The sequence below is a fragment of the Tachyglossus aculeatus genome, chromosome 11, assembly GCF_015852505.1.
Source record: "Tachyglossus aculeatus isolate mTacAcu1 chromosome 11, mTacAcu1.pri, whole genome shotgun sequence".
NCBI lineage: Eukaryota > Metazoa > Chordata > Mammalia > Monotremata > Tachyglossidae > Tachyglossus > Tachyglossus aculeatus.
Window position 1 is genome coordinate 57,684,799 of NC_052076.1, and position 124,670 is coordinate 57,809,468.

The 124,670-nt window shown below is 44.0% G+C and overlaps 4 protein-coding genes and 1 non-coding gene across 6 annotated transcripts in view; 4 read left to right on the forward strand and 1 right to left on the reverse strand.

Annotated features, from left to right (window-relative positions):
- CES1 (carboxylesterase 1) overlaps positions 1-12,190 on the forward strand; it is a 20,787-nt gene extending 8,597 nt beyond the window's left edge. The window contains exons 4-14 of the mRNA XM_038753679.1: positions 52-185; positions 833-986; positions 1,378-1,482; positions 2,544-2,648; positions 3,961-3,999; positions 5,006-5,146; positions 7,074-7,154; positions 8,279-8,426; positions 10,671-10,802; positions 11,409-11,481; positions 11,594-12,190. Coding sequence (XP_038609607.1) covers positions 52-185; positions 833-986; positions 1,378-1,482; positions 2,544-2,648; positions 3,961-3,999; positions 5,006-5,146; positions 7,074-7,154; positions 8,279-8,426; positions 10,671-10,802; positions 11,409-11,481; positions 11,594-11,771 — 1,290 coding nt within the window. The 3' untranslated portion in view covers positions 11,772-12,190. The remainder of the gene's footprint in view (positions 1-51; positions 186-832; positions 987-1,377; positions 1,483-2,543; positions 2,649-3,960; positions 4,000-5,005; positions 5,147-7,073; positions 7,155-8,278; positions 8,427-10,670; positions 10,803-11,408; positions 11,482-11,593) is intronic.
- Positions 12,191-16,662: 4,472 nt separating this feature from the next.
- Positions 16,663-45,430, forward strand: LOC119934310 (liver carboxylesterase 1-like). Its single transcript, XM_038753763.1, has 14 exons — positions 16,663-16,912; positions 25,640-25,844; positions 27,886-28,027; positions 29,618-29,751; positions 30,967-31,120; positions 31,903-32,007; positions 32,920-33,024; positions 34,301-34,339; positions 37,249-37,389; positions 38,910-38,990; positions 40,069-40,216; positions 43,451-43,582; positions 44,647-44,719; positions 44,832-45,430. Exons 1-14 carry the CDS (start codon positions 16,843-16,845, stop codon positions 45,007-45,009), a joined length of 1,707 nt encoding a protein of 568 aa, XP_038609691.1. The 5' UTR covers positions 16,663-16,842; the 3' UTR covers positions 45,010-45,430.
- Positions 45,431-59,239: 13,809 nt separating this feature from the next.
- On the forward strand, positions 59,240-68,852 carry PDCD2L (programmed cell death 2 like). Its single transcript, XM_038754098.1, has 7 exons — positions 59,240-59,335; positions 62,119-62,282; positions 62,424-62,493; positions 63,939-64,330; positions 65,255-65,362; positions 67,728-67,876; positions 68,685-68,852. The coding sequence occupies exons 1-7, from the start codon at positions 59,240-59,242 to the stop codon at positions 68,813-68,815; spliced, it is 1,110 nt and encodes a 369-aa protein (XP_038610026.1). The 3' UTR covers positions 68,816-68,852.
- A 6,864-nt stretch (positions 68,853-75,716) lies between these two features.
- UBA2 (ubiquitin like modifier activating enzyme 2) lies at positions 75,717-105,588 on the forward strand. Of its 2 annotated transcripts, none has more exons than XM_038753793.1 (17): positions 75,717-75,879; positions 83,829-83,912; positions 85,650-85,720; positions 86,756-86,820; positions 91,193-91,293; positions 92,957-93,078; positions 94,368-94,435; positions 94,747-94,868; positions 96,704-96,803; positions 98,800-98,960; positions 99,652-99,745; positions 99,857-99,969; positions 100,054-100,209; positions 100,797-100,893; positions 102,437-102,542; positions 103,515-103,651; positions 104,548-105,588. In XM_038753793.1, exons 1-17 carry the CDS (start codon positions 75,754-75,756, stop codon positions 104,727-104,729), a joined length of 1,905 nt encoding a protein of 634 aa, XP_038609721.1. In that variant the 5' UTR covers positions 75,717-75,753; the 3' UTR covers positions 104,730-105,588. The 2 variants fall into 2 exon arrangements, with proteins under 2 accessions (XP_038609721.1, XP_038609722.1); XM_038753794.1 differs by having other exon boundaries at positions 104,554-105,588.
- On the reverse strand, positions 102,936-103,071 carry LOC119935392. Its single transcript, XR_005453277.1, has one exon. It is a non-coding gene; the product is annotated as a small nucleolar RNA SNORA7 (small nucleolar RNA).
- Positions 105,589-124,670: the final 19,082 nt, after the last annotated feature.

Here is a 124,670-nt window from a genome sequence, read left to right on the forward strand (position 1 = left end):
CCAAGGCAGACTATGGGAGGTGACCAAGAAGACTGTTTGTTCTCTGTGCAGGTGATGGTGTGGATCCACGGAGGGGGTTTAGTGGAGGGTGACGCTTCGACCTATGATGGCTCAGTGTTATCAGCCTTTGAGAACGTGGTGGTGGTGATTATTCAGTACCGACTGGGCATCTTGGGATTCTTCAGGTAAACCCTTAAATCATTTAAATCAAGTGAGTTCACGCTTTTTTGAGCCTCCTTAGGGTGTTGAGGTAGGGCTCTACATTAGAACCTACATGCATTAAGCCCTTTCTTAATAGTAGAAAGCTTGAAATCATCCTTAAAACTAGATTCTCTGACTACCCACAAGGGTCACTTTCCAGAATGGAGAATGCTAAATGTCTCCATTTGCGGTGAGACAGTATATAGAGGTTAATAGACAAATGAGATAGTCAAGCATGCATTCCCCTGCATTTGGGACATAAGATTGGCCTAGGTGGGAGGGGGGAGAACTGAGGGACGGTGATGTGGACAACAAAGTGGTGAGTGAGATTTATTTGTGTCTGGTTAAGCTGGTCCTCGTTTATATTTCAGCACCACCAACATTCCTGCTCAGGTGCAGGTTGGTCCCATCCCTTGGTTTCAGGGGTCTCACGTGTCTAGACTGTCCCCTCATTAAGGGCAGGGATCATGTCCACTAATTCTGTTGTACTCTCCCAAGTGCTGCTTCTGCACATAGTAAGAGCTCAATATAATACCACTGATCAATTGATGCCGCTTGCCCTAAAATGCCAGGCTGCTTTCTGCATTCTCCTTCCTTTCTCCTTCCCCCTTCCTCCTGCCCCGTCTTTCAGCACTGGAGACGAACATGCTCAAGGGAACTGGGGCTACCTGGACCAAGTGGCAGCCTTGCAGTGGGTCCAGGAGAATATCGCCAATTTTGGAGGAGACCCAGGGTTGGTGACCATCTTTGGGGAGTCTGCTGGAGCTGTCAGCGTTTCTGCTCTTGTGAGTTTTCAGGGCCTAACAATTTAGAAAATGTCTTCTGACGTCTGAGCATTTTCGCGGAAATTAGCCAGGTCACGGTAATGCAAGCAGGACTTGAAGGTGGATAAGAACAGCTTTTGTCAGTTTCGGAAGTTAACCAAGTAGCACCCCATGATCTTGGAAATAGCCAGTCAACTACTCATCCAGGACCAGTAATAATCCGAACTACTAAGGTCATTCATTTTACTGCCACTAACTCTCCCAGAGGGAGGACAGGCTAGTAAGGGTGTGTGAGAGTGGGAAATTGTTAATGAATATGTCCAAGGCTATATTGTGTGGATTCAAACTGCAGTGATCAAACCACAGTCTTTGTCCTAAACTCCCATGTCTCTTTCTTTCCATATTTCCCCAGGTTGTTTCTCCTCTGGCCAAGAACCTCTTCCACCGGGCTATTTCTGAGAGCGGCTCTGTCCTCTTACATGCTCTCTTTAACCCTAACATTAAGCCAGTAGCAAAAGTAGGTTCTCTGAGTTTGAACTACTTGAGAATACTTTTTTTTGTGTGTGTCTTAATAGGATTCATCCTCTGGAGTATTAACCATAACAGACTTGTTTAGTTCTACTCCCAAACCTGGCAAAACATAGGGGCAGATGACTAAGACAGTAGGTCCAGAAGAACATAGACAATTTTTGAGGAGACCCAGGGGTGGTGTGATTAGGCATAAAATTAGGACTTTGGGACTGTAGTCCCAGCTCTGCCACTGGCCTGCTGTGTGTGACCTTGGGCAAGTCACTTTACCTCCTTAAGTTTCTGTTTTCATGTCTGTAAAATGGGAAAAAGACTCCAGCTCTCCTTATCTTCTAAATTGTGACTCTCTTTGTGGCAAAGGAATTGAGACTAATCTGATCATCTTGTATCTACCCCAGAGTTTAGCACAGTGCTTCACAGTAAGTGCTTAATAAATACCATTAAGTAGACTATGTACACTCAGTTCTGCCACTGCATGTGTTTCCTTTTACATTTTGGCTAGAAAATGACAACAGAATTAGGAAACATTCTTCTGACAATAATAATAATAATAATGGTATTTGTTAAGGGAAGCACTTTCTCTGTGACAAACACTGTTCTAAGCACTTTTCTAGCCTATCTCAAATAGTGCAGTGCAGGGTTGGAAGAAATGCATGTGTGTTCATGCACAACTTCTACTATGGGGAGTGCTAAAATGTGAGTTTTCCTTAATGTGGAAATTCTGGTCCCTTAACAGAACTGGACATATAAGTGCTCCATATATGAATACAAATGTGCATAACTGTTCAGCACATGGAGAATGTTAACTTTAGAAAATAGCCCATAACCTATTCATGTCTGGAGAGTCTGGAGACCTATATTTAGGATGCTACTAGAGGCATTATTAATTCTGAAGAGCAGGTGCACCGTTATGTTTCACGGTACAGGCGTGAAGTCTTCCGAAAATCTGTTTGGGGGCATAACCAAAAAATATGTGTTTGAGTCCAGAGAAGGCTAAGGTGTAGAATGAACCAAATGTGACAGGTTGCAAATAATGGCTGTTGATTACAGAAAATGGCCACCCTCGCTGGATGTACAACTACCACATCAGCATCCATGGTTCACTGTCTGCGGCGACGGACTGAGGAGGAGATCCTGGAAACCATGGTGAAGATGGTAGGTGAAATGTTCCCAACCGCTATTTTAATGGATTTTCCTTACGTGGGATCACTTAAGACTGTTATCTGCCCCGGCTCCAGGCTAGGAAGCTCTGTTGAATGTTAAGCATTTCCTCAGCAAGGATCGGCTGGAAATGATTCTACTTTTTAATACGAGTGTGTCCACAGTGCACCTCCCACCAATTCACTCTGGTTACTTTGAAGATCACCCTCTCCACCACCCAAACAAAAGGGGCTTTTTTTCTCCCTAGAGAAGATGTAATAGTACTTCAACACATGTAGAACTCAACAGTTCTGGAGGTTACAGTGGGGAAACTTCAGGAAGCTGCGGGGGAGACTGACAATTGGTAGACCTTCCTGGGGCATGGAGAAGACCCCAAGTCACTTGTAGTGAAAACTGGATAAAAAACAGCAGCTTTTGGTAATCCTTTAGGGAGGGTTGGTTTACTTACACCCCAGATGGCTCTTTCAGCTGTAAAATAGGGTGTCCATTTATGAGTCCATTCTAGACCCATTTGCCAAGTATCTGTGACAGGAATTCAGGGCCGCCCTTAGCCAGGAGTGTGGGGTGAGTCAAACAAAAGTGCTCTGTTACCTCCAAATGCAAGTCTTCTTGCATCCAGTGCTTCCATCTTTGAGGACATTGTTTGCAATTAGGTTCATTTCAAAGAATTTTTGTTGTGGGGATACCTCCTCCAGCTTCTGGCTGAGGCCCCTGAGAAGGCGGAAAATAGTCAGCTTCCGATGACACTCTGTGATTGATCTAGAGTCGGAGTGATCCCCACCTTGCTGTGGCAGCCTTCCACCCTCGTTCTAAACGTTTTTGATGCAGATGCAGGGAAGGTAGCAAGACCTAGTGGAAAGACCACTGGCCTGGACTCTGAGGACCCGGGTTCCCATCCTGACTTGGCCACTTGCCCACCGTGTGTGACCTGGGGCGATTCACTTAACTTCTCTGAACCCCAGTTTCCTCATCTATGCAATGGGGACTTAGTATCTGTTCTCCCTCTCCCTCCTACTTAGATTGTGAGCCCCTTGTGGGACAGGAGCGGTGTCCAATCCGATCATCTCGTATCTACTCCACTGCTTAGCACAGTGCTTGGCACATAATAAGCACTTTACAGATTCCATAAAAAAAAAAAACCACAAAAGTGAAGCGGGAGAACAGTGAGGGAGGAGAGCCATGGATCCCTGTTTGTAATTTGGATTGGCACCATGCGATTGAAACAAATCTGGCAGGTGGGAGAAGAAACTCATGTCTCTGACCAGGAAGCTCTCTCATTCACTCTTGGTTTTGTTTTACATGACAGGATTTACTCAAATTGGACTTACAGGGAGACCCCACGAAGGTAAGTTTGCTTGCTTCTCAATTACAAGTTTGAGCTCCAGCTGCAGTTCATTCATTCATTCTTTCTATTGTATTTATTGAGTGTTTACTGTGTGCAGAGCACTGTACTAAAGTTCAGTAAAGGCGGGAATGGTTCGTGCCCACCTATACTGCTTTGTTCTGCGTCACTGCTTGCCAGCTCATCTCGTTCCCAGAGATTTTTTACTCCATAAAAAGCCAGCTCCTTCAGACCCCTTGGAGGAGGAGTCTCTCCATTGCCTGCTAGCTGAACCTGGCATGGCTGATTCACACCAATCTATGACATGCAGAGAGAATTAACAGACCACCTTCCCAGAAGGACAGTATGCCTTCTTCCCTGGAAATAAACCAGGCACTTCCCAAGAGCCTACAATCAACTGATTAACTCCCTTGACCTTGTCAGGCTCCCTCATGTCACTATTACTCCATTCCCAATGTTTGTTGCTCAGAGTAAATGAAATAGAAAGCTATTGGCTATTTTTGTTTGAGTTCATGATCGATCGACCCTCCACCTCTCCATCACCTTCCTTTTTCCAAAGAATCCTAGGATTGTGTCAGTATTTGGCAATAAGCAAACCCCAGTTGAGTTGCTGATTAACTCGTGTCTACCCCAGTGCATAGAACAGTGCTTGACACATAGTAAGTGCTCAACAGATACCATAATAATAATAATAATCATAGTAATATGCCAAAGGAGTCAGCGAGCCTGAATCAATGTCTTTGTGACTTTGACCTCATTTATGTAATTCTGAATATAAGTGTGTCCGAGTGGCTCACCAATATCAAATAAAAATCCCCTGATTGTCCTTAAAGTCTCCTTCCCCTTGGATGGGAAGAAGGGAAGGGCCATTAAGCACTAGAGCCATTCTCCAGTCTTTGCCCCAAATCTTATAATTTCTGCTTCAGGGATTGGGGTTGGGGCAGGGGTTGGGGTGGGAGTGGGAGGCATGATGGTTAAATAGCAAGTGACTCTGTTTTTTCACCTCCAGAACACCCTATTTATGGCTGCAGTTATGGATGGAGTATTTTTCCCCAAGAATCCTGAAGAGCTACTGGCTGAAAAGAAATTCAATCCTGTTCCTTTTATCATCGGAATAAATAATAATGAATTTGGCTGGCTAATGCCATCTGTGAGAGAATTTTGATTTCTTGTGTTTAATACAGTGTTCTGCGCCCAGTAAGTGCTCAATAAATACCACTGAAGCAATGTTGCCTAGTGGAGAAAGCAGGGGCCTAGGAGTCAAAGGACCTGTGTTCTAATCCCAGCTCCATCACTTATCTGCTGTGTGACCTTGGGCAAGTCACTTAACTTCTCGGTGCCTCAGGTCCCTCATCTGCAAAATAGGGATTCAATACCTGTTCTCCCTTCTGCTTTTTCTGTGAATCCCATGTGGAACCTGATTATCTTGTTTCTACCATAGCATTCAGTACAGTACCTGGCACATATTAAACATTTCACAAATAACCACAGTTGTTTTTTATGGTGTTTAAGCACTTACTATGTGTCAGACACTATTCCAAGCACTGGGGTTAATTAGGTTGGACACAGTGTCCGTCCCATATGGGGCTCATCAGAAAGGCATGTCAATTGAATTCAGTCCTTTAATCCCTTAGCTGCAAGATTTCAGTGCTTTGCTTCTGCATTTTGTTTTCCCAGAGGAGTTTATCTGTGTCCTCCATATCCATGACTTTAATGTGTTCCTTTGACTGGGGTTTCTAGGACGACAACTCTCTCCTGAAACCTTTTAGCCCCATTGCATCTAAATGCCTGTTGAATTTCCAGAATTGCATCCAGAACCCACCTTAAAATATTGCATATGCTGATAGTGAAAGTTTCAGGAAAATGCTTAGCATCTGCTTCTTGGGCCCCACAAAGTCCTGTGACAAGGATTAGTACCCGGGAAAAGGCTCTGGGGCCAAACCTTCTTATCCATTATTGTTAATAGTGATAATGATAAGAATAATAATAATTGTGGTATTTGTTAAGCACTTGCTAGGTGTGAGGCACTGTACTAAGCACTAGGGTTGATACAAGGTAATCGGGTTGCACACAGTGCCTGTTCACATAGGGCTCACAATCTTAATCCCCATTTTACAGACAAGGTCCCTGAGGCCCAGAAAAGTGAAGTGATTTGCCCAAGGTCACGCAGCACCCAACTGGCAGAGCCAGATTAGAACCCGGGTCCTTCTGACTCCCAAGCCCGTGCTCTATCCATTAGGCTATGTTGCAGCTCTATTAAGCTGTAAACTCATTATGGGCAGGGAACTTGTGTAATACCAACTCTGTTGTAGTGTACTCTCCTAAGAACCTAGTACGGTGCTCTGCAATCAATCAATGGTATTTATTGAGCATATACTATGTGCAGAGCACTGTACTAAGCAGTTGGGAGAGTACAATGCAATAGACTTAGAAAACACGTTCCCTGGCCATAATGAGCTTACAGTCTAGAGGGGGAGACAAGCACTAATGTGAATGAATAATTTATAATATATAATTTTAAAGATATGCCCATAAGTGCTGTGGAACTGGGAGTCGGGTGAACATCAAATGTTTGCACAGACTAAGCACTCAATAAGTACAATTGATTGATTGCTTGATCAATTAGGAACTTTTCCCCAAATGACTAGGTCCATGTAAGCCCTCTAGACTGTAAGCTCATGGGCAATGAATGTATATGTTTATGGTAATTTTGTACTCTCCCAAGCGCCTAGTACAGTGCTCTGTGCAGTAAGCACTCAATAAGTATGAATGAATGGTGTCCAGCCAATGATGATCTTCCCTCTCATGTTTAGTCAGTGTAAACCCTAGACCTTAGCAGCTTTTAAACAAATGTCACCTTAGTCTGGGGAACACTTGTTTTCATGGTGACTGATCTTTGTTATTTATCAGCTTTCACTGTTCTGCCGGGAAATTTTTTTAAAGTCCAGATAAACCTAACTTATGAGAAAATCTTGTTCTGTCTTGTCAGATGAAAGTCAAAAAAGTTAGCATTCTAAATCTAGGTATCAGGCTATTCTTGGTTTCTAATTTTTTTTCAATTTGATTTTTCTCTCCAGTTGATGCAGTATCCTCTCTCTGAGAACCAGCTAGACCGAGACACAGTAGCCTCATTACTGTGGAGTTCATTCCCCATCACGGTGAGAATATGGTTCTGATCCAGTCTCATACAATGCTAAGCCACCTCTCCGGGGAGAATAATAATTATGGTATTTGTTAAGCACTTACTATGTGACAGGCACTGTACTAAATGCCAGGGTGGATACAATCAAATAGGGTTGGACACAGTCCCTGTCCCATGTGGGGCTAACAGTCTCAATCCCCATTTGGCAGATGAGCTAACTGAGGCACAGTGAAGTGAAGTAACTTGCCCAAAGTCACACAGCAGACAAGTTGCACAGCTGGGTTTAGATCCCATGGCCACCTGACTCCCAGGCGCTGGCTCTATCCACTTCATCATACTGCTACTCTATATCCTTCAGTCTACAGGGTCTTTTACCTATTAATCTTTTTTCTCTCCATGTTATCAAACTAGCTATGAGCTGAAAGTGCCCTTAATCCCTCCAGACCCAACTCAGTACCACTGTTCTGAATTGGGAGGGGTTAAAACTCATTAAATATGGAGTGAGGGCGGGTAAAAGAAACTGAGATAGGCACTGAGAAACGGAAAGAAACAGAAAGAAGTGCATGAGCTAAGAAACAGGTATAGTCAAGAGTGAAAAGCACACATACTCCACCAGGCAGATGATGCATTGTGCATCCAAATACAGAGCAGTAGTGGAAGAGAAAGAAGGAAGAGAAACTGCAGCTGACGTAGTAGTCCCAGCGTGCCGGTAGGTAGCCAGCGACTGCTGCAGTGGCTGTTTTTGTCTTCTTCCACTGCTGCCCTACTCCACGTCATGCTTGCGGCTTCCAGTCACCTCTCAGATGGTGAGACCGGGAAGCAAACTTTGTGATGGTCCTCCCTAATGCAGGTCAGCTGGTCACTGTGATGGCAGAAGGTTTGAAAGAAATGCAGACATTTAGAAGCTGTGGGACCGCTTCCAGCCATGGAGAGAGGACAGATTTTCATGAGAAATCTTTAATGGGAGATTTCTCTTTGGAAAATGCTAAAAGTTCTTTTTTGCTAGAGAATGGATTTCCTCTCTAGAATTCACTTTTACCTAAGGAAATAGCCAGAAATTGATCCTAAATATGGAAGGGAGAATCACTCTCTACTCTGTTGTTCATTTTCCCGCAATGACTTCTTCCCTGATCAAACCAGAACATCGCTAAGGACCGTGTGCCTGCTGTAGTTGATGAATATCTTGGAGTCCCAGATGATCCTGCCAGAAATAAACTCCTGTTCCTCGAGATGATGGGAGACCTGGTATTCGGAATCTCGTCTGTTCGAACATCTCGTTTCCACAGAGGTGAGCTCCTGGCTAACATCTGGGAGAAGAACAGTTGCAAACTCGGGCCAACCTCAGCTCTTCCACTTAAGGAAGAGGCAAAGCTGAGTTATTTTATTTGATCTCCATAATAAGGGTGTCACCTTCAGACTGAACATCAAACTGAGCATCAGTTTAAGCACAATCAGGCTCATGATTTCCTCCAAATCTCTGTTTGGTTTTCAGGCTCATGTATCTGGATTTCTGAGGAGAGATAACTTTATTCCTGCTCCTTAAATACGAGCTTTTCCTTTTGAGTGCAAGGTCACACTTGAGGGGTGGAAGGAGCTTCTAGGGAGCGTGGCTGCTAAGGCCAAAATCCCTTCCTCCCATGTTCCAGTGAAGGTGCAGAAAGATGTCATCCAGGGAAAACAGAAGCCCCAAGTTGGTTCTAGAGTCTAGCGGGTGTTTAATCAGTCAATCAATCATTTATTGAGTGCCTACTGTGTACAGAGAGTACAATATAACAGAGCAGATAGACTTGTTCCCGGTCCACAATGAGCTTACAGTCTAGAGTGGGAGCAGACATTAATATAAAAAATTACAGATATGTATATAAATGCTGTGGGGCTGAGGGTGGGGTGAATTAATAATAATAATAATAATTATTATAATTATTATTATTATTATTGTATTTGTTAAGCACTCACTATGTGCCAGCCACTAAACTAAGCGCTGGGGTGGATACAAGCAAATTGGGTTGGACACAATCCCTGTCCCACATGGGGCTTACAGATTCAATCCCCATTTTACAGATGAGAGTGAAGATCAAAGATCCAAGTGCAAGAACAGCACAAAAAGGAAAGGGAGTTGGGTAAATGAGTCAGGGAAGGCCTCTTAGTGAAGTTGTGATTTTAATAATCAATCAATCAATCAATTGTATTTATTGAGCGCTTACTATGTGCAGAGCACTGTACTAAGCGCTTGGGAAGTACAAATTGGCAACATATAGAGACAGTCCCTACCCAACAGTGGGCTCGCAGTCTAAAAGGGGGAGACAGAGAACAAAACCAAACATACTAACAAAATAAAATAAATAGAATAGATATATACAAGTAAAATAAATAAATAGATAGAGTAATAAATATGTACAAACATATATACATATATACAGGTGCTGTGGGGAAGGGAAGGAGGTAAGATGGGGGGGAAGGAGAGGGGGACGAGGGGGAGAGGAAGGAAGGGGCTCAGTCTGGGAAGGCCTCCTGGAGGAGGTGAGCTCTCAGCAAGGCCTTGAAGGGAGGAAGAGAGCTAGCTTGGCGGATGGGCAGAGGGAGGGCATTCCAGGCCCGGGGGATGACGTGGGCCGGGGGTCGATGGCGGGACAGGCGAGAACGAGGTACAGTGAGGTAATAAGGCTTTGAAGGTAGGGAGAATCATGGTCTTTTAGATATAAAGAGGAAGGTTGTGGTCCAGAGGTTGGCAGCAAGATAAATGAGATTGAGGTACAGTGATTGGGTTGGCATTAGAGGAGTGAAGTGAGCATACAGAATGGTAGTAAAGAAATCAGAGAGATAAGATAGAAGGGGGCAAGGTGACTGAGTGCTTTAAAGTGATAGTAAGGAATTTCTGTTTGATGCAGAGGTAGATAGGCAACCCCTGGAGTTTTTTAAGGACTGGGGAAACATGGACTGTCCATTCTTTTAGAAAATGATCTGGGCAGCAGAGTGAAATATGGATGAGTAATGATTAGAAAGACTCTTCCTGGGCTGGAACACAGTAGGGGTACAAGGATCCCTGCATGGGTGAGGGGAATCTAGCTAACCTCTCAGGCCAGGCTCGGGGTGAGAGGAGTCCAGCCAAGCTCTCTGGCCAGACTCAGGGTAAGAGGAACCCAGGTTCACTATGGAATCCCTGCCACATTGTAAGGCAGGGCCAGGGACCTGCGACAAACCCTCTTGGAGAACAGTTAGAAAAACAGAGCTGCCCCGATGTCATGTATCCACCTCCAGTCAGCTCCCAGGACACTCCAAGCTGAGCCAGTTAACCATTCTTCTGTGTCTGCCCCCAAAAATGAGGGGTCAATGCTGATGGCTTCAATTCCACTGCACCCATCATGGAGAGGAGTTGACCCTCCCCCCCACTCCCCCACACCCCTACCATGGGAATACCGGCCCCAATCCCCAGGTCTGGATATCTGCTCCCAAAACTCTGCTCACTTTTCATTGGGGGCAGAGTGGGATGCATTTAGGAGCCTGAATTCATCTCCATCATCTTTACCGGCAGCTTCCGGCGCCCCTACCTACATGTACGAATATCAGCATCGGCCCAGTTCATCTACGGGACTTAAACCAGATTACGTCCAGGCTGACCATGGAGATGAGTTGAACTTTGTCTTTGGAGGCCCGTTTTTAAAAGGTGACGTATTCTAGCAGTAGAATCTTTGTGAAACTGTCCTTCCCTTTATCCTCAGGCTCACTCACGCAATCCAGCATAATCCGAACACAATGGAGGAACTCGAGCAAGGGAATTCTTTTAGTCCAATGCGAGGTCTCGTGTCAAAAGCACCTCTGTCCCTGATAGCAGCAAATAAAGTAAATGACCCATTGGCCAATTTCAGAGATATCCCTAAAAAACCAAATTGAGCTGAGAGACTTGAATCGACTTAGTGGTCTCAGCTGGTAACAAAACAATGAAGTCCACTTTCTGGGTCAGTCTAAAACCCTGCTGGCACATAATCCCATTGCTCTGCCCCATTTCCAGGTCCTGTCTTCTTGTTGAAAGGTCCTAGAATGAAGTGTAAGATCCATCATATATCTTCAGAATTTAAAATGATGAACTTTGGTTCCTCAAAAGCCAGGAATGAAGGGGAAGAGTGTGTTTGGGTAGAGAAATCTCTTTCTACAGCTGAATTGGAATAAAGCAACCTGTAGATTAAGTTTCCGTTTCCCCTCACCCCCTCCCCTGCCCAACTGACAAGAGTCGATCCAGGAATGGTGTCAGATTTCCTGGTCGCATCCTTAGGTGGTGCCTCAGAGGAGGAGAGCAAACTCAGCAGGACCATGATGAAATATTGGGCCAACTTTGCTCGGAATGGGTAAGGCTGGGGGTGGATGGGAAGCCCCGGAGTATCGTGGCGTGAGCCTCTGCCAGACTTCCGAACAGCTCCATGATTAACTGGTGATTTCTCCTCTCAACTCTGTATCCAGAAACCCCAACGGGGAAGGGCTGGTGACCTGGCCTGCCTATGACCAGAGAGAAGAGTACCTGCAGATTGGACTCACCCAGAAGGTGGGAGAGAAACTGAAGGACAAGCAAGTGGCGTTCTGGACCGAGATCATGAGGGAGAACCCCTCAGGGGTGAAGAAAATGCGCACTGAGTTATAAGCTGAACAGGTCGTGAGATCAGGCGGAGCCCAATTTGACAAGAATGAAAAGTGTATTTCTAATATCCTGGTATGATTTCAACACCAAATTCTGAAATGATTTTCGATCAAGATTCCCAAGCCCAAGGCAGCAACTACCATCCTTTCCGCTGCCCATTCATTGAGAATTGATCTGATAGAGTGTGCAACTATGGTACCTTCGGATATTTCAATACACTTGGAGCTCCGAAACAGAAGCTTGTTCAATTGTTCAGGGCGATAAAAGGGGAAAGGTTAGATCAATAAATCAATACTATTGGTTGAGCAATTACTGTATGCATTATATTAAGTACTTGGGAATACAGTACAATGCAGTAGATTTAGAACTAAATGCTTAAAGTTGATTATAAAAATCACAATTAAAGCACGAACTTCCATTAACTGATGAGTAATTTCTTTATTTATACAAGGAGGGTAGACATCAGGTCTCTGGGGCCCAAGGCTGGGAACGAAAACGCAGCTCTCCTCCTGAATGCAATTGCTCTTCCAGCTTGCTCACTGGGCCTCATTCCCAGAGGAGTCTGGGAAATGTGGCTTCTGGCCTCTGGGAAATGTAATTCTTAGGCAGCTGGTACTGCAGAAATAAGTTCCTTACTTCCCCTTTAGTCCTTTAATCTTAAATCCCCCCATAATAATGGAGAGCTGACTCTGCAACACGCCTCATCTTGTGAGCCCACCAGGGGTAAAGGGTCACACACTTATGTATCCATCTGCTTAGTCACAGCACTCATGCTTGACCCACGATCGATTAATTGTATTTGATTTGTTCCTCAAATTGCTTAAGAGGAATAGACCCAAACGCCTAGATGACACAGAAGGGAGCGTGAATAAAGTGGGGATATCTTCGCTGGGCCAGTCCGGAGATGTGCTCTCTCTGAGGGTCTGGTCCTCGAGAAAAGCGCCTTTATTTTGATACCTTATGCTGCTTCTATATCGATCCTTCACCAGCTCTGACTGGATTTGGTAAGGGCAAGGATAAACGGTAATGTGTCTCTGTGTAGTGAGTCAGTATATACTGCCAATTCAATAATCAATGATTCAGAGAATGTGGACCACAGGGACAGTTCTTCCTGCCAATCAACCAGAACAGTGCGGGGGGATGTTGGGAGACCTGTGCTTGGCAAGTCTGTCTCTCCCTTAGTTCCGTTTGAGTGTGCCTTAACTACCATTACATTTATAAGCTATCTGACATGGGCAGCTATGATACTAGCAAAGAAGCAGGAAGTTGAAGAGACTTCCCCTTCTGTTGGATAATATCCCTGTAATCATATCTCAGATGCAAATCAATATTCCTGCTTCGCCAAGGCAAATCCAAATATTTAAGAAGCAGGGCCAGTCGGGTCATTTTCTACCATACAATTGGGTTTTCGGTGTCTGGTTTGGATGGAGCATCGGATGCCTTCACAATGGATATTTTTCTTTTCAGTCTCAGCCTCCCCCTGTCTTGGCACCTGATGCTGAGCTCGAGTGTGGTGCGTGGGACACAGAAACTCAATAATGCCTGGTCACATAAGACGAAACCTGTCTTTGGCGTACAATCCGAATAACAAAAAACAACTGCAAACACCCTGTATATAAATACCAGAGTAGGCAGGGCCCAGGATGGAATGAGAACAATAGAAGGTATTATGGGGGTAGGGCAGTCAAAACTGTGTGGGCTAGAAGAAAAAAGTTCCCTGTACGCTCTACCGTGATGTTCCCGTTTTGCTTCAAGAGTGTCAGCCGGGGTTTGGAGTCTTGTCTATAATAATAATAATAATTGGGATTTGTTAAACACTTAATATCTGTTGAGCGCTGTTCTAAGTGCTGGGGTAGAAACAAGTTGACCAGATCACCCAATCTGTAAGACTGTGAGTCCTACGTGGGACAGGGACTGTGTCCAACCTGATTATCTTGTATCTACCCCAGCACTTAGTACAGTGCCTGGCACATAGTAAGTGCTTAGCAAATACTAAGAAACAAGTCAGCCAAAATCCTTGTCCCTTATGGAGCTCACAGGAAGGACAGGTATTGAATTCCCAGATTCCAGATGGGGAAATTGAGGCATGGAAAAATTAAGTGACTTGTCCTAAATCACACAGCAGACCAGTGGGGGGGGCCCAAGTTTAGAACCCAGGTGCTCTGACATCCAGGCCTGTGCTCATTTCACTAGACTACGCTGCTTCTTTCTTTCACCTTTCCTGAAAGGAGACACTCCATGAAATGTGATCAGTGTGTCATTCCATTGGGCCATGCTGCTTCTTTCTTTAACCCTTCCTGAAAGGTGAAACTGCCCTCTACTCCTTTAAAGTAGATTTTTCATATTCCAGTTAAAGAATCAGAAATAAATTGTCAAAAGTTGAAAGAACTCCAGTGTAAGTTGTTTCAAGAACTCCATTTTACATTGTAATGACTATGAGAACCAATTAAGGTCCCCCTAGAAAAAATAGTTGTCTTTGAAAGATATTTTTTCCTCTTTTTTTGGTAAATATGAAAGCCTATATATTGGCAGTATGGTGTCATCATTAACGAACTTGGTTGTTTTCCAACCATAGGAAATCAGCTTGGCATAGCAGATAGAACAAGGGCCTGGAGTCAGAAGGCTATGAGTTCTAATCCCCGTTGCACCATTTGTCTGCTGGGTGACCTTGGGCAAGTCACTTCACTTCTCTGGGCCTCAGTTACCCCATCTGTAAAGTGGGGATTGAGACTGTGAGTCCCACATGGGACAGGGACTGCATCCAACCCGATTTTCTTGTGTCCACCCCAGTGCTTAGTAGACTGCTGGGAACAGTGCTTAACAAATATTATAATTATTATTATCATTTCCCTCCTGCATCAGATAAATAACTTTGCAACCAAGGACCAGTGTGAAGAGACAGATGACGGAGGAGCAGAGGAAATGGATTCTCGAGTGCAGCTTGACTCCAATGAGAAAACATCCTCTTCCATGGCCCTCAGTCTAGAAGAAACTACAGAAGACCTTGGTTCTTGTGGTGGTGGCATCCCGCCGAGGAAATGCTTCCTTATTCCCGGTTCTGTTCCTGTGTTCCAGTCCTCCTCCATCAGTGTGGTAGATGAGGAAGATTACACTGATTTTACTGAGACAGATCATGCACAAAGGCTTCTGAGGGAATAATAACTAAGAGAGGGTATTGATGCAGAACAGCTGACATCAGAAAGGTGTGAGTATTATTGGGGGGATTGTGGGGGGGCAGGGGGCGGTTAAGATATTGTTATCATTTACTATGTGTCAAGCACTGTTCATTCATACAGTTGTATTTTTAACTGCTTACTGTGTGCAGAGCACTGTACTAATCACTTGGGAAAGTATAATACAACACTAAACAGTGACATTCCCTGCCCACAACAAGCTCACAGTCTTGGGGGATGGGGGGGGAGGGGGAGACAGACATCAATACAAATAAATCAAATCACAGGTCAATCCGTAAGTGCTGTGGGGCTGGAGGTTGGGGAAGAGCAAATGGAGCAAGTCAGGGTGATGCAGAAGGGAGTGGGAGATGAGGAAAACTGGGGCTTAGCTGGGAAGGCCTCTTGGAGGAGATGTGTCTTCAGTGAGGCTTTGGAGTTGGGGGGGAGAGTCTGTCGGATTTGAGAAGGGAGGGCATTACAGGCCAGGGGCAGGATTGTAATCCCTGGAGAAGAAAGAATATAATCAGGTTGGACACAGCCCCTGTCTCACATGGATCTCACAATCTAAGTGGAAAGGAGAACAGGCATTGAATCTCCACTTAACAGAGAAGGCAAGTGACTTATCCAGGTTCATGCAGCAGGCAACTCTGAGCCACAGTTAGAACCCAGGTCCTTCATCTCCTAAGACTGTACTTTTTCCAGTAGGCCATGCTGCTTCTCTTAAGCATATTTTGTGTGTATAGTTTTGACAGACGTTTTCCTTTTCCTTCATTTCTCTGTGCCTCAGTTACCTCATCTGTAAAATGGGGATTAAGACTGTGAGCCCCACGTGGGACAGGGACTGTGTTCAACCTGACTAGCTTGCATCTACTCCAGTGCTTACAGCAGTGCCTGATACATAGTAAGCACTTAGCAAAGACCATCATCATCACCGTACCAAAACAAAAAAAAAATCCACCAAGCCTCTTGCAGATATTTTCTCATTGGCTTTCCTAATATTTGTGATAGGGCTGTGTGGATTCAGGGTGTCTTACACTCCTTCTACAGTTGAGGAAACTGAAGTCAACAGCGTTTAAGGATTCATCTACCTAGTTAGTGGCAGGTCTGAGATTAGATTCAAGTATCTGGAAGTATCCATGGTCTAGTGGATAGAGCACAGGCCTGGTAATCAGAGACACCTGGGTTCTAATCCTGGCTCTGCCACTTCTCCGGCCGGTGACCTTGGATAAATCACTTTACTTCTCTTTGCCTGAGTTATCTCATCTGTAAAACAGGGATTAAGACTGTGAGCCCCATGTGGGGCAGGGACTGTGACCAAACTGATTAGCTTAAATCTACCCCAGCACTCAGAACAGTGCTTGACACATAGTAAGTGCTTAACAAATAAAATAATTTGGGGGGGGGGGGGGGCGGCCACATCTCCATTAGCATTCTTAGAAGTAGTAGCAATAGTCTAGTAGTATTGTATTTGTTAAAGATTTACTATGTATCAAGCTCTATCACTAGATCATTAGCTCAGCGCATAGAAGAGTAGACCGAGTAAATTGCCTACCTTCAGCGGAAAAGAAATTGCCAGATCCTGTTGAGGGTTAAAGTCTGAGTAAAATTTAAAAAGTTACATAACACTCACTGTATTTGGTAATCCAACAGTTAAATTTGTAATCTAAACATTTTGGACTTAGTCACTTAACTGGGAAAGGTGAGCTATTTATGGGTGTAACTTCGCTGCAGTCACCACTGCTGCTCAAACCCATCTGGGGAATGAAATCAACCTTTTCTCTGTTTGTACCTACGTGAACTGCTCCTTTTCAGTCCGTCCATCCATGCCCCACTTGGGCAGCATTTGAACAAGAGACCTTGCCTTCCACCCCCTTCAGGGGTAATCATTAGCTGGGCCCGTGATGACTCCCACCAGGAGGTTGCTGTTTTCTCTGCTGCTGTCTGCTTCCCTCACAGCTTTCACTGCGCAGGGTAAGATGATAAGATACCTTTCCCCGGGTTGGACTGGGTTCATAGAACAAATTATGGTCCAGAAACCAACAAGGCCCTGAACTCAACTCCTTTGTATTTTCATCTGTATTTTCTCCACTGTATCTCCCCCAGAACTTAGAACTGTTGACGGCACTACCATCCTTCCCGTCTCACAATCCCGCAAACTTGGTGTCATCCTCGACTCTGCTCTCTCGTTCACCCCTCACATCCAAGCCAAAACCTGCCAGTCTCACCTCCGCAACATTGCCAAGATCCGCCCTTTCCTCTCCATCCAAACCGCTACCCTGCTCGTTCAAGCTCTTATCCTATCCCATCTGGATTACTGTATCAGCCTCCTCTCCGATCTCCCATCCTCCTGTCTCTCCCCACTTCAATCCATACTTCACGCCGCTGCCCGGATTGTCTTTGTCCAGAAACGCTCTGGGCATGTTACTCCCCTCCTCAAAAATCTCCAGTGGTTACCAATCAACCTACACATCAGGCAGAAACTCCTCACCCTCGGCTTCAAGGCTGTCCATCACCTGGCCCCCTCCTACCTCACCTCCCTTCTCTCCTTCTACAACTCAGCCCGCACCCTCCGCTCCTCTGCTGCTAATCTCCTCACCATGCCTCCTTCTCGCCTGTCCCATCGTCGACCCCTGGCCCACTCCTCCCCCTGGCCCGGAACGCCCTCCCTCCGCACATCTGCCAAGTTAGCTCTCTTCCTCCCTTCAAAGCCCTACTGAGAGCTCACCTCCTCTGGGAGGCCTTCCCAGACTGAGCCCCCTCCTTCCTTTCCCCCTCCTCCCGCTCTCCATCCCCCCGCCTTACCTCCTTCCCTTCCCCACAGCACCTGTATATATGTATATATGTTTGTATGTATTCATTACTCTATTTATTTATTTTACTTGTACATATTTATTCTATTTATTTTATTTTGTTAATATGTTTTGTTTTGTTCTCTGTCTCCCCCTTCTAGACTGTGAGCCCACTGTTGGGTAGGGACCGTCTCTATATGTTGCCAACTTTTACTTCCCAAGCGCTTAGTACAGTGCTCTGCACACAGTAAGCGCTCAATAAATACGATTGAATGAATGAATGAATGAATGAATGAATGAATAGACCGGGGCTTGACAAATAGTTAAGCACTTAAGAAATACCACTGTTATTATCATCATGATTGATACTGCTTGAACAGACAGAGAATGGGTGTATATATTAACATTTTAAAGATGTGTGGAGTCTGACAGTTTGGGAAAATCTTTAGCTCTCTGTTACCTGCCCTACTGATATACTGCTTAATTAGGTCTAAGCCGACGCTCAGAACTATACTAGGAAACCACTTTTGAAATGGATCTGGTCCATCTTAAAACCAATGGTGCAACAAAGGACTCTCGCACCAACAATTTGGCTGCCTATAGGTTGTAATATGAAGAGTGTAGGTTGTAAGAGTGTAATATGACTAATATGTAGGCTGTAATAGAGAAGAAGCATGGCCTAGTGGATAGGGCATGGGCTTGGGAGGTAGAAGATCCTGGGTTTTAGTCCCAGATCTGCCTCTTCTCTGCTTTGCCACTTTGGGCAAGTCATTTAGCTTCTCTGGGCCTGAGTTACCACATCTATTAAATGGGGATAAAGACTATGATCCCCATGTGGGACAGGGGGATCCCACATGTGTCAAACCTGATTATCTTTTTTCTACCCCAGTGCTTAGAACAGTGTCTGGCATACAGTAAGCACTTAACAAATAGTACCATAAAAAAAACGAATGAAAAGCTGAAAGGCTGATGTTGCAGGGTGAGTCTTGTAATCCAGTGTTTGTGGTAAAGGAGTGGCTGGGGCCCAGGCACGATAAACGGGGGTCACCATGGGGACAAGGCAGATAAAACTGCAATCCAAGAAGAGGTGGTTCTTCTGTTATTGATGCCCTCCTCCACTTGCCAAAATGTCCACCACCCCTCGGTTTTCCAGTCCCAGCCACTTAAAGCCTACTCTGAAACTCTACCTGCCTTGGATTTCAGGGACGGCAGCCGTGAGAAGACAAGGGAAATTAGGGAAAAGATGAAGATGTGGAAAAAGACCTAAGTATTGGCATATTGGGTCACTTTAATAATGCAGTATCCTCTTGGGATCTCCAAATGGCACTCGGGAAATGGAAAAACAGAGAGAATGATAAGAATTATGGTATTGGTTAAGCACTTACTAAGTGCCAGGCAACGTACTAAGTGCTGGGGTGGAGTCAAGCAAATTGGGTTGGACACGGTCCCTGCCCCACACTGTCTCAATCTCCATTTTACAGGTGAGGTAACTGAGGCACAGAGAAGGGGAGTGACTTACCCAAGACCACACAGCAGACAAGTGGCGGAGCAGGAATAGACCCCACATCCTTCTGTCTCCCAGGCTCATGCTCCAGCCACTAAGCCATGCTGCTTCCCATATGCTTCTGTGAAGATTATGCGATCTTTAAAGTGATGCATCAATCAATCAATCAGTGGTATTTATCGAGTGCTTACTATGTGTAGAGCACTGTACTGAGCACTTGGGAGAGTACAACAAAACGGAGTTGGTGGGCACATTCCTTGCCCACAATGAGCTGACAGACTAAACGATAGATGGGTCCCAGTTCCAAATTTGGTTCTGTCCCAGGCTCTCTTGCTGATCTCAGAACTTGAGACCCTAAGAAATGTCATTTCTGGGTCAGACCAGTGGCCCATCAAATCCAATAGTGTGTCTCTGGCAGTGGAATTGGATGTTTGGAGGAACTGTATAATACATACGTCTTAATGTCTACATACATCATAATTTCCCCTCTAGTAACCCATAGTGGACTGCATGAGTTCTTGTGATAAATTCCATGTGCTATCCACCTGCTGTGAGAAGTGTTTCATTTTGTACGTTTGAATTACCCCTTCAAGCTCTGATAGTGTTGTGGTATTCGGTAAATGGCAATTCTGTGTTTGTGTACCCCCTTCACAATTTTGTAAACTTGAATCTTGACCCTCTCAACTCGAGTCTTTCCAGACTGAAGAATTTTAACTCCTTCAGTGGCCTCCTAAGGAGTTCTTCCGTCCTCCTGACTATATTGGTTGCCCGTCTCCAGATGTGCTCCAACTCCCCAGAGCTGCAATATTCCAGGCGTAGATACTCTTTGTGGCCAGGGATCCCATCTACCAACTTTATTATATTGTACTTTCCCGAGCGCTTACGATAGTGCTCTACACACAGTAAGTGCTCAATAAACACCACTGATTGGTTGATTAATTGATTGCAGGTGAGCCACGGCTTTATAAGGGGCCAGTTGAAAATCTTCCCTTTGCCATGGTTTTGCCCCCCTGTAATATGGGCAGGACACCTGCCATCCTTCCTAACTCAGAGGACTGACCTAGAGTGTGGCTGGAATTCATCCAACTCTCAATTATTACCCCCCACCCCGCACCCTTCTCAAGAAACTCCAATGGTTGACCAGCCACCTCTGCAACAAACAGAAATTCCTTACCATTGACTTTAAAGTCTTCAGTCACTTTGCCTCCTCGTACCTTACCTCTCTGATTTCCAAGTTCAAGTTCAATCCTCTAATGCCAACCTACTTACTGTATCTCGATCTCATCTACCTCGCTGCCAACCCCTCACCAACATCCTTCTTCTGACCTGGAACTCCCATCTTCTTCATATCTGACAAACAATCACTCTTCCCTACTTCAAAGCCTTAATAAAAGCACATCTCCTCCAGGAGGCTTTCCCCAACTCAGTCCTCATTTCCTCTTCTCCCACTCCCTTCTGTGTCGCCCTGGTATTTGGATTCCCACCATTCATTCATTCAATCGTATTTATTGAGTGCTTACTCTCACCTCCTTTTCCTGATAATTAGCTGGGAGCTGAGCCGAGAGGAAGAAAAGGGCTGAAATTCCAATTCAGAGATTTATCTGAGCCTTATGAAAGTCTCATCACCATTCTGAACACTTTGCTCAATTAGTCAATGGACTAAGTGTTCCCATTTCTGTAGCTACATTTATTTACATCCTTGGTCATCAACTTATTCATTCAAGAACCATAAGCCATCCCCCTTCAAGATAAAGTCCTCCTAAATTATTTCCTGCTTCTTCCCTTCTGGACCTGATTAAGGAATGTTAGGTATATTTGAGATGCCTGATAGAAGGTCCAGGGTAATAATCATAATGCCATGTATGAAGCACTTACTATATGCCACACACTGTACTCAGCACCCAGGTAGATAATCAGGTTGAATACAGTCCCCATCCCACACAGTGCTCACAGTCTAAGCAGGAGGGGAAAATAGATATTGAATCCCCATTTTATGGATGAGGAATCTAAGGCATAGAGAAGTTCAGTGACTTATTGTCATACAGCAGGCAAGTAGCAGAGTCAGGATTAGAACCCAGGTCTTCTGACTCCTAGGCCTATCGTGTTTCTATTAGACCACATGGCTTGTCAATGATGCTTTCTGTTCTTCACAGACTCTTCCTTCCTCTCCTTTCCTGCTGACATGGGGCCGTTGGGCCTGAGGCACCTCTTGGAAATGACTCCAACAGTAGGACAAGGAGGAGGATGAGGAAGGGGAGGAGGAAGAGGGGAAAGAGGAGGAAAAGGAAGAGGAGAAGGAGGAGGAATGGCATTTATTAATTGTCCACTTGGTGCAGGGCCCTGGACTAAGCACTTGGGAAGTCCAGCTTAAGAAATAACACATTCCCTGTTTACAATAAACTTGCTTTCTTACAGAGAGCAGAATGTAACACTGAATATAACCCCACAAATTCTGGCAGTATTCTGGGCCTTTGGGTGTTCTTGCATTCAAGGAGTTTCCAGTGTCCAGGTGCAACAAACAATCCCTGGATTCAGAAAGAGAGCCGCAGGCTTGATAGAGCTCACTCCCTGATTACTGACAGCTCACCAAAATTTTGGTTGGGGGGATTTGTCCCTGGACCCAGCTGTTAAAGTCTCGGCGATGAGAGAGAATCTACCTGCAAGGTTTGAGGAGGTCATGGAGAAAGGCTAGTGTGGGGCCAGAAAGCAAGTAAGCAGCTCTGGAAGTCTTCTCTTTTCCCTGCCTTTTGGTTCAGGGCCAGAATAATATTAATAAAAAAATAATAATAATATTGGCATTTATTAAGCACTTACTATGTGCAAAGCACTGTTCAAAGCGCTGGGGAGGTTACACGGTGGTTAGGTTGTCCCACGGGGGGGGCTCACAGTCTTAATCTCCATTTTACAGATGAGGGAACTGAGGCACAGAGAAGTGAAGTGACTTGCCCAAAGTCGCCCAGCTGACAAGTGGCAGAGCCAGGATTAGAACCCATGTCCTCTGACTCCCAAGCCCGTGCTCTTTCCACTGAGCCACGCTGCTTCTCTCTTACTTGCCAGAAGCAAGTAAGCTTCTGTGGAAGTCTTCCCCTTTCCTTATCTGTTGGTTTCCATGGTTTTCATACTATCTCAGTCAGGTAAATCTTAGACTGTCAGCCCCATGTGAGGCAGGAACTAGGCCCAACTTAATTAACTTGTACCTACCCCAGCACTTAGAAGAGTGTTTGTCACAATAAATACCATAAAAAAAACCCTGAATTCTAGTTGAACAAGGCATATGATCCACATATGATCCTGGGCCGTTAATGCTAGTTAAGATTAAGGATTCAGATGACAAATCTCCTGACTGTAAGCTCCTGGTTGGCAGGGAGTGTGACTACCAACTCTGTTGTACTCTCCCAAGCACTTAGTTGAGTGGTCTGCATACAGTAAGCACTCAAGAAATACCATTGACTGATTGATTGACAATGATGAATGGGCGGAAAGAGAAAGAAAGCCCTGCTTTTCCTGGTTACTATCACAAAGACCCTTGCCTTCACAGAGGTGAGCGTAATTGGTTCTGAGAAGGAATCATACACATTTCGTCATCGTCATCGATGGTTTTTATTGCGCACTTTCTATGTGCAGAGCTCTGTACTAAGCGCTGGGGAAAGTACAATAATAATAATATAATAATAATGATGGCATTTATTAAGCGCTTACTATGTGCAAAGCACTGTTCTAAGTGCTGGGGAGGTTACAAGGTGATCAGGTTGTCCCATGTGGGGCTCACAGTCTTAATCCCCATTTTACAGTTGAGGTAACTGAGTCACAGAGAAGTTAAGTGACTTGCCCAAAGTCACACAGCTGACAAGTGGCAGAGCCGGGATTTGAACCCATGACCTCTCACTCCAAAGCCCAGGCGCTTTCCACTGAGCCACACTGCTTCTCTAATAATAATAATGATAATGACATTTTAGACTGTGAGCCCACTGTTGGGTAGGGACTGTCTCTATATGTTGCCAATTTGTACTTCCCAAGCGCTTAGTACAGTGCTCTGCACACAGTAAGTGCTCAATAAATACGATTGATGATGATGACATTTATTAAGTGCTTACTATGTGCAAAGTGCTGTTCTAAACGCTGAGGAGGTTGCGAGATGATCAGGTTGTCCCATGGAGGGCTCACAGTCTTAATCCCCATTTTATAGATGAGGTAACAGGCACAGAGAAGTTAAGTGACTTGCCCAAAGTCACACAGCTGACAAATTGGAGGAGCTGGGATTTGAACCCATGACCTCTGACATTCCCTGCCCATATTTTTCAATAGATACTCAACCCTCTCTTGCCTCCCTCCTCCCTAGAAAGTGGGGAAAATACTAAAACATCTAATCCCGTCACCTTCCCCAAGGGCATCATGAGTGAACATCTTTGCTAATAACAAACCACATTATTGGCTCCTTGGATGAGTGTCCGATAGGAGATAGTATTGAACAGGTAGTAGATTCACTCTTTTCCCCATAATAATCAAAACTGGGTACAAACATATAAAGGCATTGTGGAGGGAAATTTACAATTGCAAAAAATGTTTTCATTTGGAACATAAGTTAGGTAAGTCAAATTGGTAGCTAACACTCAGTGTAGATCGAAGATGTCTCTCTTAACACTGCATGGCTCAGTGGAAAGAGTGCGGGCTTTGGAGTCAGAGGTAATGGGTTCAAATTCCGGCTCCGCCAATTGTCAGCTGTGTGACTTTGGGCAAGTCACTTAACTTTTCTGTGCCTCAGTTTCCTCATCTGTAAAATGGGGATTAAGACTGTGAGCCCCCACCCCCGTGGGACAACCTGATCACCTTGTAACCTCCCCAGTGCTTAGAACAGTGCTTTGCTCATAGTAAACACTTAATAAATGCCATCATCATCATCATCACTGACCAAAACTGCCTAAATCAATGAGCATTATGAGTCTCCAGGAAAAGTTTCCTTGAACTTTAAGAGAAAATTGGCATGAATTAGAGCAAAAGATAAACAGAAAGAAGGAATTTCCTGCCTGTCGGTGTGGATAAATAGTGGAACAGAGTCCTGGAGAAGGTTGTGAAATTACAAGCCCTGAAGATCTTAAAAAAAAACAAAAGGAAAGAATAGAAAACCAGTTGCTCAGCATGCTTTTGTCATTTACCTGCCTGGAGGCAGATCATGACCCTTTCAGTGTTTCCTTCATCTCTATTATTATTATCAAGTGGCCCCCAGCTAGACTGCAAGCTCATTGCGAGCAGGGATTGTCATTTTTTATTGCTGTGTTGTACTCTCCCAAGCCCTTAGTACAGTGCTCCGCACCCAGTAAGCACTCAATAAGTACAATTGAATGAAAGTGCTGTCGAGTCATTTCTGATTCTTAGCGACTCAATGGATATATTTTCTGCAGAACATCCTGTCTTCTTCCATAATCCGTAACCTTTCTAATGGTTCTTCTGTTACCGTTGCTATGGTCTCTATCCATCTAAGTGCTGGTCTACCTCTTCCCCGTTTTCCCTGGACTTTTCCTAGCATTAGAGTCTTCTCCAGAGAATTCGTCCTCCTGATTATGTGTCCAAATTATGCTAATCTAAATCGAGTGATTTGACCTTCCGAAGACCACCTTGTCTTAATTTGCTCCAAAATCCATTTGTTTGTTTATTGGGCAGTCCATGGTATTTGCAAAAGCCTTCTCCAACACCACATTTCAAAAGAATCAATGCTCTTTCTGTCCTGTTTTTTCACTCTCCAGCCTTCAGATCCATACACAGTCACTGGGAAAACCATAGAACTGACTATTTGTCTTTTTGTGGCAATTATTACATCAGCACATTTCATGACTTTTTCCACGCTCTTCATAGCAAGACTTCCTAACATTAATCTTCGGTGTACTTCTTGACTACTAATTCCTTTATTATTGATTATCAATTCCAGGAGAGAAAAACTGTCCATCATTTCTATCTTCTCTCCATCCACTATGCATGTGTTAGAACTTCCAGTTGTCATGATCTTTGTTTTCTTGACATTCAAATGTAGGCCCATCTTTTTGCTCTGCTCCTTATCTTTTAATAACAAACCCTTCAGAACTTCTTCACCTTCTTCTAGAAGGCTAGTATCATCAGCATACTAAGGTTGTTTATATTCTTTCCTCCAATCTTTACCACCCGTTCATCTACAACCAATCTGGCTTCTCTCACTATGTATTCTGTATAAAGGATGCACAGGTAAGGCGATAAGATACATCTCTGTCTTACATTCTTACTAATGGGAAATCAATTTAGGGTTCCAAAATTCAAATTATGAAAACATAGCAAAAGCACAAGCAAAAAGGCTTGGAAGAAGAAATAGAAAGCTTTTGCACTCCAGAAAAACTTGAACTAATAGAAAATCACTTGTTTTCTCTAAATTTCTTGCAGAACACAATGAGGAGCAACCTGTGGTGGACACCAAACATGGGAAAGTCCAAGGAAAGCGAGTGGGAATCCAAGGGTTTGACAAAACAATCAGTGTCTTCTTGGGAATCCCCTTTGCCAAGCCCCCCCTGGGGGAGCTGAGATTCGCTCCCCCACAACCAGCTGTGCCCTGGGACTATGTGAAGGATGCCCATTCTCACCCACCTATGTAAGTCCTATCGACTGCCTTTGTTTCCCCAGGGGAGGGAGAGCTAGGTACAGGAGCAGAAAGAGGAAAGGATGAAGGGAGGGAAGGAGAGGAAAGAAAAGTTGTAAATATTTTTTATATTGTCTACCTTGTTTGTAAGCAGCTTTCTAAGCCAGGAAACTGCCGCTTTGTCATTCTGGACTTCCTGACCAGCTAGTGCCATGCACTGCATCATACGAATGCCCAGTATATTCTAATATCACTACCACTATTGATTGGGAATCTATTCTAAGTCTTACAGATTTGCAAATTTTGTTCCTAGGACATGAAGGAACTAGCTTTCTGACACCCCACGCGCCCCACCAGCCAAACAGAATGAGCGATAACGCTGCTATGAGCCCTGAGCCTCAGAAAATAAAGTTGGCATCTCCGGGGTGGTGAAATTTGATTGCAGTTATACATCAGACAAATCCCTGGGAGTCTGTTGTTTGGCACAAAGACAAATGCCCTTGGCCTTTGCTTGCTATTTCTGGCTCATTGCAAGTGCCTACGCAAGTCACCTAACAATCACTCCAATCGGGTTTTGTGCATTTGTGGCCCATGTCCTCATGGTTCCCAAATGGGTCACCCTTAAAAATCTTCATGACCCATCTCCAAGGCCCTCCCTCCCATGCTCCAGGCTCCGAGCCTCCCAGAGCACAGAGCGCCGAACCCTTCCTAGACTCTACAAATCAGTTTTGCCATCCCTCTGGCTCCCAGCCCTTAATCCACCTACATGGGAATTCTATTTTGAACTCAGACCTGACCCGTAGACTCTCTGCCCATACCTAACCCCAAAGCCTCCTCAAATGGCTCAACTTATAAATCGGCTGCAGGTTCTCATGGGAACCTCTAAAGTGGGTCCAGGTGGCAGCCTCCCTCCTCTGCCCGGTTCCTTCTCCTGATTCTTAGGTAGTTGCCCTGTCTGTCCCGGAGCTCTCTCCTTCAGATATAGAGGTATGGCCTGGAGGTAAGGCTGGATGGGGCAGGTCACAAAGGGGACAGAAAAGGAAAACAAAGCTGGAAAAGGCCAGGAAGCCCTCAGGTAGGACCAAACACAGTCCTGGCTGTACTTTCCCTGGGAAATATGGTGGTGGCAGTGGTGGCAACAGCAGCCACCCAGTTCCTCAGTGGAACACCTCCTCACTGGACCCTCCCCTACATCCTAACACTAGTTGCCTGGCCGGACTCACAACTTTGCTCCCTAGGTCAGGTGGGTTCAATTGTGCGTGTTAGGGTCCTTTGCCAATCTCTACAGAAACCCTTCAGCACATCCCTTCTGCACCACTACTGATCTCTTCCTAACGTATATGTCTTATTTCTTTTTATTAGCTCTTATTCCTGTTATTTGTACCAATCAAATAATCAATGGTATTTATTAAGCACTTACTGTGTGCAGAGCACAGTGCTAAGTGCTTGGGAGAGTACAGTACAACAGAATTGGTTCTCTGTCTCCCCCTTTTAGACTGTGAGCCCACTGTTGGGTAGGGACTGTCTCTATATGTTGCCAATTTGTACTTCCCAAGCGCTTAGTACAGTGCTCTGCACATAGTAAGCGCTCAATAAATACGATTGATGATGATGATGATAATGTGTTCCTTGCCCACATAGAGCTCACAGTCTAGTCACGCCTTCATTTGTGTTTGTATGTCATTGTCTCATTTCCCCCTTTAGAGGAAAACACCTTGTGTTCAGAGACCCTGACTTGCCCTTCCTCTGTCTCTCCCCACAGTTGATTCTCAGTAAACATTGCTGGCAGACTGAAGAAAGGGAGGTGGTGGTGGGAGAGGTGACTGAGGAGGACACTGGGAGAGGTGCACCCCAACTTCTAACACCATTGTTTCTAAACCTAGGGGGATTCGACCCCTTCTATAAAATTGGAGAGGAAAATGTCACACTGAGATGAAAAACTTAACCATGCTAACAAAAACCAACTTCATCATGACAAATGTATGAATCCAGGATGGGTAGCCCAGTCTTTGGAGAGTCAACAGTGATTCTTGTCTCTTTTTCATCAATTCAGGTGCATTCAGGAGCCAATTTTTCAGCAACTGCCCTCAGATGTCATAATTGGAAAAGAAGCTATCTCCTTCAAATTTTCAGAAGACTGCTTGTACCTCAGTATTTATACTCCAGCTGACCTGACAAAGAGCACAAAGCTCCCTGTAAGGCAACAGTTTGCTATCTCCCTGTCATTCCTCTTTCAACTAATTGTCCTCTAATTTCATTGTTTAAGTCTTGAGCGGGGGAACAAAGGGCTATAAATCTGCTGTCCACCCTGAAAACTAAGCATCAGTCTGTCCTGATGCCTGCACTGCCAGATGGCCTGATATTAGGGAAGCCCCCAGTCTCTGGGCCTCGGTTTTTCCAGTTATAAAGTGGAGACATTGATACTGAGAATAAATACTTTATAGAGAAATAGGAACGTCACTATTTCCTTGTAAATTGAAAAGATTACTCTATGCCCATTACTATTCCTTTAAGTGCTAACAATGGGCACTTACACCATACTAAACCCTGGAGTAAATACACAGAAATATGATTTAGACAGGTATCTGAACCACAGTGGGCTAGCAATCCAAGTGAAGAGAGGGCAAACACCTAGAACAATAGGAATGTAATCTAACCATAGTGAAAACAAGTTAAAATTCAACCATCAAAAATATGAACAGGCAACTATATCAGTGAAACACTACTGGGAGGGATCAATCTTTAGGAGCTCACCATTCCAGGCAAACATCCTTGGGGAGACAGCAGTGCTTAGAACAGTGCTCAGTGCTTAGAACAGTGCTTGGCACATAGTAAGCACTTAAGACTGTGAGCCTTTTGTTGGGTAGGGATTGTCTCTCTCTGTGGCTGAATTCCACTTTCTAAGCGCATAGTATAGTGCTCTGCACACGGTAAGCACTCAATAAATATGATTGAATGAATGAATGAACAATTACCATAATTATTATCCTCCCCAACATTCAGACTGGGGTGAGGCGAGTTTCTGTCCCAGTTGCCCTCCTGGGGGGATGAGGTTTGTGTCAGTGGGGGAGGAGGAAGGTGACCCCCACTATGGCCCAGGGATGTGGAGAGCTTGAGTCACTTGAGACTCAGTTTCTCTTCTTAGTTCCAGTATTTCACACTTAATCCCAATCCACGATGAAATAGCAGCTTTCTCTCCTCCTTCCACCCACAACCTGAGAGACAAACCGGAACTCCTCAGAGTAAGCTCCAGCCCAAACCCTTATGCTACAGCTACAACTGCATGTCACACTTAACACTGTAATAATTATAAATGTGGTATTTGTGTGAGCCCAACGTGGGACAACCTGATGACCTTGCATTATCCCCAGTGCTTAGAACAGTGCTTGGCACACAATTAACACTTAACAAATGCTATTATATTATTATTATTATTGAACGCTTATTGTATGCCAGGCACTGTACTAAGCCTTGAGATGGATACAAGCAAATCGGGTTGGACAGAGTCCATATGGGGCCTTCACGGTCCTAATCCCCATTTTACAGATGAGGTAACTGAGGCCCAGAGAAGGGAAACGACCTGCCCAAGGTCACACAGCAGACAAATGGTGGAGCCGAGGTTAGAACCCAGGTCCATCCGACTTCCAGGCCTGTGCTCTATGAACTAAGCTGGCAAAGCAGAGGCAAAGCTAGCCCAGAGCTGTCGGAATTCGGCACCTTTGGAGAGTTCACTTTTTCCCCGAGGCAGAGGCGGTGACCAAGAAGACTGTTTGTTCTCTGTGCAGGTGATGGTGTGGATCCACGGAGGGGCTTTAGTGGTGGGTGGCGCTTCCATCTATGATGGCTCAGTGTTAGCAGCCTTTGAGAATGTGGTGGTGGTGACCATTCAGTACCGACTGGGCATCTTCGGATTCTTCAGGTAAACCCTTAAGCCATTTAAGCCAAGTGAGTTCATGCTTTATGAGCATCCTTAGGGGGTTGAGGTAGGGCTCCACACTAGAAGCTATATCTATTAAGCTCTTTCTTAATAGTAGAAAGCTTGAAATCATCTTTACAACCACCCACAGGGGTCACTTTCCAGAATGGCTTCAAGGCTTTCCATCACCTCACCCCCTCCTACAGCCCAGCCCGCATCCTCCATTCCTCTGCCGCAAACCTCCTCACTGTACCTTGTTCTCACCTGTCCCGCCATCGACCCCCAGCCCACGTCCTCCCTCCTGGCCTGGAATGCCCTCTCTCTGCCCATCTGCCAAGCTAGCTCTCTTCCTCCCTTCAAAGCCCTACTGAGAGCTCACCTCCTCCAGGAGGCCTTCCCAGACTGATCCCCCTTTTTCCTCTCCTCCTCCCCATCCCCCACCACCTCCTTCCCCTCCCCACAGCACCTGTATATATGTTTGTACAGATTAATTACTCTATTTATTTCACTTGTACATATTTACTATTCTATTTACTTTGTTAATGATATGCATCTAGCTTTAATTCTATTTGTTCTGATGACTTGACACCTGTCCACATGTTTTGTTTTGTTGTCTGTCTCCCCCTTCTAGACTGTGAGCCCATTGTCGGGTAGGGACCGTCTCTAAATGTTGCCGACTTGTACTTCCCAAGCGCTTAGTACAGTGCTCTGCACACAGTAAGCGCTCAATAAATACAATTAAATAAATGAATGAATGAATGAATGAACGGAGAATGCCGAATGTCTCCATTTGAGGTAAGAGAGTACGTAGAAGTTAATGGACAAAAGAGACAGCTAAGCTTGCATTCCCCTGCATTTGGGACTTAAGAGTTGCTTAGTTGGGAGGGGAGAAAGCAAGGGACAGTGATGTACACAACAGAGTGGTTAGAGCAAATTATTTGTGTCGGGTTAAGCTGTTCCACATTTCTTTTTCAACACCACCAACATTCCTGCTCAGGTGCAGGTTGGTCTCTTTCCGTGGTTTCAGGGTTCCCACATCTCTAGACTGTCCACTCGTTAAGGACGTGGATCATGTCCGCTAATTCTGTTTTGTTGAACTTTCCCAAGTGCTTACTCTGCACATAGTAAGTGCTCAATAAATACCATGGATCGATTAATACCGCTTGCCCTAAAGTACCAGGCCGCTCTCTGCATCCTTCCTCCCGCCCTGACTTTCAGCACCGGAGACGAACATGCTCGAGGGAACTGGGGCTACCTGGACCAAGTGGCGGCCTTGCAGTGGGTCCAGGAGAACATCGCCAGTTTTGGAGGAGACCCAGGGTTGGTGACCATCTTTGGGGAGTCTGCCGGAGCTGTCAGTGTTTCTGCTCTTGTAAGTTTTCAGGGCCTAACAATTTAGAAAATGTCTGCTCACATCTAAGCATTTTCACGGAAATTAGCTAGGTCACGGACATGCAAACAGGACTCCAACGAGGAAAAGAACAGCTTTTGTCTGTTTTGGAAGTCAACCAAATAGCACCACGGCATCTTGGAAATAGCCAATCAACTACTCATCCAGGGCAAGTAATAATGTGAACACTTGAGCCCACTGTTGGGTAGGGACTGTCTCTATATGTTGCCAACTTGTACTTCCCAAGTGCTTAGTACAGTGCTCTGCACATAGTAAGCGCTCAATAAATACGATTAACTGAGGTTATTTTATTTTATTAATTTAATTTAATTTAATTTTACTTGTACATATTTACTATTCTATTTATTTTGTTAATGATGTGTATTTAGCTTTAATTCTATTTATTCTGACGACTTGACACCTGTCCGTATGTTTTGTTTTGTTGTCCGTCTCCCCCTTCTAGACTGTGAGCCCGTTGTTGGGTAGGGACCGTCTCTATGTGTTGCCGACTTGTACTTCCCAAGCGGTTAGTACAGTGCTCTGCACACAGTAAGCGCTCAATAAATACAATTGAATGAATGAATGAAATTCATTTAGCTGTCACTAACTCTCTGAGAGGGAGGGCCGGCTGGTAAGGGGGCAGTGAGACTCAGAAATTGTTAATGATTATGTCCAAGGCTACTCTGCATGGATACAAACTGCGGTGACCAAACTGCAATCTTTGTCCTAGACTCCCATGTCTCTTTCTTTACATATTTCCCCAGGTTGTGTCTCCTTTGGCCAAGAACCTCTTCCACCGGGCTATTTCCGAGAGCGGCACCGTCCTCTTCCATGTTTTGTTCAACCCTAACATTAAACCAGTAGCAAACGTAAGTCCCTGAGTTTGAACCATTTGAGAATCCTTTTTGCTTTTTGTATCTTCTAAGATCCATCCTCCGGAGTATTAACCATTGCAGACTTGTTTAGTTCTACTCCTGAACTTAGCAAGATATAGAGGCAGGTGCCTAAGACTGGGAATTAGGAGTTCTGGGCTGTAGTCCTAGCTCTGCCATTGGCCTGCTGCATGTGACCTTGGGCAAGTCACTTTACCTCCCTGAGCTCAGTTTCCATGTCTATAAAATGGGAAAAAGATACCAGCTCTCCTAAATTGTGATTCTCTTTGTGGGACAGGAATTGAGACTAATCTGATCATCTTGTATCTACCCCAGAGTTTAGCACAGTGCTTCATAGTCAGTGCTTAATAAATACCATTAAGAAGGAGACTATGTACACTCGGTTCTGCCACAGCATGTCTTTCTATTTTGCATTTTGGCTAGAAAATGACAGCAGAATTAGGGAACAGTCTTCTGACAATCCTAGCCTGTCCCAAAACAGTGCAGTATAGGGTTGGAAGAAATGCGTGAGTGTGCATGCAAAACATCAATTATGGTGAGTGCTAAAATGTGAATTTTCCTTAACATGGAAATTCTGGTCCTTTAACAGAACTGAGCTCCATATATGAATACAAATGTGCATACCTGTCCATCACATGGAGAATGTTAACTTTAGGAATTAGCCCATAACCTATTCATGTCTGGAGAACTATGTTTAGGATGCTATTAGGGGCATTATTAATTTTGAAGAGCAGGTGCACCCTTATGCTTCATGGAACAGACTTGAAGGCTTCTGAAAGTCCATTTTGGGGCATAGCCAAAAAATGTGTTTGGCTATGGAGTTTACAGAGGCCAAGCTGTAGAATGAACCAAATGTGGCAGGTTACAATCAATGGTCATTAATTACAGAAAATGGCCACGCTCGCTGGATGTAAAACCACCACGTCAGCATCCATGGTTCACTGTCTGCGGCAGCGGACTGAGGAGGAGATCCTGGAAATCACGGTGAAGATGGTAGGTGAAACAGTTCCCAGCCACTACTTTGATTAATTTTCCTTATGTGGGATCACTTAAGACTTTTATCTGACCCAGCTCCAGGCTAGGGAGCTCTGTGGACTGATAAGCATTTCCTGGACAAGGATTGGCTTCTGTAGCACAGGTGGATGGAAATTACTCTGCTTTTTAATAAGAATGTGTTTACAGCAAGCCCCTCCCCTGGCCCCCCCCATTCACTCTGGTTACTTTGAAGACAACCCCCTCCATTATCCAAATTAAAGGGGATTTTTTTTCTTCCTAGAGAAGATGTAATAGTACTTCAACACATGTACAACTAAATGGGAAGGTTTCAGAAAGCTGGGGGGGACATTGACCTTCCTGGGTCATGGAAACGACCCCAAGTCACTTGTAGTGAAAACTGGGAAAAACAACAACAGCTTTTGGTAATCCTTTAGGGAGGGTTGGGTTACTTACACCCCAGATGGCTCTTTCAGCTGTAAAATAGGGTGTCCATTTATGGGTCCATTCTAGACCCACTTGCCGGGTATCTGTGACAGGAACTCAGGGCTGCCCTCATCCAGGAGTGTGGGGTGAGTCAAACGAAAGTGCTCTGTTACCTCCAAATGCAGGTCTTCTTGCCTCCAGTGCTTCCATCCTTGGGGACATGGTTCAAAATTAGGTTCATTTCAGAGAATTTTTGTTGTGGGGACACCTCCTCCAGCTTCCGGCTGAGGCCCCTGAGAAGGAGGAAAAGAGTCAGCCTCCGATGACACTCTGTGATTGATCTGGAGTCAGAGTGATCCCCACCTTGCTGGGACAGCCTTCCACCCTTGTTCTAACCGGTTTTGATGCAGATGGGCGGAAGGTAGCAAGGCCTAGCAGAAAGACCACAGGCCTGGAGTCTGAGGATCTGGGTTCTAATTCTGACTCGGCCACTTTTCTGCCGTGTGTGACCTGGGGCAAGTCATTTAACTTCTCTGCACCTCAGTTTCCTCATCTGTAAAAGGGGGACTTAGTATCCATTCTCCCTCCTACTTGGCTTGTGAGCCCCATGTGGGACTGGGATGGTGTCCAATCTGGTCATCTTGTACCTACCCACTGCTTAGTACAGTGCTTGGCACATAGTAAGCAACAAATACCACTAAAAAACCTCAAAGGTGCAGGGGAGAACAGTGGGGGAAGAGAGCCACTGATTCCTGGGATTGAACCAAATCCGACAGGTTGAGGGGAGAAAATCATGCCTGTGGCTAGGAACGTCTCTCATCCACTCTCGGTTTTTTGTTTTGTATGGCAGGACTTATTCAAAGTAGACTTAAAGGGAGACCCCACGAAGGTAAGTTTGCTGGCTTGTACGTATCTACTACTCTATTTTATTAATGATGTGCATATAGCTATAATTCTATTTATTCTGACGGTTTTGACACCTGCCTATATGTTTTGTTTTGTTGTCCGTCTCCCCCTTCCAGACTGTGAGCCCGTTGTTGGGTAGAGACCATCTGTCTATGTTGCCGATTTGTACTTCCCAAGCGCTTAATACAGTCACTGCACACAGTAAGCGCTCAATAAATACGATTGAATGAATGGCTTCTCAATTACAGGTTTGAGCTCGAGCTGCTTCCAGCTGCAGTTCATTCATTCATTCCTATTTATTAAGTGATTACTGTGTGCAGATCACTGTACTAAAGGCGGGAAAGGTACGTGCCCAGCTGTACTGCTTTGTTCTGTGTCCCTGCACATAAGCTCCCTTCACTCCCAGAGGCTATTTGCTCCTTAAAATCCAGGCTCTTCAGCCCCCTTAGCAGGGGAAGTCTCTCTATGGCCTGCTAGCTGAACCTAGCATGGCTGATTCGCACCAACCTACTGCATGTGGAGTGAATTAACAGACCCTCTGCCCAGAAGGACTGGAAAGGACTGCCCGGATTATCTTTGTCCAGAAACACTCTGGACATATTACTCCCCTCCTCAAAAACCTCCAATGGCTACCGATCAATCTGCGCATCAGGCAGAAACTCCTCACCCTGGGCTTCAAGGCTGTCCATCACCTCGCCCCCTCCTACCTCACCTCCCTTCTCTCCTTCTCCAGCCCAGCCCGCACCCTCCGCTCCTCCACCACTAATCTCCTCACTGTACCTCGCTCTCGCCTGTCCCGCCATCGACCCCCGGCCCACGTCATCCCCCGGGCCTGGAATGCTCTCCCTCTGCCCATCCGCCAAGCTAGCTCTCTTCCTCCCTTCAAGGCCCTGCTGAGAGCTCACCTCCTCCAGGAGGCCTTCCCAGACTGAGCCCCTTCTTTCCTCTCCCCCTCGTCCCCCTCTCCATCCCCCCATCTTACCTCCTTCCCTTCCCCACAGCACCTGTATATATGTATATATGGTTGTACATATTTATTACTCTATTTATTTATTTATTTATTTATTTATTTTACTTGTACATTTCTATCCTAGTTATTTTATTTTGTTGGTATGTTTGGTTCTGTTCTCTGTCTCCCCCTTTTAGACTGTGAGCCCACTGTTGGGTAGGGACTGTCTCTATGTGATGCCAATTTGTACTTCCCAAGCGCTTAGTACAGTGCTCTGCACATAGTAAGCGCTCAATAAATACGATTGATTGATTGATTGATTGATTGAAATAAACCAAGCCCTGCCCAGGAGCCTGTAATCAACTGGTTACTGCCCCCCAACCTTGACAGCCTGCCTCATGCTATTACTCCATACCCAATATTTATTGCTCAGAGTAAATTAAACATAATGCTATTGGCTACTTTTGTTTGACTTAATGATTGACCAACTCTGTGCAGAGCCCTGCTCTCTGTTCAGTTGAGGTTCCAGATCTTTTCCCCTCAGGTTCAGTGCAGAGCAAACATTTTTCTCCCACCAGATAGCAGCCATGGCAAATTAGCAGCCCCTTAGTTTTCTGACATTGTCACGGCCTGCTCTTCTTTCGGAGTTTAGAGTTTCTGACCTAGGTGAGCTCCTGGTCCCGGGCCCTAGCCCTGATTGGGGCAGAGGTGGGGGGAAGCAGATAGGTGATAGTCGTGATGATGGAACAGAAGTGGTCGAGTGTTGGGGAAGAAAGGACCACTGAACTGTGCGGCAGAAACCTCGACCCATCGGCATCAGGGGCGGCATCAGTGACAATGATGGTGCTGCCAAAGTCTCCAGCCCTCTGACCAGACTCTCCCCATGATACCAAACAGAGAAAACCAGTCAATCAATCTGTCTTATTTACTGAGTGCTTACTGTGTGCAGGGCACTGAACTAAGCGCTCGGGAGAGTACAACACAACAACAGACACATTCCGGGGCCACAAGCTTCCAGTCAGTAACACTTCACGAGCAAACAATACCACCTACTCTTGTAACATCACTATCATCATCCTTTAGACTGTAAGCTCTCTGTGGGCAGGATATGTGTCTGTTGTATTCTACTCTCCCCAGTGCTTAGTCCAGTGCTCTGTACATAGTAAGAGCTCAGTAAATACCACTGGATGATCATCATCATCAAGAGAAGTAATTGAACACCTACAGGGAATGGGGCTCAGGAGTGAACAGTGTAATATAGGGAGGTGGAGCAGGGTGTCAATTTCAGGTAATGAAGAAACAGGTTTTCCTAAGAGCCAGGAATCTGTGCATGTTGAGAGCTTGTTATCCGAGTGAACCCAGGGGCGGAGATTGTTTGATGCCCTGCAGAAACTGTGTGGGGAAAAAAGACTTGAGAGATCTCAGACTGACCAGGGAAATGCGTCCATTCAGCAGCCTAAAAAAACTTCCATGCCATGTCTCCATCACCTTCCTCTTTCCAGGGAATCCTAGGATTGTGTCAGTATTTGGCAATAAGTGAGCACCAATTGAGTAGCTGAATAAGTCGTGTGTCTACCCCAGCGCTTAGAACAGTGCTTGACACGTAGTAAGCCCTTAACAAATACCATAATAATAGTAATAATACTAACACTAATATGCCGAAGGAGTGCCTGAATCGGTGTCTTTGTGCTCGCATATGTAACTCTGAATCCATGTGTGTCTGAGTGGCTTGCCAATATCAAATAAAAACTGCTGACTGACCTTAAAGTCTCCTTCCCCTTGGATGGAAAGAAGGGAAGGGTCATTAAGCACTAGAGCCATTCCCCAGTCTTGGCCCGAAATCTTGCAGTTTCTGTCTCGGGGGTTGGGGCAGGGGTGGAGGTAGGGGTGGGAGTGGGAGGCATGATGGATAAATAGAAAGTGACTCTGCTTTTTACCTCCAGAGCACCCTATTTGTGGCTGCAGTTGTGGATGGAGTATTTTTCCCCAAGACTCCTGAAGAGCTACTGGCTGAAAAGGAATTCACTCCTGTTCCCTACATCATCGGACTAAATAATCATGAATTTGGCTGGATACTTCCAGTTGTGAGAGAATTTTGATTTCTTATGTTTAATAGAGTGTTCTGCCCCCAGTAAGTGAGCAAAAAATCCCACTGAAGCTGTGTGGGCTTCTTATCCATTAATAATAATAACAATTATTATTATTATTATGGTATTTCTTAAGCGCTTACTATGTGCGAGGCACTGTACTAAGTGCTAGGGTTGATACAAGGTAATCAGGTTGGACACAGTCCCTGTCTCACATGGGGCTCACAATCTTAACCCCCATTTTACAGGTGAGGTAATAATAATAATGGCATTTATTAACCGCTTACTATGTGCAAAGCACTGTTCTAAGCGCTGGGGGAGGATACAAGGTGATCAGGTTGTCCCATGTAGGGCTCACAATCTTCATCCCCATTTTACAGATGAGGGAACTGAGGCCCAGAGAAGTGAAGTGACTTGCCCAAAGTCACACAGCTGACAAGTGGTGGAGCTGGGATTTGAACCCATGACCTCTGACTCCAAAGCCCGGGCTCTTCCCACTGAGCCATGCTGCTTCTCTAACTGAGGCACAGAAAAATGAAGTGACTTGCCCACGCTCACAGAGCTGACAAGTGGTGGAGCCAGATTATAACAAAGATTCATTCATTCACTCAATCGTATTTATTGAGCACTTACTGTATGCAGAGCACTGTACTAAGCGCTTGGCCTGTGCTCTATCCATTAGGCCAGGCTCCTGCTCTGTTAGGCTGTAAGCTTGCTGTGGGCAGGGAACGTGTCTCCCAACTCCATTGTACTCTCCCAAGAATTTAGTACAGTGCCCTGCAATCAATCAATCAATGGTATTTACTGAGCACTTCCTATGTGCAGAGCACTGAACTAAGCTCTTGGAAGAGTACAATACAATAGAATTAGCAGCTACATTCCCTACCCATCACGAGCTTACAGTCCAGAGGGGGAGACAGATACTAATATGAATCAAGAATTTATAATATATAATTAAAAGATGTACTCAAGTGCTGTGGGGTTAGGGTTGGGGTGAATATCAACTGTCTCTACACAGTAAGTACTCAATAAATACCACTGATTGATTGTTTGATCAATTAGAAACTTTTCCCCAGATGACTAAATCTGTGTAAGCCCTCTAGTCTGTAAACTCCTTGTGGGCAGGGAATGTATCTATTTATGGTTATTTTGAACTCTCCCAAGCGCTTAGTACAGTGCTCTGCACACAGTAAGGGCTCAATAAATACAACTGAATGAATGAATGAATGGTGTCCAGCCAGTGATGATCCTCCCTCTCCTGTTTTGCCTGTGTAAACCCGAGACCTTAACAGCTTTTAAACCAATTTCATTATAGTCTTGGGAACACTGTTGTTTTCACGATCTGTCAGCTTTCACTGTCCTGCCGGGAATTTTTTTAGAGTCCAGATTAACCTAATTTATTAGAAAATCTTGTTCCGTCATGTAAGATGAAGGAAAAAAAATACCATCCTAATTCTAGGTGTTAGTATGTTATTTTTGGTTTCTAATTTTTTTTTCCATTTCATTTTTCTCTCCAGCTGATGCAGTATCCTCTCCATGAGGACCAGCTAGACAAAGACACAGTAGCCTCATTACTGTGGAGTTCGTTCCCCGTCACGGTGAGGATGTGGTTCTGATCCGGTCTCATACAGTGCTAAGCCACCTCTCCAGGGAGAATACTAATTATGGTATTTGTTAAGCACTTCCTATGTGCCAGGCACTGTACTAAATGCCGGAGTGGATACAAATAGAGTTGGACACAGTCTCTGTCCCAAGTGGGGCTCACAGTCTCAATCCCCATTTGGCAGATAAGCTAACTGAGGCACAGTGAAGTGAACTAACTTGCCCAAGGTCACACAGCAGACAAGTTGCACAGCCGGGTTTAGATCCCATGACCTTCTGACTCCCAGCCCTGTCTCTATCCACTACATCAAATCTTTTTTCTCTCCGTGTTATCAAACTAGCTATGAGCCGAAAGCGCCCTTATTTCCTCCAGACCCAAATCAGTACCCGCTCCACTGCCCTGAATTGGGAGGGTTTAAAACTGCAACATTCATTAAATGTGGAGCGAGGGCAGGTAAAAGAAACCGACAGGCACTGAGAAATGGAAAGAAACAGAAAGAAGTGCATGAGCTAAGAAACAGGTATAGTCAAGAGCAACAAGCACACATACTCAACCAGGCAGATGATTCATTGTGCATCCAAACACAGTAGTGGAAGAGAAAGAAAGAAGAGAAACTGCAGCTGACGTAGTAGCCCCCGCGTGCCGGCAGGAAGCCAGCGACTGCTTCGGTGCCTGCTTTTGTCTTCTTCCACAGCTGCCCTACTCCACGGCATGCTTGTGACTTCCAGCCACCTCTCAGGTGGTGAGACCGGGAAGCAAACTTTGTGATGGTCCTCCCTAATGCAGGTCAGCTGGTCACTGTGATGGCAGAAGGTTTGAAAGAAATGCAGACATTTAGAAGCTGTGGGACCGCTTCCAGCCATGGAGAGAGGACAGATTTTCATGAGAAATCTTTAATGGGAGATTTCTCTTTGAGAAATACTGAAAGTTCTTTTTTGCTAGAGAATGGACTTCCTCTATAGAACTCTTATCGAAGGACATAGCTAGAAATTGATACTAAATATGGAAAGGGAGAAGCACTCTATCCTCTGTTGTTCATTTTCCCGGAATGGCTTCTTCCCTGATGAAACCAGAACATCTCTAAGGACCGTGTGCCTGCTGTAGTTGATGAATATCTTGGAGTCCCAGATGACCCTGCCAGAAATAAACTCCTGTTCCTCGAGATGATGGGTGACCTGATATTCGGAATCCCGTCTATTCGAACAGCCCGGTTCTACAGAGGTGAGCTCCTGGCAAACATTTGGGAGAAGAACGGGTGCAAACTCGGGCCAAACCTAGCTCTTCCACTTAAGAAAGAGGCAAAGCTGAGTTCTTTTATTTGATCTTCATAATGAGGGTGTTACCTTCAGACTGAACATCAAACTGAGCATCAGTTTAAGCGCAGTCAGGCTTGTGATCTCCTCCAGATCTCTGTTCAGTTTTCAGTCTCATGTATCTGGAGTTCTAAGGAAAGATAACTTTATTCCTGCTCCTTAAATGTGAACTTTTCCTTTTGAGTGCAAGGTCACACTTGAGGAGTGGAAGAGGCTTCTAGGGAGTGTGGCTGCTAAGGCCAAAGTCCTTCCTTCCGTGCCCCCGTGAGAGTGCAAAAAGATCCCAAGAGGGAAAAGAGAAGCCCCAGGCTGTTTATTGAATATTTACTGTGTGCAGAGCACTGTACTAAGTGCTTGGAAGAGAACAGTATAACAGAGTTGATAGACATGTTCCCTGTCCAAAATGAGTTTATAATCTAGAGCAGAAGCGGACATTAATATAAATACGTTACAGATATGTACATAAATGCTGTGGGGCTGAGGGTGGGATGAATTATGAATAGTAAAAACAATTGAGGTATTCTTTAGACTGTGAGCTCCTTGTGGGCAGGGAATGTGTCTGATGTTATACTGTACTCTCCCAAGTGCTTAGTCCAGTGCTTGGCACAGAGTAAGTGCTCAATAAATAGGATTATTAATAACAATAATAATAATGGTATTTAATAATAATGGCATTTATAAAGTGCTTACTATGTGCAAAGCACTGTTCTAAGCGCTAAGCTCTTACTATGTGCCAGGCACTGAACTAAGCACTGGGGTGGATACGAGCAAATTGGGTTGGACACAGTCCCTGTCCCACGTGGGGCTCACAGTCTCAATCCCCATTTTACAGATTAGATCCCCCTTTTACAGATGGGATCGATGAGCAAAGATCCAAGTGCAAGGGCAGTGCAAAAAGGAAAGGGAATGGGGGAAATGAGGGCTTAGTTGGGGAAGGCCTCTTGGAGGAGTTGTGATTTTAATAAGGCTTGGAAGGTGGGGAGAGTGATGGTCTTTCCGATATGAAAGGGGAGGGAGACCAGAGACAGGATGTGGGCCAGAGGTTGGCAGCAAGGTAGATGAGATTGAGGTACGGTGACTAGGTTGGCGTTAGAGGAGCGAAGTGAACATGGTGGGTGATAGTAGGAAATCAGAGTGGTAAGCTAGCACGGGACAAGGTGATTGAGTGCTTTAAAGTAGTTGGTAAGGCCTTTCTGTTTGATGCAGAGGTGGATGGGCAGCCACTGGAAGTTTTTGAGAAGTGAGGAAACATGGACTGATGCGGTTTTTTTAGAAAATGATCTGGGCAGCAGAGTGAAATATGGATAAGTAATGCTTAGAAAGACTCTTCCTGGGCTGGAGCACAGTAGGGGTACAAGGATCCCTGCATGGGTGAGAGGAGTCTAGCTAACCACTCAGGCCAGGCTCGAGGTGAGAGGAGTCCAGTCAAGCTCTCTGGCCAGGCTGAGGGTAAGAGGAGCTCAGGTTCACTACGGAGCCCCTGCCACATTGTAAGGCAGGGCCAGGGACCTGCGACAAACCCTCATGGGGAACAGCTAGAAAAACAGAGCTGCCTCGGTGTCATTCAAGCTCTCATCCTATCCCGTCTGGACTACTGCACCAGCCTTCTCTCTGATCTCCCATCCTCGTGTCTCTCTCCACTTCAATCCATACTTCATGCTGCTGCCCGGATTATCTTTGTCCAGAAACGCTCTGGGCATATTACTCCCCTCCTCAAAAATCTCCAGTGGCTACCAATCAATCTGCGCATCAGGCAGAAACTCCTCACCCTGGGCTTCAAGGCTGTCCATCACCTCGCCCCCTCCTACCTCACCTCCCTTCTCTCCTTCTACAGCCCAGCCCGCACCCTCCGCTCCTCTGCTGCTAATCTCCTCACCGTACCTCGTTCTTGCCTGTCCCGCCATCGACCCTCGGCCCACGTCATCCCCCGGGCCTGGAATGCCCTCCCTCTGCCCATCCGCCAAGCTAGCTCTCTTCCTCCCTTCAAGGCCCTACTGAGAGCTCACCTCCTCCAGGAGGTCTTCCCAGACTGAGCCCCTTCCTTCCTCTCCCCCTCGTCCCCCTCTCCATCCCCCCCATCTTACCTCCTTCCCTTCCCCACAGCACCTGTATATATGTTTATATGTTTGTACATATTTATTACTCTATTTATTTATTTTACTTGTACATATCTATTCTATTTTATTTTGTTAGTATGTTTGGTTTTGTTCTCTGTCTCCCCCTTTTAGACTGTGAGCCCACTGTTGGGTAGGGACTGTCTCTATATGTTGCCAATTTGTACTTCCCAAGTGCTTAGTCCAGTGCTCTGCACACAGTAAGTGCTCAATAAATACAATTGATGATAATGATGATGATGTATCCACCTCCAGGCACCTGCGAGATGATGCCAAGAGATGAGCCAGTTAACCACAGGTCTGGGTCTGCCCCTCAAAACGAGGGGTCAGTCCTGAAGGCTTCAGTTCCATGGCACTGACCACAGAGGAGAGTTGACCCTCATCCCCTCACTCCCCTCCATGGAATGGTGTGGTAACACCAGCCCCATTCCCCAGGTCTGGATATCTGTTCCCAAAACTCTGCTCCCCTTTCATTAGAGAAGCAGCATGGCTCAGTGCAAAGAGCCCGGGCTTTGGAGTCAGAGGTCATGGGTTCAAATCCCAGCTCCACCAGTTGTCAGCTGTGTGACTTTGGGCAAGTCACTTAACTTCTCTGGGCCTCAGTTACCTCGTCTGTAAAATGGGGATTAAGACTGTGAGCCCCCCGTGGGACAACCTGATCACCTTGTAAACTCCCCAGTGCTTAGAACAGTGCTTTGCACATAGTAAGCGCTTAATAAATCAATCAATCAATCAATCGTATTTATTGAGCACTTACTGTGTGCAGAGCACTGTACTAAGCACTTGGGAAGTACAAGCTGGCAACATATAGAGACAGTCCCTACCCAACAGTGGGCTCACAGTCTAGAAGGGGGAGACAGAGAACAAAACCAAACATACTAACAAAATAAAATAGGTACAAGTAAAATAAATAAATAAATAAATAGAGTAATAAATATGTACAAACATATAATGCCATCATTATTATTACTGAGGGCAGTGGGATGCGTTGAGGAGCCTGAATTCATCTCCGTCGTCTTTACCGGCAGCTTCCGGCGCCCCTACCTACATGTACGAATATCAGCATCGGTCCAGTTCACCTACGGGACTTAAGCCAGATTACGTCCAGGCTGACCATGGGGAAGAGGTGAAGTTTGTCTTCGGTGACCTGTTTTTAAAAGGTGAGGTACCCTAGCCGCGGAATCCTGGTGAAACTGCCCCCCTTTGTGCCCTCAGACTCACCCAACGCAATCCCGCACAAACCGAACACGACGGAGGAACTCGAGCAAAGGAATGCTTTTAGTCGAATGCAGGGTCTCATTCGTCAAAAACACCCCTGTCCCTGTCGGCAGCAAATAATGCAAATGTCCCATTGGCCAATTTCAGAGATATCCCTAAATAGCCAGATCACGTTATTAGGCTTGAATCAACTTTGCTGTCTGTGACTTCTTTCTTTCATTCATTCAATCGTATTTATTGAGCGCTTACTGTATGCAGAGCACTGTACTAAGCGCTTACTTTCTTAGCATAAGCGCTTTCTTACTCTCCTGTTCGTTCACCTCCTCTATCGATAATTCTCACCACCCTCTTTCCTTTCTGTCTTAGTAACGATAGGTCAGACCTAGCCACGGATCCTATAAAAATGTTCCTATAGACCTTCCCTGTCGCCTTATCCTATTCCTCCTATGTCAACTCGAATTGTACTTTCCAAGCGCTCAGTACAGTTCTCTGCACACAGTAAGTGCTCAATAAATATGATTGAATGAATGAATGAACTCGGCCCCCAGAAACGCATTATAGTTTCTACCCGCTCTCACAACCTGGGATCAGAACTGGTGAGTCTCGAGTGCCGTTGTAGAGTCAGTAAAGAAGTGGCAAACTCCCTGACCAAGGAGTAGAGCAGCTGGTAACAAAACAAAGTCTGCCTTTTGAGTCAGTCTACAACTCTGCTGGCACATTATTCTGTAGCTCTGCCCCATTTCCAGGGCTTCTCCTCCAGTTGAGGGTACCTAGAATGAAGAGTAAGGTCCATCTATATCTCCAGAATTAAAAATGAGGAACTTTGGTTCCTCAAAAGCCAGGCCTGAATGGAAAGAGCGTGTGTTGGGTAGAGAAATCTCATTCTAGGGCTGAATTGGAATGGAGCACCTGAAGATTAAGTTCCCATTTCCCCTGACCCTCTCCCCTGCCCAATTGAGAAGAGTCGATCCAGGAATAGTGTCAGATTTCCTGGTCTCATCCTCAGGTGGTGCCTCAGAGGAGGAGAAAAAACTCAGCAGGACCATGATGAAATATTGGGCCAACTTTGCTCGGAATGGGTAAGGCTGGGGGCGGACGGGAAGCCCCGGAGTATCGTGGCGTGAGCCTCCGTCAGACTTCCTGACAGCTCCATGATTAACTGGTGATTTCTCCTCTCAACTCTGTATCCAGAAACCCCAACGGGGAAGGGCTGGTGACCTGGCCTGCCTATAGCCAGAGAGAAGAGTACCTGCAGATTGGACTCACCCAGAAGGTGGGAGAGAAACTGAAGGATGAGCGAGTGGCGTCCTGGACCGAGATCATGAGGGAGAACCCCTCAGGGGAGAAGAAAAGGCACACTGAGTTATAAGCTGACCAGGTCATGAGGTCAGTCAGAGCCCAGTTTGAAATGAATTAAAAGTCTATTTGTAATATCCTGGTATGGGTTGAACACCAAATTCTGAAATGATCTTAGATCGAGGTTCTGAATCCCAAGATGGCAACTACAATCCTGTCCATTAGCCATTCAGTGAGAGTTGATCTGCCAAGAGCGTACGGCCACGGTACCTTCGGACATTTCAAGAGACGTGGAGCTCCGAAACAGAAGCTTCGTTAATTGTTCAGGGAGAGAAAAGGGGGAAAGTTAGATCATTCAATCAATAGTATTTGTTGAGAGCTTATTGTGTGCACTGTTTTAAGCACTTGGGAAACTACAATGCAAGAGATATAGAACTAAATTCTTACAGTTGATTAATTATAAAAATCACAATAAAAGTACCAACTTCCATTAACCGATGAGCAATTTCCTTATTTATACAAGGAGGGTAGACATCAGGTCTCTGGGGCCCAAGGCTGGATATGAAAAGTCACCTCTCCTCCTGAACGCAATAGCTCCTTCCCGCTGGCTCAGGATTCTGGGAAACGTGGCTTCTGGTCTTTGGGAAATGTAAATCCTAAGCAAAATAAACTCCTTACTTCCCCTTCACTCCTTTGATCTTGATTCCCCCCCCCCCCCCCTTAATAATGGAGAACTAAGTTTGTCAACACTCCTCATCTTGTGAGCCCACCAAGGGTAAAGGGTCACACACTTATATGTGTCCATCTTCTCGGTCACAGCAGTCATGCTTGGCCCCCCAATAAATCAATTGTATTTGTTGAGTGCTTACAGCATGCGGAGAACTGAACTAAGTACTTGGGAGAGCACAATATAATAGAGTTAGATGTGATCCCTGGCCCTAAAGAGCTTAGAGTGGAGGAGGAGACAGGCATTAAAATAATTACAGAGAGGGGAAGCGGCAGGGTATAAGGATATGTACAACGGTGCTGTGGGGCTGAGGGGTGGGGCAAGTATCAAAGTGCTTAAGAGGAACAGACCCAAGCGCATAGGTGACACAGAAGGGAGGGTGAATAGAGTAAGGAAATCTCCATGGGGCCAGCCTGGAGATGTGATCTCTCCGAGAGCCTGATCGGCAAGAAAAGCACCTTTATTTTGATACCAGCAGCTCTACCCTTGGTCAGGGAATGTGCTGTTTCTATATTGATACCTCACTGCCCCACTAACCTCGCCAGGTCTGATCCAAAGTGGTAGGGGCATGGATAAACTGTAATGTGTTTCCGTGTAGTGAGACAGTATATACTGCCAATTCGATAACCAGCGATTCAGAGAATGTGGACCGAAGGGTCTGTTCTTTCTGCCAATCAGCCAGAACAGGGTGGTAGTGTCCTGGGAGTCCTCTGCTTGGCAAGTCTGTGTCTCCCTCAGTTCCGTTTGAGCGTGTCTTAACTACCATTACATTTAAGGCTATCTGACATGGGCGGCTATGATCCTAGCAAAGAAGCATGAAGAAGAAGAGACTTACCTTTCTGTAATAATAATCTCAGGTGCAGATCAGTAGTCCTTCGTCACCAAGGCAAATCCCAATATTGAGGAAGCAGGGCCAATCAGGCAGTTTTCTAAAGGACAATTGGGTTTTCGGTGTCTGGTTTGGACAGAGCATCGGATGCCCTCACAATGGATATTGTTCTTTTCAGTGCCAGCTTCCCCCTTCCTTGGCACCTGCTGCTGAACCCGAGTGTGGTATGTGGGACACAGAATTTCAAAAATGCCTGGTCAGATAAGACGAAACCTGTCTTTGGAGTACAATCCAAATAACAAAAACATCTGCAAACACCACTGTGTATAAATACCAGAGTAGGCAGGGCCTGCGATGAACTGAGAACAGAAGATATTATAGGGGGAGGGCAGTCAAAACTGTGGGAGCTAGAAGAAAAAAGTTCCCTGTGTGCTCTATCATGATGTCCCAGTTTTACTTCAAGTATCAAAAGGGTCAGCCAGGGTTTGGAGTCTTGTCTATAATAATAATAAGAGCAATAATAATAGTATGGTATTTGTTATATGCTTAGTATCTGTTGAGCACTGTTCTAAGTTCTGAGGTAGATACAACTTGACTGGATCACCCAATCTGTAAGACTGCTAGTCCTACGTGGGACAGGGACTGTATCCAACCTGATTATGTAGTATCTACCCCAGGACTTAGTACAGTGCCTGGCACATAATAAGCACTTAGCAAATAATGAAAAAAAGTCAGCCAAAATCCATTCTTTCATTCAATCGTATTTATTGAGCGCTTACTGTGTGCAGAGCACTGTACTAAGCGCTTGGGAAGTACAAGTTGGCAACATATAGAGACGGTCCCTACCCAACAGCGGGCTCACAGTCTAGAAGGGGGGAGACAGACAACAAAACAAAACATATTAAAAAAATAAATAGAATAGTAAATATGTACAAGTAAAATAAATAGAGTAATAAATATGTACAAACATATATACAGGTGTTGTGGGGAGGGGAAGGAGGTAGGGCAGAGGGGATGGGGAGGGGGAGGAGGGGGGGAGGAAGGAGGGGGCTCAGTCTGGGAAGGCCTCCTGGAGGAGGTGAGCTCTCAGTAGGGCTTTGAAGGGAGGAAGAGAGCTAGCTTGGCAGATGTGCGGAGGGAGGGCATTCCAGAACGGGGGAGGACATGGGCCGGGGGTTGACGGCGGGACAGGTGAGAATGAGGCACGGGGAGGAGATTAGTGGCAGAGGAGTGGAGGGTGTGGGCTGGGTTGTAGAAGGAGAGAAGGGAGGTGAGGTAGGAGGGGGCGAGGTGATGGACAGCCTTGAAGCCGAGAGTGAGGAGTTTTTGCCTGATGCGTAGGTTGATTGGTAGCCACTGGAGATTTTTGAGGAGGGGAGTAACATGCCCAGAATGTTTCTGCACAAAGATGATCCGGGCAGCAGCGTGAAGTATAGATTGAAGTGGGAAGAGACAGGAGGATGGGAGATCAGAGAGGAGGTTGATGCAGTAATCCAGTCGGGATAGGATGAGAGATTGAACCAGCAGGGTAGCGGTTTGGATGGCGAGGAAAGGGCGGATCTTGGCGATGTTGCGGAGGTGAGACTGGCAGGTTTTGGTGACGGATTGGATGTGAGGGGCGAACGAGAGAGCGGAGTTGAGGATGACACCAAGGTTGCGGGCTTGTGAGATGGGAAGGATGGTAGTGCCATCAACAGTGATGGGAAAGTCAGGGAGAGGGCAGGGTTTGGGAGGGAAGATAAAGAGTTCAGTCTTGGACATATTGAGTTTTAGATGGTGGGCAGACATCCAGATGAAAATGTCTTGAAGGCAGGAGGAGACATGAGCCTGAAGGGAGGGAGAGAGCACGGGGGAAGAGATGTAGATTTGGGTGTCATCAGCATAGATAGAGATGATAGTTGAAGCCGAGGGAGCGAATGAGTTCACCAAGGGAGTGAGTGTAGATAGAGAACAGAAGGGGACCAAGAACTGACCCTTGAGGAACCCCCACAGTAAGGGGATGGGAGGGGGAGGAGGAGCCCGCCAAAGAGACTGAGAATGAACAACCGGAGAGATGAGGAGAACCAGGAGAGGACAGAGTCTGTGAAGCCAAGGTTCACAGAGTCTGTGAAGCCAAAATCCTTATCCCTTATGGGGCTTACAATCTGAGTGGGAAGGACAGGTATTGAATCCCCATATTCCAGATGAGGAAACTGAGGCACGAGAAATTAAGTGACTTGTCCAAGGTCACACAGCAGACTAGTAGGGGACCCAAGCTTAGAACCCAGGTACTCTGACATCCAGGCCTGTGCTCATTCCACTAGGCTATGCTGCTTCGTTCTTTAAGCTTTCCTGAAAGGAGAAACTCAATGAAATTTGATTAGTGTGTCATTCTGCTAGACCACACTGCCGCTTCCTTTAAGCCTTCCTGAAAGGAGAAACTTCATGAAATGTGATTAGCGTATAATGCCATTGGAACACATCCGGTAATAATAGGCAAATTGCTTCACACCACAATCTAGTCAACATTATTCTCTCACTCGGGCTATTCTTCTGCTCCAAGGTGTCAGAATCCTTGAGGGGAGTGCTAGAGGTTTGGGGTGCTAACTCCACTTCTGATTAACATTTGCAGTTACAGCAACTTCTAGGACAGATGGCTGATCGTGTCTAAGCCGTTACCAGTGCTGGAACTGTCTGCAGGTTGTAAGAGAAAGCATGCTGAGGCACACCTCCTCCAAAATGGAAGAGCGCTGCTCAACTTGCTAATTGGATCCCATTCACTGAGGCAGAAGGGAAATACAGACTTCTAGGAAGTGCAGTTCCTGGGGGTACACGCTGCCGGAATAATTGTTCCATTTCCTCATAAGTCCCTCTGCCCATCCGCCAAGCTAGCTCTCTTCCTCCCTTCAAGGCCCTACTGAGAGCTCACCTCCTCCAGGAGGCCTTCCCAGGCTGAGCCCCTTCCTTCCTCTCCCCCCTCCATCGCCCCATCTTACCTCCTTCCCTTCCCCACAGCACCTGTATATATGTATATATGTTTGTACATATGTATTACTCTATTTATTTTACTTGTACATATCTATTCTATTTATTTTAGTTTGTTAGTACGTTTGGTTTTGTTCTCTGTCTCCCCCTTTTAGACTGTGAGCCCACTGTTGGGTAGGGACTGTCTCTATATGTTGCCAATTTGTACTTCCCAAGCGCTTAGTACAGTGCTCTGCACATAGTAAGCGCTCAATAAGCGCTCGATTGATGATAAGTCCCTGTGAATTCAGTTCCTCATCCAAAAGGATCTTAAGTATCTCTACAACCAGACTTGGAAACAGTATATTTTGGGCTCCTTGGATTTTCAACTTGCGAAAGGATGCTTGAATTTCATCATCTAAATGAGAGGAGATCTGCGACCTTCTTCCTTTTTCTAAGAATCACTAAAATTATGTTCCCAAGGAAGTGGGAACCTGAGGGCTCTGAAGAGGAAAGAGCCCTCGTCCTTTCTCCTCCAGACAAGGACCTGGGTTCTAATTCCACCTCTGCCATTTGTCTGCATTGTGGCTTTAAGTCATTTCACAGCTCTGCTAATTCTGTTGTACTCTCCCAAGTGTTTAGTACAGTGCTGCGCTCGTAGTAAGCGCTCAATAAATTGGATTGATTGATTCCCTGTGCCTCAGTTACCTCGCGGAAAATAGGGATGAAAACATGGACTGCGTCCAACCTGATTAGCTTAAATCTACCCCAGCACTTAGCACAGTGCTTGGCACATAGTGAGCATTTGACAAATACCACAGAAATAAAATTGTGCAAAATGACAATGAGAGGGAAAGAGAGCAGCAGAGGAAAATGGCAGGATATATATACAGTTTGGGTGCTCTTTGGAGTCAGAGGTCGTGGGTTCAAATCCTGGCTCCGCCACTTGTCAGCTGGGTGACTTTGGGCAAGTCACTTCACTTCTCCAGGCCTCAGTTCCCTCATCTGTAAAATGGGGATGAAGACTGGGAGCCCCACGTGGGACAACCTGATTACCTTGTATCTACCCCAGCACTTAGAACAGTGCTTTGCACATAGTAAGCGCTTAACAAATACCAACATTATTATTATTATTATTGCTCTTTCTGAGTCATGACGATGAGCCAGTTTGGGGCATGAGGCGTGAGGTACTTTCAAATACAAATCAGTTCCTTTTTTGACTTCTTCCTGCCCATATCAGTGTTTTGGTGTTGGGTATATATGTATATATGTTTGTATATATTTATTACTCTATTTATTTATTTTACTTGTACATATCTGTTCTATTTATTTTATTTTGTTAGTATGTTTGGTTTTGTTCTCTGTCTCCCCCTTTTAGACTGTGAGCCCACAGTTGGGTAGGGACCGTCTCTATATGTTGCCAATTTGTACTTCCCAAGCGCTTAGTCCAGTGCTCTGCACACAGTAAGCGCTCAATAAATACAATTGATGATGATGATGATAGTAGTAGGAATAGTACTTAATAAACGCTTAAAGTACCTCGAGCTCACTATCATGCTGGTGTCCCTCCTCCCACATCCTTAATCCTTGGATTAAGAACACTTGAGAAATACCATCGGTTGATGGATTCGCTGATCAAAATCATTTGTCTAGTGCCATATAATAATAATAATAATAATGATGATGATGGCATTTATTAAGCGCTTACTATGTGTAAAGCACTGTTCTAAGCGCTGGGGAGGTTACAAGGTGATCAGGTTGTCCCATGTGGGGCTCACGGTCTTCATCCCCATTTTACAGATGAGGGAACTGAGGCCCAGAAGCACTTACTATGTGCAAAGCACTGTTCTAAGCACTGAGGAGGTTACAAGGTGATCAGGTTGTCCCACGTGGGGCTCACAGTCTTAATCCCCATTTTACAGATGAGGCAACTGAGGGCCAGAGAAGTGAAGAGACTTGCCCAAAGTCACCCAGCTGACAATTGGCGGAGCCGGGATTCGAACCCATGACCTCTGACTCCAAAGCCTGGGCTCTTTCCACTGAGCCACGCTGCTTCTCTGTACCATATGTCCTGAATGAAGCTAGAAACAGGGCAGTCTAGTGGAGAGAGCACAGGCCTGGAAGTTGGAATGACATGGATTCTAATCCCAGGTCTGCCACTCTAATAATAATAATGATAATAATAATAATAATAATAATAATAATAATAATAATAATAATGGTATTTGTTAAGCGCTTACTATGTGCTGAGCACTATTCTAAGCGCCGTGGTATCATCATCATCATCAATCGTATTTATTGAGCGCTTACTGTGTGCAGAGCACTGTACTAAGCGCTTGGGAAGTACAAATTGGCAACATAGAGAGACAGTCCCTACCCAACAGTGGGCTCACAGTCTAAAAGGGGGAGACAGAGAACAAAACCAAACATACTAACAAAATAAAATAAATAGAATAATGTACAAGTAAAAGAAATAAATAAATAGAGTAATAAATATGTGCAAACATATATACATATATACAGGTGCTGTGGGGAAGGGAAGGGGGTAAGATGGGGGGGATGGAGGGGGGAGGAGGGGGAGAGGAAGGAAGGGGCTCAGTCTGGGAAGGCCTCCTGGAGGAGGTGAGCTCTCAGTAGGGCCTTGAAGGGAGGAAGATACAAGGTAAGGAGGTTGTCCCTCATGGGGCTCACAGTGTTAATCCCCATTTCACAGATGAGGTAACTGAGGCACAGAGAAGTCAAGTGACTTGCCCAAAGTCACACAGCTGACAAGGGGCAGAGACAGGAGGAGGCTCAACAACCTCCAACCCCCAAGCCCGGGCTCTTTCCACCGAGCCACGCTGTGCTGCTTGTCAGCTGTGTGACCTTGGCCAAGTCGCTTCACTTCTCTGTGCCCCAGTGACCTCATCTGTAAAATGGGGATTAAGACTGCGAGCTCCACGTGGGACATGGATAGAATCCAACCTGATTAGCTTAGATCTACCGCAGTGCTTAATCATCATCATCAATCGTATTTATTGAGCGCTTACTATGTGCAGAGCACTGTACTAAGCGCTTGGGAAGTCCAAGTTGGCAACATATAGAGACAGTCCCTACCCAACAGTGGGCTCACAGTCTAAAAGGGGGAGACAGAGAACAAAACCAAACATACTCACAAACTAAAATAAATAGAATAGATCTGTACAAGTAAAATAAATAAATAAATAAATAGAGTAACAAATATGTACAAACATATATCATCATCATCATCATCATCAATCGTATTTATTGAGCGCTTACTATGTGCAGAGCACTGTACTAAGCGCTTGGGAAGTCCAAATTGGCAACATATAGAGACAGTCCCTACCCAACAGCGGGCTCACAGTCTAAAAGGGGGAGACAGAGAACAAAACCAAACATACTAACAAACTAAAATAAATAGAATAGAAATGTACAAGTAAAATAAATAAATACAGTAATAAATATGTACAAACATATATACATATATACAGGTGCTGTGGGGAAGGGAAGGAGGTAAGATGGGGGGGATGGAGAGGGGGAGTGCCTGGCACATAGCAAATGTTTAACAAATACCATAAGTACTACTACTACTAATAATAATGGCATTTGTTCAATCAATCAATCAATCAATCGTATTTATTGAGCGCTTACTGTGTGCAGAGCACTGTACTAAGCGCTTGGGAAGTCCAAGTTGGCAACATATAGAGACGGTCCCTACCCAACGGTGTGCTCACAGTCTAGAAAGGGGAGACAGAGAACAAAACCAAACATATTAACAAAATAAAATAAATAGAATAGATATGTACAAGTAAAATAAATAGAGTAATAAATATGTACAAACATATATACAGGTGCTGTGGGGAAGGGAAGGAGGTAAGATGGAGGGGTGGAGCGCTTACTACATGCTTACCACTGTTCTAAGCACTTGGGGGGCTACAAGGTAATCGGGTTGTCCCACGTGGGGCTCACAGTCTTCATCCCCGTTTTACAGATGAGGGAACTGAAGCTCAGAGAGGTTAAGTGACTGGCCCAAGGTCACACAGCAGACATGTGGCGGAGCCGGGATTAGAACCCATAACCTCTGACTCCCAAACCCGGGCTCTTTCCACTGAGCCACGCTGCTTCTCCAAGTGTTTAGTCCAGTGCTCAGCACACAGTAAGCGTCGTGGGCAGGGACTGTTTCTGTTGCTGAATTGTACTTTCTGAGCGCTTAGTACAGTGCTCTGCACCCAGTAAGCGTTGTGGGCAGGGACTGTCTCTGTTGCTGAATTGTCCTTCCCAAGCGTTCAGTACAGTGCCCTGCACGGAGTAAACGTTGTGGACAGGGCCTGTCTCTGTTGCCGAATTGTCTTTCCTGAGCGCTTAGTACAGTGCTCTGCACCCAGTAAGCGTTGTGGGCAGGGATTGGGTCTGGTGCTGAATTGTACTTCCCAAGCGCTTAGTACAGTGCTCTGCACGGAGTAAGCATTGTGGGCAGGGACTGTCTCTGTTGCTGAATTGTCTTTATGGAGCGCTTAGTACAGTGCTCTGCACACATAACCGTTGTGGGAAGGGACTGTCTCTGTTTCTGAATTGTACTTTCCAAGCGCTTAGTACAGTGCTCTGCACAGTAAGCGTTGTGGGCAGGGACTGTCTCTGTTGCTGAATTGTCTTTCCGGAGCATTTAGCATTTGTGTTGCCAACTTGTACTTCCCAAGCGCTTAGTACAGTGCTCTGCACACAGTAAGCGCTCAATAAATATGGATTGATTGATTGATTGATAAAATGGGGATGAAGACTGTGAGCCCCCCGTGGGACAACCTGATGACCTTGTATCCCCCCCCCAGCGCTTAGAACAGTGCTGTGCACATAGTGCTTAATAAATGCAATCATCATCGTTTAGTACAGTGCTCTGCACACATAACCGTTGTGGGCGGGGATTGTCGCTGTTGCTGAAATGTACTTCCCTGAGCGCTTAGTACAGTGCCCTGCACGCAGTAAGCGTTGTGGGCAGGGACTGTCTCTGTTGCTGAATTGTCCTTCCCGAGCGCTTAGTACAGTGCTCTGCACGCAGTAATTGTTGTGGGCAGGGACTGTCTCTGTTGCTGAATTGTACTTCCCAAGCGCTTAGTACAGTGCTCTGCACGGAGTAAGCGTTGTGGGCAGGAACTGTCTCTTGCTGAATTGTCCTTTCCGAGCGCTTAGTACAGTGCTCTGCACCCAGTAAGCATTAGTGGGCAGGGATTATCTTTGTTGCTGAATTGTACTTTCCGAGCGCTTAGTACAGTGCTCTGAAAGTAGTAAGCGTTGTGGGGGCAGGGACTGTCTCTGTTGCTGAATTGTCCTTCCCAAGCGCTTAGTACAGTGCTCTGCACCCAGTAACCGTTGTGGGCAGGGATTGTCTCTGTTCCTGAATTGCGCTTTCCGAGCGCTTAGTACAGTGCTCTGCACCCAGTAAGCGTTGTGGGCAGGGACTGTCTCTGTTGCTGAAATGTACTTTCCAAGCGCTTAGTACAGTGCTCTGCACAGTAACCGTTGTGGGCAGGGACTGTCTCTGTTGCTGAATTGTCTTTCCTGAGAGCTTAGTACAGTGCTCTGCACGCAGTGAGCGTTGTGGGCAGGGACTGTCTCTGTTGCCGAATTGTCTTTCCTGAGCGCTTAGTACAGTGCTCTGCACCCAGTAACCGTTGTGGGCAGGGATTGGGTCTGGTGCTGAATTGTACTTCCCAAGCGCTTAGTACAGTGCTCTGCACAGTAAGCATTGTGGGCAGGGACTGTCTCTGTTGCTGAATTGTCTTTATGGAGCGTTTAGTACAGTGCTCTGCACACATAACTGTTGTGGGCAGGGATTGTCTCTGTTGCCGAATTGTACTTTCCAAGCGCTTAGTACAGTGCTCTGCACAGTAAGCGTTGTGGGCAGGGACTGTCTCTGTTGCTCAATTGTCTTTCCTGAGAGCTTAGTACAGTGCTCTGCGCAGTAAGTGGTGTGGGCAGGGATTGGGTCTGTTGCTGAATTGTACTTCCCAAGCGCTTAGTACAGTGCTCTGCACGGAGTAAGCATTGTGGGCAGGGACTGTCTCTGTTGCTGAATTGTCCTTCCCAAGCGCTTAGTACAGTGCTCTGCACCCAGTAACCGTTGTGGGCAGGGATTGTCTCTGTTCCTGAATTGCGCTTTCCGAGCGCTTAGTACAGTGCTCTGCACCCAGTAAGCGTTGTGGGCAGGGACTGTCTCTGTTGCTGAAATGTACTTTCCAAGCGCTTAGTACAGTGCTCTGCACAGTAAGCATTGTGGGCAGGGACTGTCTCTGTTGCTGAATTGTCTTTCCTGAGAGCTTAGTACAGTGCTCTGCACGCAGTGAGCGTTGTGGGCAGGGACTGTCTCTGTTGCTGAATTGTCTTTCCTGAGCGCTTAGTACAGTGCTCTGCACCCAGTAACCGTTGTGGGCAGGGATTGGGTCTGGTGCTGAATTGTACTTCCCAAGCGCTTAGTACAGTGCTCTGCACAGTAAGCGTTGTGGGCAGGGACTGTCTCTGTTGCTGAATTGTCTTTATGGAGCGCTTAGTACAGTGCTCTGCACACATAACCGTTGTGGGAAGGGACTGTCTCTGTTTCTGAATTGTACTTTCCAAGCGCTTAGTACAGTGCTCTGCACAGTAAGCGTTGTGGGCAGGGACTGTCTCTGTTGCTGAATTGTCTTTCCGGAGCATTTAGCATTTGTGTTGCCAACTTGTACTTCCCAAGCGCTTAGTACAGTGCTGTGCACACAGTAAGCGCTCAATAAATACGATTGATTGATTGATTGATAAAATGGGGATGAAGACTGTGAGCCCCACGTGGGACAACCTGATGACCTTGTATCCCCCCCCCAGCGCTTAGAACAGTGCTGTGCACATAGTAAGCGCTTAATAAATGCCATCATCATCGTTTAGTACAGTGCTCTGCACACATAACCGTTGTGGGCGGGGATTGTCGCTGTTGCTGAAATGTACTTTCCAAGCGCTTAGTACAGTGCTCTGCACAGTAAGCGTTGTGGGCAGGGACTGTCTCTGTTGCTGAATTGTCCTTTCCGAGCGCTTAGTACAGTGCTCTGCACAATAAGCGTTGTGGGCAGGGACTGTCTCTGTTGCTGAATTGTCCTTTCCGAGCGCTTAGTACAGTGCTCTGCACGCAGTAATCGTTGTGAGCAGGGATTGTGTCTGTACAGTGTCTCTGAATTGCGTGGCTCAATGGAAAGAGCCCGGGCTTGGGAGTCAGAGGTCATGGGTTCAAATCCCAGCCCCGCCACTTGTCAGCTGTGTGACTTTGGGCAAGTCACTTCACTTCTCTGGGCCTCAGTTCCCTCATCTGGAAAATGGGGATAAGGACTGTGAGCCCCCGTGGGCCAACCTGATCACCTTGTAACCGCCCCAGCGCTTAGAACAGTGCCTTGCACATAGTAAGTGCTTAATAAATGCCATCATCATTATTATTATTATTGTAACCTCCCCAGTGCTTAGAACAGTGCTTTGCACATAGTAAGCGCTTAATAAATGCTATTATTATTATTATTATTATTATTCTCTGGGCCTCAGTTCCCTCATCTGTAAAATGGGGATGAAGACTGTGAGCCCCCCGTGGGACAACCTGATCACCTTGCAACCTCCCCAGAGCTTAGAACAGTGTTTTGCACATAATAAGCGCTTAATAAATGCTATTATTCTTATTCTTATTATTCTCTGGGCCTCAGTTCCCTCATCTGTAAAATGGGGATGAAGACTGTGAGCCCCCCGTGGGACAACCGCATCACCTTGTATCTTCCCCACAGCTTAGAACAGTGCTTTGCACATAGTAAGCGCTTAATAAATGCTATTATTCTTATTCTTATTATTCTCTGGGCCTCAGTTCCCTCATCTGTAAAATGGGGATGAAGACTGTGAGCCCCCCGTGGGACAACCGCATCACCTTGTATCTTCCCCACGGCTTAGAACAGTGCTTTGCACATAGTAAGCGCTTAATAAATGCTATTATTCTTATTCTTATTATTCTCTGGGCCTCAGTTCCCTCATCTGTAAAATGGGGATGAAGACTGTGAGCCCCCGTGGGACAACCTGATCACCTTGTAACCGCCCCAGCGCTTAGAACAGTGCTTGGCACATAGTAAGTGCTTAATAAATGCCATCATTGTTATTATTATTATTGTAACCTCCCCAGCACTTAGAACCCTGCTTTGCACATAGTAAGTGCTTAATATATGCTATTATTATTATTATTATTATTATTATTATTATCTGTGCTTCAGTTCCCTCATCTGTAAAATGGGGATGAAGACTGTGAGCCCCCTGTGGGACAACCCAAGCACCTTGTAACCTCCCCAGCGCTTAGAACAGTGCTTTGCACATAGTAAGCGCTTAATAAATGCTATTATTATTATAATATTATTATTATTATTCTCTGGGCCTCAGTTCCCTCATTTGTAAAATGGGGATGAAGACTGTGAGCCCCCTGTGGGACAACGTGAGCACCTTGTAACCTCCCCAGCGCTTAGAACAGTGGCTTGCACATAGTAAGTGCTTAATAAATGCTATTATTATTATTATATTATTATTATTCTCTGGGCCTCAGTTCCCTCATCTGTAAAATGGGGATGAAGACTGTGAGCCCCCCGTGGGACAACCTGATCACCTTGCAACTTCCCCAGTGCTTAGAACAGTGCTTGGCACATAATAAGCGCTTAATAAATGCTATTATTCTTATTCTTATTATTCTCTGGGCCTCAGTTCCCTCATCTGTAAAATGGGGATGAAGACTGTGAGCCTCCTGTGGGACAACCTGATCACCTTGTAACCTCCCCAGCGCTTAGAACAGTGCCTTGCACGTAGTAAGCGCTTAATAAATGCTATTATTATTATTATTATATTATTATTATTCTCTGGGCCTCAGTTCCCTCATCTGTAAAATGGGGATGAAGACTGTGAGCCCCCCGGGACAACCTGATCACCTTGTAACCTCCCCAGCTCTTAGAACAGTGCCTTGCACATAGTAAGCGCTTAATAAATGCCATCATCATTATTATTATTATTGTAACCTCCCCAGTGCTTAGAACAGTGCTTTGCACATAGTAAGTGCTTAATAAATGCTATTATTATTATTATTGTTATTATTATTGTTATTATTATTATTATTCTCTGGGCCTCAGTTCCCTGATCTGTAAAATGGGGGTGAAGACTGTGAGCCCCCGTGGGACAACCTGAGCACCTTGTAACCTTCCCAGCGCTTAGAACAGGGCTTTGCACATAGTAAGCAATTAACAAATGCCATCATTATTATTATTATGACTTCCCAAGCGCTTAGTACAGTGCCTTGCACATGGTAAGCGCTTAACAAATGCCATCATTATTATTATTATTATTATTATGACTTCCCAAGCGCTTAGTACAGTGCCTTGCACATAGTAAGCGCTTAACAAATGCCATCATTATTATTATTATTATTATTATTATTACTTCCCAAGCGCTTAGTACAGTACTCTGCACGCAGTAAGCGCCCTATCGATACGATGGAATGCATAGGAGGAAGCAATCCTCGCCCTCATCAAGCGGCACGCGCCCTTTCCCGAGGCTGAGTGGCGCGCACGCGCCGACGCGGGCGCGTGCGTCCGTCCTCCCGACGAAGTTTGAGCCTCGGGAGCGGCCGTAGTCGGGGCGGTGCGTGGGCGTGCCCGTCCTTCCCGATGAAGTTTGAGCCTCGGGAGCGGCCGTAGTCGGGGCGGGGGCCGCCGCGGCGCGTGCGCGTGTCCGTTTTCCCGATGAAGTTTGAGCCTGGGGAGCGGCCGTAGTGGGGGGGGCATGGCAGGGATGGCGGGGCCTCCTGTCCTTCTGGGGCTCAGGGATGCAGCAGTGGCGGTCGGGGCCTGCACCACCAGCAAGCTGGGCGGCTCCCCGGTAAGCGGGGCCCGGATTGTCAATCAATCAATCGTATTCTATTTGCATATCTATTCTATTTATTTTATTTTGTTAGTATGTTTGCTTTTGTTCTCTGTCTCCCCCTTTTAGACTGTGAGCCCGCTGTTGGGTAGGGACTGCCTCTCTATGTTGCCAACTTGGACTTCCCAAGCGCTTAGTCCAGCGCTCTGCACACAGTAAGCTCTCAATAAATACGATTGATTGATTACTCTATTTATTTTACTTGTATATATCTATTCTATTTATTTTATTTTGTTAGTATGTTTGGTTTTGTTCTCTGTCTCCCCCTTTTAGACTGTGAGCCCGCTGTTGGGTAGGGACCGTCTCTCTGTGTTGCCAACTTGGACTTCCCAAGCGCTTAGTCCAGCGCTCTGCACACAGTAAGCACTCAATAAATACGATTGATTGATTGATTACTCTATTTATTTTACTTGTACATATCTATTCTATTTATTTTACTTTGTTAGTATGTTTGCTTTTGTTCTCTGTCTCCCCCTTTTAGACTGTGAACCCACTGTTGGGTAGGGACCGTCTCTCTGTGTTGCCAACTTGGACTTCCCAAGCGCTTAGTCCAGCGCTCTGCACACAGTAAGCACTCAATAAATACGATTGATTGATTACTCTATTTTACTTGTACATATCTATTCTATTTATTTTATTTTGTTAGTATGTTTCCTTTTGTTCTCTGTCTCCCCCTTTTAGACTGTGAGCCCACTGTTGGGTAGGGACTGTCTCTATATGTTGCCAACTTGTACTTCCCAAGCGCTTAGTACAGCGCTCTGCACACAGTAAGTACTCAATAAATACGATTGATTGATTGATTACTCTATTTATTTTACTTGTACATATCTATTCTATTTATTTTACTTTGTTAGTATGTTTGCTTTTGTTCTCTGTCTCCCCCTTTTAGACTGTGAACCCACTGTTGGGTAGGGACCGTCTCTCTGTGTTGCCAACTTGGACTTCCCAAGCGCTTAGTCCAGCGCTCTGCACACAGTAAGCACTCAATAAATACGATTGATTGATTACTCTATTTATTTTACTTGTACATATCTATTCTATTTATTTTATTTTGTTAGTATGTTTCCTTTTGTTCTCTGTCTCCCCCTTTTAGACTGTGAGCCCACTGTTGGGTAGGGACTGTCTCTATATGTTGCCAACTTGTACTTCCCAAGCGCTTAGTACAGCGCTCTGCACACAGTAAGCGCTCAATAAATGCGATTGATTGATTGATTACTCTATGTATTTTACTTGTACATATCTATTCTATTTATTTTATTTTGTTAGTATGTTTTGTTCTCTGTCTCCCCCTTTTAGACTGTGAGTCCGCTGTTGGGTAGGGACTGTCTCTCTATGTTGCCAACTTGGACTTCCCAAGCGCTTAGTCCAGCGCTCTGCACACAGTAAGCACTCAATAAATACGATTGATTGATTACTCTATTTTACTTGTACATATCTATTCTATTTATTTTATTTTGTTAGTATGTTTTGTTCTCTGTCTCCCCCTTTTAGACTGTGAGCCCGCTGTTGGGTAGGGACCGTCTCTCTATGTTGCCAACTTGGACTTCCCAAGCGCTTAGTCCAGCGCTCTGCACACAGTAAGCACTCAATAAATACGATTGATTGATTGATTAGTTATTTATTTTACTTGTACATATTTATTGTATTTATTTTATTTTGTTAGTGTGTTTGCTTTTGTTCTCTGTCTCCCCCTTTTAGACTGTGAACCCACTGCTGGGTAGGGACTGTCTCTCTATGTTGCCAACTTGGACTTTCCAAGCGCTTAGTCCAGTGCTCTGCACACGGTAAGCGCTCAATAAATACTATTGAATGAGTGAATACTAAGCGCTTGGGAAGTCCAAGTTGGCAACATAGAGAGACAGTCCCTACCCACCAGTGGGCTCACAGTATGAAAGGGGGAGACAGACAACAAAACCAAACGTACTAACGAAATAAAATAAATAGAATACATATGTACAAGTAAAATAAATAAACAAATAGAGTAATCAATCAATCGTATTTATTGAGCGCTTAGTGTGTGCAGAGCGCTGGACTAAGCACTTGGGAAGTACAAGTTGGCAACATAGAGAGACAGTCCCTACCCACCAGTGGGCTCACAGTCTGAAAGGGGGAGACAGAGAACAAAACCAAACATACTAACAAAATAAAATAAATAGAATAGATATGTACAAGTAAAATAAATAAATAAATAGAGTAATCACTCAATCAATCAATCGTATTTATTGAGCGCTTACTGTGTGCAGAGCACTAGACTAAGCACTTGGGAAGTCGATGTTGGCAACATAGAGAGACAGTCCCTACCCAACAGTGGGCTCACAGTCTAGAAGAGGGAGACAGAGAACAAAACCAAACATACTAACAAAATAAAATAAATAGAATACATATGTACAAGTAAAATAAATAAATAGAGTAATCAATCAATCAGTCGTATTTATTGAGCGCTTACTGTGTGCAGAGCGCTGTACTAAGCGCTTGGGAAGTACAAGTTGGCAACATAGAGAGACAGTCCCTACCCAGCAGTGGGCTCACAGTCTAGAAGAGGGAGACAGAACAAAACCAAACATACTAACAAAATAAAATAAATAAAATTGATATGTACAAGTAAAATAAATAAGTAGAGTAATAAATACGTACAAACATATATACAGGTGCTGTGGGGAAGGGAAGGGACTCTGCATGCCGTAACTGCTCTATAGGTGCTGTTGATTGATTGATCGATTGGACTGTTCTGTGATTTTTAGGATTGTGCCCCTTCGATCAACATGGTTTATCCTCTGTGTGGGATTTGCCGAGCAGCGCTGGCACATATCGTTCAGATATATTGTCCTCTGGAAGGCTCGCCATTTCATCGGATAATAAATGTTTTTGCTTGTGTCCAGAAAGAATGCTGGGGGAAACCAGAGAGGTAAGGGAATGGTTTCTTTTTCATACTTAGCACAATTTTAAAATAATTTGCCAGATTTGCTTTAGTTCAACTTTAACAACTTTATTTTTCATGTTATAGTTTTGATTTTCGTACCTGTTTTGTGTTGTCTCTGTTCTAAAGCTGGCAGGTCCTGCGTTCCCAGTGTTCGCAGTTGCAAGGAAAAGGAACTCAACACCGCAAATCAAAGCAGGTATAATTTAAGAATTTCCAGAGCATTCTCCACTCTAGCTGAATTCCTTTGTATCATGCCACCAATTTTTCCAGTTTTAAAAATCCCACTTACTAACCTGTAAACGAGCACTTATGAGATGTGTCCTGTAAGACAGGCAGTATATAAGTGCTAGGGAGAATTCAAGGAAGCTAATCGCTTGAAGATTGCAATATAACAGAGTTGATAAACATATTTCCAGCCCTCAGTAAGCTTACAATCTAGAGGGGGAGACACACATTAATGGAAATAACTGATATATGATGATGATGATGATATGTACATAGGGGCTGTGGCGCAGAGGGAGGGGGTGCAATTCCAAGGGCTAGGACGATGCAGAAGGGAGTGGGAGAAGGGAAAATGAGGGTTTAGTCGGGGAAGGCCTCTTGGAGGAGATGTGGTTTTAATAAGGCTTTGAAGGTAGGAAGAGTGATGGTCTGTCAGATGTGAAAAGGAAGGGCATTCCCGATCAGAAGCAGGACGTGGACAAGGCATGAGTGGCAAGATAGGCCATCAAGGCTCAGTGAGAAGGTTGGCATTAGAAGAGCAGTGTGTAGGCTGGGATGTAATAGGAAATCAGAGAGGTAAATTAGAAGGGGGCAAGGTGACTGAGTATTTTACACCAACCCAATAAGGGCTCACAATCTAAAGGTGTGAGAACAGACACATGGGGACAAGTCAGTAAGAACTGTAAGGTAACAGGTTAAATTAAATTCAGAAGTAAAAACAGTTGGTTCACTGTTTGGTGCACTGACTCCAGGCAGGGCCAGATTCAGTCAGTAGCATTTATTGATCTCTAGTGTATGCCGGGCAAAGCTTGAGAAAGTACTACGGAATTATAATGGTGGGAGAGGAGCAGCCCTGACCTTCAAGCCCCCTAATAATAGCAATAATATGGGCACTTAGTAAATGCTTCACAAATACCACAAGTAATAATTTACCATTATTATTATTTGTGGTATTTGTGAAGCATTTACTGTGTGCCAAGCACCTTACGCTGTCCCATACAGGACTCACAGCTTGTGGGGGAGGAAAGATGGGTATTTATGTAATCCCTGTTTTACTGATGAGGAGACAGGCTCAGAGAAGTTAAGTGACTTGCCCCAGGTGACAGCAGGCCAGTGGCGGAGCCAGGGTTAAAATTTTGTGGACCTCTACTGCGAGAGTGGATCTCTTGGTCCCAGGACTTTGCCTGCCCTCCGCTCCTTTAAAGCAGACTTTTCATAATCCAATCAAAGAATCAGAAATGAATGGATGGTGGTTGAAGTAACCTCATTTCAAAATACAGTAACTGAGTGAGAACAAAGCCAGATCCCCTAACAAGAATGTTTGGGGAAAATAGTTTTTTTTCCTCTCTGGTAAATATGAAAACCTATACTTTGGCAGTGTGGCGTCATCATTAACAGACTTATTGGTTTTCCCTCCAGCAACAGATGAATAACTTTGCCACCAAGGACTGGTGTGAAGAAGCGGATGACTGGGGAGCAGAGGAAATGGATTCTCAGGTGCAGGTTACCAAGCACCTCGAATCCAGTGAAAAAGCCACCTCTTCGGTGGCCCTAAGCAAAGACTGTACCGCTCGGTTTCAAGAACTCAGCCTAGAAGAAACTACAGACGGCCTTGGTTCTTGCGGTGGTGATATCCCCCCTTGGGAAGGACTCCTTATTCCCAGTTCCGTTCCTGTGTTCCAGCCCTACTACATCAGTGTGGTAGATGAGGCAGATTACACTGGTTTTATTGATACAGATCATGCACAAAGGCTTCTGAGGGAATATCAACTAAGAGAGGGTATTGATGCGGAACAGCTGGTATCAGAAAGGTGAGACTTACTAGGATTGTTGGTTGTGTTTGTTTGGGGGTGGGAGGGTTGTGATATTTGTTAGCACTTACTCTGCGTCCAGCACTGTTCTGATCCCTTGGGTAGGAACAAGATAATCGGGTTGGACATAGCCCCCGACTCACATGGAGCCAAGTAGGAAGGAGAACGTGCATTGAATTGGTTTTGTTCTCTGTCTCCCCCTTTCAGACTGTGAGCCCACTGTTGGGTAGGGACTGTCTCTATATGTTGCCAATTTGTACTTCCCAAGCGCTTAGTACAGTGCTCTGCACATAGTAAGCGCTCAATAAATACGATTGATGATGATTGAATCCCATTTTATAGATCAGCTAAGTGACTTATCCAAGGTCACCCGGCAGGCAACTGTCTGAGGTGGAATTAGAACCCAGGTCCTCTGACCCCCGGCCTGTGCTCGTTCCACTAGGTCATGCCGCTTCTCATAATCAATCAATCAATCAATCGTATTTATTGAGCACTTACTATGTGCAGAGCACTGTACTAAGCGCTTGGGAAGTACAAATTGGCATCACATAAGCATGTGTTGTGTGTAGAACTTTGACAGACGTTTTCCTTTTCCTTCTATCAATCAATCAATCGTATTTATTGAGCGCTTACTGTGTGCAGAGCACTGTACTAAGCGCCTGGGAAGTACAAGTTGGCAACATTTTTTTTCTAAAAAAAATCCTACTGCTATAAAATTAGAGCAGAAATCTTCAGTTGGCTGTTGGTAGGTTTTCCAGAGATTTTATTCCAGAGTACACTGGGGACTGGTGACAGTCCATTCTCCTCCCATGGTCCATCCTCTTCTCAGGATCCATCCTCCTCCCAGGTCACTCTTCTAAGTCCCAGCACGTCAAGAACAGTTGGAATAGTTACTAACATCAAGTCTCTCCTTTTACTTTCTAGTATTTTTGAAAGTGGTGAAAAGTATGAGAAGACTGAAGCCAAAAATAGAGACAAGGTGTTTCATAAATTTATGAAAAGGATTTCAGTCTGCCATGAACAGATTCTAAGGTGAAATAAGAACTTTTTTTCCAACCCCTCTTACAAAATGTAAAGTTCGGATGTTTATATTTGAGAATGACTCTTTTGTGAAACTGAAATGATTTGTAAAATCGGCCATTTTGCCTCACAGCCTCCGTTATAACGAACCTTTCCCTGGTGTGGTTTTATGTCCGTTTCTGATTGCTGTATGTCATTTGAACATAAAGTCAAATAAGCTGTGAACTGAAATGATTTGTAAAATAGGCCATTTTGCCTCATAGCTTCCGTTATAACGAACCTTTCCCTGATGTGGTTTTATGTCAGTTTCTGATTGCTGTATGTCATTTGAACATAAAATCAGCTGTGAAGCTTTCGTAGGTTTTTGGGGAGATCACATTACCGATCTACACTTCATATTGACTTCCATTAAGGAGAATACGTTAGTAAATGCGGGTTAGAAAACTTAGAATTTAGGAAAAAGTCAACAGCTCACTGCATTGTCCATGCTGCTCCTTCCAGTTTCTGAATTCCATTTCCACTCGTGTGATATAAGCTCCAGATAGAGCCTATAGCTCCCACATCATCATCAATCGTATTTATTGAGCGCTTACTATGTGCAGAGCACTGTACTAAGCGCTTGGGAAGTACAAATTGGCAACATATAGAGACAGTCCCTACCCAACAGTGGGCTCACAGTCTAAAAGTACAAGTTCCCACATATTCAATACGGTATCATGAAAACTGTGAACACTTTTAGCAATGAGAATCAGAAATGGTGCGTCATGGTCTGTTAAATTCCTGAAGAAACTATTGTCCTTATCAGCTTTGTGAATAAGTTTAAAAAAATGTGTTACCCAGTTATACTCTCCGGCTTATTTTCCTCTGAAGCGGGCAGGGCGGATAGTTCCCTTGGCCACAGTTGGGAAATGGAAAAAGGAAGACATAGCTGAGCTGCCCCTGCTCCGGCTCTCTGATGAAAATACCGCTGCTGTTGTTGAATTGGCGTTTCTAGAGTGCCAGGGGATGCACGGTATGCAGGTTGTCCTAAACTTCATCAACTGATCAGATTTATTAATTAATCGGTCAATTAATCATATTTATTGAGCGCTTACTGTGTGCAGAGCGCTGTATTAAGCACTTGGGAGAGCACAGTGGAAGAGTTGGCAGACACGTTCCCCGTTCATGGTGAGCTTACATCTAGGGGGGAGACAGACGTTAATGTAAATAAATTGGGAAGTGCTGCATGAGCAGCCCCCACTCCACCCCACCCCTGCGCTTCGGCTGCTGGTGTTATCGTCATCATCATCAATCGTATTTATTGAGCGCTTACTGTGTGCCGAGCACTGTACTAAGCACTTGGGAAGTCCAAGTTGGCAACATATAGAGACAGTCCCTACTCAACAGTGGGCTCACAGTCTAAAAGGGGGAGACAGAGAACAAAACCAAACAGACTAACAAAATAAAATAAATAGAATAGATATGTACAAGTAAAATAAATAAATAAATAGAGTAACAAATATGTACAAACATGTATACATATATACAGGTGCTGTGGGGAAGGGAAGGAGGTACCATATGATACCATATGTGTTGCCAATTTGTACTTTCCAAGCGCTTAGTACAGTGCTCTGCACATAGTAAGCGCTCAATAAATACGATTGATTGATTGAGGTAGGATCGTCGAAGTGGAAAATCAGCAGAGTGAATGGGTGTGCGTGTTTGGCTCTGCAACTCTGTTCCTTTCCTGCCTTCTCCCCTGCTTTCACCCCCGTGGACACCCCGCCCACCAGTATTGAACCTGCAAGAAAATAATTGCAAGTTCTGTACCCCTAGAACTGTATTCCTTTGTAGCGGTACTGCATTAGGCCAGACAATTAATCAGTGGAATTTATTGAGTGCTTACTGTGTGCAGAGCACTGTGCTTAAGCACCTGGGAGAGTACAGTACAACAGATGTGGCAGATCTAAAGTGAGTTTACAGTCTAGATGATTAATAATATTTCAAAGAATGTGGTGTTGATTTGCAATTTAAAAAAAAAATGCTGCCCGGTCCCAACCCACCAACAAAGAACTGCAAAGGCAGCCCAGCCATAGGAATGAGGTTGATGTGCTTGCTCTAAAAAGATCCAGAGGTAATGGAACAAGTAAAAGGAGTAATGTTTGTTTCTCATTTGGCAGAAATTGCTACCCAAAGCAAGTAGGTTAGTGGCTACTTTCAAATTAATCAATGAATGATATTTTTTGGATGCCTTCCCCAGGTAGAACAAGAGAGTAAACACCTGGAAAAACTTCTTTCCTAGTTTTTTAATCCCTGTAATACTTCATACTTGACATAAATTCACAGGACTCTGTTTATGGCCCTTTTGTACATAAGAGGTTCGGTCTGTTTCTCCTAGGTACTCGCGGAGTGGGCAACCTTTATTTATCACCTGCCCTTCATTTGATACCAAGGAGATCCCTCCTTGCAGGAATTGTGGAAGTGACAGGACATTTGAATTTCAACTGATGCCTGCGCTGGTCAGCATGCTTAACAGCTTTAATGGAGGTAGAAAATATTTCATTAATTTTATCAGAAAATGTGGGTTACTATCATTAGCTTGACATTCTTACAAAGGGATGTTAGGGTGGTTTTTTTAAAAATAGGCTACAAACCTCCAGTTTTCTCCACCTGTGTTTTTGTCTTTTGACATTCATTTTAAATGCAACTTTAATGTAGAATTATATGGGGCTATTTAGAGGGCAATTTGGGTCACTAATGAAAAAGAATCTTTGGTTACCTTCCATAACTTCATCTCATCATCATCAATCGTATTGAGCACTTACTGTGTGCAGAGCACTGTACTAAGCACTTATCTGACAAGTGAGGTGAATTGGGAGTTTCCAGGGCTAATTTCTCAATAAATTTTAAATCACTAAAGACTGAATCTCCATTTCTATGTGAATTTCGGTGTCAGGAACTGTAGTTACTTGAGATGGAACAAGGCCTTTTTGTAACCAAAGTGGTTCCTTGTTGCATTTTCCTATTATTGTTGTTTCATAGTTTATTTGATCCCTAACTAAAAACTGATGAAACCAGTTTTTTCAGGATTTATTCCAGTTTATTCCAGATGCTGGAATAAGGACATTATGTTCAATCATAATAAGGGTCGTGGCACGGCCTAGTGGACAAAACACGAGCCTGGGAGTAAGAAGACCTGGGTTCTAATCCCACCTCTGCCACTTGTCTGTTTCATCACAGTTGCCCTGTGTTCATGGGTTATGAAGTCATTCCTGTTAAATAACTGGTTTCTCCAGTAGAAGATGAATTTCAGGTAGTCTTCTCAGCTGGTTGAATCTTGAATATTGTTTTCCAGGCCTGTCCGTAGAATTTGGAACCGTTCTTGTTTACACATGTGAGAGGAGTTGCTGGCCATCAAATCAACAGACTCCTCTGGAAGAATTCTGTGTAGTGCAAGAAGACCCAGATCAACTCTTATTTAAATAATCATTTTCTTGTCAAGTAAAAGGTTTTTTTTAATATATATGTATTTTGTTATATGATTTCCACCCCAGGTGTTTAACTTGTTGATCAATCGATGGTATTTATTTAGTGCTTATTATAAGTGGAACCCTGTACTAAGTGCTTGGGAGAGTACACTACAACAGCATTATTCATTCATTCAGTTATATTGAGCGCTTACCACATGCAGAGCATTGTACTAAGCGCTTGGGAGAGTACAGTACAACAATACACAGACACATTCCCTGCCCACAGCGAGCTTATAGTCTAGAGACGAGTTTACTCATCCTGCATTCAGTTTTGCTATAAGACAGTAGTTATTTTCTTTGAAGAATCCCGTATTATGGAAAGATCACATTAGATAGCACCTTGACTGATGCTTCACACATGCACCCAAGTATTTCTTCCTACACTTAGCCAACTTGTCAACTGCTGTATTCAGGCACGTGCACATAATCTTCACTAATATTCCATTCATCATCAATCGTATTTATTGAGCGCTTACTGTTTGCAGAGCACTGTACTAAGTGCTTGGGAAGTATTCAGGCTGCAGAGTGAACAGGGATGGTCAGAACAGAATTGACGCTAACACTTATTTGGGAAATTACTGCATGTGTTTGCATGTACTTGACACCAAACTATAGAGATAACCTTTGCCAGTTTTGCTAGTACAATTATTTGCTAATAGATGCCTCATTTTGGGTTATCCACGGTGATGGATTTTTAAGTGGCCATGAGCTATGAATTAACTTTCCTTACAGCCCTCTCCCAATATTTTTGTTAGCTGAAAATGCTGGTTCTCTCCATGGCCTCATCCTCATGTCACGCAAATGGGCCCGGGATGTTGCCTCCAGTTGCTTAGCCACGGATCTAACTGCCCTCACAGTTTTGTGTTAACCAAGGTATTTTTCCCGTCCATTACATCAAGTGATTGAGAAGCGACAAAAATGTAACGGCAATCCTGGAATATGCAATAACAATACCTTGTTCTGTACCTTGGTGCATACTAAAATTGCTGACGATTACGTGGGACTGTTCTGAGCACCTCTAAGCTTTCCACATTCATCTTACTAATGATGATGTCCTATAGAAAAATTAAAAGAACGCAGGGATTTCTGTGAGGCCATCGATTAGCTGTGTTTGAGTGCCCAACGTAGACAGAGCACTATACCAAACACTTAAGAGTACAATGCAAGAGGTTCAAAAGCTCTATGGATGACTGTGAGGATGTAGATGTTGAGGTGATATTTGGAAGGATGTGACCTGGAGAGAAGAAAAATGATCAGGGAATGCCTCCTGGAGGAGGTGAAATTTCAAAGGAACTTTGAAGATGGGAAGAGTTATGGTCCAGCAGAACAGAGGCGGGAAAATCCAGAACGTGTTCCAGGGTGGAAGTTAGCTTAACAAGGATGGATGGATGAAGGATGAAGAGGAGAAAGAGTTGATAAAGGAGAACGCTGATGGGGTGAGTGCCTTAAAGAAGTTTCTGCCTGATGCAGGGAGGACAGGGTAACCACTGACGGTTTCTGAGGGTGGGAAGGTTATGTAACTAGCGTGGCCACAGGATTTTAATCCAATCAGTGGTATTTACTGCGTGCACTGTTTAGCATTTGGGAGAGTACAGTACACCAGACTTAGCAGACACTTTCCCGATCCATGAGAGGCTTACAATACAACAGAAGGATATGATGAATTAACTGAATGTGATGAATTACCAACACAACAGAGCTGGTAGACATGTTCCCTGCCCACAAGGAGTTCGCGGTCTAGAAGGGGAGACATTGAAATTAATACAGATTTGCACGTAAGTGCTGTGAACACCATGTGCCCAAAGGGTTCAGAGCCAAGTGCATAGCTGAGGTAAAAAGGAGAGTAAATACGGAAAACGAGGGCTTAGTCGGACAAGGCCTCTTGGAGGAGATGTCATTTTAATAAGGCTTTGAAGGTGGATGGATTGATGGTCTAATAATAATGGTATTTGTTAAGCGCTTACTGTGTGTCGAGCACTGTTTTAAGCAGTGGATTGTCATCATCATCATCATCAATTCTATTGAGCGCTTACTGTGTGCAGAGCACTGGACTAAGCGCTTGGGAAGTACAAATTGGCAACATATAGAGACAGTCATCATCATCATCAATCGTATTTATTGAGCACTTACTATGTGCACAGCACTGTACTAAGCGCTTGGGAAGTACAAATTGGCAACATATAGAGACAGTCCCTACCCAACAGTGGGCTCACAGTCTAAAAGGGGGAGACAGAGAACAAAACCAAACATACTAACAAAATAAAATAGAATAGCTACATACAAGTAAAATAAATTAATAAATATGTACAAACATATATACAGGTGCTGTGGGGAAGGGAAGGAGGTAAGATGGGGGGGATGAGGGGGAGAGATTGTCATGTGAAGGGGGAGGGAGTTCCAGGCCAGAGGCAGGATGTGAGCTAATGGTCCGAGAAAAATCCTTGACAGCCTTTTGCTCCAGAACCATTGCACTGCCTTCCCTGCCATTCCCTGTGAATGGTAGTGCCCGGCAACGCGAGCTAAAGTGGAGGGAGGCTGGAAATTTAAAATAAAAATACCGGGCGTAAAGATATCTTGCGACATCTGTGGCAGACGAGTTACAGACGAGCCAAAAACCCTACTGTCCAGGCCCAGTATAAAATTGCCACTAGGAATGCAGTCCATACTAGGAGAGGGCCTGGTTCCTTCAATCGTATTTATTGAGCGCTTACTGTGTGCAGAGCACTGTACTAAGCGCTTGGGAACTACAAGCTGGCAACATATAGAGACGGTTTGTTCTGAGACTTCAGGGGTCACCTTAAATTGGACCAAATTCGTCACATCCTTGGCAAGTAAATCAGTTTACTTCCATGCAGACTGGCAAGGCAAAGCTACGTGGCCTAGCAGATTAGGCATGGGCCTGGGAATCCGAAGGACCTGGGTTCTAATCCTGGCTCCTCTACTTGTCTGCTGTGTGGCCTTGGACAAGTCACTTAGCTCAGTGCTCTTTCCACGAGACCACACTGCCTTTTTACCATATTTGTTAAGCACTTACTGTGTGCCGGGCTCTGTACTAAGCACTGGGGTAGATACAAGTTAATCAGGGTGGGCACAGACTTAATCCCCATTTTACAGAGGAGGGGACTGAGGCACAGAGACATGAAGTGACTTGCCGAAGGTCACACAGCAGACAAGTGGCAGAGCTGGCGTTAGAACCCATGACCTTCCGAATCCCAGGCCCATGCTCTAGCCACTGTGCCATGCTTCTCTTTGCCTCAGTTTTCTGATCTGTAAAATGGGGTTCAGTTCTCCCTCTTAATCGTCCCCTTTTCCTCTGCTCCTCCTCCCCTCCCCATCGCCCCAACTCCCTCCCTCTGCTCTAAACCCCTCCCCACCTCACAGCACTAGTCTATATGTACATACTTATTATATTTTATTAATGTGTATATATATCTATAATTCTATTTATTTATATTGATGCACGTTTACTTGTTTTGATGTCTGTCTCCCCCCTTTTAGACTGTGAGCCCATCGTTGGGCAGGGATTGTCTCTGTGTTGCTGAATTGTACTTCCCAAGCGCTTAGTAGAGAAGAAACGTGGCTCAGTGTCAAGAGCCCGGGCTTGGGAATCAGAGGTCGTGGGTTCTAATCCCAATCAATCAATCAATCGTGTTTATTGAGCGCTTACTGTGTGCACAGCACTGTACTAAGCGCTTGGGAAGTACAAGATGGCAACATATAGAGACAGTCCCTACCCAACAGTGGGCTCACAGTCTGTTCCCAACTCCGCCACGTATCAGCTGTGTGACTCTGGGCAAGTCACTTGACTTCTCTGTGCCTCAGTTACCTCATCTGTAAAATGGGGATGAAGTCTGTGCACCCCATGTGGGACAACCTGATTACCTTGTATCTGCCCCAGAGCTTAGAACAGTGCTTGACACATAGTAAGCACTTACAAATACCGTCATTATTATTAGTAGTGGCAGTACAGTGCTCTGCACACAGTAAGCGCTCAATAAATAGGATTGAATGAATGAATGTGAGCCCTGTGTGAGACAGAAACTATGGTTGATTTGATTTTATTGTATCTGCCCCCAGTGCTTGGCACAGAGTTAGGGTTTCACAGCAGTGGAGAAGCAGCGTGGCTCAGTGGCAGGAGCCTGGGCTTGGGAGTCAGAGGTCATGGGTTCTAATCCCAACTCCGCCACTTATCAGCTGTGTGACTCTGGGCAAGTCACTTGACGTCTCTGTGCCTCAGTTACCTATCTGTGAAATGGGGATGAAGTCTGTGAGCCCCACGTGGGACAACCAGATCACCCTTGTATTTACCCCAGCGTTGAACAAATACCATCATTATTATTATTCTCTGGGCCTCAGTTCCCTCATCTGTAAAACGGGGATGAAGCCTGTGAATCCCACGTGGGACAACCTGATCACCTGGTATCTACCCCAGCGCTTAGAACAGTGCTTGACACATAAGTGCTTAACAAATACCATCATCATTATTATTATTATTCTCTGGGCCTCAGTTCCCTCATCTGTAAAACGGGGATGAAGCCTGTGAGTCCCACGTGGGACAACCTGATCACCTGGTATCTACCCTAGCGCTTAGAACAGTGCTGGACACATAGTAAGTGCTTAACAAACACCATCATTATTATTATTCTCTGGGCCTCAGTTCCTGCATTTGTAAAACAGGGGTGAAGACTGTGAGCCCCCCGTGGGACAACCTGATCACCTTTGTATTTACCCCAGCGCTTAGAACAGCGGTTGGCACATAATAAGCACTTAACAAATACCATTATTATTATTATTATTATTATTATTATTATTCTCTGGGCCTCAGTGCCCTCATCTGTACAATGGGGGTGAAGACTGTGCGCCCTCCCGTGGGACAAATACCATCATTATTATTATTATTATTAGCACCCCAGTGTTTAGAACAGTGCTGGGCACATAGTAAGCACTTAACAAGTACCATCATTATTATTATTATTACCACCCCAGCGTTTAGAACATTGCTGGGGACTAGTAAGCGCTTAACAAGTACCACCATTATTATTATTATTAGCACCCCAGTGTTTAGAACAGTGCTGGGCACATAGTAAGCGCTTAACAAATACCATCATCATTATTATTATTACCACCCCAGCGCTTAGAACAGTGCTGGGCACATAGTAAGTGCTTAACAAATACCATCATCATTATTATCATTACCACCCCAGCGTTTAGAACAGTGCTGGGCACATAGTAAGCGCTTAACAAGTACCATCATCATTATTATTATTATTACCACCCCGGCGTTTAGAACAGTGCTGGGCACATAGTAAGTGCTTAACAGGTACCATCATCATTATTATTATTAGCACCCCAGCATTTAGAACAGTGCTGGGCACATAGTAAGTGCTTAACAAGTACTGTCATTATTATTATTATTAGCACCCCAGCATTTAGAACAGTGCTGGGCACATAGTAAGCGCTTAACAAGTACCACCTTGATGATGATTATCAGCACCCCAGCGTCTGGAAGAGTGCTGGGCACATAGTAAGCGCTTAGCAAGTACCACCATGATGATTATTATTAGCCCCCCAGCGTTTAGAACAGTGCTGGGCACATAGTAAGCGCTTAACAAGTACCACCATGATGATGATTATCAGCACCCCAGTGTTTGGAAGAGTGCTGGGCACATAGTAAGCGCTTAACAAGTACCACCATTATGATTATTATTATTAGCACCTCAGCGTTTAGAACAGTGCTGGGCACATAGTAAGCGCTTAACAAGTACCACCATAATGATTATTATTACCACCTCTGCGTTTAGAACAGTGCTGGGCACAGAGTGAGCGCTTAACAAGTACCACCATTATGATGATGATTATTAGCACCCCAGCGTTTAGAACAGTGCTGGGCACATAGTAAGCGCTTAACAAGTACCACCATTATGATGATTATTATTACCACCTCAGCGTTTAGAACAGTGCTGGGCACACAGTAAGCGCTTAACAAGTACCACCATCATTATTATTATTAGCACCCCTGCGAGTGGAAGAGTGCTGGGCACATAGTAAGCGCTTAACAAGTACCATTATTATTATTATTATTATTATTACCACCTCAGCTTTTAGAACAGTGCTGGGCACATAGTAAGCGCTTAACAAGTACCGTCATTATGATTATTATTAGCACCCCAGTGTTTGGAAGAGTGCTGGGCACATAGTAAGCGCTTATCAAGTACCACCATTATGATGACTTTTAGCACCCCAGCGTTTGGAAGAGTGCTGGGCACATAGTAAGCGCTTAGCAAGTACCACCATGATGATGATTATTAGCACCCCAGCGTTTAGAACAGTGCTGGACATGGTAAGTGCTTAACAAGTACCACCATTATTATTATTATTATTACCACCCCAGCGTTTAGAACAGTGCCGGGCACATAGTAAGCGCTTAACAAGTACCACCATTATGATTATTATTAGCACCCCATTGTTTAGAAGAGCGCTGGGCACATAGTAAGCGCTTAACAAGTACCACCATGATGATGATGATTATTACCACCCCAGCGTTTGGAAGAGTACTGGGCACATAGTAAGCGCTTAACAAGTACCACCATAACAAATACCATCATTATTATGATGATGATGATGATTGTTAGCACCCCAGCGTTTAGAAGAGTAGTGGTCCCATGGTTAGCCTGAGGAGAAGCAGAGGTGGTGAGGTCGGCCATCTTGGAGGCCGGCCCGCCCCCCTCACGCGCCCGTCACCTCGCGCAACGCGCAGGAGCGGAAGTGACGTAGAGGCCGCGCGCCCCCCCCCCCCGCGCATGCGCGGTCGTTGTTCCCTCAGTCGGTCGGTCCGCCGGGCGGTCCGGCGGTGGTTGAGGGGGTCCGGCGGGCCTTCCCGCAGAGCGGGCGGCCATGGCGCTGTCGCGGGAGCTGTCGGAGGCGGTGTCCGGGGGCCGCGTGCTGGTGGTGGGCGCGGGCGGCATCGGCTGCGAGCTCCTCAAGAACCTCGTTCTCACCGGCTTCTCCCTCATCGACCTGGTGAGGGCCGGGATGGGAGGGGAGGGGAAGGGATGGGATGGGAAAGGATGGAGGGGCCGCGATGGCGGCGGGCCTGCAGGGGGCGCCAGCGGAGCGGGCCTGCAGGGGGCGCTCTTGGCTCCTCCGGATTCCTCCCCAGCCCCGCCCCCCTCACGTCAATCACTCACTCCCCCCCCCCCGTAGCTCATTCATTCAATCAGTCAATAAATCTATTGATTGATTGATTATTTATTTAATTAATTGATAATGATTAATAATTTGATTAATTAATTAATTATTTTCAGACTGTGAGCCCACTGTTGGGTAGGGACCGTCTCTATATGTTGCCAATTTGTCCTTCCCCAAGCGCTTAGTACAGTGCTCTGCACACAGTAAGCGCTCAATAAATGTGATTGATTATCATCATTTATTATTATTATTTATTTTATTATTATTTATTTATAGTTATTAAATAATTATTAAGTGATAATTGAACTATTAAATAATAATATGGTTATGGAGTAATGATTTATTTATGATGTTATTTATTTTTATTTATTATTATTATTGTTATTATTATTTATTTTTATTATAATTTAGTTATAGTTATTAAATAATTATTAAGTGATAATTTAACTATTAGATAATAGTATGATTATGAAGTAATGGTTTATTTATGATGTTATTTATTTTTATTTATTATTATTGCTCTTATTTATTTTTATTATTATTTATTTATAGTTATTAAATAATTATGAAGTGATAATTTAACTATTAGATAATAATATGATTATGAAGTAATGATTTATTTATGATGTTATTTATTTTTATTTATTATTATTATTGTTATTATTTATTTTTATTATTATTTATTTATAGTTATTAAATAATTATTAAGTGATAATTGAACTATTAAATAATAATATGATTATGGAGTAATGATTTATTTATGATGTTATTTATTTTTATTTATTATTATTATTGTTATTATTATTTACTTTTATTATTTATTTATAGTTATTAAATAATTATTAAGTGATAATTTAACTATTAAATAATAGTATGATTATGAAGTAATGATTTATTTATAATGTTATTTATTTTTATTTATTATTATTATTTATTTTTATTATTATTTATTTATAGTTATTAAATAATTATTAAGTGATACTTTAACTATTAAATAATAATATGATTATGAAGTAATGATTTATTTATGATGTTATTTATTTTTATTTATTATTGTTGTTATTATTTATTTTTATTATTATTTATTTATTTATAGTTATTAAATAATTATTAAGTGATAATTTAACTATTAAATAATAATATGATTATGAAGTAATGATTTATTTATGATGTTATTTATTTTTATTTGTTGTTTGAATTTATTATTTAAATCTGTTGATTTATTCGATCGCATTTATCGAGCCCTTACTCTGTACTGTGCCAAGCGCTCGGGATGTCCAAGTCGGCAACATCTAGAGACGGGCCCTACCCATCAGTGGGCTCTTCATTCATTCAGTCAGTCGTATTTATTCAGTCATTCAGTCATTCAGTCGCATTTATTGAGCGCTTACTGTGCGCAGAGCGCTGTACTAAGCGCTTGGGAAGGACAAGTCGGCAACGTAAAGAGACGGTCCCTACCCAACAGTGGGCTCTTTATTCATTCATTCAATCGTATTTATTCATTCAGTCATTCACTCAGTCGTATTTATTGAGCGCTTACTGTGTGCAGAGCACTGTGCTAAGCGCTTGGGAAGTCCAAGTCGGCGACATCTAGAGACGGGCCCTACCCAACAGTGGGCTCTTTATTCATTCATTCAATCGTATTTATTCATTCAGTCATTCACTCAGTCGTATTTATTGAGCGCTTACTGTGTGCAGAGCACTGTGCTAAGCGCTTGGGAAGGCCAAGTCGGCAACATCTAGAGACGGGCCCTACCCAACAGTGGGCTCTGTATTCATTCATTCATTAAATCGTATTTATTCTTTCAGTCATTCAAGCATATTTATTGAGCACGTACTGTGCACAGAGCACTGTACTAAACGCGCGGAAAGTCCAAGTCGGCAACATCTAGAGACGGTCCCTACCCAACAGGGGGCTCTTTATTCAGTCATTCATTCAATCGTATTTATTCATTCATTCATTCAATCGTATTTATTGAGCGCTTACTGTGTGCAGAGCACTGTACTAAACGCTTGAGAAGTCCAAGTCAGCAACATCTAGAGACGGTCCCTACCCAACAGTGGGATCTTTATTCATTCATTCATTCAATCGTATTCAGTCATTCATTCAATCGTATTTATTGAGCGCTTACTGTGTGCAGAGCACTGTACTAAGCGCTTGGGAAGTCCAAGCCAGCAACATATGGAGACGGTCCCTACCCGACAGTGGGCTCTTTATTCATTCATTCAGTCAGTCAGTCGTCTTCATTCATTCAATCCTACTTATTGAGTGCCTGCTGTGCGCAGAGCACTGTACTAAGCGCTTGGGAAGTCCAAAGTCGGTAACATCTAGAGACAGTCCCTACCCAACAGTGGGCTTTTAATTCATTCATTCAATCGTATTTTTTCATTCAGTCATTCATTCAATCGTATTTATTGAGCGCTTACTGTGTGCAGAGCACTGGACTAAACGCTTGGGAAGTCCAAGTCGGCAACATCTAGAGACGGTCCCTACCCAACAGTGGGCTCTTCATTCATTCATTCATTCAGTCAATCGTATTTACTCATTCATTCAGTCGCATTCATTCAGTCAGTCGTATTTATTGAGTGCTTACTGTGCTCAGAGCACTGTACTAAGCGCTTGGGAAGTCCAAGTCGGCAACATATAGAGACGGTCCCTTCCCAACAGTGGACTCTTTATTCATTTATTCAGTCGTATTGAGCGCTTACTGTGTGCAGAGCACTGTACTAAGCGTTTGGGAAGTCCAAGTCGGCAATATATAGAGACGGTCCCTACCCAACAGTGGGCTCTTTATTCATTCAATCGTATTGATTGAGCGCTTACTGTGTGCAGGGCACTGTACTAAACGCTTGGGAAGTCCAAGTCGGCAACATATAGAGACGGTCCCTACCCAACAGTGGGCTCACAGTGTGCAGAGCACTGTACTAAGCGCTTGGGAAGTCAAAGTCGGCAACATCTAGAGACGGTCGTTCATTCATTCATTCAATCGTATTTATTGAGCGCTTACTGTGTGCAGAGCACTGGACTAAGCGCTTGGGAAGTACAAGTTGGCAACATCTAGAGACGGTCCCCACCCCGCAGCGGGCTCACAGTCTAGAAGGGGGAGACAGACAACAAAACAGAACATATTAACAAAATAAAATAAATAGAATAAATATGTACAAATAAAATAAGTAAATAGAGTAATAAATACGTACAAACATATATACATATATGCAGGTGCTGTGGGGAAGGGAAGGAGGTAAAGCAGTGGGGATGGGGAGTGGGAGGAGGGGGAGTGGAAGGAGGGGGGTCATTCAGTCAGTCGTATATGTTGCCAACTTTTACTTCCCAAGCGCTTAGTACAGTGCTGTGCACACAGTAAGCACTCAATAAATACGATTGAATGAATGAATATGTTGCCAATTTGTACTTCCCAAGCGCTTACTACAGTGCTGTGCACACAGTCAGTGCTCAATAAATACGATTGAATGAATGAATGAATGAATATGTTGCCAACTTGTACTTCCCAAGCGCTTAGTACAGTGCTCTGCACACAGTAAGTGCTCAATAAATACGATTGAATGAATGAATGAATAAGCAGCGTGGCTCAGTGGAAAGAGCCCGGGCTTTGGAGTCAGAGGTCATGGGTTCAAATCCCGGCTCCCCCACTTGTCTGCTGTGGCACTTTGGGTAATATTTATTACTCTATTTTACTTGTACGTATTTACTATTCTATTTATTTTATTTTGTTAATATGTTTTGTCTTGTTGTCTGTCTCCCCCTTCTAAACTGTGAGCCCGCTGTTGGATAGGGACTGTCTGTATATGTTGCTAACTTGTACTTTCCAAGCACTTAGTACAGTGCTGTGCACACAGTAAGCGCTCAGTAAATACGATTGAATGAATATGTTGCCAACTTGTACTTCCCAAGCGCTTAGTGCTCTGCACACACTAAGGGCTCAATAAATACAACTGAATGAATGAATGAATTTGGGCAAGTCACTCCACTCCTCTGGGCCTCAGTTCCCTCATCTGTAAATTATTGTATTTGTATCAAATAACTATCACCTGTCCACATGTTTTGTTTTGTTGTCTGTCTCCCCCTTCTAGACTCTGAGCCCGTTGTTGGGTAGGGACCGTCTCTCTATGTGGCCAACTTGTACTTCCCAAGTGCTTAGTACAGTGCTCTGCACACAGCGCTCAGTAAATACGATTGAATGAATAAAATGGGGATGAAGACTGGGAGCCCCCTGTGGGACAGCCTGATCAACTTGTATCCTTCCCAGCGCTTAGAACAGTGCTTTGCACATAGTACGCATTTAATAAATGCCATTATTATTATTATTGTTATTATTCAATCGTATTTATTGAGTGCTTACTGTTCTAAGCCCTGAGGAGGTTACAGGACGATCAGGTTGTCCCCCGTGGGGCTCACAGCCTTCATCCCCATTTTACAGATGAGGGAACTGAGGCCCAGCGGAGTGAAGTGACTTGCTCAAAGTCACCTAGCTGACTAGTGGCAAAGCCGAGATTAGAACCCATGACCTCTGACTCCAAAGGCTGGGCTCTTTATTGAGCGCTCACTGTGTGCAGAGCACTGTCCTAAACGCTTAGAAACTATAATTCCTCAACGGAGGCAACCTCTGCCCAACATTCATTCATTCAGTTGTAGTTATTGAGTGCTCACTGTGTGCAGAGCAGTGTACTAAGCGCTTCAGAAGTCCAAGTCGTCAACATATAGAGGCGGCCCCTACCCAAAAACGGGCTCACAGGCTAGAAGGGGGCGACAGACAACAAAACAAAACATGTAGACAGGTGTCAAAATCGTCAGAACAAATAGCGTTATAGCTATATTCATTCATTAATTCCTTCAATCGTATTTATTGAGCGCTTACTGTGTGCAGAGCCCTGTACTAAGTGCTTGGGAAGTCCAAGTTGGCAACATATAGAGACGGTCCCTACCCAACAGTGGGCTCACAGTCTAGAAGGGGGAGACAGAGAACAAAACAGAACATTTTAACTATATGCACATCATTAACAAAATAAATAGAATAGTAAATCTGTACAAGTAAAATAGAGTAATAAGTCTGTACAAATATATACAAGTGCTGCGGTGAGGGGAAGGAGGTAGGGCCGGGGGGGGGGGGGGGCGGGGAGAGGAAAAAGAGGGCTCAGTCTGGGAAGGCCTCCCGGAGGAGGTGAGCTCTGACACGAGTTTACAGTCTAGAAAGCCCCAAGTCACCCTGGTTATTTGGGTTGGGAGGCCTGGGGGCGGCTCAGGACCCCCATAGATTCTCCCCGGATCCCCTCCAGACCCCCTAGGACCTCCCGAGCTCCCTGCCCGGACTGCTCGGGGACGCAGCCCCCACCTCCCTCCCCACCCCCGCCCCCGGACTGGTCCCATTCTCTCCAGAAAAGGTTGTTTTCCCTTTTAAATAAATAATAGCATCGTATCTGTAGCTCGCGGTTGCTTAGTACGGTGCCTGGCACATAGTAAGCACTTAACAAACAACGCTTGGCACATTGTAAGGGCTTAACAAATACTGTAACTATTAAATACCACAATTATTCCAGCGCTTCGTATATTGCCTGGCACATATTAAGCACTGAACAAATACTATTATTGTTATTATTTTGCACCCACAAGGCCCTGGGCCAAAGCAATGAAAAGCCCAGTGCCGGCTCTCCAAGTTGGTCCTCAGAGGGTCTGGGCGCAGACAGGGTTTCAGGCCGAGGTGATTTGTTTATTGTTCCCGCAGTCAGTCGTGTTTATTGAGCGCTTATCCTGTGCAGAGCACTGTGCTAAACTCCTGGGTGAGTACACTAGAGAAGACCCAGTCCCTGCCCACAGCGGGCTTACAGGACTTGCCGGGACACCCAGCTACCAGCAGGATGCTCAGAAAGGGCCCAGGGTCACGCCGAGCTGGTTGCGATCATTTTCACCGTAATACTAATTATGCTATTTGTTGAGCTCTTACTAAGTGCCAGGCACTGTACTAGGCAAAGTACAAGTGTAGCTCAGGCCCAGGCAATCCTCCGCCCATCCAGCATTAAGGAGCTGCACCACTGGGCTTCTAAAAATGTTTATCATTCTGCAAATTGACAAATCCTACAACATCTGTTGTCCTCTCCTAAACATCTAGGCTCATCAGGCCACAAATAGTATAGCAGATAGCAGTCAGTGAGCATTAAGTACTCTCCCAAGCACTTAGTACAGTGCTCTGCACACAGCGCTCAGTAAATACCATTGATTAATTAAAAGGTATTCGTTAGTAATCACCATGTGCAGAGCACTGAATTAAGGGCTTGGGAGAGTACAATACAACAGGGTTGATAGACATGTCCCTGTCCACAAGGAGTTTACAGTCTGGAGGAGTCCAACAATAAAATAAATTGCAGATAGGGGAAGACGTGAGTTACAGCTTCAGGCCACTGAAATTGTCTTATTTTCCTTTCCTAAATCTGTCACGAAAATTGTAAACCTTAATCGATCTCGTTTGACATGGTTTGTCAACATAATCAATAAAAGGTAACAGTGTTTGATGTCCCTTATCTGACGCGGCTGTAGGGACTCCGATAAACTGATGGCTGAAAATTGTGTGTTACCTAACGCAAAGCTACCATAGTTAATATTTAGGTACCACACAGAGTAACCAAAAGACATATGCATGTTCGTAATATTGGGTTAAATGTGAGGAATAGAGTGCCTGTTGCTTTAAATTATAGTTTGGTTAGCTGAATTGATTTTGGAGTATAAAAGTTTTGTGCTTTATAGATTTTAGCAAGTTTTGACTAACGTACTTTATTTCAAGTTGGGTGTCTTTTTTAATGTTTTCCTATAGATTTAATAGAGGCATTGGTTGGGCGTGGGTTTTTAATTTTGCACTCTTCTTCTTGTTTTGGTGATTTTTGTCAAGGGTGTGATCCTGATTTGTTTGGTTAATAGAATCAGCTGCAGTACCAGAATTTATCACTTTTGGTCAGGAGTTTGTATTTTTTAATATAAAGCCCAGCTTGAGGCCCTGAAAATTGCAATTGCCTAATATATGCCAAATTTGATCCTTTCTCCAGCTGTATTCAGAACCCTCATTAATAGCGGAAGTTTAAGTACATTTCATTAGTATTTGTAGGAATTTGCATAAACTGCTGTGTTTGCATAACGTGCAAATCTTAATTGATGACATACAATTGAATTAATACAGGTGGATATATCGTGTGCAGTGAATAAGCGATTTGAGTTAAATGCAGCATAGAATTGCAATGTGCATTAACACACACAAATTTTTTTTATGCCATTTCAGGTTTTTCTGTTGTCCTTATCACAAATTCCAGGATGATAATATTCAAGAAAATCATGTCATCCTGTAAGCTTTGTCAAATATCTCTGAGGAAGTTACTACCAAAAATGAAGTCTCTTGACTTCTGTATGTATCTTTCAGTTGTTTGTTTATGTCAGTGTCTGTCTCACCCTCGAGACAGTAAGCTCATTTTTGGCAGGGAACATATGTACCAACTGAATTGAATTGTGCTCTCTCAAGTGCTTAATACAGTGCTTTGCACACAATAAGTGCTCACATACCACTGATTGATTCTTAACTCTACAAAGTATTTTACCAGCCTAATTAACTGTAATTGTGGTGTGATTATTTTCCAACTAATAGAGCAAATCTAGAAATTCTGGGCTCGCTTGGTGACATGAGAAACGATTCTCTAATATTCTAGTTGCTGTTTTGATTTTTCTAAAAATGATGCATTGCAAATTGCCCAAATGTTACGTAGTAAGTTTTATGTGCTTACAGATTGATCTGGACACCATCGATGTCAGCAATCTCAACAGACAGTTTTTGTTTCAAAAGAAACATGTCGGAAGGTCAAAGGCACAGGTAAATAATACTAGAAGCATAAATATTTTAAGGAATATATGTGATCTGAGACTCATTCAAGAAAAGCCTCAGAAATATTATCCAATTCAACATTGTCCCTTGGAGGTGAGGATCAAAAAGGGGAGAAGGCAGAGATATTATTCACAGATAGATGAGGGAAAACTCAGACACTAAAGTTTCAGCCTCAAGTCTATTTCACTCCTCCCTGTCCTTCTCCCTCACCTTCCTGGTCACATTTCCCCATCAGCCACCTTAGCAGTGCTGTCTCGGTCTGGTTTGCTTATATGCGTACTTTGTTTTTTCTCGACTATATATAAATTCTCACTCTTTTACCTATTGTACGTTTGGCAGTTTATTACCTCTTGCTTCCCATTAGATTGTATAGTTCTTGAGAGCAGGAACTCTTGTCTTTTACTTCTCTTTTATGTTACTCTTTATTAGTGTAGCGCCCTGCACAAGGTAGATGCCCAGTAAATGCTGATGGTGATGATGATTGTGATTGTAGAGCCAGAATTACCAACTTATGTATTGCACTGGCACTCCAGTGCCATAATTGATCAGCCTGTTTTTTACGGGGAGAACACAGAATAAATGTGTAGGTGTAGATTGTAAAATGTTATATTGTTTGTATCACTATGCCTACGCATTGAAGCAGTGTGGTCTAGTGGAAAATTCACGGGCCTTGGAGTCGGAAGACCTGAATTTTAATTCCTGCTCTGCCACTGGTCTGCTGTGTGACCATGGGCAAATGACTCAACTTCTGCGCCTCAGTTACTGTAAAATGGGGATTGAGACTGAGCCCCATGTGGGAGATGGACTGTGTCCAATCTGATTATTTGTATCTCCTCAGCCCTCAGTACAGTGCCTAGCACATAATAAGCAATTAATAAATATCATTAAAAATTAGCGTATTAGTTTACCCTTTCATTGCGCTGAGTTTATATATAGTTCAGATAGGCAATACTTACAATAATTTAATCTTATTTATTGGGGGCTTACTCTCCACAGAGCTCTGTGTTAGACACACCCCTGATCTTAAGGCGCTTACACTATGAAGCACCGAGTACTGGACACCGCCTGCTGGCATTATGACTTTACTTCTGGATTCTGAAGCCAGCCACGTAGTCAGCACTAGAAAAGATTAAATCGTCCTCCAAATTTAGACAGTAACCCTTAATAGAGAAATATGGTTTGGAGCTCCTGCTATTTTGGGGTTTTATTTATGGAATTTTTTTGTTTGCTACTGAAAGTTAGATATTTCAACCATTTGTGTTCTCAAGTTTTTACCTGAAGTATCCATTCCCATCCCAGATACCCACCACATACCCGCCCCCCAATACACTCAGAGAAATAGTCACAGTAGTCACCTAAGCCAACTGTCAGTGAAACAGGGCCTGAGAAGACGATAAGACACCCTCATTGTTGGTCATCCTTGCTGGGCTCCCAGAAGTTCCCACTTTTGTCCGCTTTATCTGTTACGATGGCTGGATTTTCCTTAGAGATTTAAAGATCCCCCAGGTTGAAAACCTCTGGATATTATGCTGGCTTTCTTAAGGGGAAATGGAGTAGTTACTGGGGATGGCATTGGCATATGCAGATAGGGATGGTTTGAAAAAAAATTCTTAAATTCAGGTTCAGAGTGAGCTGAAAGAACAAACTAATGAAGAATATTAGGTGGGTGGTATAGTTGGATTTCGAATGAAGGAAAAAATAGATTAATTGTTTTTCTTTTTTCAGGTTGCAAAGGAAAGTGTTTTGCAGTTTTACCCTGAAGCTAATATTGTAGCTTACCACGACAGCATTATGAAGTATGCTTTAATCTTATATGTTTGGATATTTGTTGTACACATCTAATCATGTGATTCTTAAAATGTCTGTGATGTAGGGTGTTCTCAATGGTTTAAATGCTTTTTCTTTAGTGGTCATTATCTCAATATGTTTTAATGTATATAGGTACAGACAAAAATGACATAAATATATTTTTGAGGACTTTTTTTAAAGGATCTTGGCCTAATTAAGACTAATGAGATCATTGTTACATGGTAATTCATACGGAAACCCTTTGCTAGGTAGTTTTTAAGTGTGCAGTCACCCGGGGTCCCAGGTAGGGCCAGAACTATGTAATTCTGGAATTGATTTTACCATAGAAAGGCCCTCTCCTGTCTACATTACAGAACCCCAGCTCTCCTTCCCCTTCCTGGTCCAGACTTGGGGACCGGCAGAGCCTCGTATACTGTGCAGCGGGCAATACACTCTCCAGCTCTGTTCTCAAAACACATCTCTTGCCTTCACGCGATCATCCAATTTCTGGACTAGGGATTGAGGGTCCAGACTCCCAACGTTCCCCACCTTGGGAGGAAAAACCACACCATTGCCTGCCCGCAAATAGCCCCTCTTCCATCCCATGCCAAAACCCAACCCCCATAGAGCACCTGTATACCTGGGACCACTAGGAATAAATGCCTTAGTGCCATCTGGCAGGGCTGTGGTTTTTACACAGACAGAAGAGCCAGAGAAAGGCCTGGTGAATCCCGCAGCTTCACCCTTTGGCTCTTTCTGAGCATCTCATTAACAAATGCAAGTCAAGCCAGATTTTCACAGCCTTGCTGAGTTGAGCCTAGTCACTAGTTCTAAATTTGGAGTATCAGTCCAAATAATAAATACCGAAGTATGCTTGGTATTGCTCACTACACAGTGTCTGTCTGGTACCTGTACTTGAAATATGAGTTACCGACACTGTATCTATTTGAATACAAAATATATGCTACTTTCGTTCTTTAAATTGAATTTAAAAAATTCAAAGCCAGTTGGGTTTTTTAATATCGTTTTTTTCTTTTCCATAGCCCTGAGTACAACGTGGAATTTTTTCGGCAGTTTATACTAGTGATGAATGCTTTAGATAACAGAGGTAAAAACTTCTTTGGTTTTTAGGGGTGGGCCTTTGTGGGCTGCCAGGTTCTTTAGGCTCCTATCTTTTCTCTTCTGCTACACCCCCAACTCATCCTCTTCATTTTTCACTGAAAAAAAAACCATCGAACTTTTGCTTGCTCTCAAAGAATGGTCTAGTGAAAAGAGCCCAGAATTGTGAGTCAGGAGACCTGCGTTCTGTTCCTGACTGCTGCTGTATGTCCTTGGAAAAATGACTTAACTTCCCTTCCTCAGTTTTCTCATCTGTAAAATGGGGATTAAATACTTGTTCTCCCCCTCCCGTAGACTGTGAGACTCTTGTGGGTCAGAGACTGTGTCTGATCTGGTTGTGTTGTATATGCCCCACTACTTGGCACCTAGTAAGCACTTAAATACTATTAGACTCTGAGCCCCATGTGGCACCTGATTATCTTGTATCCACCCCAGTGCTTGACATAATAAGCATTTAACAAATACCACAATTATTATTACTATATTTCCATTCCTCTGGGAAACTTTCAAGTCGCACCTTCTTATTGGTAATGGATCCACCACAAGTCTATATCCAACTCCTTGAGCAGCTTCACTTGTGTCTCATCTTTGCCAGACTCAAACACAAGTGGCAAGAAAGAATCACAGTGACTCAATCAGTCAATGGTATTGTCTTTATTGTTGTTATTATTATTAATCCCCTGCATACCTTTCCCCTACCTGGAATCTCTTCTGCACTCAGCTAAACAAAATTTAATCTATCCTCTCCTTTAAAGCCTCCTTAAAAAGTCACTTCCTTCACAAAACCTTCCCTGATTTTCCCTGCATGTTAGTCATATCATCCCATCAATCACTTCAGCTTTCATTTGTTTATTGACATGTCTATTATTCATCAAGCATACTCAGATTATAGATTATCTCTCTAATTATTTTATAAGATCTTCCAAGGTAGGAATTGTGACTTGTATATTTTCCAAGTGCCTAGTTTACAGGGCCCTCCTCATAGCAGGTGCCTGATCACTCATGCTGATTCTTTTAAATTTGGTCAATCCCCAGGAGAAAAACCTTATTTTTCATTGTTCAGTGAACTCTTTATTGTAATTTTACGATTACTGAGAGGGTAAATAAATCTGATACGATTAAACATTTTTTAGGTTCGACATGGCATTGTTTGAAGGGCGCATTGTAGTTTCAGCCTGTTGGAATGTCACAAGAGCAACAGCTTGAGAGGGAAGATGGCCTGAGATGTAGCTGTTGAATTTGAACAGAAACTGACATCAAATTTTTCTTTCCCTTTTTTTCAATTCTGTGTGTGAAATATTTCTTGTAATATTAGATCCTCAATCCAGTGATGCAACTCTTCGTTGAATTTCCATACTGATTCATTTTGGTTCAAAAACCATATTTTTAATCAAGACCAATAAATAATCCTGACCTATAAAGTTATGTGGAGATGAGCATAGTTTGAACATAGCCTGAAGTATGGCTTCCCCGTTACGGGACGGGAATGCAACCGATAATTCTGTTGTATTGTACTCTCCCAAGCACATAATGCAGTGCTCTGCACATAGTAAGCACTCAATAACATTGTTTGATTCATTATGATTTCTTCTTGCCACTTGTGTTTGAGTCTGGCCAAGAAGACACATAAGTGAAGCTGCTCAAGTAGTTGGATATAGAGCTGTGGTAGATCTATCGCCATTATAGAAGGTGTGACTTGAAGGTTTCCCTGAGGATTGGAAATGTAATAATAATAATTGTGGTATTTGTTAAGCGCTTATTATGTCAAGCACTGAGGCGGAAACAAGATCATCAGGTGCCACCTGGGACTCCCAGTCTAAGTAGGACAGGTACTGGTGCCCCATTTTGCAGATGAGGGAACTGAGGTCCAGAGAAGTTAAGTGACTTGTCCAAGGTTACACACCAGACAAGTGGTGAAGCCAGGGTTAGAGCCCAGGTCCTCTAACGCTCAGGCCTGTGCTCTTTCCACTAGACGATGCTGCTTCTCTACACCGTATGCCAATGCAGGCATCCAGATCTCTAGTTGCAAATGGCAGCTTAGTTGCATAAAATAAACTGGGTAGGACTGGAGCCCTGAGGTAATTCGGCCTTATCCTCTTGGGGATAAGGAATGGATCAAGGAGAGTATCTTTGCATAAAGCTAACTGGGTAGGACTGGAGCTATTAGGTAACTTTGCTTTATCTTATTCGTGGTAAGGAACGCATCAAGGAGAATATCCCTATCTCTGACACAATCTGCCGTATCATAAGCAGATTCAGAATCTCGATTAACTTCTTAGAGTCACCAGATGTATTAATCAGTAGCCTTTACTGAACACTGTGTAGAGCCTAGTACAAGGCGCGTGGGAGAGCACACAACAGAAATAAAAGACATGGCCCTTGCCCTTGAGGAATTTTCAGTGTAGTGGTGGAGACGAACAAAAATTGTGTACAAATTTGTGGGAGTAGAAGTGAAAACATAGGTACAACTGGTAATACCAGGAAGATAAGGAAAATGAGTAAGTGGGGTATGTGAATCAATATACTGCTATATCCTGAGTAGCACTCTTAATTAGTTCCCTGAAAGTAGAGATAAGCAAAAGAGCATTAAAAGAAGCATATTTTCCCATAGGAAATAATAGAAAGTACAATAACAGTGTAAAATTGCAGTACAGCATAAAGGTGCTTTGTGCTAACAGATCTGCCTTTATGCTAAATATATCAATCAGTGGTATTTAATGAATGCTTATTATGTGCAGAGCAGGGTGCTAAGTGCCTGCTAGAGTACAGTACAACAGAATTAGCAGACACGTTCCCTGTCCTTAATGAGCTTATAGTCTGTCATTGATGCTAAACTGAAATGGACACAAAGATAAGCTGTGACCCCAGAGAGACCATAAAGAGAATGACTGTATACATAAAGTGCTAAAGATTTGGGATGGCCCACCTAAAGTAGTGGAAATGTCAGGAAATGCTTCCTGGAAGAGATGAGCTTGCTTTGTTCCCACACTCATCATTCACATCTTGTATCTCCCACCCATCATGGTTTCAGATCTTCCTCCTTCAGGCTGGGTCTTGATAGGCCCCAGGAGTTTGCAATTCATTCCCTCTATGATTCCTGAAGGCGCTTCCCCCCAGTCTTCCCCACTTTGCATCCCATTCCTTAAGATGAATGGTCCCAGGCCTTCTAGGGCCTTGTGAGGAAGGGGTGCTATGCCCAGCAGTCCAGACGGTCGAATCCTCAGCTCTCCGAATGACTCTTCTCGCAGGGCCACAGACAGTCCACATTCACAATCCGATCCTCCATGGAGACAATCTATAATTCTTTATATTGGGGGGATGTGGTTTGAGTTTCCTTGTTCCAACTGGTCGAATCCTCAGCTCTCTGAGTGACTCTCCTCGCAGGGCCATAGACAGTTCACAATCCGATCCTCCATGGAGACAGTCTACAATTCTTTATATTAGGGGGATGTGGTTTGAGTTTCCTTGTTCCAACTGGGCAGCTGTAATGTTGTTGCTGGTAAAGGATTTTATCACTGAGCAATCTTGAAGGCCACTTTGCAATTCAGGGGATACCGTCAATGTGAGCGTGGAGCATGTCAGACAGTTGTCAGTCCAGCATTCTGCTTCATGCATGGACGCCATGATTCATACAACCATGTCACAGTATGATGAAGTCAGTGAGATGCCATTGTTTAGCAGATGCATCCAGCATATTTTTTTTTCTTTACAAGAAAGGTAATATTGATGATTCCAAGATGGTGTTTGGCATAGACACTGAGTAAAAATAGACTGGTTTAGGTGGGCTGCTGACCCAGGTTTAGTAGTGCGGGAGGGTGGGAATATTTAACACTGTGCTGGCCACCTACTCATTTCCACTACCTCATTGCCAAGAGACGGAGAAGCGGCCAAGTGGAAGAAAGAGGGGTGGGCTGATGGGTAAGTTTGTTTTATTTACAGAATGCCTCCTCACTGGGTAACATGGGAGCAAGGCCGAAGACAGAGCCAGGCTGTTACCATTCTCCTAGGGTCAGCCATGGTCTCCAGAAGCCCAAGGGAGAGGATGAATTTCAAGTTTGTAGTTCCATTTCAAAATTACGTCCCGTGGGCATATTTGAAAACTGGATCATTGACTAAGATATTAAGGATGAGTTCATGTTCATCTATTGGTTATGCCCAGTGTATCTGGAATTTAATATGCAATTACGGTACTTCATTATAATTGAATGAATTTATGGGGAAGGCTGTGATTTAAATGGTTTCAGGGGTTGATTGGGGTGGCGGAAAAAATAGAGGGAAAGGTGCTTCAAATAACGTATTACCTACTGTCAGTAAATAATGGCTGGTTGAAAGGACATAACTGTACCTTGCCTGTCTTACAGCTGCTCGTAATCACGTGAATAGGATGTGTCTGGCTGCTGATGTCCCCCTTATTGAGAGTGGGACCGCTGGTTATCTTGGACAAGTAACGGTCATTAAAAAGGTAAAGCAAAATGAATAGCTATTCATTAGCATCAATTACTTTTGCCCTAAACCAAACTGACTCATTTGGAGAAAGAGAAGTGTTACTTAAATTTGATAGAAAAATGTTGTTGTCAAGGAAATGTTCGTCCATTTTTACTAGTGGTGAACCATTAAGCATTCATGCACTTGCACTAAATTGAACTGTCTCCAACCTCATTAAATTTGGATCTTAAAAAGACCCTTGCAAAAAAGCGAAAATAGTTCGTGTTCCAAAAAAGCTTTCTCTGTACTTCATTCAGTCGTATTTATTGAGCGCTTACTTTGTGCAGAGCACTGTACTAAGCGCTTGGAAAGTACATATTTCAGTTAGTTGGAGAGAAGCAGTATGACCTAATAGAGCAGGGGCCTAGGAGTCCGAAGGACCTGGATTCTAATCCTGGCTCTGCCGCTTGTCAGCTGTGTAACCGTGGTAAGTCATTTCACTTTTCTGGGCCTCAGTTCCCTCATCTCTAAAATGGGGATTAGGGTTGTGAACCCCGAGTGGCGCAGGGGACTGTGTCCAACCTGATTAGCTTGTAGCTCCAGTGCTTAGTACAGTGTCTGTCACAACATATGTGCTTAACTTTTTTTTCTTAAATGGTGAGTAGACCTCCCCCCCCGACGCCTACAAGAAGTTTGCACTCTAGTCACGCTTTAGGTACTATATCCCTGACATTGGGTACAACTGTCCTCTGTGCACAGCTAATTGTTGAGCCTTCCAGCAGTTCACCATTAGCCTATTTGATCCGAGAATCTAAAGTTGGAAGAACCTTGACTGCTTCGTCTGTTCCCTGATTTCTAGAAAAGATTCCATGTGTGTCTTTCCAGGAGGATTGTTATTTACATTGTCCCTTAAAACCTCCAGAGAAGAAACTTTCACAGTCTCTTTTGCTAACCAGCTATCAATGTCTGGAAGCCCATTTTCATGAAGTTTTGACATGCATTTGAAACCCTTTCCCTCTTGGCCTTTGCTTTTGGGAAATAGAGGATGTCGTTGATGTTGTTATGGTATTTAAGTGCCTTCTGTGAGTCGAGCACTGTCCTAAGTTCTGGAGTTGATACAAGTTAATCAGGTCAGATACAGTCCCTGTCCCACATGGGGGCTCACAGCCTAAGTAGAAGGGAGAAGAGGCATTGAATCCCCATTTTAAAGGTGAGGAAACTGAGGCACAGAGAAGCAACTTGCCCAAGGTCACCCAGCAGACAGCTGGCAAAGCCATTGACTCTCACTCCTCTGACTCCCAAGCCGATCCTCTTTCCACTAGACCACACTGCTCTGTACCTCCCTTATTGGGAGTGGGACTGCTGGTTATCTTGGACAAGTAACGGTCATTAAAAAGGTAAAGCAAAATGAATAGCTATTTATTAGCATCAATTACTTTTGCCCTAAACCAAACTGACTCATTTGGAGAAAGAGAAGTGTAACGTAAATTTTATAGAAAAATGCTGTTTAATTTTAGATTGTTTAATTTTGAAATTTACCCCTCCTTAAAGTGTTTTCCAGAAACGATAAAGTATCAAGAGTCTCCGGTGTTTGACATCCTGTTCCAATAGAGAGCACTTAGGCTGTTGCTGGCATAAGGGATGTGGAAAGCTAGTAAATGTCGGGTTGTGAATGTTCATTTGATTTTCTGACTCTACAGGGAGTGACAGAGTGTTATGAGTGTCATCCTAAACCAACCCAGAAAACTTTTCCAGGCTGCACAATCCGGAATACCCCTTCAGAACCTATACACTGCATCGTTTGGGCAAAGTATCTGTTCAAGTAAGAAAGATTTTCTATTATTTACAGGTTTTAATGTGGTTTGTCCAATAGTAGAAAAGGTGTAAAGTTGTTTAGTTGGAGGTTTTATCTGATACTTAAAATTCCAGAATTGGGCCTGAGCTTGGTGAAACTCCCCAGTGATGTTAGCACCAAAGAACAGAGTTGGGGGACAGAAAGCATTTTGAGTGGCCTGAACAGGGTGATTTAAAAAATGAAAAACAAATAAAATTCTTCTCTGCTTTAACTTTTTTGTAGCCTGGGTGTTCGCTTTTCTTTGCTTCCTCCTTGTTGCTCCTAACAGTTGACATTATTTACCGTTCATTGTGTGCTACTATTTTATGTGAGCAGGTTTCCTTCTTGTGGAAAAAGATAGACTTGGTCTTTAAAACTACTTTTAAGTGATTCTTTAATTTTTTTAATTCCTTTGTTTCCATAAATACTTAAAGACATTCTTTGACTGATTTTTTTTGGAAGATTAATTTTCTACATAAACTCTTCCACTTTACTAAGTAGTAGCATTAAGAATTATTGGATTTCCAAATACATGTAGTCTGCTCCCTTCAGATGAGTTGAATCAGGAACAGAATGTATATGTGAATTCTTTCTGGCAAATCATTGAATTCTAATGTAATATTAACATAAACAAAAATAATACCAAAATTTGTAAGCCTTAGAAGCAGGGCTTGAAAGACCTTTTAGGGTTGATGTATTTAATTTAGATTTTATGACTATCAAACTTTTGTCAGCTGCTGGATGTGTGTTTCTGTGGTGTTTAGAGTTCCTTTGTTGCCCATCTGTTTCACTTCATCATGGTAGCTTTATCAAGTTTTCCCAGTTTTAACTTTGCTTTCAGGGTCTCGGTACTCTGTGACAAATCATGGATTTGGAGAAATTGTTCCATTTTACTTTAGCTTTTAGGGAAAAATGTAGTAAGATTTCGTTCAGAAAAGTGGCCTAAACTGTACTTTTCCCAAAGGCATGTACCTTTCTCTCGGAAAAGACTTAACTCTTTAGTCATTTCATATTCTTTCTTGGGTCTCATTTCAATAACATAATAGACAAAATGTCTGTAAGCTGGAAATTAATAAGGGGCTTGGTTGTCTAGAAAGACTGATATGTTGCCAAATCAAATACAAACCCAGGATTAGTATAATGAGGCAGAGTAGACCCAGAGAGTAATGTATTTTGCTGAAAAGTCACTTAGGCTTTTGGACAGCAAAAAATGGCTTTTTTATCAGCGATACTTGCCTTTCCTTGTGTGTAATGTCTCCTTGCTTTTTAAATTGCAGTCAGCTGTTTGGAGAAGAAGATGCTGATCAGGAAGTGTCCCCTGACAGAGCGGATCCTGAAGCTGCCTGTGCGTGAAATATACAGGATTGGGACTGGGGTGGCATTTCACTTTAATCATCACATTTTCATGCGTATTTTTTTTTTAATCAGTTGACTTTCTTGAATATTAACATAAAATGATAGAGAGAATAATGACAAAAAAGGGTCTTTTCCTTTTGGCCTTTCTCAGGCTTCTTTTTTCCTTGACTTAAAAGTGGGGGAAATCAAAACGTGTCCAAGGCAGGTGAATGGTTATATTTCCAGAGCAATTTTAGTTTTATCCTCCCACTGTTTTAAGTACATTCTATCAGTAATTTAGCCATTTGCATTATTTTTCAGGGGAGCCAGCAGAAGCAGAAGCTAGGGCAAGAGCATCTAATGAAGATGGTGACATCAAGCGGGTTTCCACTAAAGAATGGGCTAAATCAACAGGATATGACCCCATTAAACTTTTCACCAAGGTACCTTGTTCCAAACCCCTGCTGGGTTGGTTTTCTGTTCGGGGTGTGTGTTATCTAACTGAAAGAGGAAAAGTTTGAAAACCAAAAATTTCAGCTGTCTGAAAACGTTGTGAATCTTCAGAGTTAAAAGAAGAGGCTTTTTTGTTCTGCCTCTGTGTATTGTGTGTATCTTCCTTTTAGATTTGGAGATATTGTTTTGACTCACCAACAATTTGTTCACTTGCTCTCTGCATTTCCATCGGCAGGAAATGTGCTGGTTGTAAAATAAGTGAGATTTACAGATTTTTTTTATTCATCTGCATAAATAGATTACTCTCAGTAGTCTAGTAACTATTTACAAGGCTTGGTTAAAAATATGACGTAAGGTTAATAATACTGGTATTTGTTAAATGCTTATTATATGTCAAGCACTGTTCTAAGCACTGAGGTAGGTAGAAGGTAATCAGGTTGGACACAGTCCATGTCCCACATGGGACTCACAGCCCATCTCCTCCCTGCCCCAAACCCATATCCATAATTTGTTTATATTAATACCTGTCTTCCCCTCTAGACAGTAAACTCAGTGGGGGAAGGGAATGTGTCTGCCATACCGTTGTGTTGTACTCTCTCAAGCCTTTAATACAAGTGCCCTGCACAAAGTATAGACTCAGTAAATTAAGGGAGAACAGGTATTGAGTCCCCATTTTGTAGCTGAGGGACTGGAGGCACAGAAAAATTAAGTGACTTGCCTAAGGTCACACAGCAGACAAGTGGCAGAGCCAGAATTGGAACCCAGGTGCTCTTTCAGTGCTTAGAACAGTGCTTGGCACATAGTAAGCACTTAAGTAACATCATCATTATTATTTCCACTAGGCCACACTGCTGCTTGTCTTTCGAGGAAATGGATTTAGATTGAAATGGACTAATCCAGTTATCCCAAATCCCTAATTTTTCATCATCAGGAGCCGCATTTATTGAGTTTTGCTGTGTGTATTGGGTGCATGAAGAATATAAGGTCCTTGAGGGCCGGGAATGTCTTGTGTTTCCATTGTATTCCCTTAGAACTTAGTTCAGTACTTGACACTCAAGCTCTTAATAAATAACATTACTACGGTTATCTTGACAACAGTAAAGTAGAAAGCATGGACCCTACCTTTGATGACCTTCAATTTAATAACTTCTTCTGGCCCTCTTATCCATGAAGTTAGGAAAACCCAGGGATGCTACCTTTTGGCTTTGAACATGGGGGTAGGGCAAAGAGGTAGGGGAGATAGAGGGGAGAGCAAAAGAAAAGGAGGGATGGGAAGGAAGGAGAGAGAAGTACTTGCTCCCCGCTGCTTTATCATCTCCTCACTGACTTGGGCTAAGGCAGAGATTGGCCACTCCAGGTTTGTAGGCACACAGTGGCTGTGTAATAATGATGGTGTTTGTTAAGCGCTTATTATGTGCTAGGCACTGTACTAAACACTGGGCCCCCGTAGCTGCTTCATCCCTGGAGTATCCCTTGGGCTGCCCCTGGTGACCTGCTGTAAGTGGGCCAAAGACTTGACCTTACTGGGCTCTCCCCTCTTCCCCCCCAAAATCATAGCCTACCATGAAGATTATAGCGTGGAGTCTGGGCATTTCATTTCTTTCCGAAAGAAACGTTCATTTGCGTGCTTGGATTGGGTCTTTTAATGAGACCTATGTAGTTGTTAGCAGTTGGTATGTGTTGCTATGTGCCAGATCCTTTTTATTAAAAAAAAAACAACTATCATTCAGTGTAGCGAAATAGTATTAGCTGCGAAAGAAAGTCTTTTTATATACCGAGTACGAATCAAAGATTTTAATCTTTCAATTTTGTTATCTTTCCTTAGCTTTTCAAAGATGACATTAGATATCTACTGACCATGGATAAACTGTGGAGGAAGAGGAAATCTCCGGTACCATTAGACTGGGCTGAAGTACAAAGTCAAGGTAATTTTTTAGTATGCCATGAAAACACCAATAATCTAAGTATTCACATATATACTTCTTCTGAGTAAAAATGCTTAAATTCACCTCTTTATCCCAGTGAAATAACATTGGCTGAATTTATGTGACCTTAAAGTAGGATAAAAATGAGTTTTGTATATTGCCTTTAATTTGCACTTTTATCTATTCAGTGTTCTTTCACATCAAGAGAAATTCCCGGCCATTGGCTTTAAGACAATCATCTCCCTCCCTGTTTATCCATCTTCTTTTTTCCAATTCATTCCAGCTTTTCACTCTTCTTTCCCCTCAAGCTGTCTACTCACTGTGTTGCTTTCTTGTCTCTCCTACTTACAACCTGTTGTGGAGCACACACCCCTCCGCCCCCCAAGCTAACAGACCGTAGCTCTCCCCATTTTCAGAGACCTTTCTGAAATCACATCTCTAGGAGACCCTCCCAGATTAATTTCTGATCTCCTCATCCGTTTCCCTCAATTACTGCTTTTGCACCTCCTCAGCATTTAAAGTACTGTCGTCACTCCCACCTAAAATAATTATGTACATAACTGATAGACAGTATTATTCCTTCTTCTATGTAATTTATTTTAGCATCTGCCTCTTTGAGGGCAGGGATCATGTATACCAATCCTCATATATTCTTCCAATTCCTTTGTGTAGTGCTCTGCACACAGGAGGTACTCAAATGCTTTTGATTGATTGATTCCAGGGTCAGTTATCAAACTTGAGGTCATGACCTTACAGATTTCTCTGGTGGTCCATTTCTAGTCCTTGCCTGTGTTCATTTATCTTTGCCTTCGTTAAGAAAGTGGTTTTGTTGGCAAGGAACAGTATTTCTGCCTCTTGAAGAGTTGTTGATTTTTTTGTTTTTGGTTTTTGCTTTTGTGGTATTTAAGCACTTACTATGTGCCAAGAGATGAGGTGGATACAAGGTAATCAGGTTGGGCATAGTCCATGTCCCAAATGGGGTTCACAGTCTTAATCCCCATTTTACAGGTGAGGGAATTGAGGCCCAGAGAAATTAAGTGACTTGCCCAAGGTCACACTGCTTCTCCAGGTTGCTCTTGTTTGTCAAAATGTCCATTGGGCAGGTCAATGAAAAATTCGGGTTAATTTAGAATTATAGTATGCTACTGATCCTGTACTCTCATGTGTCATCTGACTTGAATGATCATCTGATTTTTGCTTCCACAATTTGTCCAGAACTTCAGTGCAATTTTTTGTCACTCCCTAATGTTTTCTTGACTTCCCATTGTCTAACTGAAGGGAAGATGCTAGAATCATCTTAAAGGTGCACGTTCACCCCTTCTTCAAAGATCTCTGGAACCCCCTTCTCCTCCACAAAGCTTTCCCCAAGTAGGTGAAAATACCAATATGGGCCTGACTTGCCTATTTTTTCTGTTCATTTCTTACTTCATTTCTCTAGGTAGGTAATTGTCTTGCCTCTGCTGAGCATGTGTATTTCTAGCTATACATGCATTTCATAAAGTGCTTGCTATTTGACAAGCACTGTTCTGGGCGCTGGGGCAGATATCAGTTAATCAGTCCCTGTCCCACATGGGACGCACAGTCTAAGTAGGAGGGAGAACAGGTATTGGATCCCCATTTTACAGATGAAGAAACTGAGGCACCGAGAAATTAAATGATTTGCCCAGGGTCACAGAGCAGACAGTTGGCAGTGCTGGGATTAGAATCCAGGTCTTCTGATTTTCCAGGCCCGTGCTCTTTCCTCTAGGCCGTGCTGCTTCTCAGTTACATTCCCAGGAGGAGGTTTCTCCGTTATGTCCATTTTGGCTCCGTGTAGCATCGCTCCGTGAGTGGTATTTGCGCACCTGACTATGTGAAGCACACTCTGCTGAACACGTAGAATAAAGCGAGGGGTTGTAGCACAACAGGGTACTAATCCTTTTTTTGTTTCTTGATAGCAGAATGCCTCAAACCCAACTTAACATTACCCTACCCCACTTTTTTTTTTTTTTTAAAGACATCTGTGTATCAGAACAACAAAATGACTCCACCTTGGGCCTGAAAGATCAGCAGGTTTTGGATGTCAAGAGTTATGCACATCTATTTTCAAAGAGTGTAGAAACCTTGAGAGTTCGCCTAGCTGAAAAAGGTGATGGAGCAGAGCTTATTTGGGATAAGGTTAGTTTTGCAAATCTGTGGTAACCAATTGAACATTATGATAAAATTTTAATTCTCAGACACATTCTAGGGAATTGAAGTGTGGCTAGCCAGTTGTGAAGTCTTCCATTCACCTTGCCGTTCTTTTGCCAATAAGTAGAGTTCTAGGAGTTCAGACAAAATATGAGGCTTAGTATGTAACTGACATTTTGAATATACATATCATCACTTTAATAACCAGTTGTACTTTGTTAGCGTTTCTTCAGTTTGGGATTCTGCATGTATTTTTCTGCTATTTGGTAAAATCGGGTTCCCAAAAGGGATCAGAGATATTTTTCTGCTCTGCTTTGTTTCTTTAGTGTATAGAATCTCTTGGGCGTAAACAAAAAGTGGTGGTGATCTGATTTTTAGCAAAGCATAACAACGTTTCAGAATATTATTCTTCATCTGTTCCTACAAATGCTTTATATTTACCATTTTTAAAATGTCATTGATTTGAAAGGTAAACTTTGTATTATGATCTTAAATACTTCAATCCTTAGAATTATGAAAGGGGCAATTGTGAAAGTGTCATCTGGAAAGACTATTTTCCCAATATTATAAATCTTTGGATAAATGAGAAAATACTTTTCTGGAGGTCCCAGATGTGAGGTTATGAAAATGTCTGTGAAAGTCTTACCTTGTTGAGAATGGTCCTTTAATTTGTCGGCAGGATGACCCACCAGCAATGGATTTTGTGACATCTGCTGCAAATCTCAGGATGCATATTTTCAGTATGACCATGAAAAGCAGATTTGATATCAAATGTAAGAGTTTTGAGTTCTGGCATTTTGATTCATAAATGTGGCATGTAACTTATCCAAACTATTGTCTGTTAAATTTAGGCATAACTAAAGTATTTTAACCATCTCTTTCAGCCATGGCAGGGAATATTATTCCAGCAATAGCCACTACCAATGCAGTGATTGCTGGTCTGATCGTGTTGGAAGGCTTAAAGATTTTATCAGGAAAAATAGACCAGTGTAGAACCGTGAGTATAATTCAGAAGCCTAAGTGTTTTATTTCTGAGATTTGTGCCTTACATCTTTCAACTTGCATGTTTTTGTCTCTCAAGATTTTTCTGAACAAAAAACCCAATCCAAGAAAGAAGCTACTTGTGCCTTGTGCATTGGATCCTCCAAATCCTAATTGTTACGTATGTGCAAGCAAGCCAGAGGTTACAGTGAAACTTAATGTCCATAAAGTGACGGTACTTACATTACAAGATAAGGTAAGCACAGTAAAATCTCAACTATTCCACTTGGCTCTAACTGTTTAAGCTGAGCTGAAGTGTGTGTGTGTATTTGTGTGTGTGAGAGAGAGAGAGATTTTGAAGAATATTGGAATGATTGTTCAAAAAAAAGTTAAAAAGTCATGTACTTTGATTGTATCTGTGTCTGAACTCCGGGTTATTTCCATGCTATAAGAATAATATAATTGTATATTATAAAATGTATAATAATTGTTCGTATTAATGTCTGTCTTCCCCTCTAGAGTGTAAGCTCGTTATAGATAGGGAACACATCTGCTAATTCTGTCATATTTTACTCTTCCAAACGCTTAGTACAGCGCTTGCCGCATAATGAGCGCTCAGTCAATACAATTGATTTAGTTAAGCTGGAGATGTTTAAAACTCGTTATGAGGGGTTTCATGGTAGGAAAGTAATTGAAATCAGGGCAGCATACCATTTTATAAGATTATACTTTCTTGATACAGTGTTCAGATGTTGTGTGTGAAGATACCACAGCGCCAAGTGCTGTTCAAAATTTTAGTATTCTTTTCTTGCTAATATGAATAGCTTAATCTACTGTTTTTAGATAGTGAAAGAAAAATTTGCTATGGTCGCTCCCGATGTTCAAATAGAAGATGGGAAGGGTACTATCCTTATTTCTTCAGAAGAAGGAGAAACAGAAGGTACGTATAATGTGTGTGTGTGTGTGTGTTAGAGAAGCAGCGTGGCTCAGTGGAAAGAGCACGGGCTTCGGAGTCAGAGGTCGTGGGTTCAAATGCCGGTTCTGCCAATTGTCAGCTGTGTGACTTTGGGCAAGTCACTTAACTTCTCTGTGCCTGTTACCTCATCTGTAAAATGGGGGTTAAGACTGTGAGCCCCCTGTGGGACAACCTGATCACCTTGTAACCTCCCCAGTGCTTAGAACAGTGCTTTGCACATAGTAAGCCATTAATGATAATGAAGGTGGCATTTATTATTATTATTATTAGGCCACCATGTATAGCAGAGACCGTTTTTTTCTTTCACTCGAGGCAATAAGCATCAGCCTGACCCAGTTCCAAATAACTGGAGATACGGTAGTATAATATAGAGGCCATGGTGAGGGCTCCCACAGGTTTACATGGTAGCCGTGAGGCTTCCTTTGGTTGCCAGCAGTGGCAAATGTGATGGAGGCAGGGGGGCTCTCACAGCCTTAAAAAAAACCTTGAGTTACAGTGGCAGCAGTGGCAGCTTGAAATTGTAGTGGCAGTTAGCATAACCTGAGGTGGCTGTATAACACTCTGCAGTACAGGAGCGTATTGGGGTTCCAAAAAACTGCTCCAAATGGGAAAATAAGGATGGAATGGTGTATCGGACAGCGAAGGGGGTTGGGAGTAAAATCAACCTTCCCTGGGCCGATTGGCAGGAACGTTGGGTGGGACTTACGGATCCCAGTTACAGAGAGGGGAAATGTTAGGGTAATAGGCTATGGATGGAAGTGCTGTGGGGCTAGATGGGTGAGGTGAATGAATAGCAAGTGAAGTTAAATGACGTGCCCACAGCAGGCAAGTGGCAGAGTCAGGGTTAGAACCCAGGTCCTTAGACTTCCAGTCCCTTGCTGTTTCCATTAGGCCATGCTGTTCCCTTGATTAGTCCCCCGTCTGCAGCCCTAAGGAATTTCTTTGCATTTGTCACTGGCATCCATTTATGTTTCCAGTAGCCCCCGTTACGTTGAAAATTTGAGGATGGGGATTGTATTCTGTATATGTCCTGCAAATACTATCAGTCAATTGTATTCGCTTATTATTTGTACTAAGGCACCGTACTGAGTGCCTGAGAGAGTACAACCAAATTAGCAGACATGATCCCTGCCCATAAGAAACTTAACAGTCTATTGTAATGTAACACTAAGGTATTAATCAGCTCTGGTAACATTAATGCTTCCTTGAATTCCTTATGCAAATAGAGGTCACACTATTTGGGTTGTTGCACCAGGATGCTGTTGCTTATTACTACCCCAGCACATGCTTTTTTAAAATACTAAAAATAGATTCTCAAAATGAATCTACCTTAAGAGGTAATTTGAGATGTACAACCTATCTTGAAGGCATACTGATTGCATAATGAAATTGTTCCCTAACGTCTTAGAGTGCTCTGCCCACAGTAGTTAATAAATGGCGATGTTGAGGATGATGATGATGATGAAGAATGTAGACTTAATCACTGTCTAAATACCTCTTTTTATAGCAAATAACCACAAGAAGCTGTCAGAGTTTGGAATTAGAAATGGCAGTAGACTACAAGCAGATGACTTCTTGCAGGATTACACACTGTTAATCAACCTTCTCCATAGGTAGGAATTAATGTCACTGTATGGGAAAAAAAGCAATGTCTAAATATGTGGCGCTTCGATCAGGTGACAGATAAGAGAGTGAACTAGTGTTTCTTTATCAAAAGCTTTCTAAAAGTATACTGGCTCTAGCTAGCCAAGAGTGCATTTTAGAGTCTCTTGTCTTATGCCGTTGTCGTTTTCGACCCGTAGCAATGCCATGGACATGTCTCTCCAGATATGCTACCAGAAAGCCCCACCTCCACCTGCAGTCGTTTTGGTAGTGTGTATCCATAGTTGTCTTGGTAAAAATACAGAAATGGTTTAGTTTACCATTGCCCCCTTCTGCGCAGTAAACTCGAGTCTCCGCCCTCGACTGTCTCCCATGCCGCTGCTGTCCAGCACGGGGGAGTTTTGACTTGTAGCAGATTGCCTTCCACTCACTAGCCACTGCCCAAGCTAGGAACGGAATGATTATGCTTCTGCTTGACTCTCCCTCCCATAGTCAAGGCTGGTAGTACTGGAAACTCTCCAGGTGCAACCCTGAGAGGGGTTTAGAGTCTCAGCCAGACCAAAAAAGTAAACTTTGGTGTCAAAACGCAGAAGTATTATACTGTGTACCATAACGTGCACTGTAATTCCTCTATTCTGCAAATGAAGATTTTATTAAAGGTTGATTTTGAATATCGAGGATCGAAAATGTGACTTACATTTTGGAGAGTAGGGTAAAGCTAAAATGTTCTGGTGGGGGTTTTTTAGGACTTTACAAGAACTGAGTAAGAAGTGTGTGTGTTTTCACTGGAAGTTTAAATCTATTATAAAGAGATGAAATGTCACTAATTTGCTTGCAATCTTCCAACCTCTCATGTTCTAACTGAGGCAGTCTGTGGAATTGTGGTCATGAGCAGGTCATAACTAATACTGACCTGATCTTCAGTAAGCACCGACAAAATAGACATGTTTATCCTCATTTCGAAACATGCGATTATTTTGCAGTGAAGATCTAGGAAAAGACGTAGAATTTGAAGTTGTAGGAGATGCCCCTGAAAAAGTAGGCCCAAAGCCAGCAGACCAGACTGCCAAGAGCATCACTAATGGCAGCGACGATGGAGCACAGCCGTCAACATCCACAGGTGAAAAGCATCAGCGTTACGACACTTGCCCTATAGAGAGAATGGCTTAGATCTCAATTTGACGGTAGATGCTTAAGCGTCTATTTCTTGGGCTGTTCTTGTCATTGCGTTTTGTGAGGATCGTGTCGGTCCTAAGAATGTTTGCACCGTCGTGAATATCTGAATACACTATGTGTAACTGAGAGAGATTCAATCTCTGAAAAAGGAATTTTTTTACAGCGTCTGACATGATTTCAGAGCTTCTGTGACAGAAGTATTAATGTCATCTGCCAATTCTAGAAAGGGAAAGATGCTTGGGAAAGAAATTTGAGGAGTGAAAATTTGCTCTTGATAAGGAACTTTCAATTCTATTGTTCCTGAGACATGGAGAGGCCCTAATTATAGGACTTTCTCAGTTATCTAAGGTCTCCTTGGTTCGTAACTCAGGGTTATTACAACTTTCCTAAACTGATGTATTTTGATTCTGAAATAATTTTTGCTGCCAGCCAGTTCCTTTCTACTTTTAGCGTGGTTTTCCTTTCAACTTGTTTTTTTTTTTCCCCCATTTTTTTCCTCTGTACCGGGTTCTTTCACTGTTCTATGGAATAGAAGTTCTAGTGCACACTAGAAGTAAAAGTTGAAGATGGACTATAGGACTCCCTAAATGTGTGTAATTCTTCATGCAAAGATATCTGATTGTGCTGTGTGCATTTCCTGTTAACCAAGCATGTGCACAAATTCCTTTCCCTCTAAAAATGGAATGGAAAAATCACAGACTCCAAACTTCCTAAGAATAATGCAGTGGTGGTGTTAAGCATCATAATTTTTGAAATGTGAGATTTGCAGAGGAACAAGAGAGTGTGAAGGACTGTGTTCACGCCTTAATATAATTTTCTTTGATCCTTTTTTCACGTAAGCTCAAGATCAAGACGATGTGGTGTTGGTTGATTCGGATGAAGACAGCCCTGCAGTTAATGCTGGTGTCGATAAGGACGATAAAGTCCGCAAGAGAAAATCAGATGACACTGATAACGTCAACACGAAGAGGCTGCGTACAGAGCAGACAGAAGAGTTAGACGACATTATAGCATTAGACTAATTGTAGACTCAAGCCGACAAAGTGATCTCGCATTGCGTTGTCTGGGGTTTAGGGTGTGTTAAATGTTCAGAACTAGACTTCTTATGACTTGAAAATATTTGGGTCCGCTCCTCCTCCATGAAGCATTCATTTTCTTAGATTCAGTAGAAAAGTTCCAATGTGCTACACTGAACTAATAGAAACTGTCCAAAAGATACTCAAAAGCATTTGCTGAAACAGGCACAGGGTAAAAGCCCATATGGAGCATGTTCTAGTTTTTTTTTTTGTGTGTGTGTATGTGTGTAAATACCCTTAGGTAAAATTCGGTAGTTTTAAAGATACTGTGGTTTAGTAAAATTGATAATCTGGTTATTAACTATTTTGCCTTTTATTCTTGGCTAGAAAATAAGTTATTTTTAGCCTAGATCTACCCATTTTTCACACCCTTGACTAAATTGAGTTGAATTCAAAAAAAAAAAAGTATCAAGTGCTGTTTGTTGAAACATGTTTTTAAATGTTAACAGGCACTTTGTACATTACTGTAAAACAATGTTAATTTACTCGATTTTTCAGCTTGTACTGCCTGGTATGTTGATTTAAGAAGCCAATTTTGTGTATTGTTAAAGTTTCAGGTTATTTATATTTGATGTTTTGTAAGACTCCGATAACATGCTGTACCTTTAATGGACCAAATAAATGACATCTGAAATACTTGCTATACTTGCTTGCACAGTCCAAGTTTATGCTGACAAGTTGGATTTTACAATGTATACATTCTTAGCAAATACTGTACCATTTTCATTTTTTTAAATCTCTGAAAAACTCCAGCTGTTTACGGTGGAAGGTTCATTTTTAAAATAAAGCTTTTCTGCCAATGCTGTATTTTTCTTGGATTACCACTTAGTAGCTTTTCAATTGAAAGCATTTAAAGCAATGTCTAAGTCTTTATCGTGAATATTGGCATTAGTTTTTCATTATTGTGCCAAAACAAATGCATTTTTTATACTGTCAATTTAGCTCAGACTTGTGACTAGTATACATTCACCAATTCAGATTGTTGCAATGCGGCATCCAAATAGATACCATTTGGTGGTGATGGTAATAATAACTCTAAAGAAAACTGAAATGAGAAAGATGTTGAGTGTAGTTTGGGTCCAGCATTACTTGTGAATGGTAAGCTTACTCCACATACACCTGATTCAGATATTTTAGAGGGGTACTAATTCTGTTGCCTTTCAGTATATCTCCCCGCCACCCCGATCCAGAGAGAGGCGAAAGGATTAGGTAAGCAGTCCTCTTCAAAAAACAACTTTGAGGGAATGGAGAGAGTAAAGCCCTCTTTTGCCCCACTTGTTCTCTCTCGTGCATCGTCTCTGCACTTGGATCTGTGACCTTTGGACATTTGAAACTGGCCCCAGCCCCACAGCACTTGTGTATATATCTTTAAATTAGGCATTATGGATTCCTTTTTTATATTAATGTCTGTCTCCCCCTCCAGACTATAAGCTCGTTACGGGCAGGGAATGTGTCCGCTAATTATGTTGTATCATACCCTCCCAAACAATACAGTGTTCTGCATATAGTAAGCGCTCAATAAATACCATTGATTGGCAGTCGTATTTACTGAGTGCTTAGTGTGTGCAGAGTAGTGTATTAAGTGCTTGGGAGAGTACAGAATAACAATATAACGGACAAATTCCCTGTCAAAACAACCTTACAGTGTAGAGGAATGGGAGGAGGAATGCTAAACCGCCGTGCCTCATCTTACCTGGCAGAACCTCCTTAAGCATTAAATGTTTAGCGTTAAAAGCTAAAGCGTTAAGCGTTAAAAGCGTTTAGACTGTGAGCCCACTGTTGGGTAGGGACTGTCTCTATATGTTGCCAATTTGTACTTCCCAAGCGCTTAGTACAGTGCTCTGCACATAGTAAGCGCTCGATAAATACGATTGATGATGATGTTAATTGGCTCATTTTTTCTGCACTGGGGAGTGCCTAGTGATTTGGTATTTGAGTGCTTACTATGTGCCAAGCGCTTACTATGCCATGCACTGGGGGAGATACAAGGTAATCAGGCTGTCCCACGTAGGGCTCACAGTCTTAAACCCCATTTTACAGATGAGGTAACAGAGAAGGTAAGTGACTGGCCCAAAGTCACACAGCTAAGTACTGCATACATAGGCTGGTGCTCAATCTTTGATAATGGTGATGATGATCACTGCACGCTTATTGCTGAGGTTGTGTTTCACCCATAATCTCTCTGGCAACCAAAGTTCAAGATGCAGTATCAATCAATCAGTGATATTTATTGAGCACTTTACTATGTGCTGAGCAAAAACACAGGCCTCGGACTCAGAGGACCTGTGCTCTAATCCTGGCTCTGCCAGTTGCCTACTGGATGACCTAATAGTGAGTCACTTAACTTCTCTAGGCCTCAGTATCGTCACCTGCAAAATGGGGGTAGAACCCCTGTTCTCCCTCCTACTTAGACTGTGAACTCCATGTAGGCTGGAGACTGTGTCCGACCTGATTATCTTGGACTTGGTACAGGTCGTGGACATAGGAAGTGCTTAGGAAATAGCACAATTATTATCGTTAATAGTGATACAGAGGATTTTTATCAGAGACTGCTGTATTATTTATTTATTTTACTTGTACATATCTATTCTATTTTATTTTGTTAGTATGTTTGGTTTTGTTCTCTGTCTCCCCCTTTTAGGCTGTGAGCCCACTGTTGGGTAGGTACTGTCTCTATATGTTGCCAATTTGTACTTCCCAAGCGCTTAGTACAGTGCTCTGCACATAGTAAGTGCTCAATAAATACGATTGATGATGATGTAGACAGCAGCGAGATTTTTCAGAAGGGTAATTTTTGCTGCTGCCCATTCAAGGCTTCTAATAGCTCGATGATGGGAGTCAGATCTAAACTTCTTGGGTTGCAAAACCCTACGGTGCAACTGTGTGGCCTTCTCTGTCTTCGTACTCTAAGGGGCTGTAAAGAACTCTGGAATTAATCCAGACTCTGAAGTATGCAAACTACTGTCTCTAAATATCTCTGATAGCCACTTCCAGAAGCTGAATCTTTCCTGCTTTTCTACTTTAGCCGAAATGATGCTCACTTTCCCATTTTATTATTAATGCTGTGGCTTTTGGCAAGCTGTTTTTCCATTCCTAATTCTAAACAAGGCAATCAAAGTACTCTCTAAATGGCCAGCTGCAAAGGGATCGTTTGAGTGGGACTGGACCAAAATTTGTCGGCACTTTGGATCATTTTGGCAGAACCAAATTGGGGCTTTCTAGCTCAGCAGAGTCCCAGGTGCCATGTATACATGTTTGACGAGGGACATGTAGTCATCCGCTTGAATTCTGATGCCAGAAGATCAACAGTTCTTCAAATCCAGAGAAATGTAAGTCTCCAATCTTCAGCTCTCCCGGAGGAGTCAACACCCAATTAATACTCAGTGTTCAGAGTATACTTTATAAGCAAGCCACGGGTCCCTTTTTTCAGCATTTACAAGCTAATGGATGTCAGGTGGCTTTTAATGGCTCCAGTAGTTGCAGGTTCCTGAATAATAGCCAACCGCAAGATGTTTCAATATCCCTGAACCTTGTTTGCACATTCATGAATATGGTGAAGACAGACAGGGGACCGAAGACAGCCCAAAGTGACCCTTTTTTAAAAAATGTAATCGAGCGTGGGCGAGAAAAGATGAGATATGCAGACCAGTAAAGAAGTTGAGGGACTTATTGAATTCAGCTGTTGTTAAATGCTGTTATTGCCGGTGTTAGCTTTTCTCGTTTGGCACTAGATGGTGCCCTGAAACGAACCCATGATTCCTCGAACGCATAATCCTCCTCTTGGCTCAGGAAAAAACAGTTCAGGCCCCGAAGACTCAACATCCTGCGTATTGACAGTGAAAGAAAAATCTCATTTGGATTTGAGATTGCTTTGAACCTGTCTGAAAATAAAGTTTCATCATGCCAGTGAGTTTGAAACTACTCCGGTCTGATTTCTGCTGGTCAGAAAACAAGGTGCTAGTGATGCTCTGAATTCAGTATAATAATAATAATAATTATGGCATTTATTAAGAGCTTACTATGTGCAGAGCACTGTTCTAAGCACTGGGGGAGATACAAGACGATCAGGTTGTCCCACGGGGGGCTCACAGTCTTAATCCCCATTTTACAGATGAGGGAACTGGGGCACAGAGAAGTTAAGTGACTTGCCCAAAGTCACACAGCTGACAAATGGTGGAGCCTGGGATTTGGACCCCTGACCCCAGATTCCAAAGCCTTCTTTCCACTGAGCCATGCTGCTTCTCAATATGCTAATATATCTGCTCTCTGTCTATGCCCAGGGTGCACCTTTCAATTTTATCCTATTTTCATGTTTTAATTCGTCTCTTTGCCTTCCTCTGCCATCATTTCTCATGCTAAATAGGGTTATCTGCCCGTTACTCTTGATTTTTCATTTATTAATAATCATGATGATGATGCTATTCGTTAAGCACTTGCTGTGTGCCAGGCACTGTACTAAGCGCTGGGGTGGGTACAAGCAACTGAGTTGGAGACAGTCCCTGTCTCATGTGGGGCTCACAGTTTCAATCTCCATTTTACAGATGAGATAACTGAGGCCCAGAGAAATGAAGTGACTAAGCGCTGGGGTGGATACAAGCAACTGAGTTGGAAACAGTCCCTGTCTCATGTGGGGCTCACGGTTTCAATCTCCATTTTACAGATGAGATAACTGAGGCCCAGAGAAATGAAGTGACTAAGCGCTGGGGTGGATACAAGCAACTGAGTTGGAAACAGTCCCTGTCTCATGTGGGGCTCACGGTTTCAATCTCCATTTTACAGGTGAGATAACTGAGGCCCAGAGAAATGAAGTGACTAGCCCAAGGTCACACAGCAGATGAGCGGTGGAACCGGCGTTAGAACTCATGACCTTCTGATTTCCAGGCCCGTGCTTTATCCACTACGCCATGAGTGCGGTAAGTTTACTGCTACCATCCAATCGTACTAGTCAGTAACATTTATTAAGTGCTTTTAACAGTGTACAAAGCACAGGGCTAGTCAGGGATGAATGTAGGGGGAGTAGTCCCGTGGTCCATGATGCCCCCAGTCTAAAAGAAGCGGGGAAGGAGGAGTCCTCTAGAATATAAACTGTCCCGCCGTCGACCCCCGGCCCACGTCCTCCCCCTGGCCTGGAATGCCCTCCCTCCGCACATCCGCCAAGCTAGCTCTCTTCCTCCCTTCAAAGCCCTACTGAGAACTCACCTCCTCCAGGAGGCCTTCCCAGACTGAGCCCCCTCCTTCCTCTTCCCCTCCTCCCCCTCCTCCCCCTCCCTATCCTCCCCACCTTACCTCCTTCCCCTCCCCACAGCACCTGTGTATATATTTGTTTGTACAGATTTATTACTCTATTTTACCTGTACATATTTATTCTGTTTACATTATTTTGTTAATATGTTTTGTTGCCCCCTTCTAGACTGTGAACCCGCCGTTGGGTAGGGACCATCTCTATATGTTGCCAACTTGTACTTCCCAAGCGCTCTGCACACAGTAAGCGCTCAATAAATACGATTGAATGAATGAATGAATAAACTGCTTGTGGGCAGGGAAAAAAGCCTGTTCTGCCTTCACTTAGACTGTGAGCCCAGTGTGGAACCAAGACTCCGCCTGATCTAACCATACTGTATTTACCACGTCTTAGCGCATAATAATAAAAACTGTAGTAACTTGTAGCACTCGCTAAGTGTTGGGGCAGATACAGTACAATCAGTATGAGAGCAGTGTTTGGCGCATAGTAAGTGCTTAACAGATACTATTGTTATTGTGTGTTAGTAGTAGTAGTATTACCTTTCCAGACTGAGCCCCTTCCTTCCTCTCCCCCTCGTCCCTCTCTCCATCCCCCCCATCTTACCTCCTTCCCTTCCCCATAGCACCTGTAAATATGTATATATGTTTGTACATATTTATTACTCTATTTATTTATTTGTTTATTTTACTTGTACACATCTATTCTATTTATTGTATTTTGTTAGTATGTTTGGTTTTGTACTCTGTCTCCCCCTTTTAGACTGTGAGCCCACTGTTGAGTAGGGACTGTCTCTATATGTTGCCAACTTGTACTTCCCAAGCACTTAGTACAGTGCTCTGCACACAGTAAGCGCTCAATAAATACGATTGATTGATTGATTAATTCCTATTATTCTAAATGTTAGGAGCATTTCATTCATTCAATCATATTTATTGAGCGCTTACTGTGTGCAGAGCACTGGACTAAGCACTTGGGAAGTACAAATCGGCAACGTATAGAGGTGGTCCCTACCCAGCAACGGGCTCTGGGCTGTTTGTTCCCCGAACACCTGCCTGGTCTCTCTCCCTCTGCCCCAAGGCCCCTTAGTAAACTCTGTCTTTGTCTCTCTGTCTCTGTCTCTCTCTCTCCCTCCCTCCCCGCAGCTGCAGTGGAGCTAAGATGGCCAAGCCTACATTGTCGACAACAGCGTATCATTGAAGGCCCAGGAAATCCAGATGGCGGAACTCAGTCCAGGGGAGGCCAAGGTGCTGATTCTTCACCAATCAATAACTCCACCTGGCTAATTTCTTCCTTAAAATATTAACACAAAGGGGCTTCAGTGGTGGAACGGGCTGCTTTGTCTGGGTATCTGTTCTAATGAAGGGGCTTAAAGTTCAGGAGCAGAAACGTTCAGGCCCAGTCCTTAACCAGCCTCAACCGCACTGCCAACGAACTAGGTATTGACACCAAAGCTGGCACCAGAGCAAGTCTACCAGCTCTTTTTTTTATCAGAGTTGCAAGAAGCTTTTTTTTTTTGCTGAATGGGTCTGGCTGGAACATTTGGGTGGAGCAGGGCTGTCAGCCCGGAGTGAGAGAAGTGGCTAAGAAACAGAAATATTTTTCGGGGCAGAACTTTCGCTCAATCAATCAATCAGTCGTATTTATTGAACACTTCCGTGTGCAGGGCACTGTACTAAGTGCTTGGGAGAGTACAACACAACAATATAACAGACACGTTCCCTGCCACAACGAGCTTGCAGTCTAGAGGGGGAGACGGGCATTAATAAAAATAAATAATGGATATGTATGTAAGTGCTGTGGGGAGGGTTAGGTGGTGAACAAAGGGAGCAAGTCAGGGTGACACAGAAGGGAGTGGGGTAGCATAGTAGCTAGAGCTCAGGCCTAGGAGTCAGAAGGTCTTGAGTTCTAATCCCAGCTTCGCCACTTGCCTGCTGTGACCTTGGGCAGGTCACTTCACTTCTCTAGTCCTCATTTCCTTCGTGTGTAAAATGGAGATTGAGACTGTGAGCCCCACATCGGGCAGGGACTGTGTCCAACCCGATTTGCCAGTATCCACCCCAGCACTTAGTAGGCGTTTAGCAAATGCCATCATTATTATTATTATTAAAAGAGGAAATGAGGGCTTAGTCAGGGCAGGCCTCTTGGAGGAGATGTGCCTTCAGTAAGGCTTTGAAGAGTGTGAGAGTAATTATCTGTCAGATATGATAAGGGAGGGTGTTCCAGGCCAGAGGCAGGATGTGGGCAAGAGGTCAGCAGCAAGATAGATGAGCTGGAGATGCATAGAATAGGCTGGGATTTAAAGGAGTGTTTGAGCTGGGTTGTAGGAAAGTAGGGAGGTGAGGTAGGAGGGGGCAAGGTGACTGAGTGCTTTAAAGCCAATGGTAAGGAGTTTCTGTTTAATGCAGAGGTGGATGGGCAACCACGGGAGGTTCTGAAGGAGTGGAGAAACATGGACTGAATGTTTTTGTAGAAAAACGATCCGAGCAGCAGAGTGAAGTATGGACTGGATCGGGGAGAGACAGAAAGCAGGGAGGTCAGCAAGGAGGCTGCTACAGTAATCAAGGTGGGATAGGATTAGTGCTTGGATTACCAAGGTAGCAGTTTGGATGGAGAGGAAAGGACAAATTTTAGTGATGTCACAAAGGTTGAACCAACAGGATTTAGTGATAAAGTGAATATGTGGGTTGAATGAGAGAGAGTCAAGGATAACATCGAGATTATGGACTTGGGAGACAGGAAGGATGGTGATGCTGTCTACAGCGATGGGAAAGTCAGGGGGTGGGCAGGGTTTGGGTGGGAAGATATGGAGTTCTGTTTTGGACATGTTAAGTTTGAGGGGACGGCAGGACATCAAGTAGATGTCTTGAAGGCAGGAGGAAATGTGAGACTGCAGAGAATGGGGAGAAATCAGGGCTGGAGGTATAGATTTGGGAGTCATCCATGTAGAGGTGGTAGTTGAAGCCACGTAAGAGAATGAGCTCTCCAAAAAGAGTGGGTGTAGTTGGAGAATAGAAGGAGGGACCTTGAGGGACCCCCACGGTTTAGAGGGTGGGAGGCAGAAGAGGCGCCCATGGAAGAGACTGAGAATGAGCGACCAGAGAGATAGGAGGAGAACCGGGAGAGGACGGTATCAGTGAAGCCAAGCGATGATGTTTCCAGGCGAAGAGCGTAGTAGACAGTGTCAAAGGCAAATGAGAGGTCGAGGAGGATTAAGATGGAGTAGAGGTCATTGGATTTGGCAAGAGGGAGATCATTTGTGACCTTTCAGAGGGCAGTTCCTTTGAAGGAAAGGGGATGGAAGCCAGATTGGAAGAGGTCAAGGAGGGAATTGGAGGAGAGGAACTTGAGACAGTGAGTGTAGACGACTCACTCAAGGAGTTTGGAGAGGAATGGTATGGAGGGAGATGGGGGCGATAGCTGGAGGGAGCCGTGGGGTCAAGGGAGGATTTTTTGTTTTAAAGTAAGGGAGACGTGAGCATGTCTAAAAACAAGGCGGAAGAACTCTAGCCTGGGCCCTGGGAGCATTGTTCCAGAATCCCACATTGACTGCCTTATCTCTGGCCAAGTGACTTGACTGCTAGACTTTTAGACTGTGAGCCCACTCTTTTAGACTGTGAGCCCACTGTTGGGTAGGGACTGTCTCTATATGTTGCCAACTTGTACTTCCCAAGCGCTTAGTACAGTGCTCTGCACACAGTAAGTGCTCAATAAATATGATTGATTGCTAGTACAGAGTGGGGTAAGATTCTCTAGAGAATGTGTCTGCTTATTTTGCTATATTGTAATAATAATAATAATGATGATGGTATTTGTTAAGTGCTTACTATGTGCAAAGCACTGTTCTAAGCGCTGGGGAGGTTACAAGGTGATCAGGTTGTCCCATGGGGATGCTCACAGTTTCAATCCCCATTTTACAGATGAGGCAACTGAGGCACAGGGAAGTTAAGTGACTTGCCCAAAGTCACACAGCTGACAGTTGGTGGAGCTGGGATTTGAACCCACAACGTCTGACTCCAAAGCCCGTGCTCTTTCCGCTGAGCCACGCTGCTTCCAAGCGCTTAGTACTCTGTGCTCTGCACAGAGTAAGCACTCAATAAATACCACTGATTGATTGATTGGAGTAACTGTCCCCAAAATTACCCAAAGCAATATGGTCTTGCTCTCGGGAGACTGTCAGCCTGAGAGATGCCACATCTTGGCTTAAAGTTTCAGACCAAAGTAGAGGAACCCAGAATAACAGTAACATCTGGAAGTAGCGGCTGGTCCAGATAATAACAATAATAATAATAATTAGGGTATTTGTTAAGCTCTTACTACGTGCCAAACTCTGTTCTAAGCTCTGGGGTAGATACGTGCTTATCAGGTTGTCCTACGTGGGACTCTCAGTCTCACTTCCCATTTTACAGATGAGGTAACTGAGGGCCAGAGAAGTGAAGTGACTTGCCCAAGGTCACTCAGCAGACAAGTGGCGGGGACAGGATTGGACCCCATGACCTCTGACTCCCAAGTCCGTGCTCCTGCCACAAGGCCACGCTGCTTCTTCTCAAGATAATCTCTTGAGAGCCCATCCAGCTTCAGAATCCTCTGACCACCGCTTCGTTCCACCTTCTTCGGCAACGAGCACATTCTTCCTCTTTCCCAGAGAGAACTGATGCAAATTTGGTGTCTTTCCATGGTGCTCGTGGTTTTATAGCAGCAGAAGTGGGCACTCTGTGGCTTTTGAGCCATTAGACCTTCCTCGGATGACAAAATTTGGTTCCTAGAAACCCCTCTTTGAGGATCTCTCCTCGCCAGATGATGGCTCCTGATTATAGAGAGCTGCCGTGTGGAATTTGTTAAGGCAGACAGACCTGCTGGCAAAAAAAAATTTATAGGCTCACGAAGGGTCTAGCTAGGTTTATGATAAGCGATCCAAAATGGATTATTATGAGGTAAGACTAAGGCTGTTAAGGCAGTACGTGCCAAGCATCCTTTTGTGCCATTGTTGGAGACAGGGACACTGGGCAGTGGAGAAGTATATTTCCCAGAATCGTTGGCCAGTGGTTCAGCCAGCCCAGGACTTTGAGAGTGGCACCAAAGCACGCTTGGAAGAATAAGTGTGATGGTTACCTCCTTAACATCCACCCATGGTTAGTTAGGGATATTCCTTCAAATACCCTTTTTTTTTCCCTCTAATAGCTCCATTATTGACTTCCTAACCATCAATACGTCCAAATTCTTCTTTAATCTTTTGATATTTTTGGCCCGCACAACTTCCTGAAGTAACAAATTTCCTCTCCTTACCGCCGACTGAGCAAAGTGTTTCCTTTTGTTTGTTTTGAACCTACCACTTCCAAGTTTCGAGGACACTCCTTAGGTCTGATATATTAGAGTTTTGTTATATTGCTTTATTATACTCTCCCAAGTTCATTCATTCAATCAATCAATCGTATTTGAGCACTTACTGTGTGCAGAGCACTATACTAAGCGCTTGGGAAGTACCAAATGGCAACATATAGAGACGATCCCTACCCAACAATGGGCTCACAGTCTAGAAGTGCTTCGTACAGTGCTCTGCACACAGTCTGCTCTCAATAAATGCAATTGACTGACTGACTGGTAGTGTAGGATTCGGTGACTAGAAACAATACCCTGAATATGTATGGCATTTTTTAAAAATTTCCAAAGTGCTTCAAAATTCATTATTTTATTTTAATATTGCCTGGTGAAGGAAGGTGAGGCAAGTGCCTTTATCTCCACTTTACAGACAAATTAAGGCCTGAGAGTCTATGTGACTTACCCAAGGTCCCGTAGCAGACCTGAAGCCCAGTTTGAATCAGTCACCAACTCCAGTGCTCTTTCGACTGGGCCGTACTACCACCCTTCAATTGTTATTCAAATGCATAACAATTCGAGGTTCTTTCTGTGGACACCTTCGTGGTTCTGTAAACTTCAATCATGTCCTGCTTTTTTTTTTTCTGGTATCTGTTTAGCACTTAATATGTGCCAGGCACCGTACTAAGCGTGGGGGTAACACAAGGTAATCAGGTTGGACACAGTCCCTGTCCCCCATGGGGTTCACTGTCTTAATCCGCATTTTACAGATGAGGGAACTGAGGCCCAGAGAAGTGAAGTGACTTGCCCCAGGCCACACAGCAGACAAGTGGAAGAGCTGGGATTAGAACTCAGGCCTGGGACTCCCAGACATGTGCTCTTTCTACTAAGCCAGGCTGCTTCCCTTCTAAATCTTGGTCTTTTGAGGCTGAGGCTTACTAAGCTTTTCTGTCTACCTTGATTCAGAAGATCTACTTCATTTCCAAATCACTTCATTTACTGGTCTTCGTCCCCTCTCCTCTCTTCCCTAATTCCCGCACCCGTCACAATCCTCGGTATTTCAGGTATAGACATACCGTGGCTTTACATGGTGAGAAAACTATGCCTTTTCTTTGGCTTCCTACCCCCTTCATAATGAAGAAGCATCGCTTAGTCGAAAGAGCACAGGCCTGGGACTCAGAAGGCCCTAGGTTCTAAACTCAGCTCTGCCACTTTTCCGCTGTGCGACCTTGGGCAAGTGACTTCGCTTCTCTGTGCCTCATTTCTCTCACCTGTAAAATGGGGACTAACACTGTGAGCCCCATGTGGGACAGGGACTGTATCCAACCTGATTAGCTTGTACTTATCCCAGCGCTTAGTACAATTCATGGCATCTAGTAAGCGCTTAACGAATACAATTAAAAAAGAAAACAAACGAAGCTCAGAATTTTATTGAGCTTTCTGATTGCCGCTGCATGTTGAGCCAGTGGTTTGAGGGTACAAACAGCAATGTTCCAAGATTATTTCAATTCCAATATCTTCCTTCTTAATAGAGCCTGATAGGTTGGCACCCTCCCTCATGTCATTGGGTTTTGACGCTTTAACCCCCACCTTGGATTTGTTTATTGAAGCTTCGCCACGACCTTTTGGCCACTGGGCACTCCCCCAACTTTATGAGCCCACTATTGGGTAGGGACTGTCTCTATATGTTGCCAACTTGTACTTCCCAAGCGCTTAGTACAGTGCTCTGCACACAGTAAGCGCTCAATAAATACGATTGATGATGATGATGATGATGAGCTCATTCTGTTGCTCATCCCTATCAGCATGGCATCTAACCATTTGACGCCAACTGCAAATTAGATTTCATTTCACTCCCTCTTCCTCATCGCCAGGAACATATTAAACTGTCTCCAGCACCGATCCCTAGAGGACTCCACTATTTACATTTCTCTCTGCCAAAAACGAAAAGCATTTGTTTCCTGTCTTTTAGCTAGCTTTTTATGTAGATCAAACCATTCCCTCCCACCTCCAATTCCATGATCGCTCTATTAAGAAAAAAAAATTGTGGTGGAATCTCGTCAAAGGTCTTTTGAAGATCCAAAGACAGTTCTCCTATCACTGAGTGACTCCTATAGAACGATATCCCTTTCCGGGACCATTTTGTCATTTCCTCAACAGGTTGTGTTTGTCTAATGCTCCGTACTTTCTTATTGAGTTTGTAATGCCAGTTTTCCAGGTAGAAAAGCGAGAAACCCTGCTCTCAACCCAGTAGAGGTGAAAGTTAAAAAAAAATAAAATTTCTAATCAAAATGGTGGCACTGGGCCTGCAATCCAGGGCCTCTAGAAGACAGGGCTGTGGCGGATGACCTTCAAGGGACAGCGGGGTCGGGCTGGGGGTGGGCTTGGGTGGCACAGCCCAGCCCCAGCCCAGGCCTACCTGGGCTGAGTCTGACACCCCAGCTGAAAGGACTGGCAGCACCACAAAACAACTGTCATGACAGAACGGCAGCCCCGGGACTTTTTAATTTACTGAAGCCAAATTCTGGCCTATTCTGAGTTACTTTCAGCTCTGACTCCCATGGTCACCTTTGAAGCCCTTATAAGAGCTAAGCGTTATTTTGAAAACCCATCATTCCTCCATTTCTGCATCCATTTGTAGTGATAGGTTACGCCATCATCATCATCAATCGTATTTATTGAGCGCTTACTGTGTGCAGAGCACTGTACTAAGTGCTTGGGAAGTACAAGTTGGCAACATATAGAGACAGTCCCTACCCAACAGTGGGCTCACAGTCTAGAAGGGGGAGACAGAGAACAAAACCAAACATACTAACAAAATAAAATAAATAGAATAGATATGTACAAGTAAAATAAATAAATAGATAGAGTAATAAATATGTACAAACATATATACAGGTGCTGTGGGGAAGGGAAGGAGGTAAGATGGGGGGGATGGAGAGGGGGACGAGGGGGAGAGGAAGGAAGGGGCTCAGTCTGGGAAGGCCTCCTGGAGGAGGTGAGCTCTCAGTAGGGCCTTGAAGGGAAAGGCCCAGGCACCTTTTTTGTGCAGAAGGAAGAGGGAAAGGGAGAGGGAAGAGGAAAGGATGGAAGAGGGAAGGAGAAGGGAGAGGGAGACAGAAAGGGAAGGTGGAAAGAAGAAAGGGGGATAAAGAGGGGAAGGGAGAGGAGGGGAAGCGGTGAGGGAGACAGATAGGGAAGGTGGAAAGAAGAGAGGGGGATAAAGAGGGGGAGGGAGAGAGGGAAGTGGGAAGGGAGATGGGGAGGGGAAGAGAAAGGGAAAGGAGTGGGAGAGGGAAAGGAAAAAGGATAGAGAAAGGAAAGGGATGAGTAGGGGAAGAGAGTGAAAAGGAAGGAAGAGGAAAGGGTCAGAGGGGAAAAGGGATGGGAAAGGGAAGGAGAGAGGGGAGGAGTGAGGGAAGAGAAGAGAGGGGGAAACCATTAGATTTCTGAGCCCTGGTTTGTAGGAGTTCTTCAACTTTGCTCTGGATTCCTTCAGAATTCTCAGGTGGATGGCATCTGGTCCCAGGGATTTGTTTACCTACAGTTCATTAATTTTTGTCTAAACCGTCTTCTGGGTTTACTGCAATTTGATCCAGTGTCTTTGACTTATCGCATTTCCCAGATTCCCTTGAGAACTTTGAACGTTTTTGGGGAAGTGGATTTTGCAGAATGGAAACCCTGGGAAAACCAGGCCACTCAGCAGAATAGATGGCGGAGTACCAATCTGAAGGAGGAGTTTGCTTTCCTTCCAGACAGACTTCCTCTTTACGTGTTTGTAATGTGTTTCAAATCCAAGGACCAGAGTGATTTTTTATTTAGCAACGTTACTGTTTTTGCAGAATTGGTTTTTATTATATTTTAGATTGGGTTACCAGAAATGATCATCTTAGATGTATGAAGTAGGTTTTTGTTAAGTAACTGTTAGTGGCCACAATTAATGTAAACATAAGCAGCACGGCGTAGTGGATGGAGCACGGGGCGGGTGCAGAAAGGTGATGGGAAAGCAGTTGGGAAGAGGAGAGCAGGAAGGGATTGAGGGTGAGAGAGATGGGGAGGGAATTAACCTCCCCTGTAACATGAGGCAAATCAGCACCCTATTGTGCAGGGTGTATCCTTGAGTATCCACCTCCACAACATGAGCAAGATCCATGTCATTATTATTATTATTATTATTATTATTATTATTATTATTATTATTATCATCATTATTATTTTATTAGAGAAGCAGCATGGCTCAGTGGAAAGAGCCCGGGCTTTGGTCATGGGTTCAAATCCCAGCTCCGCCACTTGTCAGCTGTGTGACTTTGGGCAAGTCACTTAGCTTCTCTGGGCCTCAGTTACCTCATCTGTAAAATGGGGACTGTGAGCCCCCCGTGGGACATCCTGACCACCTTGTAACCTCTCCAGCGCTTAGAACAGTGCTTTGCACATAGTAAGCGCTTAATAAATGCCATTAAAAAAAAAAGATCTGCCCTTTCCTCTGCATCCAAACCGCTACCTTGCTGGTTCAATCTCTCATCCTATCCCGACTGGAGTACTGCATCAGCCTCCTTTCTGATCTCCCATCCTCCTGTCTCTCCCCGCTTCAGTGTATACTTCACTCTGCTGCCCGGATTATCTTTGTCCAGAAACGCTCTGGGCGTGTCACTCCCCTCCTCAAAAATCTCCAGTGGTTGCCTGTTAACCTATGCGTCAGGCAAAAACTCTTCACCCTGGGCTTCAAGGCCGTCCATCCCCTCGCCCCCTCCTACCTCATCCCCCTTCTCCCCTTCTCCAGCCCAGCCCGCACCCTCCGCTCCTCTGCCGCTAACCTCCTTACTGTGCCTCGTTCTCGCCTGTCCCGCCGTCCACCCCGGCCCACTTCCATCCTCTGTCCCGGAATGCCCTCCCTCCACAAACCCGCCAAAGTAGCTCTCTTCTTCCCTTCAAAGCCCTACTGAGAGATCACCTCCTCCAGGAGGCCTTCCCAGACTGAACCCCCCCTTTTTCCTCTCCTCCTCCTCCCCTCCCCATCGCCCCCCATCCTACCCCCTTCCCCTCCCCATAGCACTTGTATATATTAGTACATATTTATTACTCCATTTTTTCTGTACATATTTACTCTATTAATGTGGCTATAGCTTCTCTGCGTGGCTCAGTGGAAAAAGCACGAGCTTTGGAGTCAGAGGTCATGGGTTCAAACCCCGGCTCCACCAACTGTCAGCTGTGTGACTTTGGGCAAGTCACTTAGCTTCTCTGTGCCTCAGTTCCCTCATCTGTAAAATGGGGATTAAGACTGTGAGCCCCCCCGAGGGAAAACCTGATCACCTTGTAACCTCCCCAGTGCTTAGAACAGTGCTTTGCATATAGTAAGCGCTTAATAAATGCCATTATACAGCGTTTAGAACAGTGCTTTGCATATAGTAAGCGCTTAATAAATGCCATTATACAGCGCTTAGAACAGTGTTTTGCATATAGTAAGCACTTAATAAATGCCATTATACAGCGCTTAGAACAGTGCTTTGCACATAGTAAGCGCTTAATAAATGCCATTATTGTTGTTATTATTATATAGCTATAACTCTATTTATTCTGATGGCATTGACACCTGTCTACTCGTTTTGTTTGGTTGTCTGTCTCCCCCATCTAGACTGTGATCCCATTGTTGGGTAGGACCGTCTCTGTATGTTGCCGATTTGTACTTCCCAATCGCTTAGTACAGTGCTCTGCGCACAGTAAGCGCTCAATAAATACGATCGACTGAATGAATTAATGAATTAAAACCACGTAGTGTGGAACGGTTGTGACGCACTAAGGCCGGCAGTCAAAGGCCTCCCGCAGCAATTCTATTTTCTCATTCTGTCCTCGGTGGAGACAGAGAACAGCCCACCAACTCCCTCTGATTTATAAACCCCGCGAACGCCGAAGACAACTGGTACTTTTTAAAGGCGTTTTGGGTTACCTCTTGAATACCCTACTGGAAACCCACGGGAAGGTCGACATTCGAGAAAACACATAGAGTATTATTCTTCAGGATAAAAGAAAACGTCATCCTCGTCTGGCTACACACCCGGTGCTACATCAGGAGATTTCGTTCAGTAAAGCGCTCGCTGCAGATGTTCCGGTGAGAACAATGGATGTGTAAAAGCCATGAACGCGTGGCCCTAATGGCGTGTGGCGGAGGCCGGGGAAACGCGGCAGACGGAAAAACACAAAGGTCTGTTTTCAGCATTGGCACATAAATATTTTCTCTGCAGGTCCTGAGAGCACATTTACAGGACCAGTGAAGAGTTTCTAAAGTGTCACAGAACAGTTTTCTGGCCGCTGCTCATTGACTACATTTGAAGTGCTCCCTACGTGTCGAATTGATAAATTGCCAAAATCCCACGTCCCGTGTAGCAGGGCGGGGGGTGGGGGCTCTGACGAACATAGTTGCTCTTAATCATCATCATCATCAATCGTATTTATTGAGTGCTTACTGTGTGCAGGGCACTATGCTAAGCGCTTGGGAAGTCCAAGTTGGCAACATATAGAGACGGTCCCTACCCAACAGTGGGCTCACAGTCTAAACGGGGGAGACAGAGAACAAAACCAAGCGTACTAACAAAATAAAATAAATAGAATAGACATGTTCAAGTAAAATAAATAAATAGAGTAATAAATATGTACAAACATATATACAGCTCTTAATGTTCAACTAGGTATGATAAGAGTATAAAATTCGCCCTCTCACCCCTCCCACAACCCCACAGCACTTAGGCACATACCTTTAAAATTATATATTATAAATTGCTCACATTAATGCCTGCCTCCCTTCTAGACTCATTATAAGCAGGGAAGGTGTCTTCTAATTCTGTTGCATCGGACACTCCCGAGGGCTTAGTTCAGTGTTCCGCACATAATAAGCACTCGACAAATACTAATTCTGTTGTATCGGACTCTCCCGAGAGCTTAGTTCGGTGTTCCGCACATAATAAGCACTCGACAAATACTAATTCTGTTGTATCGGACTCTCCCGAGAGCTTAGTTCAGTGTTCTGCACATAATAAGCACTCGACAAATATTAATTCTGTTGTATCGGACTCTCCCGAGAGCTTAGTTCAGTGTTCTGCACATAATAAGCACTCAACAAATATTAATTCTGTTGCATCGGACTCTCCCGAGAGCTTAGTTCGGTGTTCCGCACATAATAAGCACTCGACAAATACTAATTCTGTTGCATCGGACTCTCCCGAGAGCTTAGTTCAGTGTTCCGCACATAATAAGCACTCGACAAATGCTACCGATTGACTGATTGGAGTCACTCCTGCAGCCGGAGAGGCCCGCAACGTTGTCGCTGCACGACGCTAAGGATCTAGAGTCGACAAAGGCGATTCGGCTGAAAAGCATCACCGGTCACTGGGCGTATCAGTTTTAGAACACTGATCGAACAATTGCCTTTACCTCCAAAGTTGATTTTTTCAGTCAACTCAGATGAAAACGAATGCGTTCAAGACAAAGGACGTACTGAGCCCCTCTGTAGTCGTGAAAGACGACCTCCACCAGAGGAAAAGAGGGGCAGGACACACAAATTTGTGAAGCGCTCCACGTTTTTCCTCCTCCCCTCCCCATCGCCCCTACTCCCTCCCTCTGCTCTACCCCCTTCCCCGCCCCACAGCCCTGGGGTACATATGGGCATATTTATTATTCTATTTATTTTACCAATGATGTGTATACGTCTATACTCGTATTTATTTATTTTGATACCATTGAGGCCTGTCTACTTGTTTTGTGTCGTCGTCCGTCTCCCCCTTTTCTATCAATCAATCAATCATATTTATTGAGCGCTTACTCTGTGCAGAGCACCGTACTAAGCGCTTGGGAAGTACAAATTGGCAACATATGGAGACAGTCCCTACCCAACATTGGGCTCACAGTCTAAAAGGGGGAGACAGAGAAAAAAAAACCCAAACATGCTAACAAATTAAAATAAATAGAATAGATAGGTACAAGTAAAATAAATAAATAAATAAATAGAGTAATAAATCTGTACAAACATATATACATATATACAGGTGCTGTGGGGAAGGGAAGGAGGTAAGATGGAGGGGATGGAGAGGAAGGAAGGGGCTGTGAGCCCGTCGTTGGGTAGGGAGTGTCTCCATCCGTTGCCGAATTGTGCTTTCCAAGCGCTCAGTACAGTGCTCTGCACACAGTAAGCACTCAATAAACACGATTGAATGAATGAATGAGGCGTTCCATATTTTTCCTCCTCCCCTCCCTCTGCTCTACCCCCTTCCCCATCCCTGGGGTATATTTTTACGTATTTATTATTCTATTTTATTAATGATGTGCATATATCTATAATTCTATATCTATTCTGATGCTGTTGAGGCCTATTTGTGGTGTTGTCCGTCTCCCCGCTTCTGGACTGCAAGCCCGTTGTTGGGTAGGGGCCGTCTCTATCTGTTGCTGACTTGTACTTTCCAAGCGCTTAGTACAGTGCTCCGCACAAGGGAAGCGCCCAATAAATACGGTGCTGAATTTCTGTTCCTTTCGCCAGACAGTTTTGCGCTGTGTTTGGTCGTCATTAAGAGTCATAATAATAATAATAATAATAACAATAATAATAATAATAATGTTGGTATTGGTCAAGCGCTTACTACGTTATTAGAGAAGCAGCGTGGCTCAGTGGAAAGAGCGCGGGCTTTGGAGTCAGAAGTCGTGGGTTCAAATCCTGACTCCACCAATTGTCAGCTGTGTGACTTGGGGCAAGTCACTTCACTTCTCTGGGCCTCAGTTACTTCATCTGTAAAATGGGGATGAAGACTGTGAGCCCCCGCCATGGGACAACCTGATCACCTTGTAACCTCCCTGGCGCTTAGAGCAGTGCTTTGCACATAGTAAGTCAATCAATCGTATTTATTGAGCGCTTACTGTGTGCAGAGCACTGGACTAAGCGCTTGGGAAGTACAAGTTGGCAACATATCATCATCATCAATCGTATTTATTGAGCGCTTACTATGTGCAGAGCACTGTACTAAGCACTTGGGAAGTACAAATTGGCAACACATAGAGACAGCCCCTACCCAACAGTGGGCTCACAGTCTAAAATATATAGAATATAATATAAATAAAACATATAGAGGCGGTCCCTACCCAACAGTGGAGACAGAGAACAAAACCAAAAATGCCATTATTATGATTATTAAGCGAGACTCCGGGGCTGCAGGGGTGGGTTCGGATTCAGGCAGGCTCTAAAGCGAAATAATAATAATAATAATGGCATTTGTTAAGTGCTTACTATGTGCAGAGCACTGTTCTAAGCACCGGGGAGGATACAAGGTGATCAGGTTGTCCCAAGTGGGGCT

Bases quoted from the DNA above. Each gene is read 5' to 3' on its own strand.
- LOC119934310 (XM_038753763.1), top strand. From the start codon at position 16,843: ATGACTCCCACCAGGAGGTTGCTGTTTTCTCTGCTGCTGTCTGCTTCC. The intron at 37,390-38,909 runs GTGAGAGAATTT...TTTTCTCTCCAG, and splicing joins TTGGCTGGATACTTCCAGTT to CTGATGCAGTATCCTCTCCA. The intron at 43,583-44,646 runs GTGAGGTACCCT...TCTCATCCTCAG, and splicing joins CGGTGACCTGTTTTTAAAAG to GTGGTGCCTCAGAGGAGGAG.
- PDCD2L (XM_038754098.1), top strand. From the start codon at position 59,240: ATGGCAGGGATGGCGGGGCCTCCTGTCCTTCTGGGGCTCAGGGATGCA. The intron at 62,283-62,423 runs GTAAGGGAATGG...TCTGTTCTAAAG, and splicing joins TGCTGGGGGAAACCAGAGAG to CTGGCAGGTCCTGCGTTCCC. The intron at 67,877-68,684 runs GTAGAAAATATT...ATTGTTTTCCAG, and splicing joins GCTTAACAGCTTTAATGGAG to GCCTGTCCGTAGAATTTGGA.
- UBA2 (XM_038753793.1), top strand. From the start codon at position 75,754: ATGGCGCTGTCGCGGGAGCTGTCGGAGGCGGTGTCCGGGGGCCGCGTG. The intron at 96,804-98,799 runs GTAATTTTTTAG...TTTTTTTTAAAG, and splicing joins GGCTGAAGTACAAAGTCAAG to ACATCTGTGTATCAGAACAA. The intron at 100,210-100,796 runs GTAAGCACAGTA...TACTGTTTTTAG, and splicing joins TACTTACATTACAAGATAAG to ATAGTGAAAGAAAAATTTGC.